Source organism: Siniperca chuatsi, linkage group LG10, assembly GCF_020085105.1.
Source record: "Siniperca chuatsi isolate FFG_IHB_CAS linkage group LG10, ASM2008510v1, whole genome shotgun sequence".
Lineage (NCBI taxonomy): Eukaryota > Metazoa > Chordata > Actinopteri > Centrarchiformes > Sinipercidae > Siniperca > Siniperca chuatsi.
In genome coordinates, this window is record NC_058051.1 from 28,286,802 (window position 1) to 28,430,980 (window position 144,179).

Here is a 144,179-nt window from a genome sequence, read left to right on the forward strand (position 1 = left end):
ACCTTTTATTTCTATTATTTAATAAGTACACGAACAGGAAGGTAAAACCAACAATTTGTGGTTTTACGCGGAGTTACCTAGTGTAACTATTTCTTGGCAAACAACAGCAGAAGCAATAATTGCACAACACAACAAAATCATAAATTACCATTTTAATGTTTGTTTGTGTACAGATTAAACAAACTAGATACAACATGTTAATTAGTAAGTATTAGAGGTACTGGTAGGCGGACTTTTAAAATAATTTTTAAGTAAGCTAGCTGTTTCCCCCTTATTCCTGTCTTTATGCTATGATAGGCTAATCGCCTCCTGGCTCCAGCACCGTATTTAACACACAGACATGATAGTGGTTTCAATCTTATCATAACTCTCAGCAAGATAGCGAATAAGGGTATTTCCTAAAATGTCAAACTATTCCTTTAAGAAAATAAATTTATAAAACATAATCTATAAAACAACAACATAAACACAGTCCTTTCTGGACAAAAACATATTTAAAATTATGGACATTTGACTTTTTATAAGTAGTGTTCCTTCTGTACAGCTAAGACTTTAAACCCAGTGCAAAGAGAACATTTCATAGTCTCAATTTCTCCTTCACATACTACCAAGAGGCATAGCATCTATATATACAGTAAATGGCTACATCAAACCAAGGTTTCCAAAACTAATAAGACCTAACGCATGAACCATTATCCGTAAATGTTTTAATGAAATTAAGAATGAACAATTTGTAATTAAATGGTCAAACTGCTTACCAATATCTAGGAGTACAATGTTGCTTTGCATACAAATATGCAAGTGTTAAGTGAAGCTGTTTTCATGATCTACCACACAAGACTTGTTCCAATGGCACTTCATTTGAGGAACCAAATCTTCTGTTATTTGTAGAACTAAATTACACTTTTTAACTTTGAAAAAGGACATTTTGTTTAAACAAGTGATATGCTTGTTATACCGAAGAGGCTTGCTGGTTAAAAAGAATGATCTTTGAATCATCAACATATCTTTGTTTGCCAAGAAGTAAAGCAACTTAAAACTTGCAGATTTTGGCATGGAGTTTGACATGAGGCCCTGTCATGGACTGAGACAGAGAGGGAACGGCATGTATCACGGTCAGAAAGAACCCGACCCGGCTTGTAAAACATCCTGAAAGTTTGTGGGAGACATCAGTGGTCTGCTCTGGGTTTGTGGCCAAGGCTTTCCCGACAACACTGCTGAGAGATATGTGCCTGGAGGCTGGATCAAGTCTCTCCCATCTAGTCTTTTTCTCTTTGTCCATCTCCCGACTTTGTCCTTCATTGTCCTTCATGTTCCCATTTAACGAACGAGATGAATAAATCTAAACTTCATGAAGTTCAGTGAGATGAATATTTGTCTGGTCCTGAGATTAATTGTCAAAAATGATATGAGATGATCATGAAATTCAGATTTGTCGTAGTTGCGGATTTTTCTGATGACACACAGTGCAATTAAAAAAATAATCTTGCTTGCATAATCTTATCTTCCTATAGCATGTACTGTCTGTCACCAGAGGGCTTAGAGTGCAGAGAAACAAAATCTGTGCAACATGTAGGAGCTTAGTGTTTTGCACAAAGGCACTTCGACTAAGACAAGCACTTGTTGCACATCCTTGGATCCTTCAGACTATGTAGCCACCAGAACAATTTCCAGGTCATAAATGTATCCAGCTATTGATAAAGACTCCCGGTTCATTAGCATTACACATTTTGCTAACACAGAGACCTAGCACCCTTGGTAAGTAACTGAAAAACTCAAATCTTTTCTAAGGTGCTGTCCAGCTGCCTTCTGTTAATCTAGCCAGTACACTTAGGCCTATTTCTTCATTTTCTTTTTTTCGGAGAAGCACCTTTACTGCCTAAAGTCAAAATATTGTAACCTCTGAGCAGGACAATGCACTATGTCACCATGCATTTTTTTCTGTACTATTCACCAGACAACATCTTGACAAAGAGCATCAAGCTTGGAGTGATGCAACAGAAATTGTGAGTTTTTTTAGTTAGCTAACCCCATTAGCTAATGTCATCTGCTATACTAGTTAAGTGACTGGCAGTAGCTGATTTTGTGGTTGCTCAGGAAAAGCCAAAACCTGCTGAGCTTCTGCCTACAAAGGTGCCAAGAGCTAGTAATCCTTGCATTTCCAACAAATCAATCCCCAAAAAACAATCCTGTGGGTCATGCATTACCCATGCTAACAAGTTAAAATACCTATCTTCCCAAGTCTAAACTAGCCTGTAGCTATAAAGGAAAGCTGGTTAGCTAGCCAGCCAACTGTTCAATATCATGTTCAGGAATGCATTAACTAATCTAAAAATAAGCAATTAGCATTTATATTTTCATTCTAGAGTAATTTCTTACATTTTTTCCCAGCTATCAAATTTTTTAAATTCTTTTTACATTTTTTTGGTTCTACCCAGCTCTGTCTCCAGCAAGCATTTGTAGGATGAAACCTCTCATTTTCTTTTCAGCATTTAGAAAAACTTTAACATTTTAAATTGACTTGGTTGGAATCTATGAGAGATAAGCAAGACATGACAATGACTTGACTTAAAAGTATGAGCCAAAACTAATCTTTCTGACATACTTCCTCCCTATCATGTAACAATGGTTCACACGATCCAAACCCAACTGTGCAGTATACAAGGAGGTACATATGAGAGATGAGATCATTTATCCAGTGATACAGGCACTGTAATAGACAGCGCTGCTGGCATCAGAAAGAGCAGATATAAGAGGGCTGCTTGCTTCATCACACACACCAGCACCATTCAAAATGCTACTGACATCCCTGTTAATAATACTGTTAACACTGCTATTCATGCTACTACCTACACTACTGCTACTGCGCCCACACAGAACTTTGGACCCACCCCCACAGCCCCCACCACGTCCGTAGGCCTCCTCTCGATTCCTTCCAACATTTACATACTGGTCAAATTCATGCCTGTCCACCTCAGACCAAAACTCTGCAGAGGAAGACCCCAAATGGCTGGAGGGCTCGGGATTTGAAGGGTCTAAGTGCAAAGCGTGAGGGAAGGTTGATGGGGGGATGGAGGAGGACGAGCAGGAAGAAGGGGAAGATTCAGGAGGAGGTGAAAGCTGACCCAGGTGAGAGGGCATGTAATATGCAGCATTCGGGGTGCTGTTCCCATACATTTGGCTGAAGTAGCCGACAGGAGCAGTGGCTTGATGTGGCGTTTGGTGGGATTTTATCGGCTCAGGGAGGTTGATGGAGGGCTGGGGGTAGGAAATGGGGGAGGAGGAGTCGGATGGAGGTGGTGGGCACTTTACAGGACTCCTCAAGGTGATGTGGTGACTGGATGTGTGAGTAGGATTTAACCTAGAGTTGACCGAACTTGCCAAAACCGAGGTGACTGAACTCATGCTTGAGCTCATATTTGACTCGACCGAACTCATTCTGGAATCAACTCTGGAAATTCTACCAGGACTCAAACTGGAATTCATACCGGTGCTTACACTTGTACCAACACTCATACCTGAACTCTGAACATATGTTGCTGCACCATGTATGGAGTTGTGGTGACTATGGTTGTTGTAATTATGGCCGTAATGCTGGTTATGATGATGAAGGTGGTGGTGGTACCCACTCCAACCTCCCATCCCTGCCTCCTCTTGCATATGTTGGGGGAAAAACACAGATTCCCCAGCTCCATCTTCCAGAATATCCAGAGGGGACATCTCCGGAGTTGGTAGGCCATAGCTCTCCAGCTCTGGGTGTCCTGGGGCCTGGAGGTCCCTGAAGTGCCCAAGAGAGGGCAGCAAGTGGTGGGAGTGATGGTGATGCGGAGGGTGGGCACCTGGATGTCCATAAGCAGAACCTCCAGAGATACTTTCTGCGCCCAAGGGGCTGACACCATGTCCTAATCCAAGGCCTGGTGCCCCACCCTGGGCTAAGCTGTGAAGCAGAAGACCTGGTTCAACCCGCTTTAGTTTTTTGGTGGTCTTTTTGCGACGAGGCCTGTACTTGTAATTTGGGTGATCCTGGAGGTGCTGGACACGGAGACGTTCTGCTTCCTCCACAAATGGCCGCTTGTCTGTAGCACTCAGGGCCTTCCAAGACTGACCTGAAAGGTACAGAGAAGACAAAATTATAAAATAATATTTTCATCATCTTAGGGCCTTGAACAAAGAAAGAAGGTGCAAAAAAAGGATTCCTATTAATATCACACTAACAATCATTACCAAATCAAAGTCAACAAAATCTTCATCAGACAGTAGGTTCTAGGGCTCTAATTTATGATTAATCTGATGATTATTTCTTAATTATCAATTAATTGTTTGGTCTACAAAATATCATAAAATTGTGGAAAATGCCCATGTTTGAGGAGCTGGAACCTGTGAAATGCCAACATTTTTGTGTAGAAATAACTTAAAAGAGCAATTGATTAGCAAAATCAATCAATCAATATTTGGTGTTGTTGGTATCCACATTATTATGTGCTAAATGTATTTGTAATGTCAGTGTACACGTTTAAGGCTCTGCTGTGGTTCCAGAACATTCTGGTGATCCGCCTGGAAGTGTGTTAGGTCTAATCTAATAAAACAGCAGTGATGGAAAAAAACAAAATAAAAACTCTCACAATGACAGCGGCATTTACACCGAAGCCACTAAAGTTCTCACCCTCAAACAGCTCAGGTGACAGCCACAACACTACCTGGGAACTGCTAAAATGCTAATTTAAAACAGGTAATGTTTCTGCAATGCCTAAAACAGGAACAGTAAGAAAACATGTTTCTGCATGTCTGTGTGTTGTTCAAAGTCCTGAAATACTGTTGATAATTCAGTCTATAAGATGTCCCACACAGATTCATTTTGTGGCGGTTCTTAAAGTTATCTCGTCTTAAAGCTGCTTAGACACAAAAACTCCCATGAATTGTAGCCACCTGTCTGATGTATTCATACATTATATTACGTGCTTATATTCCCAGTTTGTCTTGTGGTTGTAGACACCAGCAGCCTTGAGATATGAGAAGCATGCTTTCTTCCAGAAACTTGAAAATCTCAAGCTGCAAATGAGCTCAGCAGACTTTGTGTGAATCTTAGACACTGTATGAGAATTACTCTCTAAAGTAACAGAAAAACAAGCCAGTAAAAACTGCTACATGCACTTATACATGCTACATGTAATCTTACTTTGTTGTGCTTTTCTTTATTTACACAAATTGAGTTAGAAATTATTCAAATCTAATTTTACTAATTAATCCTACTTTGACTTGTACACACGATTCCCACTCTTGGAATTTAATCAGTTGATTGAATAGTCTCCATATTTACTCAAATAACAATGCATTAAAAGTAAACATCTAACTTAGTTTGCATCAGTCCTGTCTTACATAATCATGGCAAAATGAACAATGCACTATAAGCCCTGAGCCCTGACCCCTGACTCCAATACGCTTAAATTGATACTCAATGAGACTACCTGTTTAAATAAAGGACTAAATAAAAATAAATATATAAATAAATACTCCACCCAAAATCTTTTATATCAAATCCTCACCCCCTGTACAGTTAAAAGGTGGTCGTAAAACGTTTCCTCACTGGTGGAGAACAGCGGTTGTGGTCACTTGGATTCATGTTGGTTACAGTGGATTCCATATTTTGACAAAACTATGGAGTTTGGAACATAATGAGAACATGATGGACAGCGGAGAAGTGATTTATGCTGCAGGAGTGGTTTGAGAAGTTTCTATGGACATTTTTTCCCCACTCTACAAACTTTTTACACCTTTCAAGTGAGGGTTTGATGCTCTAGAGATCACTTTAATGTGGAGATCTAGGCATGAAATATTATATTAATCTCACTTCAAGTTGAATGTTTGAATGTTACATAAGAATATCAGCTAAACCATGTGAAGCTGTACAGTTGTTCTTCAGCCAATCATAATTTATTACTGATGACAGCTTACTGCTTCAGCGGTAAAGAGTGAAGTAGTTAACACTTAAAACCCCTCAAACCTGGCAACTCAGTAAATTGGTAATCTCAATATGTTCACAGATATATATATATATATAAAATAAACATTATGGGACCAAAACTGTATTGCTTTTAAGTCATACTTAAATGAGGGATGATTTTTGACAGTTTTGTCATGGAATCTAATATGTATATTGTGTAGTCATATAAATATGTATATTTGTGTGTCAGACATTTTTTTAAAGTAACTCTACTATGGTGCACTCCATGGTTCGTATTAGCATTAACAGTACGGGGACTACAATTACTCAGATGGGTGGGGTTTGTCACACTAAGCAATACTGGTCAAAGAAAAACTGAGAAAAACTCAAATATTTAGTAGCAATTAAATACCTGAAAGTCACTTAATAAAACTTTTGTTTGATATGTTGGTTCAGACAATCTAAACTGTTCAGGGCCCCTGTTTCCCAAAACCAATCTTAAGACTAAGATGCTCTTAGCCCATAGACTTACCGAGGTCTGATGATTCTGAGAATTTTTTCTACTGATAAACTTTTAAAAAGCTGTCAACCCTAATTGAATTTCATCAGTCTGATGGCACTGGAAAGTTTTGATGCCCTAAATATAGTTTTTTTGGCCCTGATTAGGCTTTTTGTTCCTTGTCTTACCGAGCATCTTGCTGAGCACAGCGTTGTGCAGGTCAGGGTTCTGCACGGCCAGTCGCTTCCTCTCATCTTTAGCCCAGACCATGAAGGCATTCATGGGCCTGCGGATCCTCTGCTCACCCCCAACGGCCTTCCCATCAGCCATGCCGGCCGACACACCTCCAGCCTGGGTCAGGTCCGGACTCTGTCCCCCTGAACGTGGCGTGAGAGAAATCCTTGGTTCTGTTCTCCTCATGTTCCCAGGTCCAAGGCCATCGGGAGAACTGCAGTCCCCGGAGAGGTTCTGCTCAAAACCCATTTCAGAATCAGAAGCAGGGCTAGGGGTCCTGGACGCCCAGGGGCCCCCGAGAGACACCCGGGTGGCATGCAGAAGAGTCTCTCTAGATAAGCTGGGCTCAGTTAAATTCATTCCAGAACCGGGCTTGGATTCAACTTTTAGTCCAAGTGAAATTCTGCAAACGTCTGTCTCAGTTTGTTGGGTTGCAAAGTTCTGGAAGAAATTTGTAAATCAAAATGTTTCAGATGACAAAGGGAAAGATCAAGAGAGGATTTTGATGGATTTGGAGCACAAATCCCAAAGCAAAGCATCGAGATCTGAGAGGAGGGGGAAGACGAGAAAGAAAGAGAAAACAAACAAGTTGTGGTGCAGGATATTCCCCCTGAAAATGATCCACAATGATTCTGCCTCTTTCTTTTCTTCACTTCTTTTTTTCTCAAAAGACAACAGTTCTTGTTTGGAGTGTGTGGTGCAGCGGTTTGTCCAAAGCTTGATTCCCCTCCTTCACAGGCTTTCCGACTCACTGTCTCTCTGTCTGTCTGCCCTCTTTGAAAGTTTTGAAACTTGTGGCCAGATTTAACCGACCCACGCTGAGCATATATACTCCGCCCTGACCAATCACATAAATATATAGCTGGGGATTTAACCAATGAGACGCCAGGCGGGCGCGAGGGAAAGGGATGAGTGTGTATGGAAGACAGAGTAAAGGAGGGAGGGGGCAGGTCCAAACATTGCCTCCCCCTCTTTCCTCGTCCGTGACCGCCACCCTTTCCTCCCCCCTGAAGCTTCACACACACACACACACACACACACACACACACACACACACACACACACACACACACACACACACACACACACACACACAGTGTCCGCCTGTACAGAGAGATGTAATCAGAGAGGTTCCATTGTTCTGCCCAACTGAGAATGAAGCTTCTCACACACACAAATACACACATTCAACACACTCACGCATGTAAACTGTAGCACACACACATTCAGACACACATGCATACATAAATGCACAGATACATACTCTAACACACGCATGAAACAATCACACACACATTAAAATGAGACCAAGGCGACACATGTATAATTACGTTTGCACACAAATGAGAGACAAAACATGAATACACACACATATATTATGTGTTTCTATATGTGTTAGTGCGGGCTTACAGTGTGTGTGTGTGTGTGTGTATTTGAGGGCAGGACAGCGGTAACACAGTCGACCACAGTCCCAACCAAAGCGATTAGCGGCTGAGTTTAACAACAACTCCCTGAGAGAGAAAGAGAGAGAGAGAAGTTTCAGGGTCAGAATCAGAATCAGAATCAGAAATACTTTATTGATCCCCGTAGGGAAACTCTTTGTTACAGTAGCTCGTCTTTACGTTTACTTATTTTGTATTTGTATCTTTTAACTGCAAGTCTACATTTGTAGTATATGTAGTTTATTATTATTATCATCTTACTAATCTGTATTCTAGTAGCACATTTCTTCTGTTTATGTATATGTTTTTATTTCACACTTGCTTTGGCAATGTTAACAGCTGTTTCCCATGCCAGTAAAGCCCGCTGAATTGAACTGAATTGATTTGAGAGAGAGAGAGAGAGAGAGAGAGAGAGAGAGAGAGAGAGAGAGAGAGAGGGGCAGTCAGTGGCTGGATTGGGGTGGGTGGTGGTGCTGACGGTGTTCGGGCATTCTGTGCTCTAACAGCAAAGTTTCAGGTTTGACTGATGCAGCAGCAGAACAGTTGCTCGCACAAGATACTGAACTGCACTTAAAATGCACTGTGACGTGAAATATAGTAGTTGCATGTAGTGATTAAACAATTTAGCAAAAATGCCGTTCTCTATTTTCAATTATTCAAAAGGGAGAATTTGCTGCTTTTCTTTGTTTCATATCACCGAATACCTTTGAAAAAAAAATGCTCAAAAAAGTTGTAAAACACAGGAACATTTTTCATGCATCGGTTACCGTACTTGGCCACTGCACTGCCGTACTGCATCACATGCTATCAAATCACATGCTAAAGGTGTGGTGCGATTGCATACATAAACATGAACAGATGCACATTCTCTCTAGGTGTGACGAACTGAGGCGAAGACACCCCCGCCTGAGTTGAAAATGTTTTATCTTGAGCAAAAACCACCTCAGTGAAATAATCCATCAACGTCACCTTTTCATTGTACAGGAAAAAAAGGGACAACACATTGACACGTGGTGCTTTCGTGTGCTGGTCAGAGAATCTGAAAGCATGACAGTCAGCCACAGAACAGTGTTGCATTCGTGAGCTACTTTGAGATGTGGGGAAATTAATCAGAGAAGATTAGAAGCAATATTAACAAATGTGGGCATGATGAAAAGTTGATGGGATTTTGACAGCTCACTGGATTAAATATACTGTATTGTTGTAATAATTTATTATTGTATGTTTTTTAGTCTTAGCTAATAATACAGATACAAACACAGCTACCAACTACTAAGTGTATTTGAAAGGAAAAACTGTTGCTTTAAAGTCAGATATTATTTTCAAACTCATCCCTCAACTAAATGACCTCTTAATGAATATTGTATGTGGTGTGTTTGTCTGTCTGCCAAGGACATGCCCACCTACCCCCTCCCTCCACCACAACATAATGACCCCCTACACACACACACGCACACACACACACACACACACACACTTTCTTTCCTCCCCACGCCCAGCTCCAGGGGAGACTGCTGCGGCGTCTTAGAGCCTCCTGCTAGACCAACCAGGAACTACTCCCACTGCTGCCCCAGGCTTCCCGTATGTGTGTATGTGTGTGTCTGCTGCATCTTTATGTCTTTATGTCATTGTTGTGATACAATGTAATTTTATCGAGGGGTGTATATGTGTATGCCTAGAAACAACACATTTAAGTTCATAGTTGAACAGAAACACAGCTGAGAGTCTCAACCTCCTACTTTTAGCTTTTCTTTGGGCTGATATGAATCTCTATGCCCTAATCTACTAGCATACATTATATTATCTGATTGTATACATCATAGAAAGTACTATGAAATGAGTGTAAGTTGGTGCAAGAGTTTGAAATTTGTCCTTATGTTCTAAATTTGAATATGAAATGGCTTGTGGAATGCTTGAATTCATTCATTCATTCAACCTAAAATAGGGCATCAAACCAGCAATAAATACATTTAAATACAACAATATGGGGTAGAAGACTAATTAACCTTGACGATCTACACTCAGATCACTGCAGGTACAGGTATACTCAATTGTGGACATTTAAAGGAATAGTTCTACATTTTGGGAAATATGCCGATTCGTTTTCTTTCCATCAGTGAGATGAGAAGATTGATACCGTTCTCATGACATTTGTAGTTTCAGAGGGACTTGCATGGTGGAACTATTCTTTGGTGAAGAAAAACAAAATGGATAGTACCATTGTGCGTGTACAGAGACCAAAATCAACACCTGTGCTTTTCAACTAAATCTGGCAACCTGCGCTGTAGCTGTAGCCTCTGCAGATAGAACAGGCCAGACCACCAAGTTTTATCATCTGGGGAACATGAATCTCTGCATAAATGTATGGCAATCCATTCAATAGTTATTGAGATATTTCCCTCCAAACTCAGCGTTTAGTCACTTTTGCTTTCATACAATATGATAATGTAATAAGAGGTGCCCTAGGAAATAATGGACTCAGCAGAGGAAACGCCACATTGCCTGGCATCCAGGTGTTCTTCACCTCATCTGTTATGTTCTTATATTAGGACACCATGGAGTTCATTATCACTTAATGTCCTGTCCAGTTTGTAGATGTTTCTCTAACAAAACAAGGAGGAGTGTGTGCATGTGTGTGAGAGGGAGTGACAGTGTCGTGGCACCACACCTTTGCCACAAAGGAAATTTGGCAGAGACTCCAGACTTTGTGGCGAGAAAGAAAAGAGAGACAGAGAGAGAAAGAAGGAGGGAGGACATGGCGAGGGGGACATTTTTCCCTATAACTCCTGATAATACACACATACACACACACACCCCCGCACATTCACACAATCACACACAAACACAAACAAACACGCACCCGCATTCTGGACAAGAAACCAAGACACAATGGCATCATAATGGGTGTGTTTACTAGTGTGTGTGTGTGTGTGTGTTTATGTGTGGGAGAGGTCATGTTCACACACCGTTCTATTTTTGAACACGCTGAAGAAGGGAAGTGTGTGTAATGATGGATGGGAGACACACACACATACACACCGTTAACACGGGTCGTTGCGGGAATCCCCACCTCTATCACCCACTGACACACACACACACACACACACACACACACACACACACACACCACACACACACACCCAATTGCATAATGCACAAATGACACAAAAGATACAACAAACACATACAGCCAAACACACATAATTTGTATGACCTTTGACCTTTAAAAATAGGATTTAACAAGCCTTCATGAGCTCTCAGTAGCAGGAAAAAAAGATATTTTCAGTATTATTATTATTATTATTTTTTAAGCTAAACTGATTCAGACAGCAACTCTCTGTGTCAGTTCCTAACATTTACTTGTACTTGGCCACTGAAAATTCTCAATTGTGATTGGCTGGTGGGTGTGGATTCACTTTTAGTAACCGGACACCTATGTGTTTATTTGCAGCTCTAAATGAATGTGTCCATTTTAAACTGTAGGTAAAGACAGCACCTGTGACGCTTAGCTAAAGAGCTAGTGTTATCTCTGTAACCGATAAACAAAACAGATCAATAGCTGCTCAGTCAGAACCACGCAAATTCAATTTCAAACGTGTGACCGACATTACCATTGCCATCGGTAGAACCATGCTGCTAGCACTGCTAAAAAATGGTTATGGAATAAGGTATCTCAACTTTAAAAATGATCTTAATTAAGGCGCCAGTGTTGTAATGAAATAAAACAACAGAAAAACGCAGAATTAGGTGTGAACTGCTTTATGATTTGCAAAAACTGGAAAAAGTACAGAGCCTTTTGAGTGTCTTGATGACAGTGGAGGACCTATAACATGCACAAAGCTACATTAAACCACATAAAGTTTATTTTAGAGAGCTCTGGTCATTTTTTTCCCCAGTTTTCAGTGTTGCACCCTGCTGACACTGCATGAATAAACCTAGACATAATTTTCTTTTTTGGTAATTATGCTTTTTTTAACTTAACCTAAGTCTTTGGCATGCTGAGTGGGCTCCGAGAGGAGTTTCACGACCCCATGAAACTCATTCAAAACCCACCGTACAATTCAAAAGATGCTGCTCAACGAGAAAATAAGTTTGTTTTTCTGAATTTTGCTTGTGTTAGATGTCTGCATGGTCATTTATGTGTTTATGTGTGATGTTTTATGATCCAAAAATACATGGGCGTGATTGAGAACGTTTTTTCCTAAATTCCCCTTGAACTGGAGGTTTACACAAACCTTTACATGCTGAGTTGATTTCAGGGTCCTGTATGAAAGTCACTCCAAACTCTGATTGAATAATTTCATAAATATGAGCAAACGTGTGAAAATGAGACTGTTTTTCCAAACTGCTGTAAAGGCTGATAAACAACTTAATTTATTTTTCCCCTTTTGGAGACACAGCGACAGTTTGAAAACTTCACAGCTTCTTTTAAAGTCTGTCGCTCAGACTCTCCACGGCTGCAACAAATACACATTAAGATCGGGGAAAGGTTTTACTGTCTTGTTTACTGTTTATTTATGTATTTGTAAGAATTTCAACTTGGCGTTCAAACTGTCGTATCTCTCAATCTGTATCGCTCTGTTTACATTTGAAAATAACGTTTACCTCCTGGTTATGCACAGCTAATTTAAACTTGGTTTGGTTGGTGACATACAGTGTGGATATCATTCTTCAAAATACAGACGTTGACAAATAATGGGGAATAAATGAGTAACTGTTTGTCCTGTCAGTTTTTTTGAAACAAGAAAGACACTGAACATGCTTCTACCTGCTCACAGTCTCTGAACAAGAGTGTCGGGCATAATCCGTAAAATACAAAATGGAACAAACGCCAGCTCCCTTTTTATCTTAAACTGTGAGTAACAGAAACCCAGAGACAGTCAGCATCCGGTTGCACTGTCAGCTATCTGTCTGTCTCTCTGTCTGCCTATTCATAGCCCCGCTGCAGAGCTTATCATTTCTTATCCTTTAATTAATGCACTGCAACACCGCAGGACAATATACGGCCTTTCCCACCGAACGTAACGCCTCTGTTCTCTAGTCGAACACTTGTTTTTGTCTCTCATCTCATGTCCTGTTGTCCTCTCTTTTTCTCCTCGCCCCTGTCATTTTCCGTCTTTCTTTTACCGACTCTCACGCTAGTATTCTCTCAACACTGCCTCCATTCTGCCTCCTTGAAAGAAATATTAAAATCTTTTTATCGCTGCCGTTTTTGGTTTCAGGTTTGAAATCTCTTCTTTATACTCCATTCCTCTCCACTCATCTTATCTCATCTCTATCTCTTCCAAAGCAGCATAATTTGCCTCTATTTCATTTTCAGGTCTCAGGAAATCAGGAAACTCCCCATGCTTTTTCTCAGAATTAGACGTGCTCACATCCAGGATGCTAGCAGCAAGGGTCAGGAGATAAAGCAGAGATCCATTATGGGAAAGTAACCTGTGGGCCATGTGATGTCATGATAAGAATTATATGAGTCATCTTTTATGATGGGTAGATCAGTGACTCAGTGGTTAGAGTTGTTACCTTATAGATAGAAGGTCCTCTGTCCTTTTTTTGTGTGTGAAAGGAGACAAAACTGCTCATTTTGATATATACATTAATTTGTGTATTGACAGTGAAAATGGTTTCATTTTAAATTGTTTTCTCTACTTATTATTATAAAGTACCACTTTAAAGTCTGAAAAAAGCATAAAACCTAAACTGTGATTCCTCACAGCAGCCAATAGGTGTGTTTTTGATATATAAGAAAAAAGAATCACACCTATTCTCAGTTTCATGAATTAGTCAAACCAGAACACACGGAAGTCATGCAAATACCGCTGAAATCACGGCAATTTACTCTTTCCAACAACAGCCGTTTGTAAACCATAAACACTTGCTCCTTATAAGTTCAGATCTTGCGTAACTTTTTCTTCAATATCAAAAGCAATGGAGCTGATTGTTGTCTAAATCCATGGTTACGGTGCAAATAAGAACTGCCAGCTAATGCAACATGAATGTCCATTTGCAAAAATGTCAAACAACTTTAGAAAGGGCTCAGGTGACCCCGGCGCTTTCCTCTATCCATTCATATACACATATTTGCTGTGCATTTCAAAGAACAAATAATTTTTTTCGTGAAAATGGTCCTAGAATATGCATAGCACCACTCACATGCTGAATGATGAAGACAAGTAGTGACTATGCTATAAGTCTGTAAAGGAAAGCGAGTGAAGCAAGATAAAGAGCCTATAGTTTTTCAAAGGTTCAACCAATAAAGTTTAAAGGGTGGTGACCTATTGAAAGTTTGAATAAAATTTCCAGTATGACAAAGTTGCAGGACAACTTCCTTGCAACCCTTTCCCATTACTCTCTATGGGGGAAAAATGTTAAGCATTTTTGCATATTTCACTGCCAAAAGTCATAGCACACCATTCCTCCTGATTACAAGTGTATCTGGCGCCAAAAATGTGGTGGTAACAGGAAAAACATAAATCAGTCAAACTGTGTGGTTATATATAGTAAATACTGCCGACATTTTCAACATATATTAGAGTGTATGGTTAGGAAATAAAATTAAATATTATGGATTAACATACTTGTGTGTCAGTCATGGTCCCTGCTGGTACTCTTCAGTCCACAGAAGTCACTCTGAGACACTCACATACATATGATTAGGAGTTTGGAGATGTGCAGACAGGAAGTGTTAGCTCACCAACAGCTTTTAATCACATACCTCTGCTGAGCTGTTTAGTTATACATTAGAAAAACTTTTTGAAGGGTAGTTCAACTTTAGCAACCGCATCAGCCACATGAGCTTAAGTTCAGTCAACCCCTGTCAAACTGTGCCACTCTGCCTAATAACATGTTAAAGGTTAAAGATTCAGATCCCTGCGCTGTCTGGGAAAATCTGACTGCGTAAAGGAATAATTAACACTGCTCTTTCCTTAATAACCACCGAGGAGGCCAAAGTTATCACAGTGAAGCGTCCCGGAGGTTTTACTCTGGTTAGACTGGCAATCCATCCACTGAGTATGGAGAATCAGAGCCATGCTGACTGGCAAACAAGACCAAAGAACCGTGTTTAATCATCCATCTATTATCTATACCGGCTTATGCATATAGACAGACAACCACTCAGATTCACACCTACGGGCAATTTCTCTTATTTTTTTTAAAGGAGCACCTGAAGACACAGAAAGACAAGCAGGCCAGCTGGTGGATTCAATTTGTCCTTGATCAAAAATGGTTCAAACAAATGAACTCATACACAGTGACGTCCAACCACATCTAAAGGCAGAAGTGTTTATACCGTTTCCCAATGGCCACAGCTGAAGGTGGTGCAAAAGCCTACCATCACAGAGAGCGGCAAGTGGCACGTTCACACCTCCACACGCCTGACCAACCGCACTGCGGGGAGGGCGTGCTTGTTGAATCTTCGACGTCAATTACAAAAGCTGCTATATGCAGCAGAAAGGTGTGCGGGCAGGGAATTTCAGACAACGATCCAACAAGCACTTCGGCTGAAGCATGCTGACACTTTTGGAATGACTTTAAAAAGATTTAACGCCAAATACTTACAGATTACAGTAGTCTCACTTAAAGTAAATGTTTAAAATTGCAAATCACATGTGGTCTCTTTAATGTCTTTCCTTGAGGCAGGATGTGACAAACTGGGGGCTCCTCAGGGATTTCATCTCAGGATTGTGTGAGCATGAGTTTCTGGGTTCAAATCATTTTGTCACAGCCCAGGCTCAACAGTGGTGACAAGTGGCAACCGCATATGACCACATCTGGTACAAAGTATTTTAACCAATATTTTATTTTTAACAGAGGCAAAATTTGTTTCTGTAAGCCAGTAGTGATTGCAGTGCTAAGTGTTGTATAGTGACAGGCAACCCAAACCAAAAAAAGGTTTTGGTTGGTGATGGGGAGAGAGAGAAACTGAGCCATCTTAAATATCCTGGGTGCGTAATATCACATCTAATTGCACCTCCATGTATCATATTACGCTCTCACAAAATATTGTACAGGCGTATAGCCAAGAAGAAAGAATTCACATCAGCCTACAAATTGTACTTCAGAGATGAATCTCTGACAGCTACAACATGTATCATTTGGCGAAAAGAACTACAGAAGTGTCAAAAAGCAAATGCAAAATGGCTGCAGAGCCACCAGCACTGGCTACATCTAAATAAAATCCAAAAGCCCTGATACAATTGATTTAGCTGATTAAAAAGGCATTATAAACTGTCGTTATCTGGTTTCACTTGTTAACTAACCCCTACAAATATCTAACACAATTTGAAAAAAATGAAAAGGCTAATTTAGGCTTAATTTTAATTTATAATCTTATTTATACAGGAACATTTATTTGTTCCAGCAACACACTAATTCACAAAAGTATAATGCTACACATTCACACTGGGCACAAACCAGTTCAACCATAATCACATCAACCCATGTACAGAGGGAAAATACATTTTAAAAAAATGTTTTCCTTACTTTTATTCACTTTGCTGACTTTCTACTTTTAGTTTTTTGTTGATTTGTATTTCCTGTTGCAGTAACACCATTTATCATTTGGTTTCCAGTTTGTATGCAGCCCAGGATTCAAACTGGCAACTCTAATGTCACAGAATGAGTTTCTCTGATTGATGCATGTCCTGGCATGGTTTCTGCTGTCATCCATCCATCCATCCATTTTCTACCGCTTGGTCCCATTAGGGGTCGCGGGTGACTGGAGCCTATCCCAGTGACTTTGGGCCTTAGGCAGGGTACACCCTGGACAGTGGCCAACTCGTCGCAGGGCGGTTTCTGCTGTCATTTATCACTATTTGCAGCCACATCAGTTCTGTGTTTTGTGTTGTGCAGATTGTTTTTGTTTCCCTATGTGTTAGACTTGGAAAAGCTGCAGCTTTAAAACAAATGGAGAAAACTGAAAGGCTGCCAGTTTGAATGTTTTGGAGGGTGGGAGTTGTCACTTCATTAACTGCTGTTTTAAATTTGAGCAAAGCAGTTTAGCACTTTGTAAACTCTGGGTTTCATAAGTGGATTGTTATAAACTTTATGATTATTATTAAAAAATCATCTTAAAACATGAATTAGTCCCATATTTAGCCTATTTCACAGTCATAATTCACATGGTTGAGTCAGGTTAGCGTAAGCAAATAGTTTTTACACAACAAACAACAATGCTGATGTTTTTCTTGTGAGGACAGTCTCCAACAACTTGTGTGTTTCTGTTTAAATGAAATGAGGACCACGCCTTCTGAGTTGTCAAAAAAAAAGAAGCTTGTGGCTTTTGTGCTTGGCACGTGCACCTGAGAAGAGTGAAGACTAAAGAGGGCCGTCTCTGGCAGGTCAGTTGTTGAATGCCCACATGCCTTAAGAATCTCTTACAGAACCGTTATGATGACCTTAATTGGCTTATATGACAATATGTCAAGCTTGGGACTGTTAATTAGCCTGCTAAGGTTTAGTTGTTTTGATTTAGCAAATGCTAGCCATCACAATTTCGATGTAAAGTTTACATTAGGTGTTAACATTATTTCCATAGAGTCTATCGTTAGCTAGTGTACTCGTTTTTCCAAATTCCACTTGTATAAGGTTACTGACTTGAGGGCTCTGGGACTGCACGTTTAACGTGACTAACATTACCATTTTGTCGACGATTGATTGGAGCTCCTCAGCCAAAGTGCCAACTTAACGTTAACGGTAGCTAATACTGTCATAACCGCGACGTAATAAAACTATTTGCTTTTGGATTTCATTTGGAACATGAGACTAATTCATGAGACAATGGTGTAGACACTTAACCTAGCTAAAACGGACCTGTGTTACTTGTGATGTAGTTAATCTGACCGTTTGTTACAGTAGCCTAATTATGTCGCTTGAGAAGGGGGAAAACGCCAAGCTCACTGAAAACGACAGAAGCTGAAATTACCTTGTGACAGTTTTTCTTTTAATTGTAGTGGTTGTGAAATCAATTTATAAACGTCATATCTATGCCCTGTCCTTTGATTGATGAAACAGCAGTTGCAATAGCTGTAAAGACGTTCTGTTTATATGGCAATGTCATAATTCTACGGTGAGTTTTTCCCTATATCCTCATACTAAAATCGACTGTAAATCAACATTTGAAAGCTGATATTTAAAAAGAATTCTTCCCAGGGGGCATGCCCCCGACCCCCCCAGAGGATTCACATCTTTGTCACCTTTTTCACCCCTGATGAATTTGCATCCCTGGATTTAGTCTTGAGTCTTGATTTTTCAAACCAAGTATTTTTGGACATAATAATGCTTTGCATTCACTTTAGCAATCTGTGTTGAAAAACAAATTCAGTTATACATGTTTCATGAAATACTCCTTAAATGCTTAAATATACTTTAAGTTTCACTTGATTAACCTCCATTTTAAACATGTCCTGTTAAGAAATGTCTGCTGGTAAATCAAGAATGTTCAACATCGCTTTCACACGAACACATACAAACAGAAGCAGTGAGACTGTGCAATATTTCACGTATTCGCTCTTTGTTTCACAAACAGACTCGGGGCCTGTTTAGTCTGTACATTTCTACTTATCTCATTTTTCCCATTTTTCTCCTTTTTACCCTGCTAACAACAACCTTCTGTAAACTCCCCACATTTTTCTGAATCGTGTTCATTTCCGGCAGCAACCGAATATCTTCTGCCCATCAAACATGTGTTTCTGAACAAGAGAAAGAGGGACGGCAAGACTACAATGTACACGAGAAAAAAACTAAAGGAGGGAGGGAGTGAAACAAGTGGGACTTTGGATTGTTTGGCACAGTGAGAGGAGTTGGGTGGGAGATAAAGAGTTTCTTTTTTTGTGGTGTGCAAGTGAAGTCTATTTTTTCTTTTGTGGTGTGTGTAAAGTGTGTTTTTTTTTTCTTTTGTGGTGAGCCTGTGGGAACTGCTAAATGAGATGGAGTGATTCCTGAAGTCAATGCTATCAGCCTCAGACACACTCAAACACTGGCCTTGGTTCAGACGGGAGGAGGGGGGACGATAAGGATTGGGATGGGGCCGATGGTGGCGCGAGGGTGATAAAGAATGGGATGGGGCCCATAAACTTCATGGAATTTGATCTTGATACCAAACTAAACCAATACAAAAGAAGAAACACAACAGGACAAATAAGTTTAGAGTTAAGGAAAGATAAGAGTAAGATCTGACCAGGGTTCAAACCTGTGACTGGACTGCTGTTTTATTAGTTAATCTCTTTCTGTCTCATAGTTTCTTTAATTTTTCCAACTTAAAACAAGTTCCCACTTCACAACTTAATGCCTGATCTGTCAGTCCCACACATGCAAAAGACCACAGGAGACATGGATTCAATTATTTCTGAGGTTTTGTTTTCCTGTCATCACAAAATTAAGTTTGTGAGAGTTCGCTCTGACGTCATGTTGAGTTGACAAAATAATCAGTCTGGGAGCTTTTTTCTTTCTTTTCTTTTTTGGCAGCAAGCTACATTAACAGATTAATCATGAATTAATCATTTGTTGCAACGAGAATAAATAATCACAAAAAAAAGAAACTTTTTTTGTGATCTTAAGACAATAAGCTCTTTGTGTCAAGATCACAAAATAAAATTAATGTGATCGTGAGACAACAAAACTTTCCATACACAATCTCCATATTGAAGACATCAGTATGCGGCTGACACAAAATCTTTTAAAAGTTTACTTTTCTAGGCTTTGGGGCTTTTCAGACATACTGTTTTTGATTTTGGCAGCACAGTAGCCTGTTATTTGGTCAGTCTGTCCATCTTTTTGTCTGGAACAAGATGTTTCAAAACAAATTGTCATGAAATTTGCTGTTGTTAGTCATAGTCCCCAGAGGATGATTCTTAATATTTTGGTGACCTCCTGAAGTTTCCTTTAGCTCTGCCACCAGGCCAGAATTTCCACTTGTAGGCAAGAAATGTCAAAACCTAACGTTTCGAAATCATTTTGAATTTAAAAATCTAAGATTGCCATAACATTTACTGAGCACATTCATGCTCCTCAGAGGATGGACCCTTTTAATTACAGATCCATTCTTGCCACTTTTGGAATTTTTTTTAATTTTAAGACAAGGTATCTCATGTTAAAGGCAGACTGCAATTAAATATACTGACCACATTCATGCCCCCAAGAGGATGAACCATTTTGATTTTAATTTATTACTGTTTATTGCACACTGATGTGTTCACAGCATAAACTCTGAACTTAGTGATGCTTATCTCGGGTTACAACCAGTATATTGCCATCGTGACTTACTACCATAAATTTGTTATATCTAGTCAGCTTGATTTAAACTTTCTACCTTTTAAGCTACACTTGTCTTCATCTCCAATATCTGTCCTCTGCTGGAATGAAGAATTCTTGTAGAGACTGTGTGTCCTTAGAGGAAAGGTTGGCAGTTGCAAAGCTAAATCAGCCTCCAGCTAACCACACTGAGTGAGAACAACACATCCAGACGAGTGGAGGGCAACACAGTGTTTAGATTTAGATTAGTGGGTATAGCATTCAAAGCTGAGTTATTATTGGAATCTGTGAGATAGTGTGTTAGGAAGGGACGAGAGGCACTGAGCAGCATTTCTTCTTCTCTAAGATATAAAACAAAATGAAGAAAACAACCCATTGAATGTGGATCATCACTTTCCTTAGAGATTCTACAGATTCAGATTGGGACTTGGGACACTGAGCTGGTGTTTATTGTTATTACAGAAGTAATAAAAGTTTTTAAAAAAGAAGCCAACACATAGATTTTTAAGATGGAGAACTCACTTAGCTGATCTGGCTTCTCTATATTATCATCTATATATTGAACTTTTTACTGGCATAGGGATATAATTCATAATGTGTCTGAGGATTTCTGTAACTTTCCAAAACCTACAATCCAACATTCACACCCACTTCACGCAATGATTGGTCAAGTTTGTGCAGGTGAGAAAGTTTAACTTCTCAGGGTTTGAACTTCTCTCTTTTTCTCTCTTTTTCATTTGTTACACAACTATTTCTGTCACTTTTCATGTGTGCAACCAAGTGCAACACTGTGAATGTGTTCCAGGACAGATTGTCTGAAAATGTGCGCCGTTATCCCCATATTAAAATGGTTATCACTTCTCACCTCTCACTATGACGGCCAGCTTTTCACCTTGCCTTCGAGTGTGGCCGTTTGGAACAGCTATAAACACTTTTTTATTGTACCTACGTGGTTGGACAACATGTTGTATGAACTAGTTTTTTTCTATCATAACTGGACCTTAAGCAGAGTAGACCAGACATGCCTCTCCCGAATCCCCATCCTCCAACTCCTCCTCTGGGATCCCGAGGTGTTCCCTGACCAGATAGGATATACAGTATAATCCTTCCAGTGTGTTCTGGGTCTGCCTGGGCCTTCACCCAGTTGGACATGGCCAGAAGCTCTTCTCGATCACCTCCTCACCCTATCCCTAAAGGTTGCATGTGTCCATAATCTCATTGTTTTGGTCACTACCCATAGCTCATGACCATAGGTGAGGGTTGGAAAGTAGATCAACTGCTAAGTTGAGAGCTTCAACTTAGTGAAGCAAACAGAACATCCTCAGCAAAAGATCACCAAACTGGACGTTCTCCAGTTAATCCTTTTTATGCTATTAAAGTTTTTTTTGCAGCAGCAAATTGTTGTTCTATGAACCTTTAATATAAGGTACTATGATTGCACATTAAATTTTGAAAGCTCCAAAGTATTATTGAAACAATTCATCCAGTAAGGTCTGCGTCTGGCTGAGATGATTACCTTTTTTTGCCCTACCAACTGTGGAGCAATACCAGGTATACAGAATCTGGAGCTAGAGTCCTGCAAAGTGCTCAAACACAAACACAACCTCAGTCCTACAGCAAAGCCACTAGTTTAAAAACTTAAGTACTATCTACTCTACCACTATCCACTTAGTAAGCCAGTGCTCTGGGCTGCAGTTGTTTTGAGTGTAGTTGGGAGAACAGAAAATGATTTAGCTGTGAAGTGACATAATTATAATGTTTGTGCTAGTCATTTGTGGTTTACCATTATCATTAATTAAAGCAGAACCAAGTATCTATGATGATAAAAAAAAACAGTAACCTACTCCACGGGACGCCTTTTGTCTGCTAAGCACTACAACAACACCTCCTCCATCCCATATAGGCACTAATTTAAAATCCGGCTAAACACTGTGTAATCAGTCACTGTGTATTTTGTTAACTGGAGCTCTGGGCTGCAGCTATTTTGAAAAAAAAAAACATAAAAGGATTTAGGCAGTAATCTCACCTACAGTTTGCATTTTCTAAAGCAGATTTTTTTTTAATAATTTGTTCAACCACACCAATTACCGGTAACTGAGGGTTTGACACAAGTCACTTTATATGCTGGAGATCGGAGTCTGCATCACGTCACAGACCTGCAGGCCTAATCCTAAAAATATTGCGCCCATAGTTTGCTTGCGGTAACAACGATCTCTCCCTAACCTTCGCCATACTGCATAGTTGCCATGTGCAGAGAATACAGAAAGCGAGATTTTTTTTAAAACATTGGCATTTGATGTTTTCCTTTTGTTTTGCAGAATTGTCCCTAATCAATGTATTTCTACATCTTTCACATTCTACCCTTAATCCACTGTTGTTTGGGGAGACTTAATGTAGCTGGTGTGGATCATAGTAACTTAATTTGGTAATGTTTAATGCCATTTTACTCTCTTAACAAAACAAATAACACTGAGTGGGGGGAAACTCTTCAGAGTTCTGAAAAGCTTAGAATATGCAAATATATTTAGTTACTGAGCGACTTTGTGCCCGGATGTGCCATCCAACCACTGCAGCTCATCCAGAATGCAGCAGCGCAGTCTTCAGTTCACCCAAGTTCTCCCACACTACACCGCTCATCCGCACCCTGCACTGGCTACCAGTGGCTGCTCGAATCCGATTCAAGACACTGGTGCTAGCCTACCATGCTGCGAATGGCTCAGGCGTCCTACATTCAGGACATGGTCAAACTGTACGCCCCAGCCTGTCCTCTACGTTCTGCTACTGCCAGTCGACTTGCAACGAGGGGGGTCCAGCTACTGCTCAGCAAAATCACAACTGTTTGCCTTCCTGGTTCCACACTGCTGGATCAAGTTCCCCATTCACATCTGGACAGCAGAAACTCTACACATCTACATAAAAAACTTTTTCTCTATCTCTTATTGTTTCTAAAAGGAGCACTCAAAGCAGTTCAGCATATTTGATGAAGTTGATGTACTTGCATGATTCTTGCAATTTATGGGTTGTATCCACATGGTTGAGTGCACTTATTGTTAGTTGCTTTGGATGAAAGCTAACTAAATGTAATGTAGTTCCCGTTAGCTGTGTTCTTTCAACTGAAGAAATTAAAACTGTTGGTGCCCATAAGTGCTGTATACGTGTAGTGTTTGCCCATCAGTCTTAAAAATTTAAACTCACTATGAAATAACTTCTCTGTGACAGTTTAAAGTTCCATGTGGCATGTATGTTTTATCCAACATTTTAACTTCACAAAAAAGGTTTGTATTTTTAAAGATTTGCAAACATGCAGCACTTTAACAGCCTCGGTTTTCTGAGGTGTCCGATTCCAAACACATAAAATGTGAAACACATTTGGGTCCATTTAGTAGCTGTTCTTGAGCTTTCGATCACATTATTCGGGCCTCATCAGAAGATTGAGCTTGCTCAGTTGCCGTAGAACTGTAGCTGTTCAGACTTTCTATGATTCTGAGCTGACTTACTGTAACAGTTGAGGTTAAAAGTTCATTCTTGACTTTGGAAACAGCAGTTGAAAAAACCGTCTCACCTCAAGGTCCACTTTGTAGGTATATACAGTAGTTATAGAGTTAGCAGTTATTCTCTTCTGTCTGCTAAAACAAACAGCACAACTTCACAGCTTTTACCACCATCTATTTTCTAGGCCGTTGCTTCAATTGAGTGTCTGAGTGGACAGACCGTAATTTAGCTATAAAGTTGGATAATGAGAATGTTTATTTTAGTATTTTTAGCATGCGTTTATCATTTTGTTTTTACATCATCATTATTGAAAACAGGTCGGCATAAACAGCGATATTCTGTCTTTATCCAAATACAAGTTTACAAGTTTATAGATGCAAAAGCGTTTCTCTGCACAGCCCTGGGCTGTGTGTGAAAATATCACAAACCGCTAATTTAAAACCTAAATACTATCCATTTTCTAGACCAGTGTTCTCGGCTGCAGTTGTTTTGAAAGAGAAAGTGATTTAGATGTGAAGTGGGATAATGAGGACGTTCATTCTAGTAATTTATTTTTGACAAAACTTGAGCTGTGCCCCAGTTTTATTCTATATTCTAATTCTTGCCAGGTTTACAGAATTAAGAACACTCAACACACAGATTAATATGCAGAGTTTGTTTGATTTTTGACTTGCTGATAGATGTTGTCCCACAATGCAAAGCATAACAGAAATGGAAGAGCTGCTCACAGCTAGAAAAAAATTAAACAAATTGTTGACAGTGGTGAAACACCATGAGGATCTCACAAAACACAAAATAAAGTATTAAATCTTTGCAAAAACGTGTATCTCCCTCTTTGTTCTGCTTTTAAATTTTTGTGGTAGCATTTCCAAATCACAATTGATTTAAGACCGCCGGTGCTCGTATAATTTCCTGTTAATCCAAAACAGTGAAGTACATTTGTTTCCTGTACACTAACTGCAAAAGTAGTTCTAAATGTCCTCGATTCTCTGTCCCACCCAAAACTGTTTGCCCAGCCATTTGTTAAAACAACACAAACTCATTCCTTCAGTAAAGCCACTAATTTAAAACCTAAGTACTGTTTTACCACTTTCCAGAGGCTGCAGCTGTTTTGAGTGCAGTTGAGGGGAGAGAAAGTGATTTAGAGGTGAAATGGGATAATGATGATGTTCATTCTAGTCATTTCTGAGGCAAAAACATCCTAATTTAAATCAGGACAAACGATCTGTGATTAAAGCATGGCAGAGGAGGCCGACAGGCTAAGGGCAAATATAATTATAGGTGCTATTGCTGGCATGATTTTGACGCTGGTATCTGGTTTTCTGGTGTTGAAAAAATCTTACTGGAAACATTTTATCTTTAACTTCATTTCTAACTCCACCTAGTTTTTTTTTTATTCTGTATCTGTATTCATCCGCATAGTGTCATTAGCTCCAATGGAGTCTGCGAGCAGAAAACATTTATTTGATACTGGTTGGCACACAGGGAAATTCTGCCTTTTTGCACCAACTATAGACCAAGGATCAGGAGTCTAAATGTAAAGTAAAAATTTTTTTTTAAAAACTCAAAGGAAAAATGGAATGTTTAAACCCTAGAGTTTATTTTCTTGGAGCTAGTCATCCATTGTTAAAACACTGCTAGAAAAAAGTCCAGAAGGGCAGTAGTTCAAAGGATAAAAATGACCCGACAGGCCCTTAACAAACCTCCATGTTACCACACTAACATTACAAGGGTAAAATCAGCTGTACACAATGCTAACACTAAAGCTAACCCCTAATGCTAAACATGCTGACAATATTGATACTTGCATGGCATTAGCTTACATTAACATGCTAGTGCGTCCGTTTTAGCATGTAACCTAACGTTACCACGTTAGCATGCGTACATGGTAACATATACATGGAACATGTTAGCATGTGGTAGATGCTTTTAGGGGCAGTAGTATGTTTCACTTGTACTTTGAGCTTATTGCCAACATAGCATTATAACATGCTTGTAAACATAAACGTGAAGGTGTCATGCCATTGTTCTGACGGCCCATTATTCCAAAACCCCAATAGTCTGAAAAATGTCCCATTGGCCTGAAAACCCATTTTCAGGCCAAGCCCTGTCCATGGTGCTGAATCAGCGGGAGTTTTGCCCTTAATAGGCTATCTTTCTGGCCTTACACCAAACAACATTTCATTGATTTTACTGTCGCAGACAAATTTACAATGTTGGAACAAAATCATGAGAGTTTTACCTCAGTTGTTGCGCACCCCCATCACCTGAGTCGTTAGATGTAGGCTGATCAAATGCTCAGTTGGAGCTGTCTTAATTGCCTACAGTGTTTTTGTCATCTTGGCTGTTCTGACAAAATCAAACATCTAACCTTAACCCAACTGCAGGGAGTGTGTATTTTCGGAGCAATGGGCCTTCGAAGCAATAGGCGTTTGTTTTCAGGATAACGGGCTGTCGGACAAATGGGCTTTCTGTCCAATGGGACATTTTTCGGACTATTGGGGTTTCGGAATAATGGGCCATCGGAACAATGGGCAGTCCCCATTGTGAGCATGCTATATGTTAGCATTCAACTGTGTGTTCAGGTGGCACGATTGCATACAACGTCGATGGATACATCAATACAATTTTAATTTGAATGAAACGTTTGCACGTATTCTGGGGCGTTATGGATCTGCTTCATAACATACAGAGGCAAGAAGAAAAGGAGACTGGAGGGAAATAACAGAAAGAACTGGAGTTTCTAGTGAGTGCTCAATCAGAAGCCGCAGCTGCCACAGCTGCTAGCTAGCTTACAGCTAACATCTATACAGCTGGTACACTGTCTGTTTGGGGCGAATAAACACAACGGTCCAGCAGTCAAATTCGGAGGATGAACCCATTTGATCAAGTAAACATATGGACTGAAGTCACCCTCAGGATAAACTTAACATTTTTTGCCCCACAAGTGGTAAAGATCTAACAATAGCAGAGTTTAATTATTAAATATTCAACAATTTATTTTAGGTGTGTAATGAGCGTTACAGCCTCACAGGGCACTAGTGAGGCTGTAGACCTATAGCTTTGTTCTTTAAGTCTTGTCCTTTGTCCGTTGAACCACGGTCTGTCTAGGGTTCTGGGTTGCATCTCAGTTGTTTTGAGTGTGGCTTCTATATGATTTAATGTGAAGTGGGATGGTGTGATAGTATTTTGGAAGAGAAGGAGCGAGAGGCAGAGCTGCTGCTACATTACTGAGTCTTCAGCAGTGTGGTTTTAAAATGCTGTAATTCAGCAGAGCCTCCCATCACTGCTGGAATACAGCAGAGAGACGGGAGGAATGCAGTGAATCAGATTTTTCTTGGCAGATACGTTTTGTTTTTTATTTAATTGTTCAGTTATTTTTGGTGGATTAAGTCAATCAGTGAAGTGTATCCCATAGTTTCCAGAGTGTGGTAGGTCGCCTTAAAGGACCTTCAGGGATTATAGTGGTGTCTTTGCATGCTTTACCTAATTTAATACAAATTATGTGTACTTTGAATTACTGCCTACCATTTTCCAAAGCATACAGTAAGTTTTTATTTTGGTTTCCTCCCTTCCAGGCAGCCTGTGGTTTCAGTTCATTTCTATAAAAATCAATTTGTAGAGACTCGAAACTTGCTGCAGACAGCTAATCCATCAGAGTCAGCATTTTTGTTTGTCAGAGTTACAGTCTTTTCTGACGATGTCTTTAAATGCTGACAGGAAGCGCCATCATGTAAGACTTGTAAGAAATATCCATGTATGCTTTTTGTTTGTCTTAGTTTGATTTTCTTTCCTCCAATTTCTTGTAAAAGCAAAATTGTTTGTTGACAGCTGAAGTTCAGACCTCAGATGTCAGTGTTTCCTCACCAACACATGAATACACCACCTGAACAATTTGCAAGAGCAATATGTGCTTTCAACTACATAGTCAACAGTGTTCCACTGTCATGGATTAGCGATCTCATTGGAGTGTTAAGTCTCTGTCAGTTAATTTTCACAGTGTACTAAAGTGAAACCAATGGCTTCTGTGAAACATTTACCTAAAAATGGATGGTTTGGAAAATGAGCATAATTTGTAATAAATAGACTAAATGATGTGGGTTTCAGTGACCTGGTCCTGGATGAGTGGCAAAATATAGATGGATGGATGGATTATAAATAATGTCCCATGGTTTAAATGCTCTTACAGATGCTTTTTAAAAATCCTAATAATACCAACCATATCACCATACAAAAACGGTATGGTCGGTATTATGATTCTCCAAAACATTGGAGTTGGCTTTCTTGACGGGCAGATCCACACAAATAGTTGTTGGCATTTGGGAGGTGTGCACATTGGCTCCTCTACGAGCCGGGTTAGATCTACATCTACCCATAACACCATTCTTTGCGTTGGTTCACAGAAACATTTAACTTTATTTTCACAAAACCATAGTTCCATATTTAGATGTGTAACAGGCCGATCCACTGTGCCAACCTCCACACCCTTACTTTCCACCTCGCTATATAAAGGACACGCTAATTCCTGCATTGGCCCTGAATGTTGGCATTGGATGCCCGGTAAATCATGAAGTGCAGAATTGTCCAATGTGGATGTAATTTCTAGGGATACTGGGCTAAATAACACAGTACTTGTTGGAAGCATTGAACGTGTGAAATCATGCAATAAAGAATGACTATATTTAACAATACACAATATTGGAACATCATATTTATGACCTACAGCAACAAATTTAGTCTCCCAAATATTAGCGAAAACTTGAGAAACTAAAGAAACTTGCAAATTGTAATGTAGCAAATTAAAAATGCAGCAGTTGAAATGTGGATTTGGACTTTCAGAAAAGTGTTGTTATGACTATATATAAACAGTTATTCATGTACTGTAATAAAATGTTCTATAATATGTAAAGTATTGTTTCTCCATTTTGTGATCAAAACATGAAATATGGGACAGCAACCACAACAACAAGCACTTGTAAAGGATTAATTTGTTTTATTTATTTGTTTTCGTGAATATCAGGAAAATTCTACAACACAGATTTTATTTTTCAAAACATTAAAGATTTTACACAAATGAATGGAAACATACAGTAGTTGTAAGTATAAAACAGACAGATTCCTAGAAGAAGGAAGAAAGAGGAGTCGTCTGGGGACATATGGAGAGAATATATATATATATATAGTGGAAGTTGACAGATGGAGAGAGAGAAGAAGGGATGAGAAGGAGAAAAAGGAGGACTGATGGTGAACAAACTCAGAGCCTCCAGTTTAGTCGGCCACAGAAGTTGGGAAAGTATTCTGTGGTCGCTGCAACTATTCAGAAAATGTTAAAGATGGAGGGAGGGGATCACTGACTGCAGAGAGAGAGAGAGAGAGAGAGAGAGAGAGAGAGAGAGAGAGAGAGAGAGAGCATGACTGCATGGCCGTTTAAGTACTCGCATGCAATTCTCTGTGTGTGACTATATGACCGTGCACGGCCAGGTGATGTGTGTGGGGGGCGAATGTGGATGTGTGCCATGGGTTATAAACAATATACGGTATGTGTTCCTGGTCATGTGATGTATGTTTACTGGATGTGTGCCTGTGTGTAAAATACTCAAGATTTGTGCTCACATGCAAAGCTGTGTGTGTAAGTGTGTGTCGATGGAAAGTAGCTAAAGCCTGCTATGTAACATCATTTGCTAGTATGCATATGAGTGACATCAGGACACGTAGATGTCTGAATCAACATGTAAGACGTCAATGAGAGAGTTTCTGAAAAGATAAGAAATATTCCATATTTTCTATACTGCTTTTGGAAGTAATCCTGGAGTATTTTTGTCTCTCACTTGTTAATGAATGAATAATTAAATAAAAAGGCAATTTTCTTCTTTTTCTCCAGCTCTGGTATCTCCACACTGGATCATCCACCTGCCCTCAGCACCGTCCTCTGCACGCCACCAACTCCCGACCAACACCCCAGAACCCCCTTTAACTTTAATGGCAGTAAAGATTTTTCCTTACCCATTTACCTCTCTGTGTCTGTGTTCGAGTCCACCTCTTCTTTGAAATCGTAACACCCGATCCAAATAGACCCATGGAAAACCTACCTGAACCCGGAACAATTCAGTGAAGATGTTTCATCAGTTGATGGAGTTTCCTTTTTTTCTTCTTCATTTTTTCAATTTTATATCAGTTTTAAGTGATCACAAAGAGAGTCAGGGGTGACATAAACCTGTTTTTTTGACTTTATTGCCAAGTGAACACGTTCACAACAAGAGATTTGTGATGTTAAATATGTCCAGTCAGCAGAGTCGTTTTCAAAAAGTTTCAGAGGCTGGAGAACAGTGTGGACAGAAGGTTATAATAGAGAGCAAAATATATATCAATTAGTGTGGACATGGTCATGTACTAGGCCCTGTGTTTGTCCCATACACACATACATACACTATATTATCTAAGGTCACGCGCTCATCAACACACACACACAAACAATCAGAAAACAGCTGACGGTGCGTTCTATGTGCAGAGGAAAACAAACACAGACAAACAAAAGACGCACAGGTTTACAGAAAAACAAACATACATCCCCACTGTGTTGGTGTGTGTGTGGTCATCAACAATGTACACACACACACAGAGCCATTTCACATTCACTGCGTCCCACCATTGTCCTGCTGCACTTAGTTCATACACAATGTAAACACGTCGACACACGTGTAAAACGTGCTGCACTCACTTATACATACAACTGATAGGAATCTTTAGTGTGTGTGTGTGTGTGTGTGTGTGTGTGTGTGTGTGTGTGTGTGTGTGTGCGCGCGCACTCTGGATGGAGGGCAGTTTCTGGGAATTGTGCTGCTGCCACAGTGGGGAGATGCTGAGAGCAGCAGGAGGGTGGAGAGGGGTTTGTGTATGTGTGTGTGTGCGCATTGTTTTCACTTGTTACATGGATAAAGATTAGAGCGCCTTTTCAACATTCAAAATCACACACACAAAGCCATGCATACACCCTGGTCTGACCTATATCCAACTTTGCATGCAAACACACACACACACACACACACACACACACACACTCTCTCTCAGAATAATGAGGGCAGGCATGCTGAAAGAAGGACAAAGCCCATTTCTTCATGACTGTGTTGATGGAAAGTGACAGAGACTCGTTTACCTTATAAAACCTCTTTTGACCTGCTGGATGTCAACCTGTTACACTCCATGTTTAATTTTACAATAGAAGTGATGTATGCAACAGCACTGAAGTAAAACTATGTTTTAATAAATTCATTTTAGATTGAAAAATCACTATTGACCTTGGAAATAGCATTTGACAAAAACAGACTCAGATATTTTCCATGTGGTGAGATTGTTTTTGTCAACTTTTTTTATTTTTGTAGCTCTGGTCATCAATTCTATTGGTTATGATAACTATTACTCCCCTCGAGTTGAAGCAAAGGCTCAGGTCGTTCTTGATTTTTAACAGACATTTATTCGGACACGAGTCTTCAACATGTCTTGTACATGTTAGTCTTACAGCCCTTTTATGTCCCAACAATGCCGTCAGAACTATGAAAGGAAATAAGTAAAACTTAAATTAACCCTCTAAATGTGGTGTTTTACACATAATAATAAACGAAAAATACATACAAAATGAATAAATAAAATGCACATTCAACACATAAGAAAATACACTTAATTGACTAATTATACATTAACACACGGTCACATACGGCAAAGCAATTAACACGATAAAATACATACCTCATTGACCTCTCTAACTCAAGAGGAATAAACTTGGAGGGTTACAGTTTCTTCTTCTTTAAACAAAAAGACAATATAACTTCTTAGCACTTCTTATAAGCATAACTCTTGCAGACATGTCATGCGTACAGCACCTCGTGTGCTCTTCTACATGTAGTGCACCGGAACAAAATATCCTGATAGCAGCAATTAAATAATTCCCTAGCGGAACAAAAGGAAATAGGTTCCCCCTTTTTCTATAGTTTTAGCTGAATAATATGAAATGAATTGACATGTATTAACAAAAAATATATTACTTACTTATGATTATTTTGAAGATTTTAACTATTTATTGTCCTTTTAACTATAAAGTGCATATTATGAACTACAACATATGAGTGTTGCCTCTGACGGCAGCTACAATAACATTATACTCACCAACATAATAGCTGAGATCTGGGAATGCGATGAAATTGCTACAAGTCTGATGAGTGGGCAATGAAGGATTATTACCTATACTCTATAACATTTCAGGTGTGCTCACTTTCAGTTTTACCGCCAAATAAAGCGATTTAGATTTTCTGGATAAACGGTTGGCTTGTGCTTGTTGCTTTATTTTTAGTAAATGTTGCCGCATCCCAAGATCTCAGCAATAAGAACCTTAGCAGGACGAGCACAGGTGGAATAGAAAACATTAACGATGGCTGCATTCCATTTAGGTGAGCCAGTTCCTGGGCTCTGGTATTGTGCATGCTCACTCACTGACATAGCTTACTGAAACACTTAATGAAATGGAGCCATTGTTAATGTTATTTTTTACACCTGTGCTTTTCCTGCTTTGACAACTCCAAATGTCTGCCGTGAAAAGGTTCTATTACTTTGGTGAGAACAATATTAGCGTAACTGATATAGCCATAACCAAAGTTATAAAAATAAAACCCAAGTTGTAATAAACCATAGTTTTCCCATCCATCTATTGTGGACTCTTGTCCTTTCAAAACAACTCTAGAATAGAGTGACATTTTGGGAAATATGCTAATTCCCTTTCTTGCTGAGAGTTAGATAGCAAGATTAATCCCACTTTCATAAAGATGAAGCTACAGCCAGCAGTCGTTTAGCTTAGCTTAGCATAAAGACTGGAAATGGGGGGAAACTGCTAGAGAGTTGTATCGATATTCTCATCTAACTCTTGGCAAGAAAGCGAATAAGAGTATTTCCCAAAATGTCGAACTATTTATTTAAGATGGTTCTCTGATGGTCAACGGTGCAAACTTCCATTCACCAAGTTCACCAAAGTTGAAGTCAAAGCACAGATTGACCATGCTGTCGTTAGCACCGTCAATGCTGGTGTGTGACGGGGCCCTAAGACTGAACTCATGGTGTAGATCGTAATTAAAATGAATGAACTGAACAGAAAAAAAAAAAAAAAAAAACAGAGACAGACTAACTGACTGACGGACAGATGGGCAGACATTTTAAACTCCCATGAGTCCTATTGAGAGGAAGTGGGGGTGGATGTTGGGGGTCACAGGGACAGGAAGAAGAAGCAGGGAGCAAACACTTTCTCAGTTTCACACCACTGCAGAGCTGCCGCTATTCTTCTGTCTTTAATCCCAGAGGAGCAACACACAACACACACACACGCCATGGTGAAACAATACATGACACATGAAGACACACGCATATCAACAGTGACGACTAAACAAAATGTGCAAGAAACAATATGACAAAAGAGAGCGAGTTTGTACATCTCATAAATGTATTTAATTTTCTTATATATTACTAATATAAACAGAATTCGTTTCGTCAGAAGTCTTTTACACTTACAAGTTGTCCAAATTTTGAGATAAAAGTTTGATTTTTCAAGTTTGTACTCATTGTTTCCAGTATTTTTTTTATGTATTTCTTTATTTTGAATACAGTTGTACATCATCATTTTCCCTTTTTGGAAGGACAATACTGATACCACGGAGTCCTTCCGCTAATATTCAACTCAGTCTCTTCGGAATAACGTCCATTTTTCAGGACTATATTTACGTACAATGTCGATTTTTAATGCCAAAGCAGGAAGCAGTGTGATGTTCATATAGAGCAGTGAAGGACGTGAACCCGGAGGCCTCATTCACCAACAGTTAGTGTTTGTTTCTGTGACCCTATAAAGTCTTAGTGGCTCAAAACGCAAAATTATGCTAAAAGAGGTTATACGTAGCTTTTAAAGTGAGAAAATACAAAAAGAAAATTTACAATAAAGAAAATAATACTGAAAACTTGAGTGTCTATATGCAGTATGTCTTTATGAGCATTGTGTGTCTGTGTGTGTGTGTGTGTGTGAGTGTACTATGTCTTTGAGGGGTAGGGGGTGTGAGAGAGAAGTGTGTGGGAGTGGGGCTGCCAATGCCTTCCCACACACACACACACACACACACACACACATCATAAAACACTCATAAAACACATGTGGCATGCACACACACACATACACACACACACACACACAGACACACACACACTCACACACGGCCCAGCAGCAGACTAGTCCTTCTTCAGTCCTGCTGTGACCTGGCCAAGAGGAAATCACACACACACACACACACACACACACACACACTGTACAAAGCACTGTCTTCATTCATAAGGACAAATCATAAAAGAAAACTGGAAGCAGAGAGAGAGGGAGAGACTAAAGAGAAGAAAATGTCTGTAATACTTTATTTAAAAGTTAGCTACGTAGTATTACAAAGTCATATTAAAGGTTTACAGCGACACAACTAAGGAAAGCAATTTGAACTGAAACCAGATATGAATTCTGATTGTAAGGCTGCAGTCCTTCATGCACATGCACGCAACCTTGCTGAAAGATCCTCTCCAGACATGTTTTAAAAGGATAGTTTGGGTTTTTGAATACACCTACCATGGATAAGTATACCTCATACAACCCCACTTCAAAAAACCCAAACTATCCCTTTAAGATTTATGTCTAATGTGGTTTTTCCACAAAAAAAATTCAATTAAAATTCTTAAAGGAACATCTGCTCATTCTCCCTCATTGAATATGTAAATGTGTAAACAATTTTAGTTTTTTTACTTTTAGGAGTATGTCAGTTTTTTTTGCTACTTTATAATTCTACTCCACTACATTTATCTCTGATTTGAGTGGTGGGGGACTTGAAAGAAAGGTTGACATGTACTGAATATTAATTATTAATACTAATAGTCCTTTTTGATGTCAGTAATTAGTCACGAGTTTTACACATGTTGTAAATAGTTGGTTCATTCTTGAAGCACTGGATTGAAATTAATTTTTAATTCCTCACATGTGTCTCTGGTCTCAGGCTGATTCTTGTTTACCGGCTCGCCACATGTTGGCACCCCTGCAGGGCGGAGAATGACTGGACGTGTGCCGAACCTGTGCCACAGAGGACTGGCGGCCTCATTCTCTGTCCCAGGATGATGACATCATCACCTTGTTCCTGACTTCCTGTCTCCTGGTGTGGCCCCCTGGCTGGAATGTTGGCACCGGACCGGGAAACAAACAAATACACACACGCTTGTACAAAAGTTAGCTGTAATGTGTTTTGCTGATGCATGACTAATGCTTCATCACAAGAAAGCCATTTTAATTTTCTGGCAGCAGCAGTTTAACCAAAGGAATGCAGGATTAGAGACAGTAAAATTCAAGAAAAAGACACCACAGCAATGGATACTTACCAAAGAAATCTAAATACCATCCCATGTTAAAGAGTAATATTAAGAATCTTTAATAATTTCCTACATCATTAATGAGTAGTGGAATCTTCCTTTTCTACTGCATGTAAGACTGTGAACCCAATAGGTAAGATTATTGATAGATATGTTTTAAGTAAGAAGGAACCACCGTCACTGAATTCAGGTGCTGAAGCTGTAATCGTCTTAACCTGCAGTTCCTCTAATGGCCACTAGAAAACTCTGACTGTATTGAAGTGAATGAAAAATCAAGCCAATATTTTTTTTTCCATTCAATGGACAAATGTTCATTTCACCTCTTCTAATATGTGTTAGACTGTCAAACTGCAGACTTTTATAATGAGTCATTACATTCATGTCTCAGTTCTGACAGATCTCTTACAGTCATGGCGTCCGACAGCCTTTCATGCTGCAGATTGATCGTCAGTGTTTCAGTGTTTCCTCTCCCTGTTTCTGCTTCTTTGATGTTTAAAAAAAATATGAGTCTATTACAGCATGAACTTTGTGGGTCTCTGAACTTCCGTAATATAATGACACCATTGTCCTCCCCCAAAAACTCTAATACAAGAACATTTCTGTATGAACATTTCTGAATAAATCAATTTTTCAAAAGTACTTGCTAGCAGTTGTAAACAAGTTTTCCTACTTAAGCCAAAGATGTATCTGTTATACTCATGTTAAATCTTCGAAAGCTGAACTCATTTCATATAGCTGTTTAGTGGATAAAGTGACATCACAGCCAGATATTTCCTGCCGCTTCAGTTGATAAGACAAAATGTTTCAGCATCTTCTAAAACAATGAGAATAAACGAGTAAAATCACTCAGTCATAGCAGATGTGCATCAGTGTGTAAGAATCATATAGGCAGAAATTCATTGTGGAAAACGCAGGGAAGCTCCTCACTCTTAATTGACCAGAATGCAATACAACATTCTTGGTGGCATTCTGGGAAAAGGACATCATTAATAAATAACCAGAGACATTTTTCTGTACAATAAACTGCTCTCATATGTTTTTGAATAGCAAAAGATGTCTCTTTCTACCGTGAACCTCGTGTGATTGGACTTTTAGACCCACAGCTGTTAGGCATCAAAACACATTCATTCTGCTTCTTGAGCCCCTTGGAGTGCCATTACACATTACAGTTACTGTAAAGATATAGTTTCATGAAGGTTGGGACAGTCCCGGGTGGTTACCATGAGAGATTTTAGGGAAGCATCTGTATATTTCTCTTGAAAAACTGAAAAATACTATTTGAAAACACTTCTGATAAAGCATGAATCTCACAAATAAACCTTTGTGTCACTTGTCAAAGTTTGTTTCTGAACGAGGCGAGGAAGACTCTCAGACACTCTCAAAAACAGACACAGACAAGTCACACAAAGGTGAGATTCATGCTTTGTTGGAAGTGTTGGAATATTTTTTACTTTCACAAGAGAAAATACTTTAAGGAAGAGAACCCTCCCCAAAATCTCTCTCTCTCTCTCTCTCTCTCTCTCTCTCTCTCTCTCTACCATTGAGTTTGGTTCTACCAAGGTTTCTGCCTCTTAAAGGAAGTTTTTCCTTGCCACTGTCGCCAAGTGCTTGCTCATGTTGGGTCTCTGTAAATGATATTACAAAGAGTACGGTCTAGACCTGCTCTATAGAAAGTGTAATGAGATAACTTCTGATATGAATTGGCGCTATATAAATAAAATTGAATTGAACTAAGTTGTTGATTTGGCAAATGTAAGTCTGGTTACATGCCCCACCTCTGTTAAAGTGCAATGCACAGCCGCTTCCTTAATCTTTTCTACGGGAACCATCCAGGACCATCTCTGACGCAGTGGATGATACAGTCCCAAACTCAGCTAAGTTTCATGGAATGAAAAACAAAAAAACAAAAAAACTCTCATTTGAGAGAGTTCAATTTTCATATCCACACAATTTGACATGAAAAGTACGTTAAAATGGTTTTAAAAATCAACTTTATCTGATCAGTTAAAATGTATAAAGCAGACGAACAAGCTTATCGCACTTTGGTTAGTGTTACACTAATTACTTCTGCAGTCCCATTTTGTTCTGATAAAACCATTCAACTTTTACACTGGACCCAATCTAAATTGGCATGTTACTCACATCTAATCTAATTATGAAAACTGCGTCTGTTCTGACGAAGCTTCAGCAGACTCACTTACCATCAGAGAGGATGAAGGAGCCAAGTCCACACAATACTTGGCCTGCTTTCTGAAGGAAATAAGAATAGGTCCATCCATCCAACAGAGAGGAAACTTCCTGTCTGAGGTCATAACTAGCAGTGACTACATAGATCTAGTATAAGTAGAAAGGACGCTTCCTGCTGCTGAGGGTCAAAAGGAACAGCTACAGATCAAGGAGAGTGGGTCCTTCCTGCTTCAGATGGTCAATAACTGAGACGCCAAGGATCCATTTAAAGTGGAGAAATACTTCCTGGCGTCAGAGGTGACTTTGAATGAGTCCATAGAACACGAGAAGAGGGCACTTCCTGAATTCAGCTGCTGATAGCAGGTTTCATTGATCTAATACACACAAAACAAACACTTCCTGGATGCATAGATCTACTCCAGGTAGAACGAACAGTTCCTGTTGTCAGAAGTTAATCCAAAAGACTCCATAGACCAAAGTCTTAATACAGTCATTTTAAAGAATTTAACCAAGAATCCAAATACTATCATTATTCACAACCTGCAATCACAACAACCAAGAAGCTTCGCATTATTATAACAGACAGAGTTTACTGGCACAGCTTGATTTCAGCCTCTAAGTAAGTGGTGATGTTGTATTGGAATTCATTACGTTGTAAGTCTATTGGCATTTTCATGCAAAGTGAAAATGAGTTAAAACAGAGGTGTGTTGCACTTTAGGCAGTTTCTCATTTAAAAATAAGTTAAACGTAACCGCCCACCCTGTTTCTTCCATGTTCTTCGTAATGCATTAAATGAGGTTGAGTTTCAGTCTTGACTAATAATGCTGTTAATATATTGTTTCTTCGTGAGCTCTTTTTGAACACCACAGAGGATAAATAAAGACATAAGGTCCGATAAAGTGCAACATGACCTGCTCTCGGTTGCCAGAACTAAGTTTCTCCAGAGGGTCCACAGCTCAGTTGCCAAAACTGTCCAATCAATGAGTTGCCTGTCTGCCCATGTGACTTCATGCTTACAGGTTCTTTGTAAAAAGCCAGTGTGAACATGAGCTGGAGCAGAACTACAAGGCAACAATGTATCATTTCTTTCCAGGGGCTGGACCAATTGAACCAAATTACAGGTGTGAAAGCAACCTCAGAGCCTTTTATCTGCAGCTCGTCATCTAACATCTCTCTGTGACTGTTCCTTCCTTTATTATTTCTTCTCACAATTTTTAAAACTGATCTGCTGGCCAAAAAGTGCTGTGTATTTCCGTGCTCAGATAATCACAGTGACAAATGCATATCCAACAAGTTCTTCAAATTAAACGACAAAATATGTCATTTGTAACTGCCCTTTACAGCAACACATAGAAGCATTTTCTGATCTGACACCCCTATCAGCAGGATGACATCATTCATCTGTCCCTTCCAAAACTGTTACAAATCACTCCTGAAAAATAAATCCATTTTATGATGTGACAACGCTATGGTTAAGGTTTGGTTAGGTTTGGTTAGGTTTAGGCACAAAAACGACTTGGTTAGGGAGAGATCACGGTTTGGGTTAAAATGGCTTCTTTGTTAAGGTTAGGGAACTTTTGTCATCATGGTTACAATAATAAGCATTTGGTTCAGGTCAGTGAACGACTGTGGTCATGGTTGAAAGGAACCAGCGTTGACTGACAGTAAGAAACAGGAAACAAAAAGTCTTCTGTGTTAAAGTCCAATGTTTTGTTGATTGGTTGGTTGAGAGCGGAGACCCTCAAGGGTTGGCCCCACTCAGCCCTGCTTCCAGGCAGGTTCACAATAGCGCAGGGTCAACACGGTTATCCCTTGCTGTGAGGACGCAGTGGAAACATGTTATCACAGCTCAGCACGGTTCGGCATGCCACAGGGTTCTATACAGGGCCCATGACAAAACGCCATATGGTATTTTTTCAACATGTGATCCTACAACACAATTTAAAACTTCAAAAATGACTACTGACTTAACAGTCATGACAAAAATGAACAGTAACTTTATTTGTCTGAGTTTGCATATTACCCGATTCTTTCCTGAACTTGTACATTTTTAGCGAGTTCAAGGAAAAGCAACTGAAGTTTCAGGAAGCTACCTCAGTTCTTTTCTGAGGAAATGATTATGAAATATCAGATGCAAAGAATAAAACGTAAATCATTTGTTAAAATAATTTTCAATGAACCATGTTTTTCTCATTACTGTCATGTATCACCTCACTGTCTGCCTTCCTGCCATTTTGATCCCCGCTGTTATCTGTTTACTTTCCTGGAAATGTTCAAATACTCTTGAACTTCTGTGGAAATTGACAGCCTGCACAGTAAAAACATCATCGGTGTCATCAATAACAATTTTTGGTGCAAGACTGAGCAGACAACTTTTTTTAAGCTTTCTTTTACGTGCGTTAGAAAGTTATTTCTCTGCCGAGAAAGAGAGGAAAGGAAAGAAGAGAGCGTTGAGAGAAGAAGAAGAAGAAGAAGCAGAAAAGAAAGGAGAGAAAGTGATGAGAAAGAAGAGGGAGGAGGAAGTGGAGAAGAGATGAAGAAAGAAATGCCTAGTGGTAGAGGAAGAGAAGGAAGGAAGGAGGAAAAGAGAGGATGAAGCAAGGTGAGAGGATGAGAGGTAAGGAGAAATGAAAGAAGGGAGGAGAGGATGAGAAGTTGAGAAGGGGGAGCAGAAAAGGGGAGAAAAAAGAAAAGGAAGGGAGAGATGAGAGGAGAAACAGAAAGAGGGAAGGAGAGAAAATAGAAGGAACAATAAGGTAATAAAGATGGGAGGAAAATTAGATGAGAGGAGGAAGGAGTAGACAAAAAAGAAAAAGAGGAAAGAGCGGTGATGTAAGGAGAAGGGGAGAACATAAGAAGTGAGGAGAGGAGGAGAAGAGGAATGGAAAAGAGAAGAGAATATGAAAATGAGAGAAGGACGAAGAGGAAAACAGAGAAAAGGGGAACATAAGAAAGAGAATGAAAGAAGGGGGATTGAAAAAAAAAGGAGCATGAGAGAAGACCTAATAGAAGAGCAGAGGACTGAAGATAAAAGAAACACAATGGGGACGCTGAGAGGAAAAATCGGAGGAGAAAAGAGGAGGAAGATGAAGCTGCTTTTGTTTCCTTTCAATCAGCTCTTGGATGAGTTTCTCTTCTCTGCATCTTTTCCTCCCTGCATACCTCCGAGCTCTCCAGGTTCTCTGTAGTAAACACACACACACGCACACACACACACACACACACACACACACACAGCTATCTCACCCAGCAGCTGCTGATGTCGCTGCCAGCTCTGCTCTGCAGATACTCAGCTGAAGGAGGTTCTTGGCTGCAGACATCAAGCAGCAAGAAGAGACCAAAAAAAAAAGAAAAAAGTTTCTCCGAGAATTATTTACTTGTGTGGAATGCAGAGAGGAGAGTCGGATTTTAATTTAGAGAAACAGAGAGAGAGAGTCAGGACCACTACAGTAGACCCTTATGAGCTGGAGCTGGCAGGTAGCCTACTGTTGGGGAAATTTGTTCAAAAATGTAATCTGTTAAATATGGGACATCTCCATTTCTTTTTACTCTTCCTTGATATAAATCAGTACCCTCTGTCTGTCAGGATGCAGTTTTTGCTGATATTAGAGCTGTAGTTCCCAACCTTTTTTGGTGGCGAACCCTTAAAATAAAGCGAGGTCTACTTGTAACACCTTATCACAGCTTATGGCCTTAAAAGAGCCACAGTTTAGCACTGCAGTTTAAAAAAAAAAAGATCAACATCGATGTAGCAGAACCAGAGATATCTTTTTTTTTTATTCCACACATTCTTCTTCTTTGCCGCCTACATTACCCACAGTGCAACTTGACTGCCGATGGTTCGGTCTGAGAGTCGGGTGTGTTACGCTAATAACGGCTAATATAGCCTTGAGCAGCTAGCAGTATAAAGGCTTTATACAACTTTTTTCCATATATGCAGTAGAAGCCTAGCCTACTCCCAAAGACCTGGAAACAGACTGTGTCAAATCAGTGGAGTTCCCCTTTAATGTGGACATACATTTTAAGCACTTCAACCAAATAGAGGTTTTTCCCTCTCAGACTGTCTCATTTGAAGTATTTTTAGACGTCCCAGAGAGGTGAAAATATCCAATATCCAAGCAAAGAAATAGAGAAAAGTCAGAAAAAGTTAACATAATTTCGTGTAGCAAAAATATTGTTTTTTTTCTCCAAACCTATACTGATATTTGTTCTATTTATTTTTATAAAATGCCTCAATACTACTTAGAAAGTAGAATAAAACTACTCAAACTCACAAGACACTGTCAGGGAATATGGGGACTATAAGGTATGTACCATTTATACACCAATAAACACAATTTTTTTTTCATGCTGACTGAAACTTTTGAAAAGGTCACCACACTCATGACACAAGGAAATGAGGCTGGCTGAGTCATATCTTTTAATCTCTTCTTAAAACATACTGTTGTTGAAGACCATATCCTGATTTTACTTGGGTTTTGTTTATTATTAAAATAAATATATATTTTTTTAAAACTTTAATTATCAGGTCCCATAACGGCTTCATCATTTCACACATGCACTGGACCGAAAACCTCCTTTTCACTGAGCTGAATGAAACTGCAGTTAAATCAAGTTGGAGACACCAATTAGTCAAATAGTTTCCAAATAAATGGTGTATTTTACAGAGTTTGGCCTCCTACAGAAACACACACACACACAGTATACATTTACTGTAAGCTGTTATCAACATCCCTGCACTGGACACCAAAATAACTTAACACTGACACCTAGAGGAAGGACACAGTAAGTACATGTGGTACACAAATGTCTGCGTATGTTCCTTCAAAGTGCATATACCAGAGTAACACTTTTCCGGGGCCAGGCAGGGGCGTTTCTTGGAGTTGACAAGGTCTGGGGCTGGACCACCTGGGGCTGAGGAGCTGGCTACAGTGCAATGCAAATTGTTTGTGTATATACCCTGCTCATATCATGCTCATGTAGCTTGGAACTCATACAGACATTTACAGACGTTTTCCTGACTCAGTATGATGTTTGTGCCACTGCTGTGAAGAATCGACAGACCTGTCAGCCAATCAGACACTAGTATTTCCATGGATTTTATTGTAAACCCTCTCTGATTGGTCTTGCCTCCACTCCTTTTTGTTCATTGATTAGACAAAATGACAGCACTGCCGTCGTGTTTCGTGACAAGCCGCTCAAAGTGGAGAATTTTTCGGGCTAGAGAACGCCCAGGCCAGGCGACGCCCGCGCCAGCAGCTACCAGTCAAATACTGATCTTCATCAAGCTGAAGCATGTTTTAAAGAAGTGAGGCCCCAGAAGGCTATGAAAACAAGACAGATGTCAAAATGAGCTGTTATGCATTTATTTCTACAAGTTCTCCACACATGTTCCCTGACCACTGTTGAAGAGGTGTATTCTGTGTACTGGGGGTTTTTCTCTGTCACACCCCACCTCTCCTGGTCCCTGTCACCCGCCATATCTTTTGTTTTAATTGGTGCCAGCAGCGCGAGCTTTCCAGATGGCTTCCTGTCATTTTTTTGTATAGTGTCTGTCTGTATCGATCTGTTGTGACGGGAAGGTTTGGACCGGACTCAGAACAGTCTCTCTAACATGAACAAAATATAGTTTAAATAGAGCTTTTACAAAATGTGGTTTTGTCCTGAGTGATGACTATTTCCTAACTACGCTGACAAAACTTCATACGGCTGTCAAGGTGCCACTTACAGTGTGGCAGCGGCATCACCAAAGTCTTCTGCGCTAAAGTGTAAGTCTCTCTAATGCCTTGGTTTTATTGGCTAAATTACAAAAGCATGCATGAACAAATTAGGAAAATCAAATCTCATCAAAAACTATTGTGAATCTTGCGTAAGGATCACGATGCAGCAGCCTTTCACTAAATTAACTTCATCAATTCATCCCTTAATTCTGTCCAACAATATATGAAATAACATTGATATTGATATTGAATTCCAATCATAGTTTTAATGATTAATGAAGCATAAAAAAGGACCCGTCCGGGGGAATCACATGCCAGCTGCGGGACTGCTGAGTCTCCTTTAAAACTTTTGGCAATGTTGCTCCAGAATAAATTAGGAGACAGCCAAAAACTAGAACTACAACTCCCAGCGTCCCACCGTGGTTCACAACAACAGGAGAGGGAGGCACGCAGCAGCTGGGAGAGAAGGAGACAGGCAGGCTGCGTAAAGAGAAGGAAAGCGAGAGAGACGGGGAGAGTTTTTCTTACACATCAATGGGGGTTTTCACCGCAGCACAGGAGGAGAACTGACGGAGAGAAATCCGCTCAAAATGGCTAAAAACCAGGAAGTGGAGCGCATCGCCAAAAAGCTGGATAAAATGGTGCACAAGAAGAACACGGTGAGTGCAAATTCGGCTGCTGCATCCGCTGAAAAACACGCGATCAGGTGATGAGCTCTACCTTTAACTGCTGAGGGGGAAAATTCTGGAAACAGGGGGAGTGCGTTTTAACTCCACTCACTGCTCGGTGGAGGAGGATTCACACATTTCTGCTGATAATCTCACACAGCAAGGCTGCTGCTGCTTCTGTTTGGGGGCGATTTTTGGAAATAGTTTGGCAATAAAATACGCCAGCTATTGGTCAAAAAGCTGCCAATTAAAACACCCGCACCTTTAATCAATTATCTAGTCAACTCACATCAGAGTTCATTAACTATAGCTCCGGAGGTTATTAAATTCATATGGTGGTTATATCGGAGTACAGGGCGAAAAATCAGTCAGTTATTAAGTAAGTAAAATATATTTTTTTTAAACTCTAGCCTATATTTATATTTATTTATTAATTTATTATTATTATCATTTTATTATATTTTTATTTTGTTTTGTTTTTTAATTTGTAAGTTTTCCCAGCATACATTAGTGGATCACAGGAGACTTCGTTTAATATGTGGCCAGGAAGGTTCTGTATCATTTTGACTTTTTAGAATGGAGACCAAAGATCAAGCAATAAATAAATTAATAAAGAATATGCTGAACTTTATTTTGAAAATATATCTAATAACTGTAGAGTGCCTGGGGCAGTTCTGTTCATAAGATGAAAAATGTTGAATTAAATTACTACCATCAAGGTTGTTACGGTGACATTTTAAAAACTGGTCAACATTTTAATACCTTTAAAGATCCCCCCCAGACATGTGTTAAGGCATAAAAAATTGTCTGATTTAAATAATAATTTGTGTCTGATATGGTTTTTCCACCAAAAAGTTCAATTAACTCCTTTACAAATTCTTACAATCCCCTCCTTCTTCCTCACTGAATAATCCAGGATATGAATATGCAAATATTTAACCAAGATCTCCTACTTCACTGATAAGTTCATTCTCAGTGTTTGTGCACTAGATGCTTCAAGTGTCCACATCACACTTGTGTGAGTTGCATATTGAACAAGCTTGGCTCCAAACTAGTTGTGATGTCACAAAATCGATTTAGATGAATGTGAAAACAAACTCTGCACATACATTGTTCTGCTCAAACATCACAGTGAAGTAACAATAAACAAAATGCATTTTTGAGTGGGCTTTAATTTGAATTTAATTTCTTTTTTCTTGTTGTCTGACGGAATCATAAATGGGTCCTGGTTAGCTGTCAACACACTAGTTACGTATATACTGTGGCTATCCAAAGACATTTTGGACACATAACAGTATTGATCACTATACTACATACAGACACTGGAAAACCAAAACTTGGTCTAAACTAGTTTAGATTAAGCTAAAACTGATAATCTATGGAAGTCAAAGTTTCATGCCATTTGAACTACCCTCACTCTGCATGACCACCACAGCCAGAGCCAAGTCACATCAGCATCCATGACAGCAAAATTTCACTCTAACTACATTTCATCTGAATGGTGGAATCCAAAGTGGAAAAGGTCTTAGCAGATACTGTGCTATATATCATACAGTTCTCTAGTAAAATTAAAAATTATAAACTTAAATGAACCTATACTTGAGTGCATATTTAAATTTTCTGCATTTTGGAGCCAGTGTTTTATCCACAGATCTTGATTTGGTGATGCAGGCCATTTTTGACCACTAGGGGCACGAAAGACTCCAAACAACATACTGTGAAAGATAATATCAGTAAATCAAATACTTCTGGCTAAAGTAGCCTGTTTACACATCCAGCAGACACGGAGCAACATTGTCTTTCCATTGATTTCGTGTTTGTGGCCACCCGATGAATGTAATTTCAATATTCACTCTTCTTTTAGCTCTGATCTTTATCTGCTAAATGCTCCAATGTCTTCAACAGCTAGCTGCTAACAGTCTGTTTGCTGTTTGGTGCTGGGCAGGGAGGGTCCACCCAGCTTGTCTGAGCATGTTTTCTTGGAATGGCTGGCTGTGGTTTTATATGGGAGGTTGTTGAGAGCTGTGAAACTCAGCCATACAATCTCCATGCAGCCAGAGAACCAAAACAATGAGCTAAAGGAGGCTAAAAGCAATGCAGACCTGCAGAGTTGGTGATCATTCCCATACGACACTCATGTTATTCTGGGATCGTTCTTCCTTGTTTGCACGAGATGGTCTTCACCCAAACAAGTCAGGAAGTCTCATGCTGGCGGCTAACCTGCAGCATGCAGTCCTGTCCTCCTCACGTAGTTGACCATTTACATCACCTGTCTCCCCTCGCTCTTCTTCTTTCTCTTCTCTGTCCACCACAAACAGCACCCTCTGCTCACTAACTCCCCCTTGTGGACTGATCATAGTGCTGCTATTTGGAGCTATTTGTGGTGATTTTAATATTCATGTTGATGACTCTTCTAATGCCCTTCCTGTTGATTTTTTTTTAAATATCACTAACTCTTAACTTTCAACAACATGTGTCTGGCCAAACTCATCCCCGTGGCCACACCTTAGACCTAGTCTTTAGTCTGGGCCTGAACACTCCATCTGTGGAAATCAGGGACATGTTTGTATCTGATCACCTATGCATTGTTTGTGAATTACAGGCTGCTAGTACTGAATTATCCCGCTCTAAGTACACACGTGTCCTTAATGAGCATAGTGCCTCAAAATTCTGTTCAGTTCTCGTGGCAATGTGTTTCCAGATTCCTCCAACACCAACGATTTGGCTGATTCTTTTAACTACCTGTGTTCTTCAACCTTCTCATAGCTCCTCTGAAAAATAGACTAAACTCAAAGACTAGAAAACAGCCATGGTTAAATAACAGTATTCAAAGCTGTAAAAGGAAAAGAAGAGCAGAATGCAGACAGAAGAAATCAGTTCTCCAGGTCCACTTTGTGGCTATAAAAGAGCTATTACTCCTTTATAATAGGATGGTGAAGGATGCAAGAACGTGTCATTTCTCTACACTGATTTCTGCCCATCAGCACAACCCCAGATTCCTATTTAAGACTGTGGATCAGTTAGTTAACCCAGCCTCTCCTTGTGCCTCTGCTGATTGTGATGCTGATTGTGAAAAGTTTCTTTTGCACTTTGCTGGAAAGGTGGAGTTAATACGATCTGATATCACCCCAAACCCTGCCTTTTTAGATGTTGATCACCCACTCAGGGATTCTTTAAGCAATTTTTCTGCTGTTACTCTGCCTGAACTCGCAGACATCATGTCTCTTATGAGAGTATTCTCCAGCCCTCTTGACAAAATCCCAACTAGGTTTTTATTGGAAGTTATGGATTGTATTGCACCCCTTTTACATATTATTTTTAACAGCTTGCTGTCTACTGGCTGCGTCCCAGATTACTTTAAAACAGCTTGTGTCCAGCCAGTCCTAAAAAAACCTGGGTTTGATCCCACCCTCCTGGACAACTATTGCCCAATCTCCAAACTGCCTTTTATTTCGAAGATTCTCGAAAAACTTGTATCTAAGCAGCTTCTTGCTGCTGTGCTGTGGAAAACAATAATACCTTTGAAAAATTCCAATCTGGCTTTTGTCAGCACCAAAGCACTGAGACAGCCCTTCTCAAAGTCACTAATTACCTTTTTTAATGAATGCAGATGCAGGCATGTGCTCAATTCTTGTGCTGCTGGACTTAAGTGCTGCCTTTGACACAACTGATCATGGCATTCGTTTAGATAGACTGAGGCACTGGGTGGGCATATCTGGCACTGCACTAGACTGGTTCTCATCTTATCTGTCCAATAGGAAATTTTGTGTCAGCATTAATAACTTCATGTCATCCTTCTCCCAAATCAAGTACGGTGTGCCTCAAGGTTCAATTCTGGGTCCAATACCGTTCCCCTTATACATGCTTCCCTTGGGTGCTGTCAACTGCAGACATGGTATTTCTTTTCATTGTTATGCGGATGACACACAGTTGTACCTCCCTGTGAAGCCCACTGACCTTGGTACGCTGAGTTCTCTGCAGGACTGCCTGTCTGACATAAAAAATTGGGTGTCGATACATTTTCTACAGCTCAACTCAATAAAACCGAAATCCATGTTATTGGGCCCCAACATATCACTATACAAATTCTGCCATCTACTGGCTACAAGTCACAACATATCAAGCCTGTTGCAAGAAATCTTGGTGTCCTGTTTGATAGCAATTTATGTTTTAAACAACGTATCACTAAGCTTGTCCAATCATGTTTCTATCACCTAAGAAATATTGCAAAAATCCAATCTATTTTAAATTTTAGTGATGCAGAAACTGTTGTACATGCTTTTACCTCCTCACGCCTTGATTATTGTAACAGCCTGTTCACTTGTCTTAATGAAAAAACTTTGACACGACTGCAGACTGTACAGAACTCAGCTGCTAGGCTTTTAACCAGGAAGAAGAGGTATGATCACATCACACCTGTTTTAGCCTCTTTACATTGGCTTCCTGTTTGTTTTAGGATTAATTTTATCTTATTGATTACTTTTAAGGCTCTTCATGGCGTGGCTCCAGACTATATTTTAGACCTTGTAATCCCTTATGAACCTTCACGTAGCTTGAGATCTTCAGGCAGGGGTCTTCTGTCTGTTCCTGAGTCCAGGATGAAAACTAAGGGGGACAGAGCTTTTGCCATCAGGGCCCGAGGCTCTGGAACAACTTGCCCGAAGAAATTAGGTTGTCTGAGTCAGTGTCTTCTTTTAAGTCTCTTCTCAAAACACATTTTTATCGGAAAGCATATCCTGATTTTACCTGAACTGACTGTTTATTTTATTGTTTCTATGTATTTTATTTCTTTTTATATTTTATCATTCACTATGGTATTTTATTTCTCTTTTTGTGAAGCACTTTGTACTTTATTTATAGAGCACTTATCAAAACAAAGTTTTATTATTATTATTATTTTATTCTATTACACATAGTAATTTGATTAAATGTTACTGTAACCAAATGACCGAACAGTGTCAGCCCACAAACTTATTGTTGACAGTTGTCTCAGTACCAAAGAAGTAAGCCCAATGAAACTTCTGAAGGTGAGGTCTGTGGACTATGCAGCATAGCAGTCCACATCGTATTCATACTGAGTGGATTATCCTGGTGAAATAAAGTAAACTAAACCAAACTAGATTTTTTTTTTTTTTTTTATGTCTTTGACCAGTATGGACAAGTTTCCCTTCACCATTATATTGGGGTGGAGGCAGAAAACTTTGCCAGATAAAACAAAAACTATCTCTAGTTGTCGAGGGATAAGTGAGAAAATATGTCTATGATTTGGGTGAACTGGCTATGATAAGCTATGTAGTTCCAACCCCAGGCCACAAGGTGGAGTGAGCTCCCCTGAGCACGATGAGAGTAGGGAGCTAACAGCTAACTAACGTAGGATAGTCAAGCTAGTTACACCGTGTGGTGGCCGTTTTTGTAATCACAGAGCACACGCTGTCAGAAGCTCGCTGCTATCTTTCTTTGTCTCCATTCATCTTTTGGTCTTTTTAGATGTGGATGTCTTCTTGTCTCTGTGTTGCTTATGTGGAAACCAGCTTCTTTTCCCCGCAAGACCATCTCATTTGCTACGGGAAAGCATCTGTCCCTTTCCCTCTGTTTCAACCTGTCCTTTTGTTCTGTCTCTCTGAATCTTGTACTCTCTACTGTAAGGGAGGGTAACTTTGGCGCTTTTCAAGTGCATTTCCAGTCAGTCTTGATGGTATATGTAGTCCATTGAAGCAATACGTTTCTGAGAGTATGCTATATTGACAGAGAAAGCTAAGATGGCCAGGTAGTACTTCCTGCATCCAGCGCTGTCATTTGACGTAGTTGGAGGTACGGAAGATGTACAAGCGATTTCAGCTTGGATTTCTAGCTTAATGCATCCTGGTACATGTAGGCGCTGCAGGCACGACTCCGCTGTCAGTGCCGCTGAGGAGAACTCTGTCAACATAGCACTCACTGAGGAATTTACTGCTTCAATGGACTACATATACCATCAAGACTGACTGGAAATCCACTTGAAAAGCGCTGAAGTTTCCCTTTTTAAAAATGTATGGCATCTTCAGTAAAGCATCATTATGAAGTATTTTTTTAAATGTAAAGCTACTGTATCCCTTTTTCTCCAGCCCAGATTGCTGTGCAACAGCTGCTGCAACGAGCAATCCATCCCATTTACTTCTGTTGGATTAGCTTAATTGCCAAATATGAAATTCCTGGTGTCACGTATGGGCATGCGTTTGTCCTCATTAAGTGGCAAATTCAAGTGAGAATCTCCTGACCAACAGTGAACAAGAGCTCCATCTAGAGAAAGCTCCACTCACTAAAACTCAATCTTGTGGGTCCATCGTTCTCTCTGTAACCTTTAGTATACATTGAACGCTTGTCTCGGGCCGTCTGGGTGACAGCTGTTCAGCTGTGGGTGGGAGTCTTGGGAAGAAACCATGAATCTTCAATGCAATACAAAAAGTCACCTTGACTTTATTGGTTTAATTAATGATGTCCACCGAAACAAATCTGTCACTTTGCCAAATGTATATCCATTTAATGAACAGAAAAGTTTCAGAGACAGATGCATTGTCATTCCTGTTTAACAGACACACATTATTGAAAAAAGATTAAATAACTTGCCAGATTCATCCTGCGGGTGTTCACTCACTGAGGCGTTCACACCCAGGGCTGAGTTGACCTCCCCACATTTACTGCGTAAGGAGATGTGAAGGTGTTCGTTTTATTGTTCTGTCTACAGGACGGAGCTCTCGACCTGCTGAGGGAACTAAAGAACATCAAGATGTCTCTGGAGACCCTGCAGGTAATTAACTCCACCCCTCTGCCATGTCACCGCCACCGCCAAGTGCTCACAAAGTCAGACACAACCTGATGTAGATTAGTTATTGCTGCTATTACCAGTACTAGTACTCTTACTAATATAACCACTAGCACCAATACTACTAGTCTGTTAAAGTAAGGCATGGACATCCAACAAGCCTGGCACTTAGTCTCCACAGGATAACCAAGAAGCTCCTTCTATTTAAACCAATGTTTTGAATTGACTGATAAACAGGTTTTCTTAAATGCTAAAGTAATAAACAATTTTCAAAATTATGAAAAAATAGCAACTTAACAGCAGTTGAACGTCACGTTTTTGCTGAGCTCCAAGGGGTTAACGCCTCATCTTGCTGCAGTGATGTAGAAGTGTACTCCAGGGTGTGTCCATACACCTTGGCATCCCTGTTGGGTGCAGTCACAGGTACAATAGAGCACACATTTGACCACATTGTTACAGTCCTACTTAAAGAATAACTTAATACCAGTCTGACAAGACAAAAAAGTGTTTCACGTCATGTAAACATCTAAATTGTCAGTGTTTTAAATGTACATAATACACCAGATACTAGCTCATATTCAGGTTAACACCCATTTACGGGATCGGCTTTGTTTCTGCTTCATCTGTTATATCCCATGTTTGTGTATCCTTGTGTCTACATGTCAGTGAAAACAAAATTTCTTTGCTCAAGGCATGCAGCTGCACGCACGCCTCTGTGCAAAATTACCGCTGTGGCAATGATCTAACCAGAGCATCTACATGAGGGCTCCACCATGTCTGTTTACACCTGGTATTTTAGATAGATTCCCAGCTTTCACATACAGAGCTTGTGCAGTATATGGACACATTTTAAACAGGATAACATGTTAAAGTCAAACTGAAATTTGAAGAAATATAAACTAAAATGATACCGCAGCTATTGTGCATAATTTTTATATTTTTCAATAGAGGATGAAACCATATTAGACATAACAGTATCTAAACCCGAAGCCTTTGGGTGGGCGTTTCCCATGGCAGTGTTTGACTGACATTTTGAGAGCCGCCGTTGCTAGGAGACACACTGTCAATTTCCTTGGCGTGTGACGGACTGGAGAACGTCATGGCCCTGTGTGGCCTGCCCCCAGCTGGTTGACTGCCTGTGTGGCTGTTTAACTGTAGTGATAGTAGTGATAGTGCCCGCCTACACAGATATTGGACCAATCAAATTACAGCACAAACATCGTCAGTTGGAACCAAAAAGTCATGCCCACTGGAGAATACTAATTTGGGGGACGCTATCGTTGCAATTAATAAAACTTTTTTTTTTTTTTTTTTTTTTTTTGTAATTAAAGGATATATGCACTGATTTCTGACAAAAAAAAAAATTATTTCAAGTTTAACATGTTATATATTATCTGGGCTGAGTATCCCAGATAATATAGGCGAACTCGGATACCTTATACCAGTTTTTCATAACAGGAATACCCTGTTTGTGTGTGTGTGTGTGTGTCCCGTCTCTTTTCTCTCTCTGTGTCCCTCTCTGTGTAGTCAACCAGAGTTGGGATGTCGGTGAATGCGGTGAGGAAACAGAGTTCAGATGAAGAAGTTCAGACTCTGGCCAAAGCTCTCATCAAGTCCTGGAAGAAACTGCTGGGTAAGTGTGGGTATGTGTTGTGTGCTCTTGTACTTCTATCTTTGTGAGGACCCAACAGAGTTTTAACTCAAGAGTGAGGGCACTTTTGGAAGGTGAGGACAGGGTTATGGTGGAGTGTGTGAAGTAGAGGTAGAATGAATGATTTTTTTTAAATTAAATTATTATTGCTTAATCTATATTTTAGTACTTGTTTAGTCTTTTAATGTCAGAAAATAGTGAAAATGCCCATCACAAGTTTCAAGATGGCATCCTCCGATGTCTTGTTTTGTCAGACTAACAGTCCAAAACCCAAAGGGATTCAATTTACAATGCTATCAAACATAGAAAAGCAGCAAGTCCTCACATTTTAGAAGCTGGAACTAGAGAAAGTGTGATTTACAATCGATTTAGCAACATTTTTGTTGATCCGTTTTCTCAATTAATTAATTGACTAAGCAGTCCACCGCTCCTCTGACACAGTGACATAATGTCCTCGCTAAATCCAGTAACAATACTGTCATGATACAGGTGAACCTGCAGTCCAGCATTCTTGGGCTTATGGATTAGAATGAACAAATTAAGAAAAATAATTATACTGTTTGCTATGGGTGTTTCCTTACAGCTTCTTCTCAGCAATATTTGTCTCAGTATGCCTAATGTGATTAATTTTGGTATGCTATGATAGGAATGTTTCCTCAAAAATCAATCTTCTAATCATACCCAGAATTCCTCCACAGGTTTTAGTGTACATGTATGAAATGTTGTGTGTCTACTGCGTAATGCTAATTACTTTTAGGACTGAGCCAAAAATATGTATCCGCGTGTGTGTGTGTGTGTGTGTGTGTGTGTGTGTTTTGTGTCTCGTCCCACAGACGGTTCGGAGGAGAAGAAGAAGAAGGAAGGCTCTCCTGTGAGGTCATCGTCCACCTCCAAGGACTCAGGCAGCAGCGAGAAAAGGTCTGTCGCACAGTGATGATGTCACGTTTGGTTACACCTGCCACTGGATGAGGATGAGGTCACTGTTAAAGATCGACTGATTCTCATGAAGTGAAAGTTAATTTTCCATTTCATGGTGTCTTTACTAACAGTAGAGGATTTAAAGTGGGATTTTCCTTTTTAGCTAGAGTCATGTTTCTGTCACTCCAAACCCTACGACACTTCTTTTTTTCCCTCCGTCTCAGCAGTAAGAAGTCAGGGGAGCCCCCCACCACCCCCACTACCCCAACCCTCCCCCCTCTGGTCACCTCCTTCCCCCCCGCCCCCGTCACCACCGACAGTGTGCGGAACAAGTGTCGAGAGCTGCTGGTGGCAGCGCTGCAGACTGATGGTGAGAAGAGACGTTTTTATATGCTGACAAGACCTGGATGCTCTTTTTAATTTCATGTCTGTGTGATGTGATGCTTGAATAGAATGGTTTTGGAAAAGTTGCTGCTGATATTTCTAGACATTTCTAACATTCATACTTGTTTCCAGTTTGATCAGAATTTCACATTTGCTCTGAGTAAGAGCATAAACAATTAGAAGGTTGACAGAACAATCTCACCTCACATTATATCACATGATCTTCAAGAGCAGTCTTTTTTGTTTTAAAGTGCTCAGAAAAAAAACCCAGAAATTTTAATCTACATTTCCAAGACTTCATGAGCTGATGAAGATCATGTGATATGATCGAAAGCTGCAGAGCAGTTACTAAATTAACCTTGAGGTGAGATAATTTTTGTCACCTGTTTCTTTGAAACTCAACTAGTGCTGTATTTGTAATAACACTTTCTAAACTAAAGGTTCACTTACTAGTTTTTTTTCCAGAGCTTTTGACAGTATTCTGCAGACTTCCTTAGCAAATAGAACGTAGGTCCCATGATGACACGTGAGTTCAGTGTAGAACTTGTGTCACGTGAACAAGTAGTCTGATGATTTTAAAAAGTGGTTCCATTTGCTGAAGCATGCTCTGGGATAAGGTTCAAGGCGCTGGAAAAAAGATAGTAAGTGACCCTTGAGTTTAGAATATTAACAAGAATGAATCTCCATGCTCTAGTGAGGTTTGGATCAACTGTAAACCAATCAAATAAATATATGTGATGTGTTAAGTGTTAAGTTACACATTTGTTACTAATTTTGTTACCAAGCTCCCAATTTGTTTCATCATGGTGCCGTTAATTTTGCTTTGCAGTTTTGTAAAAAGTTAATTAATGTATATAAAGCTTTTAATGTGCATAAAGTTAAACAAGTGTGTGTGTGTGTGTTCCAGATGACCACAAGACCATTGGAGTCGACTGTGAGCACCTTGCAGCACAAATTGAAGAGGATATCCTTTCACATCATCAACACTTCACACTGTAACTACACATGAACAAACAGAACAGGATTTCACACTTGAATAAAAGATCTGAGTGTACTGACGGGGTGTGTTTCACTTTGTTAGATAAACACATGTTATGTTAGCAGTGTGAGTCTGTGAGGGCAATGTTGGTCCGTCTGTCTGTTTGGCATATTGTCTGCCCCGTTTACATTGATGAGGTTAGGCTAAGTAACAGAAGCGCCTCTCTGTATAATGCAGTACAGGTGAGGCTGATGAGAGTTGAGCTAAATCTGAGTCTGAGATGTCCCAAATGGCCACCATGCAGAGGTTAAACTCTTCTGATTTAACAACATGCCCTTTCCTCTAGTTTACATTTTTGCCACACTAGTCTAAAGCGGTCTCCCCATTTTTTTTTTTTTTTTTGTCCATCCAACAGTTTTGTGTTCTGATTGGTCAGCACGTCCTCATACCTAAACGACAGCTCGTTTGCCAATGACTCCCAAAACGACATATATGACCGCTGGAGAGTACCAGCGACAGACGTACCGGACCTTTGTCGTCATGGTAACAATAAACATGTGGTTAACGTTGTGAAACGGTCGCAGTTTGTTTAGGTTTACGCACCAAAACTACTTGGTTAGGTTTAGAAAAAGATCACGGTTTGGGTTCAAATAAGTAACGTTAGTAAGTCACGTGACATAACTTGTGTACGTAACTTACACTAAGTCAGCGTTGACTTTTGATTTCACACGGGACACAAGCAGCAGTCTCCTGGGTGAAGTCCTGTGTTTGTCGCTCTTTATGCTACCTCACCTGACTTCCTACTTCGCTCCCGTCACAAATGAATACGGCCACTAGAGGTCGCCGAACAATAAACGGAAATATGGGTCGCAATAAGCTGCTGCCGCAGACGACCTATACGGGTGTATTTTTGGGGAGGCCAGGCTCGATGCACAATAAGCATCATGGCCTCAAGAGGGTGCTAGTGTGTCTGTAGACATTTAATCCTCCTTGACTTGTGCTTCAAGCTAAATATTCTCCAAGATCGTCTGTGTGTGTTTCACTGATGCAACTTGGCAGGCTTCTTGCTAGGTTTACAAACGTCTCATACAGATACAGTATGTGCAGCCTTTCAAGTGTGTAAAACATTTTTACATGTTAAATCAGTAGTAAGTCAGTACTTATCAGGGTGAAGAGGAACATGAGGCAGCGTTGCATCCCCCAAAACATACGGTAGCCCAGGCCGTTAAGGAAGGCTGTGGTTCTTCAGTGTATTTTAACACTAGAACCGCCATTTTTCGATTATATGTAACTTTGTTTCAATACAAAATTCAAGTCGCCCAGTCTTTGACTTTTCATAAAAGTGTTATATAGCAACCCCTGTTATTAAAGATTGCCAAGATAAAGCCATATTTTAAAAACGGGCATTTATACCTATAAGCACCAGCGGGTAAAATTTACCCCGACAGAGAACGCAGTTATTTTCGTCCGATCAAGTTCCCGCGTTTAGATAAAGATTCTATTGGTGCCTTTTTTTGTGTCCTACCGTGTGTGATACAGCTGTGTCAAGTCACAGGCTTACCTTCAATGTGGATAAGAGAGAGAGAGTTATGAATGCAAATCAGGCGTTAGATTTGCTCAGTGCACTGAGTGAAGGAATGGTGGGGAGGTTTCAGGACTGAGCGACGTGTCCTGGGTTGATTCTCACAGCGATCCAAAGCCAGGCAAAACTGTTTTACTAATATTATCAAATGTAGCCTATAAACATTGATGAAATAGACTCAGTCTAAAGTAGTCTTTCCCTCTTCCCTCGTTTTGCGGCCCCTTCAGGTGTGCGGCTCCCTCGTTATGTGTCTCATTTTGACCTCGGAGGGCAGGAGTTTTCGACCGCAGTGTAGGCCTGTTGTTTAGCAAAAGTGATCGTTATACATTTTTGTTGGGTAAAAATCTACTTTCAATTTTGGAATTGATTTAGAATTGTTTCTTTTTAATAAATAATTTTGTATGCGGAATTGTTTTGATGCACGCCAGTCCGAAACAAACAAGCAGGAAGAACACCTTAGATTATTATTATCCTTATTATTATTATTATTATTATTATTATCATGTAGGCCTATAAAAACATTGCAGTAGTCAATCGTTTTTTCTAAATCGTGTGCTGCATTTAAATTCAGACTGTGTTTAGAATATAACTACAACAGCGCGGAGCGACTGGCATCAAAAGAGCCACTGCGCGTGGACGTGCCCTTCAGGAGAAAATGACCTGTGTGGTGAAGGCGGAACGCAAACGCAACCAAATGTTCTGTAAATGCCTGAAGTGCTCGGATGCTGTTTAGGAAGTGCGCGCTGAAGGTGCTGAAAGTCTGCGCGAAGTGTGTTTGAGCAACGTGTAGCAGAAATAATCGCAAAATCAATGCATTCAAACAGCAGGTACATTTTTTAGGTATACAGCGACTCCTGGCGGATCTAGTGTTAAATGATTTTGAATGAACAAGCATCGTTTTGTTTGTCTTTGTGCTTCCTTTTTATACAAAAATGAAAACGTTTAAATTTGGACACAAAAACATATCCGTAAGGGCATCTCCATCCCCTGATGTGTCTTGTATTTTTATGCGTGTACGTGTATAGATGTGTGTTTGATAATCACTTGGGAGTGTTTTTTGTCCTTGACTGCTCATCGTGCCCACAGATCTTCCAGGAGTTTAAGTCGACAGATATGAAATATAAAACTCGTCTACGAAGCCGCATCTCCAACCTCAAGGACCAGAAGAATCCCGACCTGCGGCGTAACGTCCTGTGTGGAAACATCTCGCCTCAACGCATCGCCAGTATGACTGCTGAGGTCAGTCATGCCTGGCTGTGTTTTCTTTACTCATGAGTGTGAAAGAATGCATTTAGCCTCTGTAAATATTTGAATCCTGTCCATTTTAATGCAACTGTTGGACTCAGACAAAGCATTTGAAGTGTGTGTGTGTGTGTGTGTGTGTGTGCGCAGGAGATGGCGAGTGCAGAGCTGAAGCAGATCAGAGAGGCTCTGACTAAAGAGTCCATCAGAGAGCATCAGCTGTCGAAAGTTGGAGGAACTGAGACGGACATGTTCATCTGCAACAAGTGTCACGGAAAGAGCTGCACGTACACACAGGTATGGACCCGCACATACATACATACATACATACATACACAAACACACACACACAGAAAGAACTGTGTTTAATAATAATTTAATATTAAACTTTATTTATACAGCTCTTTTCAAAACAAAGTTACAAAGTGATTTACGTGGTTGAAGCAGGATTAAAGCATTTCAGGACTGCAATGAAATAAAATCAGACAATTAAAAAAAAATACAAAATTAAAATAATAATAATAAAATACCCAACAATACTATGAGAAAAAAACATTAATAATGATGATAAGACATGTTGGAAATAAAACAGTGTGCTAGCATTAATAAAAGAAAAGACAGTTTTGATGAAAATGCTTCGTTATGCTGTTTGGTGTGTGTTTTAGGTGCAGACCCGCAGTGCTGACGAGCCCATGACCACCTTTGTGTTGTGTAACAGCTGCGGCAACCGATGGAAGGTAAAGAAGCAATAAACACTAATGAATAGTGGAATTATTCTCCATATGATATACAGCAGTTCCTGCATGTATGTATATCCACACATGAAATACATGTAAATATGTACCCATCCACCCATCAAAAAAGTGCAACCTACACAAAAAAACCTACGAAATCAATCCATACAATAGGGGTGCACAGGTTGTTGTCCAAAATAAACATCAAATCTATGAGTCTTAGTGAAATATGTGTTTTCTTCTCAAATTTACATCATCTCTCATGTTGAAAGGCACTCTGGGATATGTAGGACATTATTTACTGAATTATGAAGTATGTGAGGCAGGTCGAGTTGAGTAGCTTCACCAAATAACTTTATTACAACACATCTGATTTCCCTTTAACTGTAATAAAGGTTGAATGATTGCCCTGAATGTCAGTAACAGACTCTCACCACAAGATGGCTCTGCTGCTCTTCCTCTGGACTCACCTTCAGTTCGTGCTGCTTCCTTCACCTTTTTATGTCCTCCTTACTCTCTCTTTCCCCCATTTCTCTTCTTTCCCAATTTTTTTCTGCTTTACATTTTATTTTTTTAATCTTTCTTACTTTCCTTCTTTGTCTCCTCCCTCCCTCCATCTCATCCCTCTCCTTTCCTCTCCATATTTACTCCTTCCTCCCTCCTCTCCTCGTAGTCCCCCCCATTTAGCCTCTGGCTCTAGGTCAAGGTGAAGCGACAAATTTGAGAAGCTGATGGCTTGAAGTGTTTTGGTGTTCCAGCACTTTGAAAATCTGAAACATGATGGGAGGCTTATCAGTTTATAAAGCTTTCTGACCTCTTCAACCTCAGGAACTCTCATCTTTGCAAACAAGCGTTGTAGTTCAGTTCAATTTTACAAAGATACCAAATTGGCAGATTTTTTTTTTTTTTTAGGTAGTTCTTACAGAATGACACACAGAACATTGAATCTAGAAATTTTAATTTGATGTAATTTGGTGCAGGAGTAAAAAAAAAAAAAAAAAATTAAACTCAGTGTAACTTTGTTTTAGCTTTAATGAAGAGCTGGCAAGCTGGCCTTGTATCTCCAGGTTTGCTTTTAAGAGAGAAGTTATGGGATAACATGCTCCACTCTAGAATAAAATAAATAAATAAATTAAAAAAACTCGAGAGCTGGGAAATCACTGATTTCCCGAATCGATTTGATTCCGATTCACAAGGTCCTGATTCGATTTTCGATTCGGTTAGGGATATTGTAGTAACAATGCTAAATACTTTGCTTGGATATAAAAGAATATAACCTGGTGCATTATTAAAAAAAATATTAATGTTTACATTAAGAATTGACCCTTTAAATCACCTATAACAGCTGATATTTCCACTCAGAAGCCCCAGTGTTTCCCCAACCATTATCTTCTAAATGAATAAATAAATATTAAGAAAAACAACGTGACATTTAAGGTTGAAATAATGTCCCTTAATCATCAAGTATTGCATTTCTAAATGTGGTGCTGTTATTTCTGTGTTAAAAGAAAAAAAAGATGGATTGTTAGAAAGATTAGACAGATCGTCTGATGACCGCTCGGTCAGTCAGGTGCGCCCGGGAACCTGTATACCTGGATGGCAGACTTTAGCTGCTAGATGCTGCACTTAGTTAGCTATACAGTGGTTTTCATCAGAGCTGGTTTGAAAGCAGGTTGCTGAGAGTCTGAGACTGAACCAAACACAAAATGTGCTGTAAAAGAAAAACTATGCGCTAAAAGAACCTAGAAAGCTCTGTTGGTGATAATTCTCTGTAAGTTTGTCATTACGAGCGACACCTCTCACATTACACAAAGTTATTTGATTCATTGTTAGATGCAGTTTTTAGCTGAAATGTTAGACAAATCATTTAAACAAAAGGTGGTTCATCCCACCTCAGTTCCACTGCACGCTGGCAGCACAAGTCACATCTTGCTGTTGGCTTCGTGCTATTCCACTGATTGCCAGTTGGCGGCAGTAACGCGCCAGCAAACGTAGCAATGTGCCAACAAAGGCAGCGAAGGAGACGGCTAGCAAGAAAACATGGATGGAAACAATGCCGGATTTGAAATAGTTTAAGTCAGTTTGTTTTGAGGAAGGAAATGCGTTCAACACGTTTAGATAAACACAATGCGTTTAGTGAGTAACGCTGAATGTAAACACAACATAGGGCTCCCTTAACTCTAGATTAGGCAAACTGAGCTCTAATTATAGGTTGAGTGTTTTTCACTGAAGAATCTTTAATCACAATATTTCTTTCTTTCTTTCTTCCAGTTCTGTTGAAGAGGACATGTCTGTATATTATTCTATCATGAAGCAAACTGACTAAAGTGAATTGAATGTGGATTTAAAAAATTAAGTTTTTTATATATATATATATATATATAATTTTTTTTATATATATAAAACCTAAAGCTGTAATATATTTAGAGAAAAATAAGCCAGTTCATGTTGTCTATTGGTTTAATTTGTTTTGTATGGAGCACTTAAGAGTTTATTTCTTACACTAGATGAAGCTTTAAGCCAGATTAAAATCACATTTAGGCCTTGTGGAAACAGTGGATGTGCCTTTCTTTGCCATGTTGTGCTGCCACATATTTTGCCCTTAACATTTATATTAAAGTTGCTCTTGGATTAAGACAACATTATTGTAGTTTTTTTTTTTTTTTTTTTTTGTCTTTCTGGCTTGTTTGGTTTTAATAGTTAGCAAAATATCACAACTGCTTTTTGACAGATTTTAATTAAATTTGGTAGAGAGATGGATATAATTAGTTTATTTCATATACAGTATATTGGTATTACTGAATATGTCGGCAGATTAGTGGTTTAGAAACCATTACATAGTTTGTCCGCCAGAGAGCATCAACAAGTTCAGCTTTCAACTGTAAAATGTCTTGCTCAGTACATGTCTCGGTCATAAAACAAACTGCAGCCAGACGAGTAGTTAAACCACTGGAGGTAAACAAAAGCACTATTTTCGAGTGATTTTAAGTTGCTCTTTAAAGCCTCAACAATTTATCAAATAATTTCCTTTACACCATCAGTGTCACGCTGCCTGACATCACTGTAAAGAAAAGTCAGCGGCCTATCTGACTTGATTTGTAGATAATCTTTTCTTTTGCCAAATGACATCCCCAAATTCACTGATGTTTACATGGATGCGATATTTAGATTTCAACCCACTTCAGACAACTCTCTGAATAGGAAATTGTTGAATAAATGACATTTTCTGATCAACTTAATTAGAATAAAGCAACTGTGGCAGCAAGTCTCATCAGTTTATGATGCGGAATATTCCAGCACCATCGCAGAGTCTGAATACTGACACATTGTAGAGTCAAACTATTGCAGAAAATGTAAACATGATCACTGTTGATGAAATTCCTCCTTATGACAAGAGAAGCCTGTGTCACCTTTATTTTACTTAACCAGATTTACAAGTGAAAAAAAAAATAAAATAAATCACAGGTGACTTAAGTATAAACCCGCGTCGTCATCTCCGTCTTTCAAATGACGCTGGTGGTGCGAGCATGTTGACAGAGGTGATGAAAAGTGGTGAGAAAGCAGAGCAGAGAAAGCTCCTGTTGTTTGTTGTGGAAACACTGCTGAGCTCTTTCCATACATGAGCATATGGGGGGCAGACTGAAGCCGTGCGGTTTAGACAGAACGCAGGGCCGCTGGATCAGAGAGACATGGTTACTTCGTGAACTAGCAACCAGGTTACAAACTGACTGTCATTTTCTCTCATTTTTACATTTTGACCATATTTGGTTTACAGCAAGGTGAGAAATCATATCTGAAATACAATGTGACAGCAAATTCAGCCAGTCATTTTGATTATAAATTGAATATTCTGGTTTAATATTTTTGTAGTTTTTGACATCATGTCTCAGTAGTAATAATAATAATTAATAATAACTATTTGTATAGCACTCTTCAAAAGCAGAGTTATAAAGTGATGCACATACATAAAACAGAGCAAACCAAATGAAAGACATGGAGAAGGAAAAGCGACAGTGTCAGTGAGCAACGCAAGTATCACGGGGGCAATTGTAGATATGAATATAGAAACAATCAAATGAATAAAACTAACAAAAAGTAAAAACCAAAATGAAAGCATTGGAATCAAGAATTAAAAGCAGCTTTATAAAACTGTGTTCTGAGGAGTGATTTAAAAAGGGGCACGTCTGATCTCCTCAGGCAGGGCATTCCAAAGCCTGGGGGCTCTAATATAACATCGTACTCTATAATTACATTGTACTCACCAAGCTGAAATCATTGTAGTCACCATCGTCTGACTATTCACTGTAGTAGTAACATCACCATGTTTTCAGGTCTCAGCAATTACTTTGGTGAGGACATTTGTCATAACTGATAAAAACAGTTGCCAAAACTACAAAATAAGAATACAGTAGCTTACCAAAACTAACACTGCTAACTAAGCTAAAAAAAAAAAGGTTCAAATTAAACTGATGATGAGGGGAACACCTTGCACTTTACGGGTCCATACGTTAGTTAACTGCTAATGTTAGCAAACGCTAGTGCTAAATAATTTGGTAACGCTTTACAGGGCCATTATTTTCAATTTACTTGAAGTTTTCTGGAAAAAACTATGTAATTGGTATTTTATGTAAGGACTTGTTATTTTAGTAAAAACTAGTTGGGTTAGGTTAATAAGCAGCTGATTGCCAGAAGAATTTCCTTTTAAAACAACTGCTTCATTAAATCCAAGCAAATATTCATTCATTATTCATTTTTTATCCAGAACTTAGTTTTTGCGGCATAGCAGTTAATTGGAAGCAACTGTAACTAACTATAATGAATTGGAACATTATTTCCATTTTAATTAGCATGAAAAATGACATAGTTCTTTCTATATAGTTTTTCCAGGACACCACAGACGACCCAAAATATATTTTACCAATACTAACCTCATAGATAAGAATAGACCATGTGTAAAAAGTGCTAACGTGTTTCAGTCATTTTCAGAACATGTCAAATTTTTTTATATATAAAACATAGAAATAATTAATTTATCATTTTTGGTGATTCTGTCATATATATTTATGGAATTAAAGAGTGTATAATATAATACATGTAGTCTCCTAACAGTGATCTTTAGATCCAGTACTAGTTGACTTTGAGCCAGCATTATTTAAATTGACCATTCCTGGTTTTATAGCAATGGTCTGACGCATATTAAAGTAACTAAATATTGGACTAAAGGCAACTTTGAAGCAGTAAAGAGGGTAAAAAAAAAAAGAGACATCTGCATGTCGACCAGAAAATGCATCAAGAGTTGAAGTGAAGATTATCAGTGTTCATCAACAGAAAACTATTGTGGAATGCTGGGAAAAAACATGGATGTACAAATAAAGTATTGTTGGTGAGTGTGGGAGTGTGCGTTTCTGTGAGAATATGCAGGTATGAGTTAGTATGTGTGTCTATATATGTACGTGTGTGTGTGTGTGTGTGTGTCACATAAACATATCAAGTTACAGTGAACTGTGGAAAAAGACCAGAAATGCACACACAAAGTACAAATCTACTAAGTATGTTAGTTTCCTGTTGAGTATCAACACTGAGAGTCAATTGCAACAGCTCTGTCTCTACTCAGTTCATGTTCACTTTCAGTTCAAACCATCGACGCAAAGATCTGCAGCTTGTCCACACGGCTGGTGTAGACGAGGTGGAGACGAGGTGTAGGCTCAGCACCGGGCTTGTCTAACGGCTGTCACCCTTTGTCTTTAGGAGGGAACCAGACACACATTGAGTGCTCTTTGTAATCTACTGATGACATTAACAATGGAAATAATTGTATTAGCATATGTGTGATTTTAATTAGCAAAAATCAATGTACTGTACATATTCATTCAAATAATTATTCAGAAATCTTCCATGGACCCCCTGCAAGACTGAAATAGACAACTAGGGGTACACAGACCCCAAACTGAGACTCAATCCTTTAGATTGTTTTGATAGAGGGGCAATACCGAAGATAAAAAAAATAAATAAAAATGGAAATAAAATTGTATTTATTTATTTAAAAATTTAACCTGGAACAAGGCAGTCACGAGATGCAGGAGGAAAAAGTTCTTTGTGTGAATGGGTGGGAAGCCATTGAGGGAGCATGTACTTGTCGTTGCAGTAAAGTTGGAAAGCGGGAGGGGCCGAAGCGTTCTTCTTCATTCTGTATTTCCATTTAAATGTTTTCTTTCAGCAAAATCCTCAATGTTGCTTAACACAGAAACACAGGACTCTCCTGGATAATGTAACAATCATATACTGTATTACATTATGGCCACCAATTTCCATTATTTCAACTTTGATAAATCATGATTTCGTGTCATTTTGGCATGGCGGGCAGCTCTAAATACTGCAATACTCATGACCCTCAGCCGCCGCTGAGAACCGTGAATCAGAGCGGTAGTGAATTCAAAACGCTTTGCTGTTGCAGTTGTTAACAAAACACGGCGCCATAGTTGCTGATTTCAACCAAGGTTGACCCCAAAGTTAAAAGTGAACTGATTTAAACTGCAGATTATAAAATCAGTTTTGTCAACAGCGTAATCTTTAGCTTCCACCCGCTGTTGGCGGCGCACATGTCAGAATTTTAAGCGCGGCGTTTGAATGTTTCTTGCTGAAATGCACTTTGGGAGTTGTCGTTAACTTCTCCCCATAACTTTTATGTACACAAACTTGTACCTTCTACTATTTTTTTTCAAAGAATCAGATATTTTCTAAGGCTGTTGTTAATCTTTTGAACTGAAGATTGAACCAGGAAAGTTTCATGTCGATCAAAGCCGCAGAAAAGCTCCAGCTGTGAGACGCGTAACATTGTCTACGGGAAAAAGTAATCACCCAAAATAGCTCCCCTCACTTAGCAACTCTGTAGCAACGGCAGCTCGACTGTGGATTTGATATTTTTTCATGGAGTTGACAAAGAGTAAAATGTACATGACAACGTTTATCAGTCTGTCAGGTTCTATTCTTTAAGGATTTGGCCGGATGGCGAAGATTTGGAGAACGTTTATCACTTGCTCTCTGTCATTGTGTTCTTCTTACATTAAGACCGTGGTGAGTCAGTTTTGATTCCTTATGAAGTTATTTCTCATTTTTCTGTTTTAGGTTTTGCTTTCCTAATGGGGAGATGTGTACAGATTGTGTGTGTGTGTGTGTGTGTGTGATGGTTGGCTAATTAATGTTTGATGAGAGCTACATCACCACTGTTTATGTCTTCATATTTACATAGTGGTTACAGTATGTGAAGAGCTGCAGGGGCTTATTGCTGTTTGGGTGAACCTCAAACCTCCAGCACACACAGTCAAGGTAAGCAAAAGCTTCTCCCATTGCACCTCGAACATCTACCTGCTTCCTTTTTATAGGATAATTATTCATTTTCATTTTCCAATTTTGCCATGATTCCTATCAGTTATGGTAACAACGTACTCACCAAGCTATTGCTAAGATAGTGGAACAAAGTCTGGTGAGACTGTTTTCTCTTCCAAATAAGTTTGGCTGTCCCTGGGATTTATTTCAAACTGTCTTATTGTCTGACTGCTCGTGTTTCTTGCCCTGTTGGACACCTTTTTAGTGATGCCACCATGTTTCCATAACTCAGCAATCATTTGGTATGTTATTCTTATGATAGGAAGTAAGTAAAGCTAGATAAATCTGCCAGGCCGATATATCGGCCGTTATCAGGTTATTGCATATCAGTATCTGTGTAAATGTCAGCTGATAAGTAATTGCAGTACAGAAATGTCCAAATTAGGTTTGAGGCAATTTAGAAAGTGTCACTATTTCATAGTGTGAAATGTCCTGCACAGTATGTATCTTGATCACAAAAAAATGTGAATATCCATCTCAAGATTGTTTGTTAAAAAACCAAAACAAATATCCATACCCGCCTCAATAATCCAGTATCAGTCGTGCTATAAAAAAATAAAGCCCAAATTGTAAAGCAACATAATTATTTTTTCCTTTCTCTAACCTCATGCTGAGCTGGGAAAACTATTTAAAAAAAAAAATATTTCAAAACATTTTAGAAATCGTTTTATCATGTCAAAGGCAGGGTAGAGAAAGACAGTGGCAAGGTTAAGGGTCTGATTCCCAGTACAGACACTCATACTGATAAGAAATCACTCACACACAAACACTGAACAAACGAGGCTGCTTCTCATTGGATGTTCAAGGGTTTCTGTTTATATATGTACAATTAAAATCACAGTTTTAACAAAATATAAAATAAATAACATTAACAATACTAAGATAAATGCATTCTGAGTGACCAGTCTGGTTAAGACCTAGGCATCTCTTTTTAAAAATCTGTTGTTTCTGCCTCCGCAGACAACCACAAACATTTTCCTCAAACTACAATTCCCATGAAGCACTGGGTGTAAGCATTCCATCTCACATAATCTTCTTTTTTTTCTCTCTCTATTTTTTTTTATTAGTTGTTTTTCATTAATATATCTATATATAATTTTTTGCACCTGGGATTTCCTCCCACCCCCCCTTCCTGAATTGACCAACCACAATTCAGCTCTGCAGCCTCCTGTAGCCAATCAGGAGCACGCGTCCGCGAGTGGGCAACAGACAGTGGTGAGGTCAAAGGTGAGAGGTCACAGAGGCAGAGGTCAGCAGCAGCAGTGCCCAGGTAGGCCACCCTGGTGTGTGTGTGTGTGTGTGTGTGTGTGTGTGTGTGTGTGTGTGTGTGTGTGTGTGTGCGTGCGCGCGTGGAGATACTTGTATTACTATACTTATTAGGACAACTTTGACTTCTAGGTTTAAAACTTGTGGATCTTTAGAGAAGACGGAGAACATTTTATCTTCTTTGGTCCTTCCTGACCATTAAAACTGCAGTTGGTGACCCCCAGCCCCGGACGCTTCGCTGCACTTTTGTATGGGACCTTCTGAACAGGGCTAGGCGACCCCAAAAATCATGTAATACAACATGATTGAACTATGCACGTAATGCTGGAAGATGGTGATTACAGGGATTATCACTGTTAAAACTCCTGAGCGCTCACAGAATCTGACAATGTCAAGGTGTTGTTAATAAGTAGTATTAGTAGTAGTAGTAACACACTGGAAAAATAGTTATTTACAGCTGAGCTATGGCTGTTGGTGGTACCATGGTTAAAATATATTAAATTAAACTGTTGTACTGAACAGTAGATTCTGGTTGATGTGAGGCTGCCATGCTTGCTTTTTAGAGTCAGTCATTGTAGCTTTCAGAAAGAGATTTTCTTCCCATTTTTATGCAGTTAGATTTTTCATTACCAACTAGATGATGGTGTGAACAGTGGTAGTTATGTTAATGTCCATATGACATGAATGCAGCAAAAACCGCACTGTATTCATAGCTGGTGGAGTATAAAGAAAATTATAATGTTCCACTGAATGCTGGCTTTTAAAGAGAATAAATTATAAAGTTTGAATTAATTTCTTCCTCAACATACAGAAGTTTTCCTTCCAGTCTCTGTGCAGAGAACAGAATTTAATGGGAGCTAAGTAAACATTGTTTATGAGCCTTACTTCTCAGGTGAGACCTAAGGTTGTGTTTTAGGTTTTAAGAGTTTTAAATTAGAATCTTTGGATGGTGTAACTTAAGTTGAGAGTTGATGCTTAATGTCAAAAGATAGTTTACCTGCGATTTAGGGCTGCAACTAAAATACATTTTTTTTTTAAATTGATTAATCTGAGATGTATTTTTTGATTGTTTAGTCATGAAGTGTAAAAAAAAAAAAAAACGTGAAAAATGCTAATCACAAGTTCAAATAGCCAAAAGAGAGACATTTTCACATTTTCTTTGTATATCAGTCGAAATCTCAAATATATTCAATTTAAAATAATATAAAACACCAAAAAGTAGAAAATGTTCACATTTGAGAAGCTGTCGATCAACTAATCAACTAATTGTTTCAGCTCTACCACGATTCCAAATCTCTAACAATCAGAAGAAAAACATGATAAAATGATTGAGATCCAAAATTAAACAATTAAATTACTTTTAAAAAGACGGCAACTTAGAGCCTTAGAGAACTACTGAATAACACATTAAATACATTTAAAGGACGTATTGCCATATTAAATATGAATAAACAATTTGTATACTTATAAATAAAAATGGTAAGTGTCCATAGTGGTTATGAAAAGTAACGCTCTGTGGGGTGCGTTATTTATTTTTTTTATAACTGCATGGGAATGGATTATCGCTTCACTGAGAAAATGAGAAATGTTTCACAGCATAGATAAAACTCCTAAATATTACGCAACGAACCTGAGGTACAGATATCTGCTATTTTTATCACTTCGGTTATTGAAAGATCCCCTGAAGTATAGTAACACAAATGTTGGAAATCTGCGCATGTGCGTGTGTGTGTTGTTTTTCCAAACTCCAGTGTTTTATTGCACCTGTCTGTGGTGTTGTGTCGGGCGGGGATCAGTACAGTCTCCGAGGAATCCTCCTCTTGTTGCAAAAAATCCAGGAAGGGGAAAGAGTGGGAGAAACCAAATAAACCAAAAAATAAAAATAAAATAAAATAAAAAAATCAACATAATTACAATGTTCCATATAGTTTTCTCTTAAAAAATAGACGTCTTGTCTGTTTGTAAATCAGTAGTCGGAAGGAAGTGACATCCATCCATTAGTCTGTTTGTTTATCACAGGAGTGAAATGATTGATCCAGCAAACAAGAGTGGATAAATAAACAATAAAAATAAGAACCAAACTTTTTTGTAGTTTGTAGCGGGGGATGGAGGGAGCATCCTCTGTTTTCCAGTTGAAAGAGAGAAAGAGAAGGAATGAGACAGCATCTATCTTTTCTTTTGCCTTTCCGTTAGTCCCTGTATAGAGAACCGTAGCATGAAAAACAAGGCGATGAGGTGGGCGGAAGTCAGGGGCATCCATCTTTAATTGGCTCTTAAATGTGATTGGCTGGTCATGAGGGGAGGGGCAAATTAGTAACAATTCACTAAGAATCCATAGCACAGATGTATATTTCTCCCCTTGAAATGCATGAAAATCTCCCAATTAATCATCTACACACAACAGTAAATGATATCCCAAAGAAATACTTCAATATCCAGATCGCTTGCTTCTGTTGAGGAGCCGTTGAGGTGAAAAGCAGGAAAAAGGTGGGAAACACGAGAGATGAGGGAGGAGAAGAGGTTCTTAGATAGAAAATGAGTTGAAAGGATGAATGGAAGGATGGAGTTGGAAGGACAGAAGAAAACAGAAATTAAAAGAAGATAACTGATCTCAGGACAGGGATGAGACGAGGTAAAGTGTTCAGCAGTTTTAGGAATCTACAGAACAGGATGGTAGCCAAAAATCTAATGATACCAGCAGATTTATAAATAGAGCCCGACCGATGCGTCTGCAAGGCCAGTAAAAATGACAAAAGTATAACTTTATTTTAAAACTGTAAAATGTCCCGCTCAGTACATCTCCTGGTCACAATTCGTTAATAACCAAATTTAAGGGACCCTGGTCAAAAATATTTGTTTATGTTACGTGTTAATTAACACTGGCAGATATATCTACATTTTATGTTAAATATCTACCGTTATCGACAAAAATCCAGTATTGGTCAGGCTGTAATCTTACTCAAGAGCCACTTACTTAGCTTTACCACATCCTTCTGGACAGTCTTCCTCAGCGGACGGAGTTTGCTCAGAACTTAAAATTGTGCAAACTCCATCCGCTGAGGAAGGCTGTGAGATGAGGTTGACATCTCCAGAAAAAGCTAGCTAGTTAAGATTTGTTTTCTTTTTTTTTGTCAAAAACGTTTAAGTTATGAGTTAATGTTAAAAACCAATATCTCAAATATGACTCATATGAAATATGACTCGAATATCTGTGTTGGCCTAAGAAATCCATCACCAGTCAGGCTCTATTCATAAATACATATTGAAATTATTGGCTAGTGGATGTATTCTACTTTCAAACTTGAGGCACTGTTAATTAACACTTTATGAATTAAGTGTTATTTCCTATGATGGTCTCACTACTGTCAGAGGCTTGTGGAGTTTCAAAGTATTTATGGATATAAAATGCTTAACGTTTAATTCTTTGTTTTCTGATTTAATCTAACAGGTTTACTTTTTCACTAACTATTACTGGACAAGTAACCCGTGCTATTTAATGCTGTAAATCTATTATTAATGTAATGCTTTTCTTGTTTTTGAAGGCCCTCAAGACACTTGCCTGAGTTATCCAAGTGAAAAAGAAAAGAGAATTGGGGGAAGAAAGGAAAACAAACAAATTTAATGAGAACAAAGAGACAATAGAAGGAATACAGAAGAGGAGTCAACTGGAGAGAGAGAGAAGAGGAAAGAGGAGAGGAAAGGAGGCAAGGCAACAGCACTAAAAGTTTAGGGTATGGAGGGGGAAAAAACAAGAAATGAGAAGAACGTCTTGGCAGTAATCGCAGAGATTTGGGATTCGGAGAAGAGAAGTGAACTGAGGAGGAGTCTAATAACTTCTGGAAAGTTTTGTACTGGGAGGAGTGTGCGAGAGAAACGATGAAATGGTCTGGCATCAATCCTGTAAATGCAGGATCAGAAGAGGAGGTGGAGGCGGTGTGGGACTAGGATTCGGAGGAGGTACGCGAGCCGTCGTGAATGAGCGACTTGTAGATGTTGGAGGAGAGGAATCGTGGGTAGGAGTCCCTGTGCATCAGCGTGTAGATCTGTAGCTGGGCGTCTTCAAACGCGTGAGGCGTCGGGTCCTGAATCCTCCTGTTGATCACCTCTCGAACCCGGGCGTCCAGACTCACCTTGAGGGAAAGTTTGTTTAGTTTAATGAAAAAGACAACACATCAAAGCACAAACTGCATGGTTTTCATGTCCTAGTATATTATATATTATATCGTCAACCATTCTGTATTATGTATTGGTATTAAAGTAAGAGATGTGAGAATAGCTTGAGATGTGAGGCTGGTCTCATAACACTCAGATTTCACTATCGGCCAGGCCGATATATCGGCAGATATTAGCTTACTGCAGATATATCAGTATCTGCGTATGCGTCGGCCAATAAGTAACAAGAAATGTCAGTACAGAAATGCCAAACTCGGTTTGAGGTCATTTAGAAACAGTGTCTCCATTACATAGTTTGTCCACCAGAGAGTGTTGAAAGTTGATTTTTCAACTGTAAAATGTCTGTAATGTCTGTAGTTTGGTCACAGTTCTTTAAATAAGCAAATCTAAGGGATCTGTATCAAGATTATTTAATTGTTTGTTTATCAGAAAATCGTCAAATCATGGCCATTTTTCACTAACTGTCATTGGGGTAATTGGGGTTTAAAAAGTGCTCAGAAAGGGTTAGGCTGAAACAGCTGTAGAAAATTTGTGAGTGCTGATTTCAGAGCGCAATCAAATCAGGATTCTGTTCTCTACGTAAAACTCGTACTGCACCTATAAATCTGTCTCTGTACTCTCAGATCTGGACTCACGGGTTGATTAAAGTTTGAAGTTGTTTTGTAGTTTTGTCATTAATTAACTTCCATAGCGGCATGAATACAGTTACCAGCACTGGAACACACACACATTTAGAGTGGCCCCGCAGCAACGGCACTAGCAGATATTTATAGAACGACAAGCTTTCTCTTATGTTTTCCCTCTGCTCTTATTTAGGAAAGACACACACACACACACACAAGCTTGTACTTCTATCTTTGTGAGGACCGTCACTGACATAATGCCTTCCCTAGCCCCTTACCCTACCCTTAACCATTACAACTAAATGCCTAACCATAACCTAATCAAGTCTTAACCTTGAAACAGCCCTTTGAAGTTGTGAGGACTGGCCAAAATGTCCTCCCTTTCCAAAAATGTCCTTCCTCTGTAGGTAAACAACGTGTTACAGTCCTCACTGTGTAGCAAGTACAAGTCTACACACACACACACACACACACACAGACAGAAAAAGAGATGGGCATCCTACCAAGGTCAGACATGCAGACAGATCTCTGTATTTTTCTGTGTGTATGTGTGTGTGTCTATAAAAAGCTTCTACTGCCAGAAGGTTATGAGAGCAGCAATTTATAGCTTCCTGTAAACACACTATATACACACATACACACACACACACACAGACAACTCTACATACAAACACACCAGTGGCTAAACATGCCAACACACACACACACACACACACTGGTGATTGAGCCTGACAAGCAAAGCCTCAAGCGCTCATACTAAATAAAGCAACCAATGTTAAACACACACAGTCAGTTAAAAATAGCAGTAACGCAGACAATGCTTCTCCCATTTCTCACCAGAAAAAAATACATTTTAACACACCGTGTGTGTGTGTACTACAGTATGTCAAAGGTTATAACCAGCAATAATCACTGGCTCAATCAGTAGGGCTTGCATTTCTTAAGGTGTGAACACGGAGCATGTGTATAACAGCTGACAAATCAAAACCTCTAAATGTGCAGCGTGCACTAAAACGTAAGTAAAAAAGTAGCAGAGAAACTAGTTCAGAACAACGCTAAGTAAATCCCCCAGAGGCTGCAATGCTCTTTACAATTTGAAAATGTTGGACAGAATAAATAACATTGATGTACGGCTGCAACTAACAATTTTATTAATCGATTCTGATATTGATCTGCCGTTATATTTTCCATTAATCGCTTGGTCTACACAACATCAGAAAACAGTAAAAAAAAAAATACCCATCACAATTTCCTAGAGCCCAAGCTTATGTCATTAAATGTCTTATTTTGTTGACCAACAGTCCAAAAGCAAAATATCTGATTTACGATCATACATGACAAGGAAAAGCAAAAGATTCTCACATTTCAGAAGCTGGAACCATCAAATGTTTGACGTGTTGGCATGATTCATTACTTTATTGCCATCTCAACATTAACCCTAACCCTTGTCTGGACGGTAGTGTAAGAGATCATCTGGGGAGCAGGAATGTGCTCAGTAAATTTCTTAGCATGGCATCTATCCTTTGCTTTTGTACAAGTGGGGATTTTGGTCTGACGATGGCTCTAGAGGATCAAAATGTTGGACGTATGGGCAGACCGACGAACTGACTGACGGTCAGGCACAGATGAAGCAACAACTACGCTGGAAAACAAAATGCATCAGCCGGATCTTACAAAAGAAAATGTTTTCAAAACATTGTAGTTCCCTAAATTAAAATAATCTAATTTCTGAGACACGAGAACAGACCTTTCGCATGATGGTTCAACATCCTGAAGTGATTAGCTAGCAATAATCTCTTGGAATTTAAACAATGACACAAGCCTTAAATATGCAACCCCTAAAACATTCTGAAAACTTCCAGAGAATCCCTCTGAAAATGTAGAAGAGTACAAAGTCCCTGAAAGGGGTTGTGATCGCTAGACTGTGATGTGGCACACTTAGGCAAAGCCTAGTTGGTGCATTCAAGACATTTAAGGGACATTTAACTGAGATTTAACCCTCAGCTTCCAGAGAGCATTGCATTTGTGAGCTACGTTATGAAATCTAATCAGTTCAAATAATCAGTTAAGACTTTGTCATCATTTTATTTTGTTTGTTTTTCGTCAATCATATATCACCTGTGTCAAGGAAGTTGAAACCAAAAATCTATTTAAACATTATGAAGTTAATGGGCTAAATCCGAGGTGTAACTGCAACCTTAAGTAAGCCAAGAGCTCGCATACCTCTTTTGGCGACAATATGGAAATGTAGTCCTCATAAATGGAGCGCGCTTTCTCCTCAATAGCGCTCTTGTTGATTTCCTGTTTGAGGTCTTCGCAGGCCAGCCAGAACAGCATGTTCTCCTCGCTGTACTCCGTCCGCAGGAACTCTCGAAAAACATTTCGACCCGCCGGGTTCCTCATCAGCTTGTCGAAGGACTGAGACCACAGCCGGATCTCTTCCACTGAGGGTTTGGTGCTGACGGAGGAAGAGTGAAAAAGACCGTTCATTTGTTGATCTGTTTACTTATGAATTCATTCATTCTTGTTTATTTGTTGTTGAAGTACTGTCATGGTCCAAAGTTTATGCCCTGTTCACAGTTCGCTGATTAAAAAAAAGCAATGAAATGTAACAAAGAATTACTAACTCATTCAGCATTACAGTTTGTTACGTTTCTGATTTACATAAATGTTTTGGACTGTTTCTGCTTTGTGTTTGTATATTTATAGTTATTGCTATGTTGTCTTCCAATCAGCACCACATCTGTGTATCTGTAGTTTCTGAATGTGAAATCTCTCATGAATCCTGCATGCATAAGTGAACTAAACTAAAATTAGAAAGCACTCAATAGAGCACACACTTCCACCAAAACTGCACCATCCTCTAAATATATTGTGTTAAAGTAATAATAAAAAGTTTTCTGAGTCTACATCTGCACCAAAATACACACAGTGACAGGAAATCAGGTGATGCGTGTGACTTTTTTTGTACAGAACTTCGTGGTCCCCCGAGGATGACTTTGCTGATCTACCACCACCTAACATGTGCATACTAAATGTCACCATCGGAAACATGCTAATTTGTACGAATGTTATGCTAACATGCTTAACATTGCATACTAAATGACAGAATGTCAACATTCTACCTACAAGCATGAAATGACAACATGTCAACTTGCAGTCACTGACATGCTAACTATAAGGATATAAGCATCCTGTGCTATATATATATATATATATATATATGCATGCTAGCATGGCTGTGAACTTTTGGTTTAGTTTTAAATGAAGAGCAGATGTTCAAGAGAAAATCTTTCAAATCTTGCATCCACACCAAAAACTAATTGTTCTTTGTGCGATGGCCTAACCTACAAATGTTTATCAAAATCTTTTGACAAATTTTAAACCAAACACAAAGAGTGTGTGTTAGCGCTGCAGACTCACCAAACTTCACAGTTTGGTATGATTTCCATCTTGGTGTCCTGTGATATTCTCTTCCTTCTACTCCGCCTCCGTCTCTCCTCTTCATTCCTGACGGTGAGACTGACATGATAAAACGGCTTTCAGACAGGAAACACACACACACACACACACACACACACACACACACACACACACACACTAAACCACAGCTGACAGAAGAGTAATTTCTCTCAGAACTATAAACACATGTACAATCACCCACAAGGATGTTACTACCCCCATTTAATGCCAACACTAAGCACAGTTTTGTGCAGGGTAAAGCAGCAGCTACAGGTGTCTACACATTCAGTGTGTGTGTGTGTGTGTGTGTGTGTGTGTAACAGAGAGAGAGCTATAAATAATTTGTTCCCCTGTGGGAACTACAGAGACCTAATCACTGTAGCGCTACTGTCTAACTAATGTCTGGAGGCTCTGTGTGTGTGACCGTGAGCAGGTTTGTCCAATGTATTCCTCTGTGTGTACATAGCCAGGCAGTGCCAAAAATATATAAGTATGTGTCAATGCTATGGTGGCTGAAAGTGCACTAAGTGGAAACCACAAGAATTGTGATTAGTCAGCTTGAGTGCAGCAAGTTTCTGATGCTGGTAGAGATTGTTGCAAGCGAAGACAAGATAAAGCAACTCGAAGAAAGGCTCAGTAACCTGCTGCTTTTGAATAACATTAGACCTAATTTGTGATCCAGCAAAGCCATTTCTTGTGCAGACTTCCTGCTTCATGTGGTCGCCATTTTCTATCAGAGTGAACTCCAGAATATAAACATGATGACTTCTGCTACTAAGCACTGCACAGCAATAGTCTCCTATTCAGGAGAGAGACAAGGCAGACAATGCTACACAACTAAAAACCCATTTGTGCAATAGATGCATCTACAGCAGGACAGCTGAAACACCCAATGCAGCCATAAATCCACCTTTAACAGAATCTGAAGCTTAACTTTATAAGTTCCTTATTTCATTTCTGTTAATAAATAAATAAATAAATAAAAAACCTCTCAGTAACACTCAGGAAGCAGACACGCACAGATTACAAATACTGGTGACATACACTGCTCAAGTTTTACTCACACAACAGATAGGTTGTCAAGTCTCGTCAAGCTTTGCAGACATGGTGAAGTATATTGCAATAATGATAAGGCAGCTGTGTTAACAGGACCACAGTTCCAGAGAGCTGCTCTGTGCAGGTGTTGGTGTGTATTTGTCTGTGTAAATTAGAGGGTGGGACCCGTTGGGCCAGGTTCGGACAAAAAGTTTGAAATGATGTTCGGGTTCGGTCAGGTCGGCTGGGCTAGCCTGCTTGACATATTTCTAACTGCTAATACAGACACTGCGTAATGTGTGTGTGTTAAAACAATCTACCTACAGCCTACATAAAACAATACCTTTTGACAGTCATTTACAAGGTACACCGCCTGCACATGTAACCATGGTAACAATTGTGTGATAGGGTAACACAAACTCAGTGCTTCAGCTTCAATTAACTGCATCGGGCTCGGGTCGGGTTTGGGGTCGGGTTCGGACAGAAATATGCGGCCTGAGCTGCACTCTGGTGTAAATGCAGTGTGTGTGCGTGCCTCCTACCATGAGCAGCTGCAACAGCAGCACCAGCAGAAGCAGCAGGCGTTGGGCCGTTGGGAATTCTGGGTAGTGGCCATTCCCCGCCCCCCTCCCGTCCCGCTCAGTGCCGAGGTCTCGCTGCGACCCCCCCCCATGGCCAACTCGCCCGCTCGCTCGGCCGGGATCGGACCTGTGTACTGTAGGGAAAGAGAGAGAGAGAGATACTGTTATTTCATCTGAACTGTTATGAGTCATTTACAGTGGTGGAAGAAGTATTCACATCCTTTAATTACTTAAGTAAAAGAACCAATACCACAATGTTAAAAATACTCCCTTACTTTACCTCTATAAGTTAACGTCCTGCATTCAAAAGCCTACTTAAGTAAAAGCACAAACGTATCAGCAAAATGTATCAAAAGTACTCGTTTAGCAGAAAATCATTATTATATATTACATTAATGGATAGTTAATACAGATGCATCAATGCACAAGTAGCATTTTACTGTTGGAGCAGGTCAAGGTGGAGCTACTGTAGTATTACTACTTTATATACTGTCAAGTAGTTTGGCGCTTCCCACCCTATGGGTCAGACCCCTTCCAAGGGGTCACAAGATAAATGTGGAGGGTTGCGGATTAATGGGCTATGAAAGAAGTTATGCTACACAAACGTGTATACATTTTTTGCATTTCTAACTAACCTTTTTCTGAAATGTTGTATAGTTTTACATCTTTGGGCCTTGAACAGTTATCTAAAGGAAACAGTTTGGGAAGTTTAGAGGGGAAATGTCCCTTTGGTGGAACTGCTAACAATTCATTTTCACATCTAAACTGTGACAAGGGGCCCCAACTAGACACTGCTTTTCTGTGAACGTTGGGAACCACTGGGAACCACATCATATGTATTTTTATGTAGGATCTTAATCTGAAAAGTAACTAGTAAATATAGTGGAGTAAAAAGTACAATATTTCTCTCTGAAAGGTTGTGGAGTACAAGTATAAAGTAGCATAAAAGGAAAATACTCAAGTACAAGTATCTCAAAATTAAGTAAGTAAATTAGTACTCAGGAACAGTACTTGAGTAAATGCACTTTATTACTTTCCACCACTGCACCAGACATTTTTGTATTGCTGAACAAAACAGATGTGGGCAGCGATTTCGAGGTAAAGAAGTTCTGTACTTGAGTACAGATGCCGCAGACTCTTCAAAATGACTGAAGCTGTGACATCTAGCATTTCAGCGTCAATCAATCAATCCTCAATAAACCTCACAAGGGAATCCAAAAGAAGCCCGTCAACCTCGAGCTGCATTTTTGCATTTGTAGAGCTGATATCGATCCGAACACAGGTCTGGGTAAAGTTCAGTAAGCTTTTGCTAACAATAGATGACTATCAGGTCAATCGGGGTGGACATGAGGATTGAAACCTTCAAGAATTTCTGCTTAACAGCATACAGAAAGACGGAAATGTTCCTGAAAACAATATGTTCCGACATGTAGACATGTGTCTGAATATTGAGAAACTTGAGCTCTAACGACTTCACTGGTGTCGGACGGAGGCTAAAAATGGTCTTCATGTGATCGTCTTTGTGTACAGTAATCATGCCAAGGTAACACAGTTAATATGGCAATCGTGTGTGTCAGTGTTTTAAAATGCTACACGTAGCATGTGTGTCTTTATGGATGATTGATTATTGTGAGTTTTGGATTATAAAATGTATATTTCATTAACTTCTTTGGCAACATTAGTCAGTCTTTTACACACCGATTAGGAAATACTGTTTCTGTGAATCATACATGCTAATGAAAATTAGTTTATTGTAAATTGAGATGGGAGGGCGAGAAAAAGCGGAGAGCAGAGAAGAAAGAGAGATTTGTCTGTCAGATGAAGAAGCACAAGCAAATTTCTGTGACTTGTTATGAGCTTTGCAGTGTAACCTGCTTTGACGTTTCATAAAAGACGGAACCTAAAGCTGCTTACATAAACTAGCTTTAGATTAACATCAAGGTGACCATAAAAGAACTTTTCGAAAAACATAATGATTCAGTCTTTGACCACATTTTAGTCAGCATTTTCTTTCCTCTTCTTTTTCTTCTCAATCAGTGAGTGAGGTAGGGAAGTGGGAGAGATTAAGATGGAAAAACAAAGAACCAAAGGGGCAGGATTAAAAGGAGGAATAAATAAATGTATTGGGAGAAATAGACAAAATAGAGAGCTAAGATATAGAGAGAAATAGTAATGGTGAGAGATGCTAAAAGATGACAAGAAAAAGATTATAGAAAAAAAGAGGAAGAGAGAAAGATGGAAACTGGAGATTTACAAATTTAGAGAGGTTATGGAAGAGGCAGAGCCAGAGAGAGAGAGACACCATGTAGAATTGAGGAAGTGAAAGAGAGCGAGTATGGAGACAGACCAGGCAATGTGATGCACCATGTGATTGAGCTGTGATCACACGCACGCACGCACACACACACACACACACACACACACACACACACACACACAAAAATGATCACACGTACACACAGGTTTCTCAACTTTGGGTTCTGGACCCTGAGCCCCTGGATCACTTGATTTGCAGATGATGACTCAGGAGATTTCTGTATGGGCGCACACAGTAACGCATGTATGAGAACATGGTGTACATCATGTGCTCAAACAACATATGCACAAAAAGACAGCAAATATACGCACATGCGTAATGAAAAAGCACACAAAGAGACACTGTCACACATGAGAGGTGCATTCAGATGTACAATGAAAAGTACGCAAATGCACACGCATACATACACAAATACACACAGACGCGGTGCGGTGTGTGTGCCGGGCAGATAATTCCATGTCGATGCTATCATCATTAGATTGGATGCATTTGTTATTTTTACATTTCTCTAAAATGGTGAAACTACAGCTCAGCTGACATTAGCCTCCAGCTGTCGACTCTGTCTGTGTGTCTGTCTGCCAGCACAGGGACAGAAGTGGGCTGCTGACCTGTGTGTGTGTGTGTGTGTGTGTGTGTGTGTGATGCCAACACTCCAGAGAGTGGGTGAATGTGGCAGAGTGGTCAGTGATGCTGGTAACACAATAAATGAGTGAATGAAAGCAATAACCTGCAACATTTTCATGTCAATAAAGATCTGTTCTGCTGCCTGTAGCGGGAAAACACAGCCATGATTCATGATTTTCTGCTGTAACACAAACTGTATATTTCATTCTTTTTAATCGTAGCTTCTCAGCGATGTGAACTGTTTAAATTCTTCTGTTTAAATAAATTAGCAGCACTTCAGTCTACAGTGTCGTTGGCACCCTTAAGGGGGTGCAGTGCTCCATAATCCAAACATCTTGGAATGGAACGAATAACATACTGACGATTTAGCTGCTCCTAGATAATTACTAGCAGTTAAGGTTGGTGATACGATGATATACACTGAGAGCCGAAGTGAAACTGGAACTTGTCAGTTAGGAACATAGCCTTACTCTAATGCAGTGGCTCACACTTTTTCCGTCATGCCCCCCTTTCACAAGCCGAAAAACGTTCATTCCCGCCCACACACACTCACATAAACAGATTGAATACATATCAAGCATTAACAATATTGGGGAAGCAACAAATAAAAAAGGAGCCAAGTTGAATTTGATTGAAATAAAAGAAATGATTCAGGTCAGCACGATAGCATCAGCAAACTCTTGTTTTTTTATTTCCCTACATAAATCACGTTCATTCAACTTACTTCCACTTCATATTTTTCCCCTGGTCATCCACGCCCCTCTATGCCCCCCCCCCAGGGAAGTCCGCGCCCCAGTTTGAGAACCACTGCTATGTTGTGCAATTCAATAAATTGGTCTAGAACAACAGTATTTTTTTTAAAAGATATTTATTTTGTTTATTGAATACACCTATTTCAGCGGCAGACAGAACAGGTTCATGGCAAGTTGAGTGGCCGCGGCTAGTTCAGAAATGTCTATAAGCGCACATTTTCAATTTGTGCATAAAAAAATAGAGTGGAAAGGGGAAAAAAAAGTCGCAAAAAATATCGCAAATACGTTTCTATGCTTGAATAATGTGGAAAATGTGTATTGATAAAAATAAAATATGACAAAGTGCATTGTAAAATAAATCCTGACGTACATGAGGCATGTGAATGAAATCCCCGCTGAACCTTCGGCTCCACTGGAGCAACAAAAAAGTAGCGGCAGACTAAAACATCACATCAGCGTGGAGCGATGAGGAGATTGTAACGTTCTTCAAATTAATACACGAAACAAACACAAACGCCATATTTCCTTCTAATTTTCTACATGCTTCTCCACAATTCTGAGGTTTGTCTCGCTTCGGTAACGTTGTATTGCAGTCATACCAATAAAGCCACTTGAATTGAAATTGAACGGAGATGATGCAACTCTCTCTCTACATAGCTCTGGAGCAACCGTAGCGATGTAGGGCAAAGGCTACCTGTTACTAAAGAAAAAGGAGAAAGGAGCCAGTTTCTTATAGAACTGCCTTAGTCACATTGTCCTATGGAGACGCTGAACTCAACAAAAAGTTAGCAGTGGGGAGGAAAGAAAGGGAGTCATAGAAAGATAAAATCAGGAGAGATAAGAGACAAAGAGGAAGTCAGGGACATGTAGACACACATGCTAACCTTCAGAGTCCTAAAGTCAGGAGGTCTTAACAGCCGGGAGGTAATGAAACTACTGCATTGTTGTGATTTAACAGAACAAACTGAGGACCATCATCATCTGTCAGCTGGCCGGTCTGCCCAACACTTACATTACTCGTATTTAACAACCTCTAGACAGATCGCCATGAAACTGACTATGGAGTGATGGTACCGAAGAGGATGATTCTTAGTAATTTTGGTGACCCCCTGACCTCTCCTCTAGTGCTGCATTCTGACAGAATATAAAAATCAAATCGACTGGTTGCTATGAATTTATTGAGTACATTCATGCTCCCCACGGGAAGAACTCTCAGGACAAAACGGGACGTTTTTAGATTAACAGAGAGGCAGCAGCAGCAGCAGTTTACCTGCAGATGTAGCTATAGCAATGTGTGCCATCTACAGGCAATGAAAGAAAAATTTTGATACATGTGCCACCTGCAGGCAACCAGTGCAACAACTGTTGTTTTTCATTCACTGAAGAAAAGTTTCTGATGCTCCAGATAAAAAAAATGAGCTTTTCCTCACTGGAGAGCGCTGACAGAAGGGACTGAGGGCAGACTATGGATGTATGGGGCAGACATGTCGCGTTACTGCTCTTAGACAGGTTGGTATTTGTAAAATATTTGGAGTAGGCTATGCAGCTATTACATTTACTCTACCTAAATAAGGTTTTATTGTCTTAGAACTGTGGAAATGTCTCTGTATTTTTGTAACTATTTCTGAACACAAGCCAGGGGCGAGCTCACTGTAGGCATACGTCAAAAGCACACGTCGACAGTGTTTGTGTAATTACTGTCACTGCCAGAAGGGGGAGCGTTTTAGACCAAGTTTGAAAAATACTGTAATTTTCCTTTAAAGTAAACTGTCTGGTGCAGTGGTAGATATATAGACAGAAAACCAAGGGAACATGTTTTAGATTTTCTTTTACAAAGACTGATAAAAAAAAAAACAACCTTTGTGATTAAACCATGGATGTATTATGAGATCTGGATACTGTGCTACAAGATGGCACCCATTCATTCCAGTGAAAGAAAAATACATTTTAACTACCCAGTTTTTGTTCGAGGTTTCCTGTCAAGAGTTTACAGATGTTTCTTTTATAATGAAATATTATCTTTTATTTTATTTTAGTAGGAGTTAGAGGGGAAAACGTTTTGGCCCGCAGTACCACGGTTGGCCACTGGGACACAATGGCAACAAGGCTGACACACCCAACTGTACCCAGCTGTCTTATTACACCCATGGAGAAACCCACTAAGTTGCAGATGCTAGTTGATCAGAAGCTAACTAAGAAAGGGGGGGGCAGGGCTTCAGGTCTGTATAGTGACCATAATACTGCCTGAAGAAAATAAACCTAACTTACAAATATTATACAGTATAAGTGAACTGATGAATTTCTCTGGTAATGTGTATTTGAGTAAGGCAGCCAACTGTGGTGCTGCTGACAGGTGTAGTGTGCGTGAGTGTAGTCACTGTTGAAACACACACAAAATACATAGACAACCACACACCTTCAGAAACACACTCTCTCTCTCTCTCACACACACACACACACACACACACACACACACACACTGCACTGATGTCACAGTTTACCTGCACAGTCAGGGCCAGAAACAGATGAACACTCCCTTCCTCTATTTTATCACCCGCCCCATCTTTTATAACACAGAGCTATCACGTTTCTGCCTTTGTGTGTGTGTGTGTGTATATGTGTGTGTGTTTGAAAAGGCAAGTCTGTACGAAAAGTGTGTGTGTGAATTCATGTTTTCTAGAGGTGATGACTGAACACGGGAAGGTTCGTTACCAGTTTAGTTTGAAATCGAGAAAGACACAAAGAAAATAGACTACAAAGAAAAAGAAAGAAAGAAAGAAAGAAAGAAAGAAAAAAAGCAAATGTGTACAGTTCCTTTTGAGCAGATGTCTCACTTCCTCTTTTGTTCCACATGAATTTCAGTGTGTGTGTGTGTGTGTGTTTAACAAGATTCAGGTCGGAGTGTTAATCTGATTAAACTAGATGACATTAGAAAGACTTAGAAACCACACACACACACACACACACACACACACACACACACAGGGTAGTTCACTTCCTTGTCATCTTAACTCCATCTCTGTAAATATTTTTTTAACCTTTATTTATCCTGGTAAGGTCGACAGGGTGCACATGCTGTTTTTCTGCAACGCTTTGCTACACGCACACACACACACACACACACACACACTCTGGCCAATAAGAAACTCAAATGGACCAGTTAGAATAAATGCCTTGCTTTAGGACACAGGCTACCTATTACGAAAGAAATGGAGAAAGGAGACAGTTTCTTATGTAATTGCCTTAGTCACATTGTCCTATGGTGAAATTCAAACTAAAAACCTTGGAACTGCCAGTATACTTCATCAGCAGTGCTCGTTTCCAGCGTCAGAATTGGGGGCTGTATCCGACCACTTACGTAAGTTTTGAAAACCGACAATCTGACATTCACGCCCACTTCACACCGTGATTGGCCAGCTGTGCAGAGGTGAGAATGGAGCGAGGGTTTGAACACCTCTCTCGAGCTGCCTTTTTTCACTTTTTACAAAACAGTTTCTGTCACTTGTCATGTGAACAACACAGTGCAACACTATGAATGCCTTCCAGGAGAGAAAATGTGCACCATTATTCCCATATTTAAACGATATCCCGTCTCTCCCCTCTCTATGGCGGTCGGCTTTTTCCTTCAAGTGAGGCAGTTTGGAACAACTATAGTTGATTTCTTTTGATTTCCGACGTGGTCAGACAACACATCGCACAAACTAGTTATTTTCTATCATAACCCGACCCTTCTGATTCTTTTGCACAGTTTCATTCTTTGAGGCAGATTTGCTTCAGTTTTAGAGCCCAGTCACACCAAAGATGAGCGTCTTACTATTTTAACTGCGATATTTTAAGATTATTTTGTTATTATCAACAACAAAACATCCCATGATTGTTAGCCCCCGACATGTTGTCAAAGCCTCACAGGAGCTATGTTGTCAAAGCCTCACTGAGGAGCTATTCTAAATGTTTTTGTTCTTAATTGCTTGAAGATGTCGTAAAAATGTTCCAACAATAATGCAATCAAACACATACATTATGCATATGCCCTTAAATACTATATATTTAAGGATAAATGTAAGCAGTTCTGTGCACTTTCATACAAAATCTATTTTATCTTAATCTTTTTTTTAAATAACTTCACTGTGATCACCTTCTTTGTACTGTCCTAGTTTGTTCGCCATCTCTGCATGCTTTGGCAGCACAGACGGACTCACATGCCATGCTAATAATGCAAGATGAAATTTAAATTCAGAGAGAGACTCTGCCAGGGCTTTTTCGTACTGCATGTACATCTACCAACACACACACACACACACACACACACAGCTGCACCTGCCAGCAGGGTTTAAGTAATTAAGCGCTCATTTTAAGTATTAATCTGAGAGATTACGGCTCTATAATCTCACCACCTGATCGCCAACAGCCTTCTGTGAGTACGTCTGTATGTGTGCGTGTGTGTGTGTGTGTGTGTAACAGAGAGGTGGGGGTCACACTGACAGATCAAGAGACAGAGAGATGAAATGAAAGAGAGAGGGGATGTAATGGAGTTAAAAGTCTGTTCTGTCTTTTTTTTTTTTAGGTTTACTGACAACATTCAAATATATTTATAAAATGTAACATATCAGACTTCGTCAGGGACAGGACAAAAAAGTCCTGGACTTCTTGTCTCTGGTGTTTTCACAGTCCACAGCGTCTTCTGTGTGTGTTGTCTGAATTAGGATGATGAACATTACGCTGAACTCAACAAAAAGTTAGCAGTGGGGAGGAAAGAAAGGGAGTCATAGAAAGATAAAATCAGGAGAGATAAGAGACAAAGAGGAAGTCAGGGACATGTAGACACACATGCTAACCTTCAGAGTCCTAAAGTCAGGAGGTTTTAACAGCCGGGAGGTAATGAAACTACTGCATTGTTGTGATTTAACAGAGCAAACTGAGGACCATCATCATCTGTCAGCTGGCCGGTCTGCCCAACACTTACATTACTCGTATTTAACAACCTCTAGACAGATCGCCATGAAACTGACTATGGAGTGATGGTACCGAAGAGGATGATTCTTAATGATTTTGGTGACCCCCTGACCTCTCCTCTAGTGCCTCCGTCAGACCAACATTTTCACTTATAAACAAATATAAAATCTGACAGAATATAAAAATCAAATCGACTGGTTGCTATGAATTTATTGAGTACATTCATGCTCCCCACGGGAAGAACTCTCAGGACAAAACGGGACGTTTTTAGATTAACAGAGAGGTAGCAGCAGCAGCAGTTTACCTGCAGATGTAGCTATAGCAATGTGTGCCATCTACAGGCAATGAAAGAAACATTTTGATACATGCAGGCAACCAGTGCAACAAGTGTTGTTTTTCGTTCACAGCTGCTGCTTGTATGTGCATGTGTGTGTTTGGGGCTTAATATTTTACATTATAGAACCCGAAAATGTAAGAGTTTTGTTAACTGTAGCATATTTTTTGCTGAACACTGGGAAGAGTACAGAGTTCACTCTGCAATGAGTGTCATCGAGGACACAGGACGCATTAGTGTGGAAAGGAGGGGACCCTCACCAGGTTTTTTTATTTCTCCAAAATAAATATAGTAAAAGAAAACCATCAATGTAGGCTGACTAAGTTCTGTCACTAGAACTGAATATTAATAATATTATGTAAACTGGGTTTTTTAAAACACTTTAAATTTCTGTTTTAGTATCAGAACATACTAGTCTTCAATATGTGAACACACTACACACAAACACACAAGCTAAAAATCCTGGGACCCCCCCGTGGAAAAGGGACCCCATTTTGGCAAGAATTCCCTGAAAATACCAGGATCTCAATTCCCTAGCCCCGATCCCAACTCTGCAGATCAAATCCGGACATCCCTACTTATCATTCAGTCGTGGATAAAGATCTTTACTTTAGCCCACACTGGTTAATCATTTTTCTTCATTGGCCCATTTCCAACCAATGTGACTTATGCACTGCAAGACATTTAAAAGGCAACATGCTACGCTACATATCATACTCCTTTACTCCTTAAGGCATTATTACCTCAGAGCTGGAAGTGACTAACTAACTGCCTGCCATGTTCTCTCACATTTTGTCAATGATTTTATATTGTGGGAGTGATAACAGTGAAGTCACAGCACTAAAAAAAAAACAACGCCCTCAGGTGAGGAAACGTGTATCTCCACTAAAGGAGACTTCAAGTTTAGCTGGAACGGTGTATTCAAAGATTTCGGGTGAGACTAAAATAAGCTGCAGCACAAAGCCATAAAACAAACATTTCTAAAATTTTTCTGACCAACAGTCCAAAACCCAAAGATAATGATTTTCTTTTTTTTTTTTTAAAACAAGAAAAGCAGCAAATGTTCACATCTGAGATGCAGGAACCAGACAATATTTGCCCTTTTTGCTTGAATAAACAAATGTAACAATAAATAAATTGTCAAAAATGTTGCAGATAAAATTTCTGTTAATCGACTAATCATTTAATTAACTGCTTCAGCTCTGAGTGTATCACCTTTGCTTAGCCAGCATCTTATTTTCAGCATTAGATGAGTGTGAGTAAAAGGACTTAAATCGTTAAATTCCCAGCTGTAGCTCGTTGAGTTACTGTCACCCCTTCTTCCATTTACCTTCAGTTATACAGTAAATTTACTCGACTTAAGCAGACATGTGTTCCAGAGTGTTTCTGTGTGAAGTCACTGTAGGTAAAGCACGTTGTTTTCTGGTTCGGTTTATTTCCTAGTTATTCTTACAAGCAGTACAGGTGGATTTTAGCGAGTCACACCCCAAATCCAGAGCAGGAAAAAGGAAAAATGTTCTTTGGAGAAGAGGAGCTTCTCCAAACTCCTGCCCTGACATGTTAAACACTGCTAAAGCTTCGCTAATGCACTGTTTAATACACATACACACACACACACACACACACACACACACACACACACACACACACACACACACACACGCGCTTTGTACAGTATGCTCCTCTCACTCTTGATACGTCTCTCTTAATGTACTCTCTTTGAAAATGTTCCACACACTCCCTCGCTTTCACACTAAAACTATCTCTCTCTCTCTCTCTCTCTCTCTCTCTCTCTCTCACACACACACACACACACACACACACACACACACACTAAGTGGGTCTATAAATCCAGCCTAACAGCGCTCTTTGGTGACAGATTCAAGGTTTTTCACCAGAGGGCTGCGCCGACAAACCATATCAGCGCCCAAATTCATCTCCTCTCCTGTCCGTATATGGACAAGCCTGTCTAAACACACACGCACACACACACAGACAGACACACACAGACACACACTGACTAGATACACAAAATCAAGCGACAACTGCTCACACGTGCATGCATTCAAAGTTACAGTACACAAACACACTGTGATGCAGACACAATCGCAATATACACGTGTCAACTTACAATCACCACACACACACACACACACACACACACACACACCACTCCCATTTCAAGAGGATCTGCCTAAACCAAATAAGAGGATGTTGACATCTCACTACAGCACTTTAAACACAATTTCTGTCCAAAATGAAGAGAAGGAAACATACAAAAACACTTAAAGTGACGAAATGAAGTATATATCTGTTCACAGAAAGGTCAGTGGATTATCCAGAGTAAGTACATGGTGTTTCTGGAAAGACTTGTTACAGCAGAGTTTTTCCAAATGCCATTTTTCAGCACTTTGACCATCACAAATGGTCAACCCCATTGTAATGGGGGCAGAAGCACAAATCTCAGAGACGAATCAAAACAGAACTCCATCGCCATGGCTAGATGCCACTAAAGGTAAATGTGGGGGGAAAAAAAAGCCATTTGGACAAGCTGAACCTTTAAAATGTCTTTGTTGTCAGCTCACAGGTTTGATCTCTGCAGTGCATAACAAGTGTGTGTCCATCAACAGCCACCCTTTCTGTAGACAGTGAAGCTCTACCTGTTCATTCTCTGTTGGTATCTCTGGACAAGAGCCTCAGCTGAAGGTTTAAAATGTGAAAAAAGCCATGAGCAGATCTCAAACTCCAAGTAATGGCTGCTGTGGTTAGATCATTCCTCCAACACATTCATTATCCACTAGCAACACTTAAACATTTATATGCCAGAACCAGCAGTCTATTGACTACAAAGTGCCTCAACTTTACATTACATTTTCCATTGGTATCAGCCACTAGCATCATTTCACTTCAGTACTAATCATCTTAGTGAGACTTGAAACCAGCTAATCCATCACAGTGAACAATCTGTGTACTTTTTTTTGTTCCAATTGATAAATATTCCCTCCAATGTGAGCATTTCCTGCTTTTCTTTGTTCTATGTGGTATTTAACACACTACCTTTGGGTATTAGACTGTTTTTCTTTAGAGACCAAATAAATTCATCGATCATTGGAGAAAATAATTGGCAGATTCATCGATAATGAAAATAATTAGCTGCAGCCTTACAACGAGCAAAGATGAACATGAAAACAAAAATGTGACTTTTGTTAGTTCTTGCATTAACAAAGCTGCCAAATCTGCATCTTCAATCTCAGATGTTGGAGCATCCTTGAACGTACCAAAACTCCCTGCCTGCGTTTGCATTACACAAGTTCTTCTATAGGATACTGAAATGAACATTTTTACAATGATTTTATTGTGTCTGATGTAATGGTGATATTGTTACTGTATTATTTACTGTATGTATTGTAAATTTGCTAATTCAACCTTATTTTTTTATAAAGAAGTTGTTGCCAAGGCAACCAAATAAATGTTAAACAATAAACTAAAGCAGATGCCTGCACTGGAAAGTGGGAAATGCAACATGTAAAATATGTTATTTGTCGTTTATCAGCCAAAATATACAAAACTGCTGATCCACTTTTCAGGAACTGAAAAACAGTCTTGTTCAAACCTTGATGGCAATGCATTTTCAAGTTTATCTAAGAGGTTGTCGAAACAGTTTCATCCGAGAGACAACAGAGAATTTCCTCAATAACCCACAGAGGCGTCATTAAATCACATAAATTTGAGTAATCAAGCGACATTCAGTATGGTAGATACTATTGCCAACTGCATGGGCAGCCAGACAGCGAATCAAACCACTAACCCCGGTACTGCCTATCACTATGCACTATCTGTTGAGCTACAAAGTCACAACTTTGAAGAGTGCACAAAATAGCCGAACCCTGTTCAATAACCGGCACATTAAACTGTCAGCACACAGAAACCATTCAGCAGCAAAGCTCACCGGAGACGAGACGATTCAGTGGTGGATCAACGATGGGCGACTGAATGAAAGAACAAACGGGTCCTTCTTTTTATTTTCTCTCACTCTTTTGCTAATAGCTACATTAGTTCTATCAATCAACACGCCTTCACTCCAGTAAAGGAGGAAGAGGGGCGAAAGGCAACAGGAAAAGATGGAGACAGAAAAAGAGAGACAGAGAGAGAGAGAGAGAGAGAGAGAGAGAGAGAGGCAGGAAACAGAGTCAGAGGTATTGTGACACACAGGGCTTCTTGGCTTCTTTCTGAAACTTGATGAATCAGACCTGGTGTCTACACACACACACACACACACACACACACACACACCCCCCAACCTAACCCTACCCGTTATCACTGCATGGGCCTATTCATGCCACAATGGCTTAAAGAGAAAAGCTCCTAAAACCATCATTTACATTCCTTCTTCCTCTAAACTTGGACACCTCTGGAGCCCAGTCTAGACTTGTCAACGTCTCTCTCTTTCACAAGAACACCAAACTTTACACATCTGACAATGTAATCCTCAGGCCACATAAATGCTGCAGACATCCATGCATCAGACAGGAACGTCACTTCCCAGCTCTGCCGTGTCTTTGATGGGGAGGGCAGTAAACAGAGCAGTCCAGCTTATGGCAGGACTGAGCAGCTTTGCTGATGTCTTGCTTTCCTCTTATATCCTGAGCATGTATTTTACATGGCCAAAAGAATGTGGACCCCCTTTTCACATACTTTTGGCCCTTAATTACCTTCTTTGGAACTAAGGGCCAAAGAAGGTAAATCTTAATGCTACAGCATATAATGATATTTCAAGTGATAGCATGCTTCAAAATTTGTGGCAACAGTTTGCCACAAAGAGCTGTTTCCTGTTTCAACATGACAATGCCCACGTGCACAAAGCCCGGTTCATAAAGAAAACGGTTTCCTGGTTTGGTGTGGACCTTGACTGACCTGCACAGAGCAATGACCTCAACCCCATCCAACACCTATGGGATGAACTTTAACGCTGAATGCGAGCCAGACATTAAAACCCAACATCAGTGTTGGACCTCACTAATGCTCTGGTGGCTGAATGGGAGCAAATCCCTGCAGCCAGGTTCCAAAATCTTGTGGAAAGCCTTCCTAGAAGAATGGAGGCTGTTATAGCAGCAGATTAAACGCCCATTGTTTTACAATGAGATGTTTAACAATCACATGTGGGTCAGGGTTTCCTGCAGCACATAAATATGGAGGAGCCACACCTCGCCTGAAATACACGGTGCCTCCAATAACGTGGAATTAAACTTCTATGAAATATAACACTAGGCTTATTAAGCTTAAGGAGAAAATGAGCAGTGTCGCTATATCACACAGCAAAGGCCACATATTTAATGAGTAAGGTGACTGTTTAAACCGTCACCTAGTAACTGTGATAGTGATACTAGATGAAATGTGTCAGGGTCAGCAGGAGACTGACTGATTGATCACATTCTACGTTTGCTTCACAGTATTTAGTCAGAGCAGCATGTCACAATGTCAGAAAAAAGGAAACCCGAGTTCTTTCACGTTGGGAAAACTCAAGACAAGACCCAATCAGTCTCATTATAGGTATAGCAAGCTATATTTTCTCTTTTTGCCTTCTTGTTGTTCAGGCAAAAATAACAAACACAGGAGCTCTTCTTGCCGTGAGGTCACTATTTTCTTTCCTAATGCTTCTTCTTCTTGATTTTTATGGCGGTTGGCAAATAACATGGTGCATTACCGCCACCAGCTGGAACGGAGTGTGGATCGGAATCGTTTAAAGTTTGTCTTGACCAGCTGGACTTGTTGACAGGCGGGGAGGGGCAGCGCTTACCATCTCCACTAACCAATTTCCAGTTGGAAACTGGTTGTAATGTTCAGATGTCCATATACTTTTGGCCATGCAGTGAATGTAAGAAGGTCTCTGGCTAATTTGCTGTAGCAACTTTTAAACTACTCTTGTGGGAACACCCATCTACACAGAGGGTTTCCTACACTGGGCTGCCTGACGTAAAGATCGCCCCCACTAACATCGGAAGGCATTGCAATACCCTTGCCAATTAATTTCCTGGTGCTTGATCACTTCAATGAACTTCTTACTACCAAGATGCATCAAGCAATCGGCCATATGGCCAAAGTGGATACACACAGCTCCAGTGTACTTCATAACCACCATGTATGTAGCTCCCTTAACAGCAACCTTGCATAAGGAAACAAAAGTAAAGAAGTGAGAGAGAGAGAGAGAGAGAGAGAGAGAGAGAGAGAGAGAGAGAGAGTGTATAATGGAAAGGAGGGGAAGAGAGAGTTGGGAGAGTGAAGGAATTTGGGGGAGTGGGAGGCAGAACTAGAGAAAGAGAGAGAAGGAGATGAAGAGAGAAAGTGGGTGAGAAGCAGAGAGAATCAGAAAAAAAAGAATGGAGGACATGGGGGAGAGCAATATAAGAAAACAAGTAAGGGAGAGAGTGAGAAATAGTAAGAGGAAAAGATAGAAGGCAAACAGAGGGAGGGAGAGAGGGGAGAGACAAATGACAAGTTATGAGGGAGACAAGCTGACAGCAGTTATATATAGTGGCAGTGACATGTGAAAATTAAATGAAAATTAAATTTAGGAGAATGATCAAGAGGAGGAGGGGAGGGAACAGGAGAAAAAAATAAAACACTGAACCCAAGAGATACTGGATTTCTGAGGTTGATACCGATATCAATATTTGAAAGTAATATATATTTGTTCCATTTAGCTAATTAACTAAATCAAAGTTCAAAGCTTCATTTTGTTCGCTTTCATTTCTCATATCTTTCCTCTTGTACTGAAATTCAGTTACCATGCTAGAAAAACACTGACAGTCTTCTGGAGGTTCAGCTAAAGCAATGACCCTTGTCTGAACACAAATACAGTTAAAGAATGCAGTATTTGTGTTCTCGTGGACACTTGAACAGTACTTGAAACCGTAGTTGGGCCGTGACAGATGACATTTCAAGGTCAAGATTTAGCCACATACAGTCCAAATGACCCATTTTACCCAGGATTCTTTGGGAGCAGACTTGTATGTGTGGACTTGGGGTATACAATTTCCCAGCATGCATTTCACATCTACCGGTGGCAATGGTGGAAGACTTATAATTTCCTTTCTACAACTGTTATTGTGTCAGCACATTAAGTTTTTCAGGCAAGAAATTAACCATGTCGATATTAAATATGTGGTCATTTTATCAAAATAATGCCTACTTGAAACTTTACAGCAACGTTTTATGAGATGTGTGGACCCACTCGCCAGGCAAGACATGCTACATGTCTTGGGACTTAGCAGGCTGGCTCCTGTAGTGTTTTAAACACATGACATTATTCCTTTTAGGAAGTTAAACTTCGTCGAAATCTAAAATTTGAGTGTTCCAAGTGTTTCTGTAGTTCCAACAACTCCAGAGTGATACGTCTTCTCTCTAGCAGATCGCATCACATCAATTTCAGGAGATGGAACCTCCCAATTAAACTTTCATTCATATCATATAGCTAATTTAAGCTTATAAAAACTTAAGATTTTGGAACCAGCACCTTCAGTATTTGGGTCAAATAGCTCGTATAAAAATAAGGTGTGTCAACTTAAGTAGCTACAGCTACAGATAAACATGCAATCAACATTTAATTAAATATAAGTATCGGTCCCGGTATCGGCAGATACTATAATATTAAAATATTAAAAGGAAAAAACTAGCTAAATAAATAGATCCGCAAGTATGCAAGTTTGTTGCCGTATTCTGTATTGTCTGTATTAACAGACTACTATTTCTATTATTGCCTTTGACCTGTTCCTTTGCTAGCCAATAGGTGTTTTAGTTTCACAAACATTTGCCAGACAGTGAAACTAAGAAATTCAGTGAGAGATAGAGAGATGAACACTGAGAGGAAAAGCAAGAAAAGGAATTTGGTAGAAAGAGAGAGAGAGGAAGAGGTGCAGTTGGTTTACCAGTACATCTGTCATGTTGTGAGGGCGGACAGTCGGTTAGTGTGCGAGTCGTCAGCGATGTTAGCAGGCCGGACGCATGCATGTCATCCCCCCTTCAGCCTCGGACCTCTCCTTTACAAAATATACACACACACACACACACACACACATACATACATACATACAGGGCAATGCACAAATGTACGTGCAAACATGCATTCACGCAAATATGTCACACAGAAGCACACACACAAGCACAATACAAATGCATCACAAAAACATACATAGTTATACATGAATATGTGTGAAATCCCACAAGAACATGAAGTCATGGACCAAAAAAACACAATTGACACGCACATAAAAAGCACACACAAAAAACAAAGCATATACCACCCACAAAATATGGGAATGTATATTTATCCACAGAAACATAGGTATACACAGGCAGTAGCACACACACACACACACAGAGAGAGAGAGAGAGAGAGAAAAAAGGCCATAGTGAGTGTTTGTGTACCAATCATCCTCCTGTCACCTTAAGGATCTTTCATTAATGGTGGATCCTCCATCTATTACACAATACCCTGAGAAAGGCATACATTTTCAAAAATCTGATAATCCAAAAATTCAGTGAAACAAAAAGTGAATCAGTGTGTGTTTCCATGAACTTTTCTTATGCAAACATTCTGAGGAAGTCCGAACAAGATTATTCAATCAAGAGCTACAGAAAGTCTTCTCTCTGTACATCATGGAATGTCATCGCTTCTACCCATCAAAGATGACGTGTGGTACTTTCACACATTAAAACCCTATTAACTAAATAATTCATATTAACACTGAATCAGGTGCCTCCCTGTAATGTGAAAATCCACCGGATCGGTATCAGTGCTGATACTGATGGTGCTGATACTTAAGCGGATCGGGTATATATTGGACCAATTCTGGTGACCAAAACACCAATGAATACTGGACCAAACAAGGGTTAAAACACCACCAAATATTGGACCAAAACAGGACTTAACATTATATAATATAGAATCAACCCAGGACTTTAACACTAGTATATAATGGACCAGACCAGGGCTTAGACACCAGTTAATTTTGGACCAACCCAGGGTTAAATCATCAGTGAACATTGGGCCACTACAGGGCTAACACACCAGTGAATATTGGGCCAGAGATGAAACACAAAAGAATATTGCATAAAACCAAATTTAAAATGTGAATGAATTGGTGAATGGAAGAATCAAACAAATCAACAATGTCACACAGAAAAGAAACGAACAATTTCAAGATGTCGAAAACAATGTAAAGCAACACAAAACTAAATTTAAAAAAACGTGTGCTCGCCAAAGCGTTGTAAAAGCGAGTTAAAAGCTTGGGAGTTGTTGGGTTTTAAACAGCAGCTGCCCTGTGGAAACTTAAAACCATGAGACAGAGATTTGTGGAAAGGTCGTTGCTCATTATGCTAGTTAGTTTCAATAAAGAAAGCTAATGATGCTAAGAAGTCATTTTGGGCATAGAAAGGACTAATTTAGGGACTTTGGCCTCCAGCCTGACTTGTGTGGCATCATAGGTTTACTGTTAGTTAAAAATTCAAATTAACATCCCCATAAACAAAGTATGACTGGGCTCACTCGAAGTATATTTTAGCTTGCGGACACTTATGCCATGAGGGACTTCATACATTCTCTGCACTGTTTTAAATTGGTTGTAAAGGACTGCAATTATAAAGCTGAATTAGAATTTTGAAGACTTCATTACCCAGAAATCTTGTCAAGTGTGATGACAACGCCTAAGGCCACATTTGCACTGCCTGGTAGAGGGGACACTTTTTTAAAGGTTTTTTTTTTTTGCCTTTATTGGAAGTCGATAGTGAAGAGACAGGCAGGAAACAAGGCGACAGAGAGGGGTGTGACATACAACAAAAGTCCCCGTCTGGAATCGAAGCGGGAGCGTTGCAGTTATGTGGCTACCGGGATGCTCCAAGGTGACCCATTTCTGATTTTTCGATATTGGCGTAGCGCAAATCAGATACGTATTATGAACACGTGAACTAAGCTTGAGCTATATCTGTTTTTTCATACCTTCCTGACATTTCACCGGGGTATACGGTATATGACCGCATTTGTGTAAACAAAAAAACACAAATGCTGAGCTGCTGGTGACAGAAGTTATTGTAGCATGTATGACATCGTCTAGCCTACAAAGTTGTATCTAATATGCAATTAGCCTACTTAGTGGGGCTGTACTGAATGTCATTTTTTACATTTGAAGCTTCTATTGAGGTTTTCGAATTAAGTTCCGAATGTCGTCGTATTTTATGAAGTCATCACCCTAAAACAAAATTTTAAAAAATGAATAAAGTGATTCATTGGATTAAATTAGTTATTCTTTTTTTTATTGAATCAACTTTCTTTAATGAATAGAACTTGTCAGTTATGGTGCTGTTGGATCGCTGCTCAGCTCGTTCAGCGAGCTAACCCAGCAGCACAGAGAGGCAGTGGGGAAAAACTGCGTGTAGACCTTTCACATCTAACTCAGTAATTAGGGGTTTATTTCGACCAAACCAGAGTTGGTGATTGTTGGAGGAGTGAAAAGAACCAAGACAGTTTGGGGAGTGTATATTGTGTTTCTGTCAAGTTTGCAATGCAATTCAGAAGGTTGTAATTTTCTGTTTAATTAAGGAAAATAGGTGTAAGAATATTTCCTTTCTTAACATTTTGTGAGTTGATTTTGTTTATTAATTAGACTAGTAAAGCTAAGAGAGCTTGTGGAATGTAGAGAGCTCACCGCTCGCACACATCTCCCAGCTGAAACTACCACACACACACACCTGTGCAAAATTATGGGCAATCGCCTGTTGTTGGGCTGACAGTGGCCGGATTTTAGAGGTTTTGAGATCTTTGTTACTTTTCGGCTCACATATATGCCGTTACCGCTGATCATATTGACCATGCCAATGCATTGGTTGGAATATCAGAATCAGAAATACTTTATTGATCTCCGTAGAGAAACACTTATAATATTTTCAGATCTGATTTGGGCCACATAGAAATATCAATCTGATATTGATAATTCAATCTGATATCTGCCAATATTTTGGTGTTGGTTGAACAAAACTATTTGATCACATTGAGCTTCTGAAAATTGTGATGGGCATTAAAAAAAAAAAATGTTATAGGCCAAATGATTCATGGAAAAAATAATTAGCAGATTATTCCAACATCAAGCTAATTGTTATTTAGAGCTCTAAAAAATATTTCAGCTTTAATTTCACAGCCTGTTTTCAAATGGTCTACAGCCTCAGGAACAGCAGATCACTTGTAACTCCATTTTTGGCGACTTTTTGTTGAGTTCATATTATTCCAAGAATGACATGGTCCTCTATGGGCTGAGAAAATGCTCTGACCTCTTGATGCAATCCTTTCAGAATCCCACCAGAACCTCAAAAATGTGTGGTGGTCAAACTAAAAATAAGGCAGGGGTTGTATTTTAGTTCCTGGACAAACAATTGACATTCGGGAGATCTAAGGTTTTCATCTGACATCAATGATGACATGGGAATGCTAGTTTTGTGTGGGTTTTTATGGAATTAAAACATCAAACCAGGAACAAAGAGTGACCAGTAAAACCACCAGACAGAGAGATGATAATACATAGACACCAACACATGCATCACTACAGTAAAAGGTGGACAGAAAGACAGAAACAAATAATAAGAGAAAAAAAGAAAAAACAAAGGGCAAGACAGAAATAGTGAGAGAGAAAGACGCAGGAAGGGAAGGCAATGACCGACTTAAAAAAAGAGGAAGCAAGCAACAGACGCAATGAAGAAAGACACAGAAGAGGAAGTGTGTACCAACTGGCAACAAGAAGTTGGAAAGATACTTCTAGACTCCTGATCGGGGTATAAGTCAGTATCTGAGAGGTGGTATGTTTCTTGATCTCAGGGTTGGGACCCCAAATTGGCCACAGACTTCTTTTTCTGATAGCTGATACTGTTGATCTTGGTTTCCATGGTGACGCAGTATACAACTGCTAGTTTGGGTAAAAACCTCCCAAATAAATGACCCCCATATAGAGGAGGAATGTGGATAATTGTGATTTCTGAGGGTGTTTTCACACCAAATGTGTTTGAAGCTGTTTAATCAAACTTTTCCTCCTTCAGCTTGGTTTAGTCAGCCACGTGCGAAAAAGGCTTTTACACCAGCGAACCTTACAGAAGCAACTAAAAACAAATTTCACTTCTCTTTCAAGAGGATATTCTTTTTTTAAAACCGAGTGTGTAATTCGAACTGGCTTACAGGGAAGGAACCCAAAGCGCAAGGATTTATCAGGACAAAAGGAGATGGATGTCGTCATTTGATAGCCAGCAGCTCCACATGCTCGGACACACCAAAGAGAAAACCGGGAAGAAATGCAAAGAGCCGCACTTTCAAAAACTGACAAGTCTGGCACCTTTATTTCTGATTTCAAAAGCACCTTCCTGTGCAATACCTTCACCCAAAGCTATCCGGTATGATTCATTAAAAGGCATTTACTACACAATGAAGGGATGAGGAGACTGACAGGAAGAATAGGAAGGATCAGTTGTAAAATACCATCTCTGCTCAAATTAAGTATACATTAACGCAACAACATATTTCTGCTTTTTTGTGTCTCTTCCTCTTAAAAGCGCCTAACCAGAGGCTACACCTTATATGGTCATAAATGGGGATTATATAAGAATCCTATAGCCTAAGTCCCAAAAGGAATATTAAAGTTATAGTTTAAAAGGGTGTGCTTTATACAAGAGAATGTATACAATAAGACTGCTGCTGGACTGCTGTAGGAACTTCATAGTGTCAGTTTATACATAAACACACCATCAAGTACAGCAAGGTCACTATAAACTCACAACCCACAAAGACACTGTAGGAAAAATAAAGGAATATCACGGTGATTTTTTTGTCTTAACTGTCAAATATCAGCTGATCTGAGCTTTTTAATGTCTCACTGAATCTGTATGGAACATAGGGTCGCCGGGGTTGAATTCTCTGTGTAACATGGGTAGAGCGAGGCAATAACCCCGTCAGAGTTTTTGGTTTTATTCCCTTGTTAAAAATGTATGCACTTCTAATCCTATGAGGAACAGCAACCACTGTTCATTTTCACGTTTTCTGTTAAAGTAACCTGTGTCATCACTATAACATTCACTGTAATTTGTAATATTCCTAGAGGAACGTCAGGTGTCAAACTATGATCCAGATGGAAACACCTCAGAAATTAAGATCACGTTCAAAGACAAGTCAATCAAAATAAGTATGTATGTATATATATATATATATATACACACACTTTTTTTATGCTACATTTTCAGCAACTATACCTTCATCATAAGGTTGCAATCTCATACCATGATTTTCGAAAATTTCACATTTTACCTACTTATTACGATTTTAATGCCAATAATAGATTAATATTAATATTAAGGCACTTATTTTGGTGATTTGAATTGGCCAAAAAAGTCCATCGGTCACCAGTAGCCAATTCGCATTCATCTTTTCGCCCAACGCTGCCACCAGCAAACAAGTGTCGGCTACACAATCATAGACCAACATACAGCTTTCATAGTATACTAAATAGATGGAACAGAGATATACTGACCTTATTAAGTGTATTGGTTATTGGCTGATCCACATTACATACTTCTCTTGGTCAGTGTCAGTAAATTTTGTGTTTCTGCTATCAGTTACATTCAGTAAGTTGCATCCGGCCCCGACTTGGTTTTTAGCGGCACAACAATCTCTGGCCCCATGTTACCTTAAATTATCCCAATGTTCCCATATTTCTCATATGGGAAAAAGACAGCTATCAGATCGGTACCTGCTAATGGCAGAACCCCTGCGTTGATGTATCAGAATTGGTTATCAGTCGAGAAAAACTCATATCAGTGCATGTTATATCCCATTTTAGGGATGCACTGATGTGACTTTCCTCTACCAATAAACAATACAGAAATGAGTATGATCTTTATACATATTGAGAACAGATGCAGGAGGACAAATGTAAAAACTCAACGCATCACCCAGTGGCGGCTGGCCAATATAGGGCGCCACCCTCCTTGAGCCACAAAAAAACCTGTTACTACTAGTACTACTAATTGAAATATGGAATTCACCCAGTAATGTGTGTAAAATATGATAGAAAATCATCTGCGCAACATATATAAGATATGAACGTGTGACATACAATTTAACCAATCAGCGTCCTCAAATCTAATCCGAAAAGGGCGGTTATTTTATTGCCCCAAGCAAGCCACTGCTAGTAGGTCAGGACCTTCTTTTATACAGTCTATGGTCAGGACCTTACAGACGCCATTTTAACTACATGACAATGGCGAGCGCGACCACTAAATTACTCCTCCAAGACCCAACCCTAACTCGGTATAATCTCTCCTCCAAGATCTGTTTGAGAGGAGAACTTTGGCGGACAAAATACAGGTGAAAGAGCTGGGCCCAGATCAACCTGACCTCACAATCAGAAAGCAGGCTAGCGAAAAAGGGAAGCAGCGCTGGTACACCAGAAAGGCCTGGCTAGCTGGATGCGGTCATGCTTATTTTGCTTTCCATGCTCGGACAAATCCAGCACGGACAGACGGAAGTCAGGGATATGAAGCACCTGTCTGAAAAAAGTAAGGAAACCTGAGAACGCCAGGGCACATTGATAATCATGTCAAGCTAACGTTGGTTATATTAGGCAGAGTGGGGAGGAGGTGGATAAGAAAAAGGCACATTTTATCCAAAATGGCCAATTGTGTGAAGTTTTGTGGGGCTTTTGAGTCAGCCTTGCGAGGGCATGATGAGACTGACTCCTCTAGGGTGGATTTTGTTGCTTCCCTAGACAGTATGCTAGAGGAGCATACTTTTAAAGGCAGTCAAAGACGGTACAAACCGAGCTGTTGGACTGCATGCTGTCAGTGCTAAAGGATTACGTTCTGGAGGAAGTAAAGAGCGCTGATTTTATCGCCATTCAAGCAGGCGAGACGACTGACATTTCCAACCGCTGCCAGCTGGTGCTTGTGCTAAGCTACATTAGCGCCAACAGTAACATCCAGCAGCGGTTTTTCGAGTTCATTACCAACAGCATCGCTACAGCGCTTTACATGGCCAATGAATAACCAGGTATCAAGCTGATGCAGTCAAACTCTCTGGTAGTGCACATTTGTTCATGTTCAGCCCCAGTGTGTGTTTTTGTGCAATGTGCATAGTTTTAAAACAAATCTCTAATTATTCCATGTGTGAGAGGTCAACTGATATCTACAAGATTGTTATTAGTTTGGTTATTTCCTTCTGTTAACTGTTTTGTATTAGTTTTCAGGGACCCCACAATTTATATTCACAATATTTTCGAGTATAATTCAATTTAATTCACTTGTGAGAGAGTTTTGAAGCCGAAGTTTGCTATCTCTACACTCAGAGTGCTTGACTCCATTCAAGTGTCTGAATAGCAACTTTACACCACTAACTGCACTTCATGTTTACTTCTCCTGATCTTTACCTCCCCATTGGTTTCCCCAACAAAACAAGGTCCATCTCTATTACATGTTTTATATTATACTGAATTCGCCTGTATGGGTGACCAAAATAAGATGTCCTGATGTGTTTGTCAAGGCCTTACTTACTGCTTTATTTTATGTTGGAATAAAATAATCGTTAAATATTTAACTGCAAAGTAGTAATTCCTTTTTGATACATTCACTTTTTTGCATTAAATCATATTGGGATGTTTGCTGAAACTGATTGGACGTGGCACAGCCCTACCTAGAAAATTTTCCACCAGCCACCACTGGCATCACCAGTTCTTAATGGGGTTTTTTTCCTGTCAACCAATCAGAGAGCAAGGCAAGATTTTTTATTTTTTTTTTTTTAAACTTGAGAGCAGAAACGATGAAAAATCACAGATGTTGTCTATTTTCTATTTGTCTTGGGTAATGGAGTGTGTCAAAGTGCACATTAACGTGACACACAAACCTGCCATGATTCTTTATTCTGTTAAAGTAACAGGCTCAATCTATAACATAAACGCCAGTGCTCGCTGCATCCAGAGAACATCTGAATATAATAAGACTGAGCTTATAAAATGCGCCGTGTTCGACAGCGTCAAATGATGCAACTTTATGTGAGTTTTGCACACACACTTGCTTTTTGATTGGAGAATATTGAGGCGTTAGAGCCAAGTCATTCCTGCAACCAACAGAAAAAGATTCGTTTGCATGTCGTCGAGGTTAGCGCCCAGCACCAGAAGCTAACTCTCAAGCTAGCAAATTGCTATCTAGCGAGCTAGAAAACTTGCCAGCTAAAACAAAAACACACATTTACAACATCTACTGAAACTGTATCACAACTGACAGCAAACTACACCACAGGTCATTAGCATTGCAACTTTCATTTTGCCAGAAAATAATTGTATCAAACAGAGTTAGCTAAAACAGCTTCCTTTGTCGAATCTGCATTGCAACTGTGCGCTCAGAGGTAACCACAGTAAAGACAATTTGCTACAGCTTGAAAGGGGAAATAGAAACAAGAACTTGTTGCAGATTTATTGTGTTGCCACAAAACAAATCCAAAAATTGCTATGGTTTCAGTCAAATCAAATGAATAAAGTTTGATACAAAATTGTATTTGTCATACATGCTAGTTTGACATGAGACGTGTGTTACAACTGACCCCGCTCTCCCCTATAAACCATGCCTTTGAATGTTTTCCCTGGTTCTCAACAGCAGAAAGGTGAGTAACAGTCACTTTACTGTCTTCTCTTCCAAACTCACCTACTAGACATGACAACTGAAAGAAAGAAATATAGAAAGGAAGGAAGAAAACAAAAATAAAGTAAGAAAACCCCTTTTTTTCTCTCCTTCCTCAGTTTTATACCAGTAAGCTGTTTGTGTGTTTTTATGCGTCCTGTTTTATGTTACAGAAAAAAAACAAACAGCTAAAGACTCTAAACCCCTCTGGTGTCATTAAGAAATCCCTTTAAAAGAAACAGAAAATGACGGAAAGGAGACAAGACAAGGGGTCGTTTGAATCCTTCTCCTCCTCGTTTCTCCAAAGACTGCCTGCCTGCTATCCGTTCTCGAGAAAGGAATCAAGGAGGTAAGAAAGGAAAGGAAGGAGGTAGTGGAGGAAATGGAGGGAGGGAGGGGAGGGGAGGGAAGGAATCACGGAGACCGACCTTTTCCTCAACACCGCGGAGCGAGGAAAAGCCTCGCCGCTGACTGTAGACCAGGAAAGGGGGAATTAAACTAAAACCAGCACCCCTCCCCGCGTTCAAGCTCGTTTCTGCAGCCGATCAGATACTCACAATCTTGGCATTAATAAGGTCCGGTGGGCGGTATCCGCTGCGCTTTCGGAGGCACATCCGTGTGGTTTTTTCTTCCTCTGCCGCTCCGCACCGGGAGGTTGGTGCGTGGTTTTTAAAAAAAAAAAAAAAAAAAAAAAAAAAATTTTTTTTTTTCTAAATATCCTGCTGCCGCCGCTGTATCGGAAGAAGGAGTCCGCCTCCTCCCCCTTCTGCTGCTCTCCTCCTGGCTCGGGTTTTTCCCAGAGAGAGAGAGAGAGAGAGAGAGAGAGAGAGTGTCAAAAAGAGTGTGTGTGTGAGAGAGAGAGGGAGCGAGATCGCCGCCCTGGCGTACAGAGCGCATGCGCGGATTCATTACGTCCATCCAAGCAGGAGGAGACCCGGAGTTCTAATAAAACTTTATATACTGCATAGCCTATATAATGCACTATAATAGTGTAATTTCTTTTAGTAGCAGAATTTATGCACTAGACCACGAGTTTTTATAATGTATGTATCTTTATGACACCCTTTTACACTTTTTGCAATTCACACTTGTATGCATACATAATGAAAGATGGAATTAGTTTTAAGTAAGTTTACATGGGCTTTATAGGCATATATATCGCTTTATGCACCCATCTTAACAACAGGCCTATAGGTTCATGTTTTATTTATGTATGTTTTGTGAAAAGCAATGTTAATGGTATACAGCTCTTCTATAGAATATATACACATTATCACAATAAACTTTTATATATAGTTTTTACATTTATTCAGATTGTTTCTACAATGTTTTTAATGGTATAGTTTATATAGATGCAGTGCACTGAGAGATGCTGATGAAATGACAAGCAGAGGAGTCAAGTGCCCAAGAAAAGTTTTCAGCAATATCTTGCTTTGCATACGCACCACAGATCAGCATTAGATATTTCTGGCCACAGATTCAAACCACTGCGCCTCCAGATTCTCTTCTTTTCTCCTGCTGAGGACATTTTTTAAAGTTTGGCACTCATATTTCACAGCTGGATTTCTAGCATTACAATGTTCTTTACGGGTCTCTGCAACGCTCTCTCCTAATCAATGGCTCGAATGGGGAAAACGGTGAGCAGAAAATAACTCAGATACCTAGAAAGAGGGAGAAAAGGTTTTACAGTCCCTAATTTAACACATTTAGTGAGTGTAACAGAAGAGTCATTTGAAGGTGGCTGAAGCTCAAAAACTCCAAGACTCTTGTATTTGTGGTTGTAATTACTCCCCTAGAGGATTTCTTTATTTCATTGTTTGGTGATAAGATGGGATAAAATCACTATTTTCTTAGTTTAAATGTGTAATTTGTGGAGTTTTAACAGGACATAGTTGATATGTTTTAGTGAGTGACTGCTTCAAAAGATGTGAATGGACCAAGAGCAACAGGAGGGGGCGCCATACACTAAGGAGACGGGGGGAGAGGGGGCGGGGGCTGAGGGGGACACACATTTGCATTTCACCCTCTAAATTTTAATCATTTTAATAATAAAATGTCCTACTATAATTCTGGTATTGTAAAATGACATTCCTGCATGGGTATAAGTACCTGATTCTTACACTAGCACACAAAAGCAGTCCTCACTGATACCCACCAATTTCATGTCAGCCTGCCAGAGAAAATGTCAAAGGTACACATGTTCTTTTTTATTTTTTGAACACTAAAGTGTTTCCTGCCTTATTTTGAGTCATGTGTGAGTCCTGAATATGCCAAAATGAGGTTTTTAAATTCTCCAAAATTGGTTTACTAAAAACCTACTAGTGCATGGTGAGTTCACTGAATCACCTCCCATTTACTTTAACTATTAAGTCCATCGCACATCACTGCCAAATGCTGTCATTTTCATTCTTTTCCTAAGGCATATCTCTCTTAAATCATTATTACAGGAACGCTGTCAGGGTGACATTTCACCTCCTTTGACTCAGCTGCCTGTAATGTTGATTATCAGAGCACTGAAGTTTAAAATACCCAGCAGTAGACTTTAAATAGTGGAGGTACAATCTGTTTTTTCAGTCAAGCGCCCCCCCTGTTGGAACACTGTCGCAGACACTGAGCGGAGTTGGCTTTAGTCTCCACCACAATGTTATGGTGTTATGGTATGTTATCAGAGGTTAACCTTTGATCGGTGATACGATTCTGAATCATATCTAGCGGCAGAAATGTGTACGGGGTGTGAAGTCTTATCAAACGCATTTCCACTGCCTAAAGCATATCTGCTGCTTAGTGTGTAGGTGACATGAAAACATTTAGGAAGGCCTTGATGTATTGTAAAGCTCACTAATACGACGACACAGGGCAAAAACACACAACATGGTGGGACATTTGATACATTTGAATAAGTTCTTCTATGTTAATATGTCTACAATATTCTCAAATGATACCAAAATGCTGTAAAGTGTAGAAAACACTCGGCTGTCTTTGTTGTTTCCATGAAATATTCTAAACCTGCCACTTGTTGAAGTCATGTGCAGTGCTTTCTGTCACCACAGGGGGGAACTAAAGCTGCATATCAACTCGTTGCTACGCACAGCATTTTGAGGTTATGCAGATGGTCTCTTTTTTTTTTTGCAGACAGATATTGACCAACAGTTGCATTCAGGATGCATTTGCTCCCTCTGCTCAAAACATTTGATTTGTCCTCAAAGAACCTGAACTGAGTGCAGTTTGTGTTGTGTATATATAACTCTATGATCCAGGGAAGGTCCACTGAGCCTGTGCTATCTTGTCTCAACAACACCCTGATTCACTTTGACATTACTAGGCATTACCACCTGAGTGCTGCCTATACAACTATAATCTTATAGTGATTAGTTCCACTGGGGGAATTAGGGCTTAATTGCTTTGCCTGAGGATAGCACTAGTCATTTTTGAGGGAAGGCTGAGCGTTTCTCATTGAGTTTTGTGCCAAGTTAATTTCCCTCTTCATCACCAGTGTGTCTCAAAGGACGTCACAGAGAAAGAGCCTACAGAGATCTGGCAAGCCAACAAAACAACGTGCAGAGGATTCGACAGAATCAGATGGAGTGAAGGAAACAAGGAAACACAAACTGCCAGAGAAAATATATTATGTGAAGTGTGGTAATTCAAAGAAGGATTTCCAGCAGGAGAGCAGAGTATTCAACCGCCGCCCTTCCGATTGGTGGACGACCCGCTCTACCACTAAGCCACAGTCGCCTCCATGAGGCAGAAAGATGGAGCTTTGGGCAACGACTGCAGGGTGAAATGATTCACCTCCAATCACCACATTAGTTTTAAACATTTAAACAAAACTGAATTAGTCTACGTGTGACATCACTAGATGTGTAAATGGATTTGTTTAAATAAACTTTTCTGTTATGTGTCAGGTCAAGCTGACCCATTTAACAGTTTAGAAATACCAGCATAAAACTGTTTTTGGTTTAATTGTGGAGATGGGATATGACTCATGATGTGTCATTTGTAACTTTGCACTACATGTTTATATTCTACAGATACTGTTTAAGGCAGTGAGAATAGAAGTTTAAAATATCAAAATTACACAAAAACAGAGGTTTTCACTTAAATCAGAGGTCAAATATCATCCTATCTCTGAACCCTGCAAGCTGTATATACTGTATATAGACATATATACATGCATACTGTACATAACCACCCACTTAAAATGAACTATTTTATTACCCATTCAATATTTATTCCTCTGCACTATTTGTATTTGTTTACAATTTACAGAAACACTTGACTTGTATATGTTGTTGGCCATTGTTGCCTTTTATGTGTATTTATATATATACACCAATTATTTCAGCTATTTTTTATGTAGATACTAGTGCTATGCTTATGTTTACCCATCTTTGTTCAGCTTTGTTGTCCTTTTAGCTTGTTCTGTGTTCAGTACACTGAGAGCAACTTAAAACTGGAGTCAAATTCCTTGTGTGTTCACATACTTGGACAGTAAAGCAGATTGTGATTCTGAAACTCAGAGATAGAGAGTTTGTCTTCTCTAGTTTTTACCTACAGACCTGCAGATTTTGTCAGGTTGAAGTTTGGCTGAAGAGGAGGAAGTGAAACCTCCACCCGTGTCTGCAAAACAGGAAACGCAAACACACACCCACACGCAACTTACAATTTGATCCTTTCATGCATTTATACTGCTGTAAAAAACATTTGTTTTCCTGTAGTGTTCTTAATTCCGTTTTTACCTTAATGATTGTGTATTTCTCTTGTGTCAAATACATTTTCTGTGGCACAACTTTATGCTGCAATCAGCAAGTCCCCGTTGAGTTTAGAACAGAGACTGGAGTGAACCGCAGATTGCTGAGAATTATTCACACTTGAAGCAGCCACGCACACACTCAGTTCGAACCCAGGCATACAGATAGAGTGTAACAACACATCCAGACCAAGAGTTCCCAATGGGAGAAGACCTCGTTCACTAACTTACTGCAGTCTTGCAGTCATCCAATCAGACCCCAGGAAGCGATGTCCTCTGATCGTCAGTCTGCCCATCAGGCTCATGTGAAATATTTAAGAAAATATAATTTAAAGCTCCATCAATCAACGTTTTTTAGTGGCATTGAATCAAATGCAAGTCTAATCACTAGCTAGTGACCTTGCCTTGTTTGACAAACCCACAGGTTTCACCAACTCTGCAGCTCTGCTGACCTTTTTAGCCTTTTTTAGCTCATAGTTTGGTTTTACGGCACATTTACGGTTTGATTCAGCCTCAGCACTCTCATGAACCTCGTTTCCAGCAGCAGCTATTTTCAGCAAACAAGCTCTGATAAACCCATTGTACACTACCTGCCCAGCACAAAACAGCAGAAAGACAAAGTTAGCAAACTAGCTGGTGAAGAAAGTGGAAAAGAGCCAGATATCTTTCTCAGAAGTTGGTGGAGACCAAACCCGAACTAAAAGTAGACTGAATATTGGACTGTTAGCCTCACCAACTCTATAAGGCAACATTAGCTCCATGTGTCTGGCAGCTTGTTGTGGAGTTCTGCTGCCCCCTAGTGACCACACTTATGAATGCAGCAGCGCACCTAAAGCTTTTTCATTTCATTAATAAAAAAGCTACCATTTTAACACTAATGTTTCATTTTAATGATATAGTAGGTGTACAATGAATATAAGTTTTAAATCCAGAATCACACCCATAGTCTAATTCTTTTACAAAAATTCTTACAGCTCATTCTCAGATGTTCAGCGCAGTTATTTGGTGTTGCTCAGTTTCAAATGAGATCTTTGTCCTCTGTCCAAACAAACTGAACTAAAGGAGTAAATGCTGCTGTATATCAATATCAAACCTGCTACACAAAGCACAAGGAAGATATTGCTGCACTCAAGTTTACAATTCCTGACATTTGGACTTATCATGTAACTTGAAATTCATGCAGAACTAAATTCCATATTATAATATAATAATAATATTTATTTATATAGCACTTATTAAAACCAAAGTGGTTCACAGAGCAAGCAAATAACACATAAAACATAACATAGAAATATAAAAACACAGCAGTAATAGAATAAAAATATTAAACAAACCACATATATAATAAAAAGTAGAATCAGATGAAATCGGGCAAGGTAGCGCGATAAAAGTACATTTTAAGCTTAGATTTAAAAGAAGCCACTGACTCAGCCTGACGTATTTCCTCGGACACAGTGGTCGTTAGCGTGGGAAGGATTTTAACTTTCTGTTCACGTGCTTATGGATGCATTATTCGGTTCAAGTATGAAAAATAATGAATAGTCCAAAACAAACTTCAAATAGGCTCTATGGAAACAAGGGACACACTGTCCAGTAGAGAGAATGAGGCTGCATGTTAGCTGTACATCCCCAGGGGCATTTATGCAGAATTAACACTGGTTTTCACGCTGCCTGGTGGATTATAGATGCATCATAACAAATGCTCAGCGCAGAGAAAGTACTGGCAGCTACTGATTCTGAGGAAAGACAGGGCGGACATCTACAGTATCTGAAAGATGATGCATCATTGATATCTTGTTGAATAAAACACCAAAGTGGTAATCAGCCTAACCCTGTAGCGTATGTTTAAGTAGTTGTAGTTTTGACCAAGTCAACAGCAGCTCAGCTTGCAGGTTCAAACATCCTCGATTACATGGATCATGTTTATTCTGCTTTAATATTATTTCCACACAAGTTTCAGATTTAACTAGAAAACTACATCTGTTGCAAACAGCTCTGCTGTATTTATACACACACACACACACACACACACACACGGTCAAGAGCAGGCATGACATGACACATATACTGTACAAACAGCCCGACTGTATTTATATGTATAGGTACATACACACAGTCAAGTACAGTAGACACACAGTAGCACACACACTCACATGAATTAGAAAGTTTACACAAGATGTCCTTTGATCGTGCAGATGAAAGACTGGTGAACTCTAGTAGGAACTTTCCTCACAACTAAAACTCAGATTCTCAGTCTGAATTCATGTAAAGCCAAAAAATTGTACAGAAAAACAGAGTTTGTCTGTCTGATAACATTCAGACAGGACTGGTTTCTCAGGGTAATGGGGGGAATAAAATCAACCGTCAGCGATTTAACTCGTCAATCCAAACAGCTTTTAACTCAGACAGTTACTGTGATCATCAGACTTACAAAGTAGACAGTATATGTTAGTTATATGTTAGTTTTCAGTTAGCTACTTAGTAGGCTGGATTCATTGTGTCACGCTATTTTAATAAAGAAGACTAGATTTGAAAAGCACATGCACAAGCTGTTGTCTTCCACATCATGTCCAGTACATGAATGCAACATTTCCTATAACTTCCTTGCATGTAGAGTTCTGCTACCTGACCCACACCTGACAGATCCCGACAAAGCACTGGGTTTCGGATCAGGCTCGGGAAGTGTTGTTGCGTAAAGTTTCTGGTGCAGGGTTTGGTTTTGATTATTTTCAAACGTAATTTATTCTAAAATTTCCCTTGCTCTCTCCGACTGTGCCTTGTCTCTCGTCTGCATCCAAGAGCGACATGTGTTGCAGGTAGACACACATTTCACAGGGGGAAGAGGAAAGAGACAGAGTGCAACCAATGCTTTGCAATAGCCTGGCCATGACTGGCCTGGCCATGGCCTGACCCGTGACCCTCAGGCCACGGGTCTGATTCTGGCAGTACCAGTCGGGGTTTGGCCAGGTCGATTCTTAAAGACACAGATACAGGCTGGGTTCAGGTCTCAAAAGCTACCATACAGAGAGGCAAGTAAAAAAAATGCTGATACACTGAATTGCTATTGCATATTGAAAAGATGCCACCCATAAACTGAATTAAAAATATGGGTCGATATAATGGAAATCTTAAGAGTTAAAAAAACATATGACCTTTCAATCATGTATCAGTCTTGCGGCATTTCGCAAGAAAAAAAAACGATTAAAATTATGAATCATCCACAAACTTGAGAAAAAAAGCATCTATGGCCATTTCGCTCAGCCATAGATGCTGTTATGAATAAAAAAAATTAAACAACAACAACAATAATAATAATAATAATAATAAAACAATAAGAATACATAGATTTGGAAAAGAAAGAAAGACGGAGGAATCTTTATACCTCACATTAGCAATACATTGCAAAACAAAACAGAAATGTAGCACTTCCTTCACTGGAAGTAATTGACAATGTGGAAACATAATCCAGACAGCAATTTTCCCATCAAAACGTAAATGGCAGAACATAATAGTGTTACATAAATGTAATTTATAAGAGACAGGGTTGACAAAAACTGTGGCTGTCCAGTTGGCTGTGTGTGAACAACTATAATCAGAGCCGCTTTTGAGCTTGTCTGCACACAGCAGGTGTTTGGGGCTCAAGTGTCTTGAGGGTTGAAGGTGAAAAACACAGGCGTGGCCGATCTGGATGGGATTAACATCACTGCTGCAGAAATGAAATTACCTGACCTCCCCTACAGACACCAACCCCGTCCGAATGGAGCTCATGATGCGGCACAAAACGACCTATCAGATCGCTGGCGTCACTGCAGCTTCTTCGAGGGGACCCACAGACAGCCAGTGCTGTAGTGCTAGACGTGAAACAACCTCAAATCCTGCTGCAACAAGTATTCATTTTAGAGGAAAAGGGAAGGTTTCATCCAACTGAAGATACGCCGTCACTGTGAAGTGAAAAGCATCTTTGAAATGTCAGCCTTTCTGGTGCCCAGAAACAGCCCTGCTTTCAGGTTGATGACCATGAATTATTTATTTGATCACTTGATCTCGGATGGCTTTTATAAGAGGAGGAGAATGTAAACCATAGCAATCACTAAAATCCCATGACCACATCCATATGTAGATATGGGGGGGGGGGGCCTGAAATCACAAATTTGACTCAGGGGTCTTACCTAGACTATGCCACATAGCTTTCAAGACATTTTACTCAAAACCATAATTGTCAACCTCATGGTAGCACTAGATGAAAAGGATTTAGAGCTTTTTCTCTGAAAACAGCTGCCTGCTGTGGCAGAAGACAACACTATGAGAGCTGTAAGAGTGAACCAAAACAGTACAGTTGTGGGCCGGACAGCCTTCATACATTTTTATTATAAAAATATAGATTACAGCAGCTTTAAGTCAGATGTTTTACGTGCCCGTTCACCACCCCAGCCCCGACACTCTCGCTTTCCGCACTGTACACTACTCCTCGCATTGGCACCGAATGTTAGCATTGGACATTCTGCCCTGCAGAATTACCCAAAATAAACATAATACTGGGCTTTAATACATTCAAATCAAGTAAGTCCAAGGTTACATTACTTTGGAATTTATAGATGTACTGTATTACACAAAATTGACTTTTTGGATCATATTTCCTCTTCTCCAGTACCTGTACCCACACGCCTGTCCATCTTTCTGTATCTTCTACCTTCTACCCCTCCCTTCCTCTTGTGTTTTCACTTCCTCTCCATTCCTCCTTGATACAAATCCATTACACTCATCACCTCTCCTCTCTTCACCTCGTCACCTTCCCTGCCCTCTCATCTCCTCCAGCTCTAACGTCCTCGACCTCCCAATTCCTTCTCTCCTATCCCTCCTTCTATATCGCCCCTCCTCTTACTGCCTTATCCTTTACAGTATTATTCAACATAAAACATTAATGCTATATCTTTATGTAACAGAAACCCTGTTAGACCTGCTGATTGATGGCTTTATCTGGAGTAGCAAACCAACAGGCACAACAGGTCATAATGTTTCACTTCTGGCTCATTAACTGCAGATGGTTGGTAAAAGGTTAGTTGCATTTTTTTCTGATCAATTCATTACAGCAATGACCCATTTCTGAGCTGACTGGTCTGATTAAAAATTATTGTAGTTAGAAGTTTAGTTTGATTGTTCAGTCAGTTTAAATTTCGTAGTTGCTTAGTATATTTGATTGTTTGAATGCCATCCAGAATTTTTATTTTTATTTTAGCAGCACCTGGATTTATAGTGATATAAATCCACTCATGGACCACACCTTTTCGTAGCGCTCCTGAATTTCTTGTTGCAGATGTAATGTTTTGGGCTATTTTTGGTGCTTTTTTTCAATGGGCGCTTGTATGTATGGCCTCTGTATGGTCCTTGAGCCTCCATCCTTCAGCTTTTTTCATCATGTAAATACATTTTAAATATTTTGAGGGGTAGATTTTTACATATTCCAAGAGCCGATTTTGACTTCAGTTATCATAAGTGCTAGTATATGACCACTAAACAACAGATGATACATTTACTTACTAGGAAAGTATCTGTTTTTTTTCTTTTTTAATAAACGTAAAATGTAGCCCCTTAACTTCTGCATGATTTCTCTTCTTTTCTGGAAGCAACACATGATTACTACCTTACTTTGTGTGCAAATAACATTGCTGCTTTGACTGTGTGTTTGTGTGATGGCTCAGACTCAGACTCGGACTCAGAACTCACCAGGAACTTAATTTCAATCTGGTATTTTCTTCCAGTATCTCCTTTTCCCTCTTGTTTATCTAAGTGTATGAAGTAGATTCATGAAGTTGAATCCTTTTTCTAGTGTGAATTTCCATTCATTCATGACTTACGTCTTTCCATTGACTTTGTTTGCAATCACACTGTTTCTTTAATTTGCATCGCATTCTGTCAGAACATACCTTTAGGCTTAGATGATCAGGCTGTACTTTTATTGTAGCTGATGATAAAATTATAATAAGTACTGTACATTACTGTAAACTGACTTCTCATTTAGCTCTAATTATTATCGATTGAGTGTAAAAATGTTTGGCTGCTATTTTGGAATGGGCTGGACAGTAACGCGGTATAGTGTAGTGGTATAGGCAGCAAATCACCATGGGGATTACTGATGCTTAGACTGTGCGATCGTTTCACGTACACGTTCCTAAGCTCACGTTCTAAATGCCCCGTCCTTTGGAAGAGACCTGAAATGTCACGCAGCATCCGGCTGTCCTTGGTACAAATGACCCAGACGCTCCTGCGGTGTGACGGCAAAACACTTCCCCTTAATATAAAGTAACCGTGACATTGGACCGGCACGGCCATAACATGTGTCCTCCTGCACATTAAACCATGGAACCAAGGACACGAGACTGTCAGCTGTGTGGGTTTGTGGGCATGCGACTGCATGCCTGTATCTATTTGTTTGTCTAATTTGTAGCCTGTGTTAGAAAAGATAAGTCATTACCACCAGTACTTGCAACGTGTGTGTGTGTGTGTGTGTGTGTGTGTGATTGATTGCGAGCTGACAGATGAGACTGAGGAGAATACTAAATAGGGTGCCACAGAGCCCCGTGACTAACAGAAGAACATAAGGGCAAAGAGACATACATGAAAAAACAGACAGAGAGACAGGATGAAGGGAGACATGGCAAGAAAGCAAATGAGAGGGTCGACAGAGGACAGAGAGAGAGTGCCGCCTGTGAGGACAACCTGTCAGCTTCCAAACGTAGAGCCACAAACGCTCTTTTTTTGTGGGTTGTCATTTTGTTACATTGTTATCTATTTTGTCCAGACAGGCAGAGAGCAGGGCGAACCGGAACAGAAATGTTGTGGAAATATCCAAAACTGAACAGAACAAATGTTCACTGAAGCCAAGCTTTATCAAGTTTTGGTTTCTTTTTCTGCTGACCTGCCTGCATCTGTGAAGCATGCAAACACAGTCAGGGTTCAAATTACGGGGTGGATTGGGGGGGTCTGACCCCCGTAATTAAGACTTGGACCCCCCCCAAAAGAGGTAAAAACAACATTAACAACGTTAACTAGTTTCTAACTTATCATCATCTACAGACTGCAGACATTATGTTAAACGAGCAAGACTGTAAGAATTGTGATGGTACGTGTCCACAGGGGCATTATTAAATGCGAGGGGTTGCACTGCTTCCCAGCATTGGACGCTTGATGGACGTGTCACTGGTGGTGTTCCACGTCTCCCATTCATTGTCTACGTAAGCAGCCCTGGTAGCTCCACGGTGCGTTTCGATAGAACGGGCGTCACGTTGACGGTCCTCATTTGCATAAAGTTGAGGTCTAGGCTACTTTATGCAAATCAGGGGCGTCGCCACCTCTGGAAACTCCCGAAAAACTAACCGTTGTGGATCTAAAATGAAGACAGATTCAGTAACTACATGGCTTATTTCTCACCTATAATCTTTTCAGAAACACATTTCGGTGAACTATTTTCATAATATAAGAGCAATTTTCCAAATGAGCCGCCATGTTGGTCTGAAAAAGAGAGAGTCATATTTATTGCGATGGAATAGATGATCATTTCATGGTCCAGAATGAATGCTGCTGTATCTAATAAAAGACGTCCCACTGGATGAATTACTTCCTAAGTTCTGTGAAGATTGAGCTGTTCTTTAACAATCACATCAAATCTATGGAAGACCTGCAGTCAGTCTCTCCGTTAGTGCTGTCAGCCAATAAAAAGCAAATAAACATGGTCTTATTTGTGTGTGTGAGAGAAAACAGGAGTTATACAGGGTAATTGGCTTGGGGAATGAAGGGTGTGTGTGTGTGTGGGTGTGTTCAACAGACTCGTCAATGTTTTACAATGTTTCAGTCAATTTCTCAAATCAATACACAGCTAAATTGGCTCATTTACTTCCCAACATCGAATAGAAGGAGACATTTGAACACATCCACCCACCCACACACACACACACACACACACGCAGGTACACTGAGCCAGTTACTATGTAAATAATGTGTGTTGCTGTGTGCACTATACATGATTATTATATTTCAAACAGTTAAGTATGAAACTTTGGTCACATTATAACAGATAGTTGTATATGGGGAGAAGATCATAATCCCTGCCACTGTACAAAGATCGTCTCTGGCGTCAGATGTTCTCCTCAATCTTTTTCTGGCTGTCTCCTGACTCCTGATCATTGACCTTTGACTCCTTCCCATTCTTTGCTGTGAGCAATTTTTGTGTAGCGTTCATAGACAGCTGATGAATATAATGAACACCAGGAACAGAAAACATCAGCTGCTGCAGACAGATACAGCCAGAAGTACAGAAAAATGATACATGAAGGTACAAGGTAGATTTATTTAGCGTTTTACAACCCAGCATTGTGAAACAAGATTTAAGTTTCTTGCTTTATAATGTATAAACGCTGGGTAAGCATCTGCAAAATGTCACGTTATTACTGTAAAGCATGAGCAAAAAAATATCAACTAATAAATAGCAACAATCTAAATCTGTTCAGCGCGGTTGTCCTCTGAGCCCGTTTAATAATTCCATCAAATAACAGGAGCATAATCAATGACTGCCTTGTGTTCTATCACTCATCAGGATTTTTAATTTCGATGCAAATTGTCAGGAAGGAGAGGGAAATAAATCCCAGAGGGATCACTTAAATATCACAGAGACGACACCCACAGGTTACTGAAACAACACTAAAAAGATGGAGGGCCAAAGTGGAGAGATGTGTTTGATGGATCGTTTTTCATAAACTGGACTTTGAGTCAAGTAAGAAGAATGAATGAGCAGGCAGGCAGACGGAGAGGAAAAAAAAAAGAGTAGAGAGTGATGGTGAAAAAAATGACAGAGAATAGATGAGGAGATGGTTAGAAATATAAAGGGCGGAGAGAGGACTGAGACAACTGCAGACAGAGATGGAAATAAAGTGTCACAGCGAAGGAAAGAGAGAAGAACGGATACAAAATCTGATTGAATATGATGGCGAGAAAAAATATGACAGAAAAACAAAATAAATTGAATAAATAGAAGGGATGATTTATGTCCTCTTAATGTGTCATCAAGCATAATCTCATCTCAAGCATAAAAAGTATTACAGAAGACATCAAATGAAAACAGTAGAAAAATAATGCAAAAAGTAAATAATGGAGAACAAAAAGCATGGAAATATGTTTTATTTTTAAATGGACTATGCCCAGTCTAACAGATGTAACCATGGGAAAGAAGACAAAGCACTTTCCTCATCTAGTCATTTATCTCCTTTATCCTTACTGCTGCTGAGCTGTGCTTCCATTTTGTTTTTATTGTCTGGCTTCTGTGCTGTAGCACAGCACTGTTCGGCAGGGCGAGAACTGCCTGAGAAAAGACAGCAAATTACAGAGAAGAATATGCAAATAGAATGAATCGTAGAAAAGTGTGAGAGACTCTCTTGACTCTAATTATCTCACTTTGAAAAAAGAACAAGAGAGAAACCCGCCTACTTTTATAACTCAGGAATTCCACAGCAATAGAGCTCAACAGTGTTCTGGGTTCCGGAAGTGAAAATCCCATTCATATTTTGAATAGAGGAATTTGATTATTAGCCATAATGTTGTAACCATCCAAGGTAGACTTACCACAAGCTATGAGATTGTGCAACAATGGTATATGCTCTGTAGAAGCCACATGTCTGTATGAAATCAACTTTGTTTTAAGAAAAACACGTTTTATTTGTGATCTCATTGAGAAGTACTACACTACCCACAATCCTAAAGTGTTACAGCAGCGATGCACCATGGAAATGTTTACCGCGTTTAACGCAAACCCACAAATGGCTAGTGAGCTTTTTTTTTTTAAACTTTATTTACTCACTTACTGTTACGGTACAGACTGGCAGGGGACACCGGGATGACCAAGAGTGCTCTTTATTGAAATACAGAGACAGAGACACAGAGAGAGAGAGAGAGAGAGAGAGCGTTGAGGATGGAGATGAAGGTCGCTGGAGGAGGAGGATCGCTGGGGTAAAGTAAGCATAGCGTTAGATTGCCAAGTAGCATGTAGAGTCCTACATGTGAACGTGCTCCGACACATACTGAGGTGAGTGGTGTGCTTATGTACTGGCTGTGATTGGAGCTAATGAGGAGCAGGAGTGTAACTGGGAGCAGGTGTGGGTGATTATAGGCTGGTGAGGCCTGGCACATCTGTGACACTTACAACTTACCACAGGTTTAGCTAGTGAGTTAGCTACTACCACTGAACTCTACGTTCATTTATGTTACTTTTACCACAGAGCAACCGTGATTTCCCTTTCTGACATGCTGCGTTTTTTTAGAGAATCACTACAATACTATAATAATGACGAAGGTTAAATTCAAGAAGAAGAGCGCCAAATCAAATGTTTTATGCTCACAATTCATGTCATAGTTGGTTGGCTTGGTTCCAGGCTTAAAACTCTTTATATAAGGATTTTCTGAAATGTCAGTGGAGTGAATGAATGGGAAATTCTATAGCATCACAATCAACGCACAGTAATAAAACTGTAGCAGCTTGGCTTTCTGATTTAGATGTGAATGCTTTGTCTGATATTTTTCCCTGCTTTAATTGTTGGACGATGGCATTTATTTCCACCAAGACAAAGGTACTGTAGGAAAATGAAGACGGAAATGCAAATGATAAGATATGGTGGAAAGGTTAAATAAAGGGAGAGAGTGAATTACAGACAGTAAATTAAGGGTGTTGACAATCATATTGGGATCAATTAAACAGGAAGGGTGGAGCCTCTGGGGAGGTTTTAATAAAAAGCTCCTTCAGATAAGCTTGGAGGTCATTTAGAGATGGAGGATTCATTCTTATTCCAGTGAGATTAGAAAGTCCAGGACCTTCAGTGTCTCTGCAGAGGATTTACACTGACTGGTTGGCAGACTCAGGCAGGCAAATTTATTTGTTTAGCTTCTTATTACATGCATGTTTCAGAGGGTTTTAAAGACCATATCACGTCATACACGAGATTTAAGACTCCTTGTAATTTTCATCCAAAATTTCTCAGATTTGTTTTTATTTATTTATTTTTTTTGACTTGCCTTGTAACCTTTACATTTTGTCAGGGGCTCCGTAACATTGTGTACTGTAAATGCCACTTAATTTGTTATTTTAGGACAGTGTTCAAATAAAATAACTTTTGACATTTTTGTCTCCAAGGTTAGACTAATCAACCTCCTAGAAATGACTAATATATATTACAATTTGTTTTTCACAATTACATTGTATTAAGAAACACGGTTAACATTTTTTCAAGTAAATAGAGTGCTACATTTTTGTACCACACAGAAGTCATATGCAGGTGGTCGGAAGGGTTGTCAGTTGTACAAAACAAGACCTTGACACTGTAGACCAGGGTTTGCAATTTAATTCCAGTGTGTGGTTAGGTGTGGGAAACAAAATCACTATGATTAAAGTTAGGGAAAGATCCTGGTTTTGGTTTAATGTTAATAAACACATTGTGCCTTATGCTTCAAGTCGCTACAAACCTTTTCTATATTAAAACCAAGACCATTATCTTTCCCTAACCTTACCCAAATTCTGCGAGTGCCTAAACATAACCCTAGGGTTTAAAAAGTTTAATAATGCTGTAGTTGCTACGAGCAGATGGTATTGCAAGATTGGATATTCTGGTGGAAAACAAATAAAATCCAATGTCAGTGAACATTTTACTGATAAGCATCAAAACTTCGAGACCTGCCACTTTTTCTGATGTTAAACTCTGACAAAATTGAAGTTATTGTACTTGGCCTCTGAGACACATTATCTAAAGACATAGTTACTCTAGATGGCATTGCCCCGGCCTCCAGCACCACTGTAAGGAACCTCTGAGTTATCTTTGATCAGGTTTTCCCACATGAAACAAACTTCTAGGAATGCCTTCTTTCACCTACGCAACATTGCAAAAATCAGGCAAATCCTGTCTCAAAATGATGCTGAACAACTAGTGCATGCATTTGTTACTTCTAGGTTGGACTATTGCAATACCTTATTATCAGGCTGCCTGAATAAGTCCATTAAGACACTCCAGTTGATCCAGAATGCTGCGGCATATGTAGTAACAAGAACTAGGAAAAGAGATCATATTTCTCCAATATTAGCTTCTCTGCACTGGCTCCCTGTAAAATCCAGAATATAATTTAATATCCATATTTTTAAGGTTTATATCACTTTATGTGTTATGGCTCTGGTTTGAAAATTTGCAGACCAGTTTTTTGTCATTTTGTTTTCTGTCTATAGCACGGAAGTTTGATGTCCTCATTTTTAATCCCAGCTACAAAGTTCTGATTTGGTTCAGTTGTTTTCCACTTCTGGAAACCACTGTCAATGACTACAACACATGTGGACAGTGATTCAAAAGGTCCATCCATCCATCCATCCATCCATCCATCCATCCATCCATCCATCCATCCATCCATCCATCCATCCAACCACTTTCTGCCACTAGGAATTAGGAACTAATTTTACTCCAGGTTGTGGTGGCAGCAGGCTAAGAAAAGTAGCCCAGACACCCTTCCAGCTCCTCCTGGGGGATATCCCAAGCCCAGATTGGATAAATAATCCCAATAGTGTGTTCTATCTGTCTTCCTTTTGGTCTCCTTCATGTTGGACATGCCTGGAATACATCCACAGGGAGACATCCTGATCAAATGCTAAACCACCTCAACTGGCTCCTTTCAGTGCATCACAGCAATGGTTCTATTCCAAGTTTTCTTGTCCAAGGGTGAGCGAGACACACTGTCAAAAGAAAAGGTTTCAGTCGTAGTCATCTGGACACTGTTTTCAGTATCAAGACGTTTAACGATAGAACACTCCTGGACGAATGAGGGACTACACCGTCCTGTCAAAAGAAAACTTATTTTGGATCCTTGCTATGGCCACTACCCAGAAGTGAAGGTTGGAAAGCAGATCGGCTGGTAAATCGAAAGCTTCGCCTTCAGGCTTCGCTTCCTTCACCATGACAGTTTGGTAGCAGGTCCGAATCATTGCAGATGCTGCAGTAATCTGCCTGTTGATCTCACCTTCCACTTTACCCTGACTAGTGAACAAGACCCCGAGATATTTCACGTCGGGCAGCAACTCTTTCACCGAAATTCACTGTTTTCTGGCAGATTGCCATGGCCTCTAACGAGGAGGTGCAGACTCTCAACTTCTTCAACTGAATTCAAATCTGCTTTTGTCAAATGAATAATTTATAAAGTGGGCTATCTTTGCAACAAGGTTTAAATTGAGTTTGAGTTATTCTAGATTTCAGGAAATCAATATACAGTGTGCAAAAGTATATGTTTTTTCAAAAGACTAGTAATGCAACATGTGTAAGAATACCTAATAGATTTTTGTCTACAAGATAAAAATGTTTTGATATTTCACTAAACCAGAAGTCATAGCTTCTGAAGTCACTGAAAAAAGTATGGATGGTGTAAAAGTGGCAATAAAATCATCCTCCAGCATTAATATTTAATTTTAATGTTTATTTATTATTTATTATGTATTTGAACGTGAAGAAGGATTGATTGGTTCCTGCTTTCCTCCATTTCAACAAAGTGAAGTTTCTTCAAACCAAGACTCATCAAACGTACATATCTTTGTCAAAATAAGGATTTTGAAGTAACTTATTTAAATTTATTTTATGTTCATGGATTTCAAGCTAGCAGCTCACATGGATGTGAGCCACATCCATATATCATCTAATAAATGCCAGTCATGCTTACACTAAACTATAACTCTCCAAAATGCACTTTTAGAGTTTGACTGGACAGAAAGTGCTGTTAAGAGCTGCTGCTGCGCCTATACTCAAAAATGAGAAAAATGTCCTGGTGCAAGGTACCAGCGCATATGAAACAGTTCTGCAGAGTGAGCTGCCTAGCAGACAGGAAAGTACAGCGAGTGACAAGAGGCTAAAATACATCAGGATGGTTGTACTTAAAATAACAGTGTAGAGGAAGGTCTTGCAGTATGTGAAATAAAACCTTCTTCCCAGAGTACAGGCAGTGATGAGCAGGTTATAAATGTACTTCTGATACTTGAATGGAAATTGCTCGAAGCTTATTAGATGTTCAAGGTTTCTGAGATTCTGGATACAATTTTCTTATATTAAAAGGGTGCGAGGACTGAGGACCCACATTAATAAGTAAAATCATTCAAAACAGAGTTGCATATACTTTTTACAATATGTGCTCTTGATTTACAGTACATTGAAATATTAACCTGCTAATCGGTAAAAAAAAGCCTTCTTTATCTGTTCATTCAGTTCAGTTGTTGATTTTTCTAATAGTCAAATGAAAAGCAACAGAGGAGCAGACAGTGTGCAAGAGCCTCGAAGGACATTTTTCTATTTGACATTTATTTTCTTTAAAGGCACAATATGTAACATTTCCACATTAAAATGTCTAAAAATGTTGTTGAGTTTTGGTATTTCCAACAATGTTCAGACCCAGAGAAATTTATTATTGATTATTTATTGTTGTTTGCTATGTGTTCTGTCGCTGAAGCTGTCCCTGTAAAACTTGAATAAATTACCTTGTCCTTGAACATGATTTCTGCCTGGGTCACATCAGATAGCTATTCATCTGCAATGGTGGTTGTTTAACAATGAAGACAACAACTCCCATGATCCCACTTTACTTCACGACGTCATCAAAGTCCATCTTTTGTTATTGTTTTGATTGAGAGACCCTTAGCGGGAGAAATTACATACTGTGCGTTTAAAGAACATTTCTGCATTTTTAACTTCAGTCTTATGTTTAATTTGTTATCTTTAACATGGTTTAATGACTTTTTGAATTTTAAGTGGCAGAAAAAAATGTGACAGACATACATGAAAAAAGCAGCAGACCTCAGACAATAGGTCAATAACAGGGTGGGGACACTTGTGTCATACTAGGGCTGGGTGATAAATAATATCTCGATATTTTCAAGGTATGCTGCGTTATACTACATATCTCAATATACACATTTTCTCTAAAATTACTTACTGTAAATTCTCAAATAGTGCATATGATGATCTTGTAGAATATGATGCATTGCTGTAGATTAAACTACTCAACAGTATATAAAGGAGTTAAAATGAGCTCAACCTTAAACATCTACAGCAGTAAAATGCAACATACACATTAATGAAACATCATATTGTGGTAGTTTAGGTGTTGTCACTTCCTGTTTTGTGTGTTCCTTCCCTGGTGTATCTTGTGGTTTTTACTTCCTGTCCTTGTTTTCCCTCCAGTTTTGATTGTTGGTCCTTCCTTGATTGTTTGCACCTGTGTCTCATTGTTTCACCTCTCCTAGGGTATTTAATCCGAGTCTCTGTTCAGTGTTGGGTCATCGTTGTTACAGCTGAGTGATTCCTGCCTTGAGTTCTTGCTCCTGTCTTGTGAGTGTTCCTGACCTTTATGTGTGTTGCCGTTTGGTGAACTTTTTGTTGCACCTGGTTCCAGTGCCCAATTCCCCGGCAGTTTTACCATGAGTTCTGTTTTTTTGGATTCTTTGTCTCCCTTGGACCTTGGCTGGATCTTGTATTTTATAACTTGCCTGCTCCCTATTTGAACTGATTTACCACCTTGGACTCACTTCCCTGCTTCCACCACTACCAGCCGGTAACCGATCTGCCTTTTGCCTGTTTGTTTACCTGTCTGCTTACCGGTCTGCCTGTCAACCACATCACCCTCAATAAACACTGTAGCCATCCGGCTACTTCACCCCATTACGCTTCCTGGTCATCTGCATTTGGGTCCATATACGACTACACACATCATATGACACATATAAAATAGTACTTTTTCTGAAGTAATGGACCTGAATACTTGTTCCACCTCTGGTTAGCACACCCACAGCCTGACTGCACCTGCGCTACTGGCCAAGCCTTCCCCTATAAGGAAGGTGGCCTTGTGGGTAATCAGCGGTGGTGTTGTAAAAGTGAGCCTTTCCCTTACATTACTTTAGTCAGCCATAAAGTGTGCAGATGAGCTCAGTATGCAGAATAATAGTGAATGGATGACTGTTGTGTTTGCTGCCACAGAAAATAAAAAGTCCCTGTTTATTTGTTTAAGCACACTGAGTCTATGAAATGTGCTATATAAATAAACTTGACTTGACCGTTCATGTAACGGTGCTACGGCATCTTCTTGTACTCTTCACGGGAGAGTTTCTCCAGACGGTGAACAGCTAGCTACTTAGCAGCTTCGAATCAGGCTAATGTCAATTAAAATTGCTTAAAATCAGACGTCTCCCAAATACATTTTGGAGCTGCGATGATTGATTAATGATTGATTAATTGTTTTCTCTTGTGATTATTTTGTTTTTTATTTTTTCCACCACAGGGGAAAAAATCTCTCAAAGTTGGTTAACTATCTGTTCAGTCTGGACCAATTGGTCAAAGAATAGAAGACACTGTAGTATGTTACATAAACAGGGACTTTTTTTATTTCTTTTCTGTGCTAGCAAACACAAGTCTTTCACTAACATGTATAATGTTGCTGAGCTTATCTACACACTTTACAACAACAGTCAGTTTTTGTTTTGTTTTTTTGTTTTTTTTTTAAGCATGGCATGAGTGGGTTTTACTTCACCTTCCACTCTTCACCCGTTCCATAACCAATGAATCCCCAGAATGGCGTGACACCTCTGACCGGGCCTCGGTGGCTGAGGGGGGTTTGGGGGAATGGACTAGTATGGGACAGCACAGTGAGAGAGGGGCTGATAGCCCTCTTTCAAGCTGAAAGTTGCTCCTCAGACCCAAACGAACAGGGCGCCTGGGTGTTGTACTGTATGTTGTTCAGATTGTAAAGCCCCTTGCGGTGATATTGGGCTATATAAATAAAACTGACTTGCACACTTACACACACACCTACTTGTGTGCGTAGTACAGTAAGAAAATCTAAATGTATCTACTCAGATTTACCCTGGTAGCTTCTGTTGTTACTTTTTTTTGGGTTGTTTTTGTTGTTTCTGTCTTATTATGTCTCATGTGTCTTCCTTTTAATCACTTGTCTTGCACTATTAATAAACGCAAGATAAAAAAACATTTTTTTTAAAAAGCACTTGTGTAGATGAAGTCGTAGCGAATAATAGCAGTCGGTACATTTCCTGTATTTCCTTCACAACGAAAGCCTACATGTGATTCATCTATGCAAAGCTTTAAATGTGAAATAAGAGCAGCAGGAAGTGGTCACTTCGAATTAGCAGTAGATGCAGTCCCGATACAGCTCTTGGAGAGCATTCTTGGTGAAAATAACTAAATTACCTTTCAACTTGTTCTGTGTTGTGCTGTGTGCAGCTCCACAAAGATCAACAGGTTGACCGCCAGTGATGAGTTGGTGACACTTGTTTTAGAAAATTTGCATCTACATGTCCTTGTTTTCTCAATTGGTATTCCTCTTTGGTTTCATGTGAATCTCAAAATCATTCTTTTATCTCTGTCTGAAGACAGACAAGGATATATATATATATATATATATATATATCTCCAAGAGACCTAGGAGCAGAAACTGCTCTGGTCACATTTTGGCAAAATCTGCAGTCTTGAGTATGAAGTTGGGTCTTCTTGTGATTACCCTGCTTGCAGCAAGTTTTAGGATGGCGACCAACGCTCAAAGCAAGATATCCCTTGACCTCACCTCTAGCTCCACCCTCAGGCCAAAATATCATCTCTGCACACATGATATCTGATGATCTAACAGGCAGTTCTCCATAAAATGTACAGAGCACATTCATGCTCCCCAGAGGATAGACCCTTTTCATTCTGATAACCTTTCCTTTAGTTCTACCATTCCCAACCTGCCCTGGAGCATGCTTTGTGATACTACACCTTGAGTGAAATTGTTCTCACACCTGCTCCCTGAGGCCCAGTCCTGCTAATTTACTCTCCTCACAGCCAGTTAATTGTGTTTCCCTCTCATCCCTGTTGTAAATCAGTCCCTGATTGATTATAGGGCTACTGTGAAAACCAGCAGGGTTCATGGTCCTGAGGAAGAGAGGTGAGGAGGATTAAAGGGCAGAATCAAACATGCAATATTTAAAGAGGGGAAAAATAAGAGGTAACAGAGACAGGGGCGGCACTTGACGCTCGTCATATGCTGTGCTGCGGCGGTGGAGTGCTTTCCACTTCACATGGGAAAAGAATCGTGTTGGATTTGATCTCTGAGTAATTTCATTAATAGGATTATGCACAAGTATAATTTCTGTGTACAAATGACAAATTCATGCTCTGAAATTATTTTTGTCGTGCTCCCAAATTAATAATTCATACGCACAAATTAACATACCATTAAAATAAAACCAGTGATGCAGCTGAGAGCGCCGGATAAAGCAAATATGTGAATTGGGACTGTTGTGTCAAACTACTATTTTGAAGTTTAAAAATGAACTTTGATGCCTAACCCAAACAAGAAGTCCTAGAGTAAATCAGAACAGCTACTGAGCTTGCATGTAAACAGATCCATCTCCATGACAACAGGGCAAACTATCTGCTGATGAAGGCCACATGATACAGTTGAAGGCCTGGAAAAAGCTAAGGAGTGGACTTTGTGTTGGGATTGAATTATTTCAGAGGTAGGATAACCTTTGATGTTTAATATGCTTAATGGATATTGTTTGCATTGTAATAAATGTTAGAAACATTTTGACGTATATCCATGTATTGTCAGACACATTTTAAGACCATCTATTGCCACAAGTGGATCTGTAGTTGTATTTGGTGTAAAAGGTTCTGAGCTTGATAGAGCTACCTGAATGATTCAAGCAGCGTGTGAGAATCTGATGGGTACCATTAAAACACCCAAAGGCTTTACGTTGAATTCTGGCAGTCAGTGAACCTTCAGTCTGCTTGCTGGAGGTCGAATACTGAGTTGATTCAGAGCTTCTGTGGCAGAAAGGTGGAGAGGGGAAGGTGGCAGGGGGGAAAAAAAAGAGGGATGAAAGGGACTGAAGAGGGGGCCACAGCTGTGGAGGAACAAGTGTCTGTTCATTCCTCTGGCTCTCAGGGTGGAGAGATGTCTTAATGAGGACGCATCTGAGGTCCCAGATATCTCTCCTCTGATTCTGTTAATCTCTCTGCTGCTCTTCACCACAGCACCGAGGTTTTCACTTCAACACTTGCAGGTGCTACAAAACTCCACGTGTGACAAGTCATTACAAACACAAGTCTGCTTTTTTTTTTTTTTTGAGCATTTACAACATGTGAAAAAAAGTTTTCTTAACACTTGGATTCTATTTTATTCTTCCATAATCTAGAATTGCAACAAAAAAGTGTTTTATTTTTCCACATGCATTCCTCTCTAGAGGTAAAAGTGAAATATATAAGATAATGAAGTAATTACAGATATATAATATGTAGAAAAAATGTATGAAAAAAATCAAACCTAAATATTTTTGAGAAGGTTAATACATTTCGGTGCCAATTTAAACATTAATAATTAAAAAACAAAGAGTACAAACATTACAATATTGAGAAAATATTAACAAATATTTGCATTTCCATCTGTATTTTGAGCCGATCTAATCTGCACAAAAATAACTGGATGGAAATGCTCATCTGTCTTTCCTCACATTCATCAACTCAGCCATCTCTCATTTATTTTTTATCAACCACTCAAGCTTGACTTTTTTGTTTCTCTTCTCTCCTTATTTTTCTTTTATCTAAGTGTCATTATCTTTTTCTGTTCTCTCTCTCTCTGTGGGTTTGTCTTTGTTTCATCGTATCTCTCTCACTCTCTCATCAGAAGAACAAAGCTGCGCACCTGAGAGCACTTCAAACTTCACCGCACAGGATGCATCAGATGGGAATACTTGCAATACCACACACAAACACAGGGGACAAAAGCACATTCAAAACACTGCAGGAAACCCATCAAACACAGATACTGAGCGTGCTTTCACGCTCTGAAATTAACTATTTTCTGAACAGATCCAACCCTTTTGGTTATACTGTCAAACACTAATTTACTGTAGATGCAAGTCATGGAGGAAGTCTACAGTCATGCCAGCTGGCCCCATGAGGTTGTACTGTTCATTACATAACAGAAAACAAAATCATTGTATGAAGAGTCCTTTATCCATCATTCATCTTAACACTACTCGGTCAAAAAATTTGTCCTAAGGGTGGCATTTGTACATGTCAGCTAGCACAGCGCCTGCAACAACTGAAAATGACGATGATGAGACCGATACTGATTGGTTAGGGCAAAATAGCAGCTAACATGAACCGAATGCCAGACTGAATATAGAAGTGAAAATGGACTGGCGTAACAGTCTGATTATGAGGCTAGGCTCAGCTGTGTTTTCTGGTAGCACAGAAATGTAAGGTAACTTTAAACATGTTCTCAGGAAAGTCAGGACATCATAGCAAAATGTATCAAATGTATAAACTATATACACACACGTACTTATGTATATAAGAAGGTTTAAGAGGTTTTATTGTTTTCTTCAAAGATGTGACTAGAAAGATATAATTTTCTAAAAAAAGCGTGTGTGGCAACCTTGCTGTTTGCGATACCCTTGTCCAGTATGTAGTAAATACTGTATATGTCTATAACTACCTACCTACAGAACCTACTTCCAACCTTATTCACCTTCACTGTTCAGTGTTTACTGCTCACAAGCCTGTCTCCTGGAAATTACATCCATATGAAAAGTTGCATAAGGGGCTTGGTGAGTGCAGAAAGCATATGAGTTCGACACAGAGAACCAGTGTTAACATCTTGTCTTTTGCTGTGTTTAGTCAGTGCGATGTCAGTGTTTACTTTTTCAGCTAACAAGTGTTGATTTAAACATAACATATAAACTGTGGATTTTATTGTCTGTGTATAATCCGCACACAACAAATAGCATGGAAATATTTGCAGCTTAGTATGTTAGCATCAATCTGCTGCAGCTGACAGGAATTCTTTTGTTGGTTATTGAGCCAAGCGTTGGACAAGTGGAACTGTAGCTTTTCGCTTTTCACATCTTGTCTCTAGTCATGACCGTTTGAGGTTGGCCACACTTGAACTATCAACTCTTTGCATCAAGTCAAAATGCAAACAAAAGACAAACCATATCTGCATCCTGGTTGAATTGCTCTCCAAGGAACTCTAAAAGCCCCATTTGGTTTTTGCATGCTAACTTGCCAGCCTAACATGTTGGCCTTCAGTAGCACCTGTTTTTGGTTACTAAGTAATATGATGATGGTATAACTCTGGACATCATTATTATGGTGGCTGAAAATAACTACCCAACTTCCAAGTATTCAGTTTAATCCACATGTGTTTCTCCGGTGTCTCTGAGATGTCTGACTGCAGCTCTGCCGAACACCAGAAGGCAAAATACAGCTGTCATGACAGCATATGATCTTAACACAGTCTTGAGAGCTGCTGGAAAGTCAGGATGTGATGTCACTGACTGCCCCCGCCCCAAATGGGCATAGACCAGCAGTCGTATCTCGGCGGCCGGCTGACCCTGCAGCCAGCAGTAGTAGACACCTAATTAACGAAAAGGATATTTTAGTCAAATTCAGCAACATAAAAAAAGTATTCATTATCACACCAGGCAGGTTTAAATGAGACAAACAGGCAATCAAAACAGGAAATGGATTTCAGGCATGTACAAACTAAAACATGATGATCTATCACAGCATGAGTGCAAGGGGGTTACTACATATACACTGGAACTAATGTGGTGATGAGGGACAGCTGTGCAGCCAGGCGACTGGATCACATAATGGGCTGAGGTGGTGGGCAGGTGAGGAATAAAAAGACTTTGGGCCTTTCTCAATCTGCGCCCATTTTACTGAGGATGCATCATTCATTTTGGCATTCAAGCAAGGGGCAGAAAGCAGCAGAGAGAGAAGCCAACAACACCAATTGTTTTGGGGGATAAAGCCTGGCTTTTGTGCTGGGGATATTGCTCAATACTCAAACTGCCAACAGCATTCAATGTGCTTGTGACCTTGCTGGTTCATTCTTCCAAGAAAGACTAACAAGAACGTTCTCCCTAAGAACACAAGTCCGTTCTTTGCGTTCTTGGGTTTGAGAAACTGGGAGAAGAGGGTGCCAGAGGGGTGTAGTTTCATTGCATCAAAATTTATCACACAAATTGGCATGAGCAGCTTATGCTGACCTGAATTGGCGGCTTGTGAAGCAAGTAAACAAAACACCGCCTGAAGGCCAGCAGCTTAATAAAATATAAATAGAGATTGATAAACACATTTTTCACAAGGCTTGTCCTGGCTGACAGACAGGTGTAGTTTCATGACTACAATAGTAGTAGGTACCTGAGTCCTGGGTTTTTGCAGGTTTAAACACCAGATGGTGTCCGGTGTCTATGAGTATCCTGGGGGGGGTGGCGCTGAGGTTACGACCTGCCGAGTGTTCAGATCGGTAGATGGGTTTAGATTCTCGGTCCCAGGCCACGGCCATGTTAGGTCGTGCCCCGGGACAGCCCAGGGTCAGAACGCGGTCCGCACGGTGGTTCAAGTAGAACACTGGTACCTTCACTGGCACCTTCACTGGCAGGGAGTCAGAACTACAACATAGAAACAGAGATTCATTACATTAGTATTACATTTGTATTCATCAGTTTTACTGCTACTGCAAACTTTAATGACACAGAGTAGGTGCAACAGGAAAATATCTTATTAATTATATATAATTATTATTAATTATTAAAACATTTTAAAGCTAATATTGACATGGTCAAAACAGACTGTGGGTGGTAGATTTAGTATTCTATAGGGACCTGCTAGCAGTCATCGACTTTGACATTGTGGCAGCGAATTTGTCAGTCCAACAAACACTTGGGGCCAGAACAAAATATCTGGACAATTTCTGGCCAGATTCATGGTTCCCAGAGGATGATTCCTGTTGATTTTTGTGACCCACTGCTCTTGTCTTTAGCAACTGTATCAGATCAAATTTCTATTTAAACAACTCTTAGGTCCATGGCAAGGTATCTTAAAAAATAATGACTGGATGCGGTGGGTATTCATGCTCCTCAGAGGATGCATCTTAATGGTTTTGGTGACCTCCTGACGCTTTATTCTAGCGCTACCACCAGGCCAAAAAATGGAAATGGTAAAACTATCAGTATGTTCTTTGTTTCCTGCAGCCCTTTTGTATGGTGTTGGTGTAATGAATATTGCAGCCTCTAGGGTATGCTAGTGGAGCTTTACACTTTTAGTCTTGACTAATAAAATGATTATAACATTTAAACTGGAACTCTGAAAACCCCAGTGCCCTTAGATTGATCAGCAGTTATACTTGTTTTAAGTTTTATGTATGAATCTTTTTCAGTGTTAAAATGTGGCTGCATGTGCTAAATGGCTGCATTCATATACTGCTTTTATCCAAAGCACTTAACAATAAGCCTCTCATTCAGTCTTGCCCAAAGACACTTCTACATGTGGACAGGAGGAGCTGGGGACTCTGATTAGTGGACTACCTCCTGAGCCACAGCCACCCCACCTGTCTATCTACCTGCCACCTGTCTGTTGTATGTACCTCTTTAAACTTATCTACGCACTTACTTGTACCCAAGAAATGCCATCAGAGCAAGGATTTTGGAGGATGGAGGAGCTTGAGTTGGACAGGTCACATGACAGCTTCTGACCTCCAGCTTGGCTCCAACTCTGCTTTTCTTCAGTTGGCCAAAAGTTGTGGGAACTGCCCCTGAGCCACATGAAGCAACTGTCTGATTGGCCCGTCTGTAGCGTACATGCAGGAAGTGGGAGTGGATGTAGCAGAGTCCCACACGAACCTGCTCTCCTGGTACTCCACAGCGATCACAGACTGACCAGGGCCGGAAGCTGGTGAAAATCCGGTACAACGGCTGAGCAGAGCCGCGTCCTTTTCTTTCATTCCTTTTCTTGCTCATAGTTTCTGGAGTTAGCCTATGAGCATCAAATCAGAATATGAATCACTTAAATCAGTAGTTCATCATGGGTTACACATGACTACACAAACAATCGTCTTATTGTTTTGATTGGTTTAAAAATAACAGCATTTTTTGGGGGGGGGGGTCATAATTCTTCAGTAAGATTTTTTTTAATAACTGGATTTGTCATTTTTCAAAATAAAAAGTTTGGAAAATGACATTTTCACTCTAACACTTTAAATTTGGGGATCAGCTGTTCAGAATCTATTAAAATGTATGCCATGTTCATCAGAACGTTTTTCAACCACCAGTGTGAACGTGTAACATGTCAACCATTTAACAGTTAAATCCAAATCAAATATTGAGAATGTATCAAGTGATGATGGGATGTCTCTATAATGTTTGCATAAACATGCAAAGAATGTCCAAACAGAATTGACTTTGGGTTGATACATGTTCACTGGATAGCAGTGAGTCAATTGTACTAATAACTGTGTAAAATAACACATAATTTCTAATACAGTCACAGTCATTGACTACCCATTTTGCTCTTCACCGCGGAGTGAAGCTGATTGCATGCGCCTCCTGAATATCCAGGTCGTAACCATAGAAGAAGTCTTTGTGGTCAGAGCCACAGATATAGATGCCAGAGTCGTCGGGCCCCGCCCTGAAGATCAGCAGGCTGAAGAGACGGATGGAGAATCGACTCCGCAGGGTGCTGCTGTGAGGGATATGACTAGGGTCCAGCAGCTTGTTGCCATGGTGATCAGTCAGGGCTCTGGTCTCCTTGGAGCCGCCCAGATGTTTCCTAAAGAACCACACAACTGACTGGACCTGAAACACACAGGAAACTAAATGACCAAAATATATCTGCTGACGGTCGATAGTCTTGTTCAGTTGATCAATACCAAAGACCGACATTACTTTAGCACTTGCTGAGATTTAAGTCTTTCATTCTATTTCGGAAGCAAAATACCCAAGACATTGCCTCTTCCTCTTTTTTCCTCTGTTTTATCCAGCTCCATTTAACTCTGCTTGATTTTTCCCCCCATGCATTTCTTCTGTCTTCTACAAATGACTAGAGGCTGTGGAATGCAGCAGCAGAGCCGCTTGATAATAATAGTTATGCTAATTACATCACAAAAATACTTGTTTCTGATTGGTGTAACTAACTCAACCATAGAGGACTAGGTCCTCTAAAATGTTAAATTCTTTCAACAGCATACTATTGAATATATTTCAACGTTTCAGACTGAAATATACTCTGGATGCTGTTGAAACAACAGTTACATGTAACGTTATAGAGGACCTTTTCAACCAAATTTAGCTCAATTTTAACTACTGTATGACACATCTTTTGATCCTTTTCCAGGACAATACTCGTTCTACAAGCTACCGTTTGAATACTGTTTTTGGACCAGGGATATTTGAGTGAAGCGTGAATCACTTTGTTTGCCACTGGCACTTCCATTGCTTTCGATGGAAACCAAGCAGCAACCGTACCGCCAAGGTCAGCGGCAGTGGCAAGGAGAGGGAGGGCGGCTGACGCTCTCTCGTGAACACGCACTGCTATTTAGCGAAGTGTGACCATGGAAACGATACAGGAGCTGATTTTACTGGTATATGAGTTCCCTGAATTATACGTCTCTTCCCCAGCAGATAAACAGTACTGAAGCTGCATCAGCTTCAAAGTTTGATTATTGTCTGGGACTATAAATAACGTTTATGATACTAGTTAGCAAAACTTGTTATATTAATCGTGTCATTATGCTAATCATTTACTCTTTTTCTAAGCAGCCTGCGGTGTACAGGCTTGTAGGATCAGAGGTAGCCGGGAGCTGCGACGGCGGAGTTACACCCTGCTGCCGCCGGTTCAAAATGCAGAACATCGATGTTGCCAGAGAGAGGCAGCTGCTCGCTCTCTAAAAAAAAACCTTAAGAGCTGATTAATTACAAGATGACAATTTATTTAAGGAAAACAGGATTTCATACCTGTGAGCAGGATTACATGCAACATATGTCTATCAGACTTTCTTTCCTCAGTCTAATAGCTGCCAGTAATCACATAACTGTATAAACTTATATTTCGCAGAGATATACTGTGTAGGATCCTACTGCTTATTTTGGATTAAAGAGCGGGAAATTAACATTACACACACATAAATGTAGTCCAAAAAGAACACATTTTATCAAAAGGTTTAGTTTATGGTTGGTCCTGTTACCTGTTGTGGTTTGCAGTAGCAGGGCAGCTCCAAAGTGACTCCAGCCAGGTAGGCAGCGTTGGTGAAGGTCAGGAAGGCAGGGCAGGCTCTCGTAGCAAACACATCCTGCTTATCCTCAGGAGCCTCATAGCTCCACACCTCAGGACACAGGAGGAGGAGGAGGAGGACGAAGAAGAGGAGGAGGAGGCGGGGAGAGCACAGTGGAGGAGGCATTAGGCTTCTCTGAGGACAAAGACAGTTCTTACAAGCTACAAAAGTCACGACTTCAATAAAATATTTCTGCACAATCTCAGAGAAACCTCCAGTGTTATTTCACATCTGAAGAATGAAACTCAAACAAGGTTACTTTCAAAACACAACAGCTTTGATGGAATCTGATCAGCTCACTAAGGACCCGTACTCTGTTGTCAACGCAAACATCTTGAAGTCCAAGTGTTTGTGTGTCAGAAGTTTCCAAAGATTTATGTTGCTATTATGTCATGTGTTGGCTGCATTAAATGCAACAGCCCTTCTGGTATCTCCTTTCTTCTGAGGACACTCTGACTAAATTCTCTTTCCCTTTCTTCCTCTAAATAAAGTTAAACACATTTTCTCAATTAAATTCAATTTAATATACTGAAATAAATAAAAATGATATTTGTCCACCATCTAATCGTGTACTGCTTATTCTTTTATATAACATAAACAAACCTCAGCTGGGGTTGCTATGGTAACAACACTAACATTGTTAGTATACTGTATATTAACCACAACAACACTGCAAAGCTGCACACAGTTCCTTTTTGTAAATTGTGTTTGGGAGTAAAACAAATTCTTGTTTCCTGTCACATTTCTAAAATAAAATTTAACCCTCACACTCATGAACAGTCATGATTAGTGTGTCACATCATGCTAGTTATCCCAGCCATGAATCAACCTTTATTAGAAAAGGTGCTTGTTTATTCACACCTGTTGGAGAGAAATACATACGCAATATGATTTGAATTGTCTTTTGGTTGTAGGCTCTAGGGATGGCAATGTCTGTCTGTCGGCACACCAGTTTGGTCCAGTCTGAAAATGTCTCTACAGGATGGATTGCCATAAAATTTGGCACAGACATTCATGGTGCCCAGAGGATGAATCCTACAATCTTTGGTGATCCCCTAAACCTTGTTCTAGTACCACTAGCACTTCAAAGTTCTCACTTATCCTGTGAATTACCTCAACATCAACTTTATAGATTGAATTTGATTTGGTACAAACATTCACGGTTCCCAGATGATGACTTCTGGTGCTCTCCTGATTTTGACTCTAGCGCAACAATAAGGTTGGCATGCGATTTTGACTAAAATGTCTGAACACCTGTTGGATGGATTGTCGCGACATGTCCCAAGGATAAACTGTAGTCCCTTTGGTGATCCCCTAACTATCTAGCACCACCATCGGGGCAAAATTTCAATTTGTCCAATACTCGCAAAACTATTGACATTTTCGTCAGCCTCAGCTGTACTTTGTGTGTTGTGCTCGTTTGTAAATGTTAGCATGCTAACATTCTAAACTCTGATGGTGAACCTGGTAAACATCATGTTAGCACTGTCATTGTGGTGTTAGAATGCTGACGTTAGCATTTAGCTCAATGCACCCCTCTGCCAAACTACAGCCTTACAGAGCCACTAGCATTGTTATAGACTCTTAGTCTTGGTACTGGATAAATTGTCAGAATGTGTAGATTACTGAGACATAATTGATCAGCTCAATGCGCACAAGAGCATACAAATTTGTGCCGTAAATTTTTTTTGGTTTTGAAGATTTTCATCAAGATTGCCAGTGGATCTGTTCTGCATAATCTCAGTTTGACAGTGTGATGCTCCTAGCCTCTTCAGTGCACTTTACTCATCTGTCCGAACTGGGCTTCAATTGAAATAAAACAGTATTTTCTCTCTGCAATTAGACATGTCTGTGAGGGCTGTGTGGGTGCACCTACACCGCCAAAAACTGTCAAAAAATCACGGAACACAGATCTGTCATGTGTTGGGCATTGTTAACCTGCTCCAAGTAGGATGGTGGTGTGAAATGTGTAAAATCCTGACACCAAAATCACCAATGACACCCCTGTACTGCACCTCCTTCCACTGCAGCACACCACGAGTCACCAAAACACTAAACTGCTGCATTGTCATGAAAAAACACTTGCTTTGCCTCAGGGAGAAGCCATTGCGCCAATGCAGAGCTACACAGCTCATAATTCACACTTTAGAGTTTGTTGGTGTGAGGCGAGCTATGCGTCACACACTTAATTCATCCTGCATTTCTTCACAACGCTGCTGAAGGCTGTTGTTGCTGTAATATTATAAAGTAGAAATAAATGAGCTCAATGAAGTGGCTCCTTGCTGAGCTGCAGGTCTGTGTGTCAACAGGCCTCCACACAATGACTGAACACAACATGCCGCTGACCAACTTCACTGCCTGGAGACACAAACAAGACTTGTATGATGTAAGCTGGCAGCCTTGGCTGAAGGCATGCACTGAAAGATGATTTCACTGCGTGTGTGTGTGTGTGTGTGTGTGTGTGTGTAAACGTTGGGTACAGTAGTTTCAGGGTTGAATTTTCGGAACAATACAGAAGGTGTCAGGGTAGCAGGGTGACTAAGTGTGTGTGCAGAGAGTAAACACTTCAGATGACACCTCCCTGTTTTCCATTAACAAAATAGAATTTAGTTCATTCCAAAACACCACATATTCATTTTAGAAAACAAAAATCACATGGCCATGAAAACTGTGTTGGACCAAGTCTATTTTTGACAAGCAAATGCTTCATTTGGTAATAATAATCACCATCATTATTATTATTATATTTTATTTTTTATAATTTTTTTAACTGACAAATGTCTCCTTCTGAAACAAAATGCTATAGTCACACAACAATAAATAAAGCAATAGTCCTTAAATGAGACACTGTCACACCAGCAGACCTGATATTCAGACACTGACTGTAAGCTTTCAGGGGACTTGTTAGATGGTTATACAAATACATAAAGATACAGAAATATACAAATTTAAGTAAAAGATGGTTATTTGCAAATTCACAAATATGTTTAAGGTGTGTAAGGTTGATATATGTTAAGCTTTGTTTGTGTAACACTATTAAAATACATGAAATGTTTGCAACTGGGAATGAATCCTGATAAACACTGATAATACTAAAAAAATAAAGTATTCACAAATGTCACATATTTATGTAATCTCATATGTTATCTTTAAAACCTGCTCTGAATTTGTTACATCAACTGTTTTTCAGAGGAAGAAAACGACATAAAATAGCGTATTTTTCTCCACTAGAATTCTGTCTGACAGACTTTTAAAAAGTAACATTTGTTTTATCCTTCTTTTAAAACAGTTTGGTCATTATATATTTCCTGCTTACTTTAGCATATAAAAAGCTCTCTCTTGTTGCTGTATTTTGTGAGTGATTACACAAAGAGTTGTACCAACACTGCTCATCATTTCTGTTCTTTATAGACAAAAAGAACACACACTTTGATGAACATCATACAGTGTTGAGCACACCGAAGATCAGAACAGGCAATTCTTAAGTGTTCATTTGTTGTCAAATTAAAATTTTATATTTAATTAGGAAATAAATCATTAATATACGCATCATTTTAAGCTTCAAAAATGACGTCTAAACACACTGAGTCCCTGTATTGCAACTGTGTGAACAGACTGTTGTCCCCACAATGTGATGAGTACAGGACCACACACAGACACACATCTCTGTATGTTTGTACTATACTTATACTAGACGCCCATATCGGCAGTATGACATTATTTGTCTGTGCCTTCCAAATCCGTTCCACAGTGTACATAAACATTACTCCCTACTCTCTCCTCCCTGTTCAGGGAATTTCGGTAACACCCTGCAATGTCACCAACGCAGACATCACTTCCTCCTTTGTCAGCTCCATTGTTTATTTTTAGCGCTCCTGCGAGGTGCAGTGACTGAAGGGTAATCTTGCTTGTCAACTTCCGGCGAACTGATAAACCGTTGTTCACTTCTTCCCTACACAGTTCACTGTTCCCTTTGAACTCCTTTGCTCCCTATGGTTTGGAATCTTACTTAACATGGCTGAATACCTTGTGCAGTCCACTTAGCAGGGAACTACTAGGCGATCTGAACGCAGCCAATGACTATTTTGTTATGGTTATGGAACCTGCATCATCACGGTTACAATAATAGACATTTGGTTAAGGCTAGGGAACAAGTGTGGTCATGCGTAAAAAAAAATCAAATGTTGACTGGAAACATACAGCGCTCTCCCGTGTTAAAGTCTGATATTTTATTATCTCGGACTTTTCCGCTCTACAATAACGTCACCTGACTTCCTCCTTTGCTCCCGTTATAATTACTATGCAAGAGGCTTTGTCTTGCTTGAACGTAACATATGTCGTTTTGGGGCACTTGATGAAATGACTGATGATGCCATTCTTCTTTGGAGGACAGTCTCACTTGTGAGGACCATCGTTGCCTTAATGCATCCCTAATTTTGAGGTAAACCTAACACCCTTAAACCAAGTTTTAACCCCTAAACAGTTCTTTGAAGAAATGAGGACAGGACAAAATTTCCCCACTCTCCAAAAGTGTTTCACTTTCAAAGTCTAAAACTAAAATAGGACAAGCCCTCACACACACATACACAAACACACTTCATTCTTATGACTAACAGTGGAGGTTAAATACAGAAAATGTATTACTGTTGATCTTTTTTCTCCACACATCATCTTTTAACTCTCCTTCTCCGCCTTTCTCTTCTGTCACTTTTCTTTATTATTCCTGTCCATTAGCTGTAGCCTTAATTTAAACACAATTTACCATCCACTCCGAGGCACCATACACAAAACCCTCTGTCTCATCACATCAGCTGTGGTCCAGATCAAGACATTTCAGTAATCAATGGCGGCATTTACATATAATGTGTTGTGGATATTCATGGTGCCCAGAGGATGAATCCTAATGTTTTTTGTGATCTCCTAATGTGCCCTCTACCACCACCACCAGGCCACATTTTCACCTTGTACACAATAAAAAAAAAATCATTCTTCTTCTTAGACTCAAAGAATGTTTGTGATTGGTGACCAACCCAGCCTAGTCCTTGTGAATTAATTAAACAAAAGACAAATTTAATGAATGGTGTACACTCCAATAAAGCTGTGAAGGGGAGCAACTATAGTAAAGCGCTTTGTATGTTTACTCTAATGTCAATAGAGAAGAGGGTCAATACAACCACATTTCAAGCACAGTGGAACCTGGAACATTTAACATTCAATTTACAGTGTTTCACAAAGTCGGTGTTAGGTCTGGCTGTTAGAAATTGCCCTTAAATATCAGGTAGCAAAACATTTTGGCTTTCTGAAACAGACAACAAACTGTTCCTCCATTCTCTCCCTCCCTCCCTCTTACTTCTCTTCAGCCCAGCTTTTTCCTCTCCTCCCATCATCTCATCCATGAAATCATAGCATTCACTGAAGCATCAAATGCATTTCACTCCTTCACCCCTTCTTTTCCTCTTCCCCTTCTTATATTTCTTCTTCCTCTAAACCCCCTCCTTCCTCTTCTGCTCCACCCTGTACAGACTTCCCCCATCTGACCAAACATACAGTACAACCAAACTCTACTTAGCAAATCCTTAGACATCCTACAGACATGTTTATATAACTGACATTTACTCCACCATTAAAGTTTAATCAAATTACATCTAATATGCAAACTTCTCCTCCTTGCACCTATTTATCCTTCTGCTCCCTGTTGGATTTGACAATTAAGTTAAATGTCATTTCAGCCTAAACGGAAAGTCCTCATTTTTTGAAAAATGACTTTATTACTTTCTACCTTCTCTGTAATTTGAATTATTTAACCTATTCACTACACATTTTATAAAGATGACATTATTGCTGACCATTTTTTAAGTCGATACCACGCCATTAGTTTTTAGGTTTCTTTCCTTCCAGACAGCCACTGACTTCAAATAATTTCTAAAAAAAATTATTTGCAGATGCTCAAAATTGACCTTTAGTGCTGGAAAAGTATTACATTGACAAATCATGTTGAATCAAAATGTACAAAACAAACAATAAAACATGGATATTATGAATGTGGTTGTTTTTAAGTAGCAAAGTTTAGATGCCAGGGTGTCCTTGAATGCATGATTAGGGAGTTTTCAGAACTTTTCCTGCACACGATGATAAAGCAACCTTGTACAAAAAAGTGAGGATGATCATGTATTGAGCATGGAGCTGGAACAAGTGATGCTATCATTTTTCTTGGGTGGACAGACTCTATTATATCGTCGTATATACACTTGATCAAAAGTCTATACTGATCATGTAATGACAACTAAAACATCTCCATGACAACTGAGCAAATGTGCCGAGGAAGGCCACAAGAACATGTAAGTTGGACTTTGTATTGGGAAAGTTTTTTTGACAAACTACTATTTTCCAATGTCAAGATTTTACTTCCAGCCTTCTGAAATGAACCAACTGCTGCATGAAAGTAGAAAATCAACTTTATATTATAATTTAAGAATATTAGGTGCTACTGGTGGGGTTCTTTCAGTGTTATCTAGGGAGGAAAAGGAAACTTCTTTCTAAAAATCACAAAACATAGCCATCTGTCATTTTCTTTTCTGTCCATTAAAATCAAAGCTCTTCTCTCACTTGAGTGTAAACTAGGGACAATCGTTTTAAGTTGCCGTGCCTCAAACTTGTTTGCACAAACACACTCCTTGCACTCCCCTGTCTGTGTGCATGCATTTGGTACAGGGCTTGATAAGATTTTAGATTGGACCACCAGACTTATTTATTGATCTGTCCTCCCTCTGCCTTTTACAGTATTTATTACCTCCAGCTGTTCTTTAAAATTCAATGAAGGGAGCCTGGAGACTCAGTGTTCAAAGAGTAGGCATTAGACGTGTGGTACATCCAAAATATGTGATCACTTTTGTGTTCATTTTTGGAATGATTTATTATATTAATATTTTAAGTATTACTGAGTACTTTATTTTTGCCAGCTGTAACAAGCAAAACATTTCAGTAATGATATTGACACCCAAAGTAATTAATTTCACATTTGTTGGGAGAAGAAGCCTCAGTTCGTTAGGAAAGAGAAGAGAGGAACCAATGAGCCCAGGTGGCGTTGCGCCCAGGCTTCCTAAGGTGAGGGTTTCCGACCGCTCCCCGGAGGAAAATCGGGAAGTGAAATCTGTGGTTTGTGTCTTCATTCCTTATTATTACTTTACAGAATCTTACAGAATCAGAGATATCGTCTTTTTCATTCCAAGCATTCTTCTTCCTTGCCAAGCATTCTTGTTCCTTGTCAAAACCCGGCGCCAACATTACCCACAATGCAACTCAACCGCCCAGCGTTCGGTCAGAGATTCAGGTATGTTATGCTATTAGCGGCTAATGTAGCCTGGAGCCTCTAGCCTGCAGCAGAGATAAGGAGCAGACTACAGAGGTCTGGTAAGCTCACTTCTTTCTCCACACCCTCAGATTTTTTTCATTTTCAAACTTGTAGTCTTCAGCCCCAAACAATACTGACTCAAGTGACATTACTTTAGGGAATTTATTAGACTTCACAGCTCCCTCTGGAGTTCCCCTTTAAGAAACATTATATCCCATGAGTCTTATCCACTGGCACACTGTCTCTGGTTGATTAAACTCCTGTCAGGAGGCAGGTCCGAAACAATCAGCTTGCTTGACGTGGAGATCTGCACAGTGCATTGTTGAGATTTGGTCAGTGTTTGTGTCAGCTCCTCTGCGATCTGTGGTTACCCACAACACCCTTCTCCGCGTAGCTTCGCAAAGACGTTTACGTTTATCTTCGGAGAAGCATAATTTCAGTTTAAGCCAAACAATACGCAGAACTCAGGATGTGAATCCTGGCCTCTGGTGTCAAAGTCCTGCACTTTGTACTCTCACAATCCAACCTCCTCACAGCTTTGGTATGGTACAAGAACATAGCACTTCCTTGACTGGAAAACATTTGCCATTAAACATAATCTAGAAAGTCATTACATTTCCGCAAAAATATATTTGGCAATACAAATTAGTAGCATACATTTCAAGGATACAATGTTACTGTTTGTGCTGCATTTTTCCTTTTCACTTCTTGTCAAATTCAAAACAATGATTTCTGATTTCAAACTAAAACAGGTCATCAGTCAATCAATCAGTCACCAGTAAACAGCCCTGAGAGTGACAGTGATCTGTCCAGGTTGAACACACATACATGTGAAATTTAGACTTTCCAATTCACCTGAGTCGCATTAGTTTGGACTTTGATTGGAGAAGGGAGTATAAAAAAATCCAGCCCACACGGGAAGGAGCAGAGCTAAAATTAAAACCCAGGACCTTCCTGCTGTGACACCACAGTGCTGAACTGAACCAGTCTGCTGCTGTCATGTTAACATTATTTTGTTTTCAACCTCCCTCAGTCAACAGAATGCCAACTGAGGACACACACTCCTTTCAAAAACATCCTCCTTCACATTCACACTTGTTAGACTTCATGCACACTGCCCAAGTCCAAACACAGCCCTCCACTGTCGGCCACTGAGCTGCTCCAGTCGAGCAGTTGGCAGTTGAGCTGCTTCGATCAAATACGAAGTGAAGAGGAGCTGTTGAAGGAAGAGGAGGTGATACTCATTCATTCTCCACACACTCAACATTTCCCAGCTGGTCCTGTGAAGCCTGCTACTCAGGGGATTTCATTTTCTCTGCCAGCCAGGCCTGAGGACAGTGAGGTTTGTAACTCAGTTCATCTGTCTGTGCAAGAATTTGACTCAGGGCCTGATCTTGACACTTTTGGATGGACTGCCATGAAATGTGGATATTTATGGTACCCAGTGATGTACACTAATGTCCTGATCTTTTTTCTTAGTGCCACCATCAGGCCAATGTTTCTCCTTGTACACAAAACATATCAAAATTGAATGAGCAAATTGCCATGAAATTGAGTAGTTCATGATTTCCAGGGGGAGAACCTTTTCCATTATGGAAAAGATTTTGGTGCCAAGTATTAAACAGATAGACAGATAGTGGCCTGTCGATGGTGAAAAATGGCACGCTAAATTCAAACTGGCTGACTTCCTGACTTCCTGTTGGGTTTATGGTATGGCTCCAACAGGCTTTTTTTTTGTGTGTGTCTAGAGAGCACCGTGAACAATCTGGGTGAGACTGTACCATTTTGGGCTGGTACTGTGGGCGAACAATAATGAGCCTTGTTGCGGGCTGAGCCGACATGCGGTTGTTCAGTCTTTAGAGTGAAACAAACACACCGTTTGGTCGCAACCACGTCTACAGTGTCTACAAGACAATATCAGCCAGTAAAAGCGAAATTGCATAGTCAAGTTTGCAAGCTTTTATTTAGTTTCTTCTTCTTTTAACTTTTAATGTTATTTTTTGCAGCCACAGCAGCGTTAGCCCAGTGATGATTCAAAAAGGCAGGAAGAAGCAGAGAGAAAGATAAAAGGCTATTTTAGTCAAGGTTTTCTTAAGCTACTAAACAATGTTACTTAAGAGTTTATAGGATTTTATTTTTCCAAAAACTAGAAAAAATTCTGTTTTTTTTTTTATTGTTTTTTTTTTTATTTTTTTTTTTACAGTTTTTTTGGTTTGGAGCTGAGTTGGATTTATTACCGCATCAGCAACCTTTTCCCGATTGAAGTGGGCCTCTCTGCATCGAATTACTCTCGGTCTGAAAGTGAGAACTGCTCTGCCCCTGTCCACCGCCATCATCAAAATACCAAATGTGGGAATATCTACAGTAGAGTTCCACAGACTTGGAGAATAAATGCCAAGGAGCATTTGCAGCTGCTCTGCAGGCTTGGGATGTAATGAACATTGCAGCCTTTAGGAGACATCAGTAGGCCTTTCAGATTTGTTCTTTTAGTATTTTTCATATTGTGTACCACACAGAAAATATTTAACCTTGTACTTTTGAACTCATTCCATCATCACTGCCATCACAGAAAAGCATACTTTGGAAGCCATTCGGCCATTTCAAGAACACTAATGGACATGTGCACCAGTGATGCAAACAGTAGAATACTGTGGTTACACTGGGAAGCTCCTGATTAAGTGAGCAGCAGGGAGCATGAACAGTTCTCAGCAAATCTAGGCAGGAACTGTCTGTATATTTGTATTCTAGCTACAGACCAGAGAGTGCTTCATGGTTTAATCATAAAAGTCCTGTTCATTTCCACTGCTGCATTCTTAATGGTGGACAGATGCATTTTGGGCAATGTCATCTGCTAGCTGTATAGCTTTGCAGAGGATGAAGCCTTGATTTAAGGTCATTACAAGATTCTGTGGTCATTAGATTTGATGGAGCCCTGAATGGTACGACTTAATAGAAAACAATAATGTGGTGGTGGAGGGAAAACTGTATGGATACATCTCTTTGTCTTTTCCTCCAATACACAGCAAAGCTTAACTTTGGCTTTATAAAAATGTTTCATAAACCCGAAGTTCCGGCCTACACACACAACCTTGAATAAATAAATCAATGCTATTTTTGTGTGTCTGTATATATTTTTTCAGCAAAATGGTTCTCTTCTTGGAAGTGCACCACCTGCACACTTGACTCAACTTGATAAGATATTGGTTAGATCAGGTACATCAGAGCTGGGAGAAAAAAAAACTAGAGACTAAAAGTGTGGGAATCGATTTTGACCAAATTTTTGTCTCCAGTGAATCCACAAACTTTATGGAAGTGCAATAGTCCCATTTTGAGTAAATCCAAACCTGTGTGATCAACTTTTCATATGGAGCTTTGTTCTTCAGTGGATATGGGTCATAACTGAAGCAAGTTTTGATAATCACACTTTTTACAAACCTCATAATGTAGCCTTTGAAAACTGATCATGACCTTCTGTGTATTGCACAATAAGATAGGGGCCATCCCTTGCGGGTTCACCCACCACCCAATCCTGAAAATACAATAACAACATATAAATAATAAATTA

The 144,179-nt window shown here is 39.6% G+C and overlaps 4 protein-coding genes and 2 long non-coding RNA genes across 21 annotated transcripts in view; 3 read left to right on the forward strand and 3 right to left on the reverse strand.

The window, feature by feature from the left end:
• The window catches only part of sox18 (SRY-box transcription factor 18), an 8,727-nt gene extending 1,250 nt beyond the window's left edge, over nucleotides 1-7,477 (reverse strand). Inside the window, exons 1-2 of the mRNA XM_044210108.1 lie at nucleotides 6,629-7,477; nucleotides 1-4,106 (exon numbers count right to left, since the gene is read on the reverse strand). The exon at nucleotides 1-4,106 is cut by the window's left edge and continues 1,250 nt beyond it. Coding sequence (XP_044066043.1) covers nucleotides 2,692-4,106; nucleotides 6,629-7,034 — 1,821 coding nt within the window. The 5' untranslated portion in view covers nucleotides 7,035-7,477 and the 3' untranslated portion in view covers nucleotides 1-2,691. The remainder of the gene's footprint in view (nucleotides 4,107-6,628) is intronic.
• A 36,116-nt stretch (nucleotides 7,478-43,593) lies between these two features.
• On the forward strand, nucleotides 43,594-70,605 carry tcea2 (transcription elongation factor A (SII), 2). 3 transcript variants are annotated; one of them, XM_044210112.1, is made up of 10 exons: nucleotides 43,594-43,848; nucleotides 50,582-50,644; nucleotides 52,187-52,292; nucleotides 53,144-53,228; nucleotides 53,453-53,598; nucleotides 54,520-54,576; nucleotides 57,258-57,412; nucleotides 57,566-57,712; nucleotides 58,081-58,152; nucleotides 70,344-70,605. In XM_044210112.1, exons 1-10 carry the CDS (start codon nucleotides 43,780-43,782, stop codon nucleotides 70,362-70,364), a joined length of 921 nt encoding a protein of 306 aa, XP_044066047.1. In that variant the 5' UTR covers nucleotides 43,594-43,779; the 3' UTR covers nucleotides 70,365-70,605. The 3 variants fall into 3 exon arrangements, with proteins under 3 accessions (XP_044066047.1, XP_044066050.1, XP_044066051.1); XM_044210115.1 differs by having other exon boundaries at nucleotides 53,456-53,598; XM_044210116.1 differs by lacking the exon at nucleotides 70,344-70,605 and adding an exon at nucleotides 60,421-60,789 and having other exon boundaries at nucleotides 43,595-43,848.
• LOC122882595 lies at nucleotides 61,886-66,999 on the forward strand. 2 transcript variants are annotated; one of them, XR_006379402.1, is made up of 2 exons: nucleotides 61,886-65,475; nucleotides 66,692-66,999. It is a non-coding gene; the product is annotated as an uncharacterized LOC122882595 (long non-coding RNA). The 2 variants fall into 2 exon arrangements; XR_006379403.1 differs by lacking the exon at nucleotides 61,886-65,475 and adding an exon at nucleotides 65,488-66,544.
• Nucleotides 66,329-103,106, reverse strand: rgs19 (regulator of G protein signaling 19). Of its 13 annotated transcripts, none has more exons than XM_044210120.1 (6): nucleotides 102,908-103,049; nucleotides 93,587-93,691; nucleotides 76,637-76,809; nucleotides 75,021-75,136; nucleotides 73,821-74,055; nucleotides 66,329-70,931 (listed from the first exon to the last, which is right to left on the reverse strand). In XM_044210120.1, exons 2-6 carry the CDS (start codon nucleotides 93,660-93,662, stop codon nucleotides 70,743-70,745), a joined length of 789 nt encoding a protein of 262 aa, XP_044066055.1. In that variant the 5' UTR covers nucleotides 93,663-93,691; nucleotides 102,908-103,049; the 3' UTR covers nucleotides 66,329-70,742. The 13 variants fall into 13 exon arrangements, with proteins under 13 accessions (XP_044066055.1, XP_044066052.1, XP_044066056.1 ...); XM_044210117.1 differs by having other exon boundaries at nucleotides 93,581-93,691; XM_044210121.1 differs by having other exon boundaries at nucleotides 93,587-93,688; nucleotides 102,908-103,038.
• Nucleotides 101,248-106,775, forward strand: LOC122882596. Its single transcript, XR_006379404.1, has 3 exons — nucleotides 101,248-102,435; nucleotides 102,524-102,699; nucleotides 105,844-106,775. It is a non-coding gene; the product is annotated as an uncharacterized LOC122882596 (long non-coding RNA).
• A 20,723-nt stretch (nucleotides 106,776-127,498) lies between these two features.
• Nucleotides 127,499-133,558, reverse strand: LOC122882597 (Ig-like V-type domain-containing protein FAM187A). Its single transcript, XM_044210131.1, has 5 exons — nucleotides 133,177-133,558; nucleotides 131,511-131,788; nucleotides 130,608-130,970; nucleotides 129,357-129,607; nucleotides 127,499-128,565 (listed from the first exon to the last, which is right to left on the reverse strand). The coding sequence occupies exons 1-5, from the start codon at nucleotides 133,387-133,389 to the stop codon at nucleotides 128,339-128,341; spliced, it is 1,332 nt and encodes a 443-aa protein (XP_044066066.1). The 5' UTR covers nucleotides 133,390-133,558; the 3' UTR covers nucleotides 127,499-128,338.
• Between the last annotated feature and the right edge of the window lie 10,621 nt (nucleotides 133,559-144,179).

Excerpts from the sequence above, each read along its gene's own strand:
- tcea2 (XM_044210112.1), top strand. The coding sequence starts at position 43,780 with ATGGCTAAAAACCAGGAAGTGGAGCGCATCGCCAAAAAGCTGGATAAA. Across the intron at positions 43,849-50,581 it reads TGGTGCACAAGAAGAACACG|GACGGAGCTCTCGACCTGCT; the intron begins GTGAGTGCAAAT and ends TTCTGTCTACAG. Across the intron at positions 54,577-57,257 it reads TGCAGCACAAATTGAAGAGG|AGATCTTCCAGGAGTTTAAG; the intron begins ATATCCTTTCAC and ends CATCGTGCCCAC.
- rgs19 (XM_044210117.1), bottom strand. The coding sequence starts at position 93,662 with ATGCATGCGTCCGGCCTGCTAACATCGCTGACGACTCGCACACTAACC. Across the intron at positions 75,137-76,636 it reads TGCTGTTGCAGCTGCTCATG|CCGTTTTATCATGTCAGTCT; the intron begins GTAGGAGGCACG and ends CCTGTCTGAAAG. Across the intron at positions 70,932-73,820 it reads CCATATTGTCGCCAAAAGAG|GTGAGTCTGGACGCCCGGGT; the intron begins GTATGCGAGCTC and ends CTTTCCCTCAAG.
- LOC122882597 (XM_044210131.1), bottom strand. The coding sequence starts at position 133,389 with ATGCCTCCTCCACTGTGCTCTCCCCGCCTCCTCCTCCTCTTCTTCGTC. Across the intron at positions 131,789-133,176 it reads GCTACTGCAAACCACAACAG|GTCCAGTCAGTTGTGTGGTT; the intron begins GTAACAGGACCA and ends TGTGTGTTTCAG. Across the intron at positions 128,566-129,356 it reads TGCAAAAACCCAGGACTCAG|GTGTCTACTACTGCTGGCTG; the intron begins GTACCTACTACT and ends TTCGTTAATTAG.